This window comes from Babylonia areolata, chromosome 19 (genome assembly GCF_041734735.1).
Source record: "Babylonia areolata isolate BAREFJ2019XMU chromosome 19, ASM4173473v1, whole genome shotgun sequence".
In the NCBI taxonomy this organism is placed as follows: domain Eukaryota; kingdom Metazoa; phylum Mollusca; class Gastropoda; order Neogastropoda; family Buccinidae; genus Babylonia; species Babylonia areolata.
This window is the reverse complement of record NC_134894.1, coordinates 38556926-38667221: the sequence shown is the minus strand read 5'-3', so window position 1 is coordinate 38667221 and position 110296 is coordinate 38556926. Positions and strand designations below refer to the sequence as shown.

Below are 110296 nucleotides of genomic sequence, written 5' to 3'. Positions count from 1 at the left end.
AGAGAGAGAGCAAGGGAGAGAGAGTAAGACTCCATCTCTCTCTCCCTTTCTCTCTATCTCTCTCTCTGACTCTGACTCTCACTCTCTCGCTCTCTCTCTCTCTCTGTCTCTGTCTCTCTCTCTCTCTCTCTCTCTCTCTCTCTCTCTCTCTCTCTCTCTCTCTCTCTCTCTCTCTTACACATACATGTACGAAACACACCGTACCTGCATACATCCTCTGATGACAAATGTACACAGGTGTTCACAAAATTTCCGTGTCTGTACATCCCACACATAGACACACGCCCCGCACACGACCTACAAAAACATGAACAGGTGCGCCCTACGTATCGGGGAACAATCAATATACGAGAAAAAAGGTACACGAGAACGTACGATCGACTCCGTATCCAGGGACGAGGGAGACTGTGTACAGAAGGCGCGTGCTAACCTTTAGGACTACCAGTCACGTGCGCCTTGTCCGTACGCATTGATCAGACACTGCTGATTAAACCAGCACTCCACATTCAGGTTGGCTGAGGGAAAAACAAGTAGAGAGAGAGAGACAGACAAACAGAGAGAGACACAGAGAGAAAGAGACATGCACACACACTCACAGAGAGAGAGAGAGAGGCAGACAGGCAGAGAGAGAGAGACAGAGTGAGAAAGTGTGTATTTGTTTTAAAGTCAGTCATACTTTTATTTCAATAATTGAATAAGCGACAACTGCTTTTTTTTTTGCTTTTTTTTTTTTACATCAAGCCATCTGAAAGAAAGAAAGACAGAAAGAAAAAGTTTGTGTGCGCGCTCGCGCGCGTGTGAAGAAGAAAGAGAGGGAGAGAGAGAGAGAGAGAGCACAGCAGTACAGAGAGACAATGGCACAGGATATTTCTGGAAAACTGCCAACAATACTTTAAAAAAATATCGACGTAGTATTGTTATCATCCTTTCTTAAAATTAAAAAAAAAAAAATGTTGTCTGAGTGCAACTGGAGGGGGCGGTTTCTATCTCGTTCTGGGTCAAGAGAGGACACACTAGCAAGGTTATCATTGATTGAATGGTTAGGTCTGTATTCAGGTCAAGGAAACGCTGTACAAAAAATTGTACCATTATAATTATTTTATTTATAGAACTGTGTAGGTCACCTTTCGGCAAAATCCATCAATGGAGTCGTTGTTGTTGTAGTAGTAGCAGTAGTAGTAGTAGCAGTAGTGGTGGTGGTAGTGCAGTTCGGTGCTGCTGTTGCTGCTTCTAACGCACGTCCTCCCGCACCCCCCCTCCCCCCCGCACCCGCCCTGCCCCCCCCCCCCCCCGCCCCCCCCCGCCCCTCCCCACAGACACAAACACACGCACGCACGCACGCGCGCGCACAAACCCACACCCACATATACAAATGCACGCGCGCACGCACACACACACATTTTATGTTTATATCGTCTAATATTACACATGTATGTAAAAGCGCTTCTCTCTCTCTCTCTCTCTCTCTCTCTCTCTCTCTCTCTATATATATATATATATATATATATATATCTGCGCGCGCGCGCGTGTGTGTATGTGTGTGCGTACCAGCTAATGAGGTTGAAAAGTTTAAAACAATATTCATACCCGTAACATGCATTGCACCCAGACCATAATCATTCGGATGAGACGATAAACCGAGGTCCCGTGTGCAGCATGCACTTAGCGCACGTAAAAGAACCCACGGCAACGAAAGGGTTGTTCCTGGCAAAATTCTGTAGAAAAGTCCACTTGGTAATAAATGTTAACTGTGCAACTGAAGGGACACTGTCTTCCAAGATTGATTGATAACTACGGAGCATTCTGGATATTTTTTCCATTCTTTTTGCTTATTTGTTTGTTTAGTTCAGGTCTTAAAACTGACAAAATGTGTGGTGTGCTCTGCTTTTTTTTTCTTCTTTTTTCTCGTTCTTTCTGTAACTTTTTTCTTTCTCTACTTTTAAGGTGTTGTTGTTTTTTCACAGTCCTTCCTTCCTTTATTTTTTTCAGTTGCATGCAGGTCATGGAGTACCCCCCACCCCACCCCTACTCCCTCCCCTCTCTCTCTCTCTCTCTCTCTCTCTCTCTCTCTCTCTCTCTCTCTCTCATCTCTGTTTTCCCATCATCATGCCTTCTTCAATAGTGTTTTTTTTCACACGGTTTTGTAGTTTACGTGCCCATGTGACTTCTAAGTATGGACTTTTGCTTATTCGCATTTGATATGTATCAGATGTGATGTAATGTCTGTTTCTTTTTATGACCTGATGTATCAGCCCCTGTGTGTTCTTTCTGTTCACATTCATACAGTTACATACATTACACACACAAAAAAGAGGTATTATCGTGACTTAAAGTTGGCAAGAACCGACTGCAGTTAATGGGCGGACATACATACAATATGTATTACTGACCCATTTGACCACTGTGACATGAGACAGGCTGCCTTGGGAGATCTGGGTAGGTGATATGTATACATATATATATCAAGGAGTGTTCCCGATCTCTGTGTCAAAATATCGCCACACGATTACTTGTCAACAACGCTTGCAATGACAAAGTCCAAGTCTAGACGGCTTTCGACAGATTTCGAATAGTGGGCGTCTGCGGGTCAAAGCTAGACTGGGTCTTATGTTCTGCAATAATCGATACACATCGAAAGCATGTACATTGCCTACGTATAAATCATACACACACTCACTCGGGGTTTAGGTTTCGTGTTGGTCATTGGTCAGTGACGCATACAATTTTCAAATGATCTATTGATTTGGCAGCAAGTTGGTCACTTACTGATTTTTTTCCCGTAAAGTCGGTCATGCTAAAGGGCTTTTGTACATTTTTTTTCTTATTCTCCCACAAAACGATTGCAATTTAAAATTCTAAAAAGTATAAAAGTAATCGTTTCTGTTGTTGCCCTGCAGTTCGACATCGAGCAGACGAACATTGACCGATTGATTTTGTGGTGAACCGTTCAAATGACTCATGGTGTCCCGAACCACACATGAACTCTGTTGAAGCTGACGTTGACATCCAGCCTGTCCCCCTCTCCCCTCCGCCCCCTGTCCGCCTCAACCGACACCCCCCCCCCCCCCCCCCCCCCACCCCCCCACCCCCCCCACCCCCCCACACACACACATTAATACCACAGTGCCACAGAGAGAAAGAGGGAGAACGGAGAGGCTGAGCATTAGAGAGACAGGCGGACAGAAAGGATAGGAAGAGAGAGAGAGAGAATAATGTAGCTGACGCTGCTGCTTCTTTAGCTGTTCGTTATCATCAATTATCAGTGTGTTTTCTGTTCTTTTTTCGTTCTTTTTCTTTTCTTTCTTTCCTTTTTTTTTTCTTTCTTTTTTTCTTTTTTTTTTCTCCATCTTCAGCTTTCCGGCTGTTGACAGGTGTAGGGGGGAAGTAGAGAGGGAAAAAAAGATTTGTGTGTGTGTGTGTGTGTGTGTGTCTGTCTGTCTGTGTGCGTGCGTGCGTGCGTGCGTGTGCATAACCATACAGCCATATGCTGCATGCCAAGGAAGGAAAGCGTATCGATGATATAACGATCCCTCAGCACATTGAAACGTGTGTGTTGCAGCTCCCCGTGGTGCCCGTGGTGTGTGTGGCGTTCCTCTGGTGCTTCACCACCTGCCTCAGTCGTCTCTACCTCGGAGTGCACAGCATCCTGGTCTGTTCTATGTCTGTTGTTGTCGTCGTTGTTGTTATTGGTGGTGTTGTTGGTGGTGGTTATTTTGTGGTTGTTGTTGTTGTCGTTGTCGTTATTGGCGGTGTTGGTGGTTGTCGTTGTTGTTTGGTGGTGGTCAGTTGTTTTTGTTTGGTGGTTGTCGTTGTTGTTTGGTGGTTGTCGTTGGTTGTCGTTGTTGTTTGGTGGTGATTGTTGTTGTTTGGTGGTTGTCGTTGTTGTTTGGTGGTTGTCGTTGTTGTTTGGTGGTCGTTGCAGTTGTTGTTTGGTGGTTGTCGTTGTTGTTTGGTGGTGGTTGCAGTTGTTGTTTGGTGGCTGTCGTTGTTGTCTGGTGGTGATTGTTGTTGTTTGGTGGTTGTCGTTGTTGTTTCGTGGTGATTGTTGTTGTTTGGTGGTTGTCGTTGTTGTTTGGTGGTTGTCGTTGTTGTTTGGTGGTTATTATAGTTGTTGTTGTTGTTGTTGTTTGGTGGTTGTCGTTGTTGTTTGGTGGTTGTCGTTGTTGTTTGGTGGTGATTATTGTTGCTGTTGTTCTTGTTGTTTGGTGGTTGTCGCTTTTGTTTGGTGGTGATTACTGTTGCTGTTGTTGTTGTTGTTTGGTGGTTGTCGTGCCTTTTCTTTGTTGTTGTTTGGTGGTTGTCGTTGTTGTTTGGTGGTGGTTGCAGTTGTTGTTTTAGTTGTTTGGTGGTTGTCGTTGTTGTTTGGTGGTGATTACTGTTGCTGTTGTTATTGTTGTTTGGTGGTTGTCGCTGTTGTTTGGTGGTGATTATTGTTGCTGTTGTTGTTGTTTGGTGGTTGTCGTTGTTGTTTGGTGGTTGTCGTGCCTTTTCTTGGTAAACAACACGAAGCAGGACGTTAATTTCTTGAACACGTCAGCCACCATGTAAAACAGAACATGTAAGCCACCATGTAAAACAGAACACGTAAGCCACCATGTAAAACAGAACACGTAAGCCACCATGTAAAACAGAACACGTAAGCCACCATGTAAAACAGAACATGTAAGCCACCATGTAAAACAGAACACGTAAGCCACCATGTAAAACAGAACATGTAAGCCACCATGTAAAACGGAACATGTAAGCCACCAGGTAAAACATAACACGTAAGCCACCATGTAAAACAGAACATGTAAGCCACCATGCAAAACAGAACACGTAAGCCACCATGTAAAAACGTAAGCCACCATGTAAAACAGAACATGTAAGCCACCATGTAAAACAGAACAGGTGAGCCACTATGTAAAACAGAACATGTAAGCCACCATGTAAAACAGAACAGGTGAGCCACCATGTAAAACAGAACACGTAAGCCACCATGCAAAACAGAAATTGTAAGCCACCATGTAAAACAGAACACGTAAGCCACCATGTAAAAAACAGAACAGGTGAGCCACCATGTAAAACAGAACACGTAAGCCACCATGTAAAACAGAACACGTAAGCCACCATGTAAAACAGAACATGTAAGCCACCATGTAAAACAGAACACGTAAGCCACCATGTAAAACAGAACATGTAAGCCACCATGTAAAACAGAACACGTAAGCCACCATGTAAAACAGAACATGTAAGCCACCATGTAAAACAGAACATGTAAGCCACCATGTAAAACTATAACAACACTGGTGGACTGTACGTTGCATGGAGAATGAACAGTTCACTTTGTGGCCTCTAGGCCGGCGTCTTACATTATATTGACCATAAAATTATGTGTTTCTGGGTAGGGAGTTCGATTTCCTTAGTAAACAATGTAGCCTACAACTCGGCATTCTTGTGCTGTTGATATAATCAATGTCTCTCTGTCTGTCTCTGTCTCTGTTGTATGTCTGCCCGTCTCTCTCTGTCTCCGTCTCTCATTATATGTACCCCTGTCTGTCTGTCTGTCTGTCTCTCTCTCTGTCTGTCTGTCATGGCTCGAGATATCGATAATTGGTTATTCTGTGTCTGTGTGTCTGTGTATGCGCGAACGCGCGTCTGTGCATGTGTGTGTGTTGGGGACATGGTATTCAATGACCGGTACAGTCCAGCTTGTGTTGAGTTTACCTTCGTCAGGAGTAATATTTATTTACTTCATATAACGAGACTCTCTCTCTCTCTCTCTCTCTCTCTCTCTCTCTCTCTCTCTTTCTGTCACACTCTGTCAAAAGTATGTGTGTCTTTCTTCCTCTGTATTTCTGTTTGTCGCTCTGCGACTGTCTCCCTCTTTCTGTCCCTGCGTGTGTGTGTGTGGGGGGGGGATACTGGGGGGGGGGGGGGGGGTGCGTGTGTGGGTGTGTTAGTGTTCGTGCGCATGTACGTGACAGTGTGTCTCGAGGCAGAAAGAAGTATCAAGGAGCGTCACTGTAAAATCCCTGATCCAATGACCGTGTGCGCGCATCTGTGTTGGCAGGCACGTCTCGTGCTTGTTTCCACCTGGGACGGTAGTCATGGGAAACAAGCAAAGCTGTAAACCCCCCACCCCCACCCCCACCACCATTACTGCCGTCCGTATTACTACTCCACGCAGTCCTCAGTTCTTCTTGCCCCAGTTGGGGGAAAGGGGGTGGGGTTGGGCGGTAGCATATAGTGTTTGTTTTTTTTTTCATAATTTGTGGTATCGGAAGTGTTTCAGTTGAATTAATTGCACTTTAAAAAAATATCTTTCTTGTACACTCATTGGGTTTTATTTGGCAGATAGTGTTGTGTGTAACGCGTGATATCGAACTTTTTGAAGCGCATTTTCGTAATAACTTTCCTATTTACCAGATGGGTTTTATATGGACAATTGTGGTGTATATAACTCGTGGTATCGAAATGTTCAAAGTGTTCAGTGTTTTTTGGGTTTTTTTTATATTATCTTTCCTGTAGCACCTTTCAATACTTGTATTCTCCGTGGGATTTCATTGGAAATAAAATTGCTTTAACTTGCCTTGCTTTGCCTTGCCTAACCCCCTCCCCCCTTTTCCTTTGTGTTGTCTTCCACAGGACGTGCTGAGCGGGTTCCTCGTGTCGCTGGTCCTCTACTTCCTGGTGTCCCCGCTGACAGCGGGCTACGACCTCTACCAGCAGACCCACCCCCTGGCCCCCCTGGTCCTCGTCCTCACCTCCCTGGCCCTCTGCACCATCTGTTACCCCTCCGGCCCGGGCAAGACCTCGGCCAAGGGCGACGCCATCACCACTACCTCGGTCGTGGTGGGCTTGGGCGTCGGCGTCTGGCTCAACTTCCAGCTGGGCTTCTCCCAGGTGGTCCCGCGGCCCGTGAACCTGCCCGTGTCCCCGCCCACGCTGTCGTGGGTGGGCGTGTCGCTGCTGCAGTTCGTGGTGGGCGTGGCGGTGGTGTACCTGCTGAAGGTGGTGATGAAGCGGCTGACGGTCAGCTTCTTCAGCTGGTTCTTCGGGCTGGACCGTCCGGACGCACAGCACCCCGGGGTTATGGTCGGGGCCACGTACACCACCTACCTGTGTCTAGGGTTGGCCATCAGCTTCCTGGACCCGCTGCTGTTCCACATGCTGGGGTTCGGGCGGCCGGGGTTCTATTTGGAAGTGCTGTAGTTGTAGTTGTTGTAGTAGATCTAGGGGATTTCTCTCTCTCTCTCTCTCTCTCTCTCTCTCTCTCTCTCCTCGCTAAAGGAGCTTCTCACAGTCATTCAAACCTCTTATGTTAAGCCTGGGGTGAGGGGTGAGGGTGAGGAGAGATTGGAGACCACATTTGGAGTAATAGGAGGGAGAGGGGATTGGATTGGGAACTATCCATTATCAGTTATAGGGAGGATCAAAGACATCCCATCATCACTTATATTACAGGGGGTTGAGGAGGTTGGGGACCACCCATTATCCGTTTGGGAGGGGGTGGGGGGAAGGGGCACCCATTATCAAAATTAAGGAAACAGATCATCAGTTACAAGGGGTTGCGAATGTTGGGGACCACTCCTTTTTCAGTTGTAGGAGGAGCGAGCTGGGTACCACCCACAATCAGTTACATTGGGTTTGGGGACTGTATTCGAACCGCCTATTCAATTATTAGTCTCGGAAAAGACTTGGGACCGTCCATTTCAATTTTGGGGGCAAGGGAGCATTAGGGACCACTCATTATCAGTCACAGATTGGGGACCATCTACTGTAATCATATGGTAATCAACAATTATACACACCATAATCAACAATTGAGAATATGATCTTCTGTTGGGTTTTAATCATGCAGTGTTGTTATATTTAGAGTGGTTGAATTCGTGTGTCATACGAAAATATGGAGATTGGAGTCACGTGCCTCTCTCCGACTGTGTGTGTGTGTGTGTGTGTCTGTATCTGTATATATGTGTGTGTCTGTTCATGTGTGCGTATTCAGTTGTGTATATGTCTGTGAATGTGTAAACTGTATAATTATGGAGTGCATAAAAAACAAAGCATCCACCAAAACAATGCAAGATCACACAGCGTGTGCTTGTAGGTATACTTTTTTTTCCTGGTATTCATTCATACATTTGAAATGAATAACATTTATACTCAGATTGACATTGTGTATTTTCTGAAGCAAGAACTGGATATTGTTTAACTGACATATCAATCGGCGGACTTATGGGGGATAACTTTGAATCTGTGTGTCTCTGTCTCTTTATCAGTGCGTGTTCATTATATATTTCATTTGATCGCCTTGGTAAGTCGCAGATCAACCAGCCACCCTTGGAACAGTGTGCCGGTGTGTGTGAGTGTGCGCGCGTGTATGTGTGTGAATGTGCCGCGCGTGTTGCGTGCGTGCGTGCGTGTGTGTGTGTGTGTGCGTGTGTGTGTGTTCCCATTTACTATCCTCCTCACCCCTACCCCCTATCCCTTTTCCTTTACATTTCCCTACTGTTTTGGGGGTTTTGTTGCTTTTTTTCTTTTCTTTTTTTTTCTTTTTCTTTCTCTCGTTTAAGCTGCAGCTGAGGAAGCAAAGCAAAATCAGTTGTGAAACGGTTTATCAAATATCCTTCATTTGGGAGAGAGACTGAGTTCACATTATACTTTTCATTGCTATTTACGAGTATGTTAGAAAAAGAAATGTTAACAGACTGTAGAGGCAATAAGATGCAGTTGCATATATTTTTCGTTATGTTCTTTAATTTTTATTTATGTTCATAAACTTAACATAAAAAATGTTGTAAGTACTGTATGCACGATGTTTCTTCTCTGTTTTTGTTAGTGTTGGTCAGTGGTGGAAGTAGTGATTGTGTGTGTGTGTGTGTGTGTGTGTGTGTGTGTGTGTGAAAGAGAGGGAGATCTGTTTACTGATGCTTTATTTCAGTTAGTTACAACAATTTGTAATTTACATTAAGCAGCAACGTGTTGTTGTTTTTTTTGTTTACAGTATTCCAGGTGTGGCAAGGTCGTCTTGGTTTGTTTGTTTTTCAACTTTATTAAACAGATGATTGTCATTTGTTCAAATAAAGAAAACTATTTGGATCTTCTGGAATGACTGACCTTGGACTGAGTTGTCTGTGGTCTGCATGAATGTGTGTGTGTGAGTGTGAGGCTTGTTATTTGCAGGGAAAAAATGAAAAGGCAAAAGACAGACAGAGTTCGTGTTTATGTGGAATTCAGTGGCGGAATTTTGATTTTATATCGGCCTTTGGGGATATTAGTTTTCATTCATACCTACTTTGTGTACACGATCATCATTCACAGGCTGCAGAAAAGACTCGTCTTTGTTCTGTATTAACTAACAGAGTACGAAAATCATAATTTGATCGTACATCACTACTCTGTGTTCGCATACTTCCTGGTTAGTATTATAACCAAATATACAAGTGGCTGATATCCTCTTACGTGACAGCCTTGCCTTCCCATTGCTTCGTCCCGTCTCTGTCGCATCAGGGGACAGAACTCAATTGAACAAACACGAGTTTCGTTTTCCCATGATCGCAGGTATACTCGTTATTATTCTGCATTTACTACTGAGTACGAAGATTATTAACTGGTCGTATGTGTATATATACAGTGGTCGCGTACTTCCTGGTATCGTCAAAACCATATACAAGTGGTGGACATACTTTTACGTGACAGTTCTAGTCTACGTCATTACTCCATTCCACGAGCACAAGTTTCGTTTCCCTTGTTTGGCTGGCCGTGGATATCTGACAGTCACTTGTTCAGTTATCGTATTTCCTTATCAGTTTATCATGGACAGACAGGCAAATATATCTCATAAGCACATGAGGAAATTGGAGGAGTAAATGCAAAAAATGTTAGAATCGAACTCTGTCCTAATTTCAGCAAACACAAAAGTTGTTCTCTCTCTCTCTGCCTACGTCTGTCTCTATCTGTCTCTCTGTCCCTCTCTCTCTCTCTCTCTCTGTATGTGCGTGCGATACTTGGAGAGAGAGAGAGACTGGAGAGAGAGAGAGAGAGTGTGTGTGTGTGTGTGTGTGTGAGACAGAGTTTTAAGTCAGGTTGACACAACACGCTGTGCGCCGACAACTCGAAGACCTTGAAAAGGCCAACAACCAGATGCAGTCTGCACGCCCGGCCGCAGTAAGTCGTCAGTGGAATCAGTACAAACTGATGAGGAAACACGTGATATGGTTGACGTAATTTGCCGCTATAAAACTCATTGGTCAGAAGACATCCGTCGCTATCAGTCTACCAGAAATGACAGCAGTTTTTTTCAGTGTGTACTGAATTCATTTCTATTTCTGTTTTAGGTTAACCAGTATCAAAAGCAATTAAATTGAACAGATTAATTCAGTGAATAAAACAGCGGTGAATTTTAGGTCATTGTTAAACTTGAAGCGCTTCAGCCTGAGTGCAGCTTTCAGTTGCGACTGATGCCGGAAACTGCGAATAGTTGTGCCGGACACAGTGAAAATCATGCAAGACCTAAAACTTTTTATTTCTGGTGCATGGTCCACTGACTTCAGTGACAACTCGGTTCACAATACATGATTCAGTGCTTCCTTTGTAGTACTGAGTGATTACCCCAAATCATCCAATGGCCGCCACGGTCAATTGTCCAGTTGTCTATTCCCATATCAGTTCACACACACACACACACACTGGCACACGCACGCACTGGCATCAGTCAGTGCACGCCGCACCGCCGCGCTCACTCAGCCATGCCACGGCGGCACGCACACAGTTGGCACTGATCGGACACACACAGACACACTGAGACACACACAGACACAGGCACCACACACACACACACACACACACACACAGGCACCACACACACACACACACACACACACACACACACACACACACACACTGCTGCAATGACTGAAGAACACACGGAATCAGGTTTAGCTGGAGACAGGCACACTGACGACGTGACATTTTCAGCCCGGAAATTTGCGCCCTGTTTTTTCCCACTCCGATCCAAACTAACGCACAAAGACAACACTAGGACGATTCTTGCTCAAAGTTGTTTTTTTGTTGTTGTTTTTTTGTTGTTGTTGTTTTGTTTGTTGTTGTTTTGGTTGGTTGGTTGGTTGCCGGTTGGTTGGTTGGTTTGGGGTTTGTTTTTGTTTTTGTTGTTTTTTTGTTGTTTTTTTTGTGTTTTGTTTTTAGAGGTGTTTTTTTTTGTTTTTTTGTTGTTGTTGTTGTTTGTTGTTGTGTTTTTTTAAGTATTAAAAAACACAACCACGTGACAATTCAGTTCAGCCGAATGCCACAGATGAAAAACTTTCGTACACAAAAACTATCATTCAGTTCACGGTGGCTTGGGGTTTTTTCCCCCGAGTTTATAATTATATGATTGCATGAGAATTATCATACAGCTTTAGTGGTATGACAATTTATCACCAACTTGAATGAAATACTGATGTCAAAATACCGGACTCGGGCCGCAGAGCTTATCTATAAATATCTTCATCTCATACATTGTTCACACCGCCACTGCAGACCTACTTACTACTAATTATCAGTTACGAGCTCACCACCGCCCAAAACCTCTTGAACTGACATCATCGTGACAGACTGGACAAGTTTCTGACTATGCATACCGAACACGACATTGCAAATTCCGATGCTTGCGGCGTCGTCAATGGGCAACTCAATGGATCCCTGATAGCGCATCGTATGTGGAATTTTCGGTCCAAGGGAGGAAATTCTGCACACATTATTCTCGACCGCCTTCTACTTTGCCATGAACATGTATTAATGATATCTGTGACAACTATGAGATGTTGGGTTTTCATTTTGCTGTACAAAGACACATTCGTATATTCATTTAGCAATCATTTTCATGGAGTGTGAGGAGAATACCTTCAAAATCAAGTGACCACGTGCTAATGTTGTCGTTTGAGAAGATGTCGGTGTATAAAAGTTGCAACGGATACGAATGCGTGAAGTACATTTTCAAAAATATAGCTTTTGTAAATAAAGAAACAAATGATCAAAATATTCACCTTGATAACATATACTACTGATTTCAAAATAATCCGAGGATTATTGATAATAAAGAGATAGGAATTAACATTTAAGTAGTCTCCCGTCGTTATTTTTAAGCACAGCGACACTAGTTAGCTAGCTTAGTTAACCAGTGAAAATATGTCTCAAAACGAAGACTCCCCCCTCCCTCCCCCCGTTCAGTTATGACGGTAGTATAGTTGGAGTAATAGTAGTGGTAGTACGTAGTAGTACCACCAGCACCACCAGCAGCAACAACAACAATAACAACAATAGCAACTGCAACAGCAGCAGAAGATATGATAATTTTATCACCAGTACTGAGTAGCTGTAGTGGCAGTAGGGGAGCAATCAGTTGCACACATTTCACTGACATGTCACTGCATGGCAACTATAATAGGAATCATATAATGTGAAAATATCAATGCTTATTGGAATCAATTTTTCACACACACACGCACACGGCACTGGCAACAAAAGAGAGACGATTACGGATAATTTATTCTAGCCACATTGTCACACGGTCCTTCATGAAGGGGTGCAAACACATCTGTGAAAACTGGCACTGAACAAGAGACCGTGAAGACAAGACAAGACAAGACAAATTCTTTATTTCGAGAATTATAGATAAGCACTGGTGTGTTTTTTTACACCCAGTCCCCGCCCTGAATAGGGTCTACACTACACAATATTTAATAAAAATGAAACTGAGCATGGTGTTACTAGAGATACATAACAGAGGGAAAAAAAACACATAAAAATCAAAACAAAACAATAACCACACACACACACACACACCGTCACACACACACGCGCGCGCGCGCGCAGCATACAGGCACTAGCATGATGTTAGTAAAATGCATAGGATAAAAAATGAACAAAATGAAAGAAACAAACACACACACACACACACACACACACACACACACACACACACACACAGTTCAGTTTTATCTGATTAAAACATTTTATTGAAAAAAAAATTTTTAATCAGATTTCCATGCTGTTGTCAGTGGCATAAAATGAATAAGCAAATTATCTAATCAATTCAAACAATTCAAGTTGGCAACGAGGACTGAGAATCATTTACTGGTGAGAGTCTCAGCGATATCATCAGTTGAGAAAATAGTAGTAGTAGTAGTAGTAGTAGTAGTATAGTAGTAGTAGTAGTTTTTGCCGTGTTTACCGTGACCGTAAATACCAGTGACTGAGAAGAGATCGGCCGGTCTCAGTCTCATTACATGCATCGGAGGGATGAAAATATGGTAGAATGAGACCTATTATTAAGCTGAGCGTGTACAAAGTATTTTGAATCATGCTGTGTTCTAACTGTCGTATATTCATAATTTTGTCATTTGGGATAACTTTTTTTTATTTTATTTTTTTTAGGCTGAGCTAATTGGCACAGAAGCAAAATTTGACTAGGGCACAAAGTATCTCCCCGAGTGACATTGTTATGGTCAGCGGGCTTTTCAACAGGGGTGGCGGGAAGGGTAGACATGTCGGGCTAGGCATCTTGTGGGGTTGTTTTATATGTGGTTTTTTTTTTGTTTCTTTGTGCAGTTGAGGGACTAGTTAATTTATATTGCAGCATTTGGGTTGCATGGAGTGTATAAAAACGTGAAGATTTACATCCTTGAACGGCGGACAACTGCGAACACCACAGCACCATGAAAAAGAGCAAACGATTGTTGACGCCAACAGATAGCAAAATCAAAGGTAACAAAACTAACATTGATTCCAATTTTCCCCAAAAATGAAACTTCATGCTGTTACTTAGCGTAAATTAGATTTTACATTCTCGTGGTATTGATCATCTCCTATTTATTATTATTATTATACAAGTTTTTCGCAACTCTGATGGCCCAGAGTTGATGCCCCATTACTCTGCTGGCTTTGGAGTTGTCACCTCCCCAAGAAGACTGGACTGCGCAGTTTAACATTTTCTTTCACTCTAGTGTTTCAGGCGTATACAATCAAAAGTGTTCATAACCGTGCTGTCATTGTCGAAGTAAAACGAGCCGGTGCTACGTTCGAAGTAAAGCAGAGGCAGTTTGTCTGGATCTTTGTGAGCAGTTTTCACAATTTCACTCGGATGTATGTCAACATCCGAACATGAACCACGAATTATAACGAATGCTTTTCAGTTATGTGAGAACTGATTTAATCAGTTCAGACACTTTTGTTCAGCCCCATTTGGATATATATTCTTTGTGTGCACATGTGTACATTGATAAATTCTTTCAGTTGGACTGGGCCATTTGGTGAAACACCAAACCGGGAAAGTTCTGTGAGAGTGGGATTGGAGAAAAGTCAAGCGTCAGCATTTTAAAAGAGCACAAAGATTTATCAGTGCTGTTGAATGCCATTTTTCATCATTTTTTTTTTTAATTTCCAAGTTTGACAACTGTTTCTCAGTGTAACTGTAACAGATACAACAATGACTCTTAACAGAACAGTTAATCTCTATAAGTTTATGTCATAATCATGATAATGCATTTCACACTTCACCCCCTTTTTCTCTTTTCTTTTTTTTAATCCATTATGCAGATTATGGTCTTGATTTTACTATGAAAATGATATTTTGGTATTGTGTTGGCATTCCAGTTTGAGAATAAACGGCACAACATACAGGACAGTAACTAGGACAGCTGAGAAAAGAGTAATCACTGAAATGTCTGAAGTTTTTAAAACTTTTTTTCCAGTTATATAAATCATCTCACAAATGATCAATCATTCCATATGTACAACTACAAGAGAATGTGGGAGTCTATGGACATGGAACAATCTGACAAAGAAGAGTTTGGCAAGTGTTTTGTTTGAATAAGATATTAAATTAATTAAGTATTTTATGGAATCAGATGTTAAGCCACTGGCAAAGTTTTAAAATTGTAACATTATTATGGTATCCCAGTATAATTTAAAGATATATGTTAATAATTTGTTATATCTTTAACAATAGTAGTGCTGTTATTCATGTATTCTAATCTCAGTACTTTAGTAGTAGTAAGTACCAAAGACACTATGTGCATTATTCATTTTGCTAAAGTCTTTAGTTGTACTGTAGAAGAGGTTGAAGAATTATAACCATCAGACTGTAGTTGAAGAGTTGTGTGAAAGGTGATGGGGTCTATAGCTAGTGCAGGAATCTGGAATGTTATTAACTCGGGTGAGTGTGTGTGTGTGTGAAAGACAGTGATGAATCAGTTCCTGGCTGGCAACACTACATCAAAGATAATTCAACTTTTTCAAGCCTGTCTGGTTCCAGCAGACTCAGTGAATTGTAGACCCCAGCATTAAGTTTGGTTCCTGAAGAGCATGATGAACACCTGAATGAAAAGCTATAAAGAAAGATGTTTAAGCATTTAATTTTATGTGTTATTTCTGTCAGTTTTGTCGTATTATGTTGCTGTCTCGGCCATGCGTCGTTAGGTTGCCTTGGAGTCAGTCACTATCGCGGGCTAAATACAGACATCTATTTGCTGACTGGCTAATAATGTAAACCATTATTCTACATCCCTCCTTTTCAAGTTTGTAAAAAAAATAACTAGATTTAGGTCTACAAGTCCTGTTCGATCAGTGTATCTGCATCTGAATGGTAAACTAATAAATTCAACGTCAACTTTGTTCAACACCAATATTTAAACTGAAACTAATATCATAACCAGTGTGCACTGTCAGAGATCTAGAATATCTCGAGGTTTCACACGTCTTCCTGATTTTGTACGAGTGGCCAGTTCAGTTTGTTCTCTCATTTCACAACCTCGTGGATTTGTTGTCAGTAGTGGCCCAGGTTCTGGTTCAGGTTCTGGTTCTGGTTCTTCTGGAACTGTTGACGTAGTAACAGCTTCTTCTGGTTCTTTGTATGCCTCGTATCGTCTTCGTAAGTGCCATCTGTTCCTCCTTTGCTGACCGGTACGGGTTTTTAGAGTGTACGAGGATGATGTTGGTTTGTTGACTACGATTGCTTCTTCATCTCTAGGAGTTTTCATCCACACCTTCTCTTCTTTCTCCAGGGGTTTCAGTGACTTTGTTCTGTGATGACGGTCAAAGTTCTTTTTCTGTTTTTGTTTAATGCGAGCATCAATTTCCTGGAACTTTTGAAAGTTTCTGTTGACTGGAAGGTGATGACTTGGCATGCAGGGGATTTTCGCTCTCAGCTTTCTTCCCATCATGAGTTCAGCTGGACTCAGTCCATGTCGTAGAGGTGTAGCTCTGTAGTTCAGAAGAGCAATGTTTGGATCTTCAGCTTTCTTCTACAAGTTCTTCACAGTTTGTACTGCTCTCTCTGCCTCGCCATTTCCTTGAGGATGAAGAGGGCTGCTTGTCAGATGGGTGAAACCATACTTTTCTGCAAATTTGGCAAAGTCTCTGGAACTGAACTGAGGTCCATTGTCTGAGACAACAGTTTCTGGAATGCCTTGTCTTCTGAAGATGGCTTTGCAGTGTGAAATCACTGAGACTGATGTGGTTGTTGGCAGGTGAGATATTTCTATCCATCTTGAGAAATAGTCAACTATCAGCAGATATTTTCGACCTTTGTACTCAAGCAGATCCATTCCCACACGTTGCCAAGGATAGTCAGGGGTTTTTGTTGGTTTGAGTGGTTCGGGATGATGAACTTGTTCCTTTTCACAGATGCTGCAGCTGGAGATTTTCTCTTCAATTTGTTTTGAGAGGCCTGGCCACCAAACACATTGTCTAGCCAGCGCCCTACATTTCACTGTACCTTGATGCCCTTCGTGAGTATTTTGCAGAACTTCCATTTGCAGGTCTGTTGGAACGACAATGCGGCTCTGAAACAGCAGCAATCCCTCCTGCACTGAGAGATTTTGACGGACAAGCCAGTACTGTTTCAACTGAGGATCTCATCGTGCTGTTTCAGGCCCTGTGTCAGTCTTGCAGAAATTTGAGACTTGACTGCAGACTTTATCTTTCAGTTGTTTGATGCAAATCTTCTCTCAGAGTTTGTTACTGACAGGAAGACACTCAACTAGACATTTGATGAACTGATTCGTCTCATCTTCCATCTCATGATCCTGTTGAGCTGGAACACTTCCAGTGAGACAGTGTGTCAGCGATCACGATGTTCTTTCCTGATGTGTGTTCAACATTAAAGAAGAAGTGTAGCAGTCTCATCCTGAAGCGTTGGATCCTTGGTGTCAATTCATTCAAGTTCTTCTTAAGTAAGGCTAGCAGAGGTTTGTGGTCGGTTTCTACGGTGAACTTTTTCAGTCCAGTCAAGAAATCCGCAAACTTCTCGCAACAAACACCAAGTTGATGTGCAGTTTTGCTGCAAAACTAAGCAAAACCATAAGAACATTATCATGATTATGGTAATTTGTATACTGTTCTTTATTCAGTGTCTTCAACTTCTGTGATTTGGACATGTTTTATTATCATTATTATTTTATATTTTTCATTTTATTTGCTGGTACTTTTCATGTAATAAACTGAATGGATGCTGGTTGTGCAGCTGTACCATCAACAAGCAGTGGGCTGAAAAAGGATGGGGGTAAAAGTCAGCAGAAGCTGGCTGGTAAAGTCATCTTTTTGGACGTCAAGGATGAGGCCCGTGCACGTACCATTCAACTCAAACTTAAGAAATTGAATGCTGTGAGTGAAAAAAATTTTATTTGAAACATGTCTCTGAAGAAAAAAGCTGTGTACAAACTAGAATAAGTGAGAACTTTTAAAAATAGAAGAAAAATAAGTATTGAGCTATTATTGCCACAAATTTGGATAGTTTCTCTTGTTTACTTTGTTTAATATTGAAGGTCATACTTTTTTTTTTTCAATTTAGGTATTTTGGAATTAATTTATTATTTGTCTCCAGTTCTTGATAGTATAAGTAATTGTTTATTAATCTTAAATTCATCTTTCATTTTATATACCTTTTACTTCATTTGCTTATTAGTGCATACTTGAAATTAAAAAAAGATTTTGCCTTCAGTTCTTGATAGTATAAGTACTTGTTTATTAATCTTAAATTCATCTTTTGTTTTATATACCTTTTAGTACTTTATTTGTTAAGTCAATAAGTGCATACTTGAAAATAGAAAAAGATAGTGCTTTGTGATTGCACCCAGGTTTTAACAGTTTGTTCATTTTATATATTTACATATATATGATTTACTTTAAAAAACCTTGATGATTATGCCAGTCTTGGATATTTTTGTTACTGATCCATTTCCTATTTTATTTCCAACAAGTGTACTGAAACTTGAACATCTTTCTTATTTGTAGATTGATTGTGTATTTGAGATTTGATCTTACAACTTTGTGTTTTAGAATTGTTTTCCAAAATATAGAAAAAAAAGGTTTTACTAAAAAAAAAAATTAAATTTTTTTTTTTTTTTAAAGGAAAAACAAATCTTTATTACTAAAATTTACTTTGTTTAGCTTTGGCCACTTCCTTTCATTAGAATGTTTAATATAAGCAATTAAATAAGTAAATCATTTACTATTTTACTGACTTTGGCAAATGTCATGAAAACATTGCAAAAATTGGCTCAAGGTTCATTTATATTTTCCACTGAAATAAGACAGTTTTCTAAAAAATGTAATGAAAAAAATGTCTACAGGTGATTGAGACATTCCTGTCGAAAGATGTGCACTACGTTGTGTCTTCCTCGGACTCATGTAAGTCCAAGTCCCAGACGCGCTGTCAGGGGCATGCGAGTCCAGCCTTGTCCAATACACCCAGTCCTTTCCACTTCACACCCTCTGCCACGCCATCCCCCACCTACCGCAATGCTCAAGGAAAGCTGGTTCCGGTGAGAACTGTTTGCTTGTGTGTGTGTGTTCGTCACTTTTTGTGAATAAATTTGATATTACACACGGGAGAGATTTGAGAGAGAAGGAAAGTCAGCAAGAGAAAGGGGAGAACCTGATGTTAACCTTTTTCGGAGAACGCATTAAAATCAATAAATAAATGGATTTTTTTGTTGTTGTTGTTGTAAAGATGGCTGTCTTGGCACAACAAAATCTGAGAGCTGAAAATATATCCATAAATGAAATGATGTACTTGCATGTAATACTATCAGTATCAGTCTTTTCAAATAAAATATTATATGCTGTTTGTACCAGCGTATGATTTGGTTCTGTCAAATATATCTGCATTTTTGTGTTGTCATGTTTCCATTGCTTTGCTTTTAAATTAATAATTGTTAATGTGATGTACCAAAACAACAATACGTTTGTAAATTTTTCACAATGTTGCTTTGCTTAAACAGTTGTCCAGAGGACAGGCTATGGCACAGATGGCTCGTGCTCGTAACCGCAGCCCCAGTGTAAGTATCTACATTCGTGGATATTATAAGTTAGTGATTGCTATTAATGCAGACACAGTTATTTCCACATCATGGATGTGGTGAAAACATCAGCATGAAAATGACACTTTTCTGTCTCTTTCTTCTGCCTAGATTATGAATACAGAGAGGTCCTTGTAAATCTGGACTGTTGATTTTGCTCTTTTTATTTCATGAACTAAGCTCTGAGGTGGATGAGAGGGGTGGTGTAAATGTTACACAGATGTTCAGAAAGCTGACATTAATGTTACTACTTAATAATGTAAAATGTTTGCTTGCTTGCTTTGGGGTCCTTTTTAAAAACAACTTTAAATGAAAACTATACTGAACTGAATTAATTGTAATTTGTATGCTCCATGACAAAACCATCTGCAAGGTCAGCTTGTTTGGTAAAACCTGAGGTCTCTTCTGTTGGTTTGTGGGACTTTGATAATAAATGTTTTGGCCTTATTGTTTTTTGGAATATGGATTGTAAAAGATTTTGGTGTCCTTCATTATTTTATTTTTTAAGATTTGATTGAGAATATGGACGGTAAAAGATCTTACGAATTTGATGTAACGTTTGATAACTTATATCGCCAATCCTTACCTCATGAAATCTGAACAAGTTACTTTTGCCTGTTTCCAGCCTAGCAGTGTCATCGCAAGTGCAGGGAAACTTGGGATCAAGGTCATTTATGTAGATGGTGAGTGAAAGAGTACATCCGACTACTTTTGAAGACAACTGTTGACCTATCCTGTATAAACATGTTGGATTTGTGGCTTTGTCAGAGATACTTTAGCAGCAGTAGGTCGGTCAAAGATGATTATAGCAGTGGCAAGACTGAAGTTGTACAGTATTTTCCATGTTTGGACATGTGTATGATTTGAACTGATCATGAAATCTAAATTGTAGATTTGATTATTCATTGTATTATTTTCAAATTGTCAGATTCTTAGGGTTTCTTTTTTGTGAACTTTTTCTGTTCCCCTGCCTGGCCTTCCATTGCTGAGTTTGTAGATGAACAAAGACCATATGGACACACACAGAGGAACAGAATCATGCATGCATATATACCATAGCCACACACATGAATACCATCATGTACTCACAAATATGTGTGCACACATATCCATCATCACATTCATGCATACATGCACACACAAGCATCAGTTAAGCACACAAGCATGCATACTGGAGGTGATTGGAAGCAAGTGTGTATGTATATGTTGCAGCGGCAGAAAGATGGCTGGACAGAGAGCTAAAAAGATATGGTTTGACGATCTCAGAAGAATCTTCTTCACCACAGGTAAAGTCAAACGCTACTGAACATTTCCTCCTGTGGTAAATGGAAGATACAAGTGTAAACATTTGTGCCAAAGCCAGTCTGATCTTTAGCTTTTTTATGAAAATTGTAAGATGATCCTTTGCTTTGCGTAAGATTCAACTGAAAGCAGTTAAAATAAAAGCTTTTTTTTTGGGGGGGGGGATCTACATGTATGCATTTCTGAGTAAACGTTTCTGTTCTGGCAATGTGAACTTCTCTGTTCTGAGTAAACTTCCCAGTTCTGTCTGTCCATCTCTGTTGCTTGCTCTCGCCCATCTGTCTCTCTATTCTCCCATTTTCTTGGACTGTATCTCCATTGAGTGTATGCATGTTCTCAGGCCAGCAGAAACTTGGTTTTCCTGGGTTACAGTTAAGAATGTAGTGTTGGTCATGCTTGACAATATGGGCTTCAGAAGTAATGGTTTTGTTTTGATTCAGTGTTCCAGATGAAGATAAAAAATATTCATTTTTATTTTTCCTGATTCCAGGATACCCTAGTGAAGAGACCAAACAGCCTCTCAAAAAGTGAGTTTTGTTTGTATTTATGGCGAATGCATTAGCTTGAATTTAATCATTGGTATAACTTTAATATTGTGAATTCTCTTTGATTTTTGTGTGTGTGCAGAATTGATTTTTTTTTTCAAGTCTTTTTGCTGTTCACTTTAAATGGGAAAGTCAGTTCTAAAGGTGTCTGAAATATTGTCTGCGCATGTCTTTATCACTGTGCTCTTCATAACACCGGCAAAACCTGGACACAAGAGCACACACACAGAACACACATTTTCATACACTCCTAGAGTCATAACCTAGCCAGGCTGTGGTAAAGAGGTGCAGAACTAGTAGAATTCATGAAAGATACAAATGAATACAGACAGCTGTTTGTCCCTGGTAAAATTGAGCAGAAAAGTCAACTTAAGTTGTAAAATAAATGAACTTTATGAACAAAAAGAAAAAAGGGGGGGCGGAATGGGTACATGCTGCACTGTGGTAACAGACGCATTCTCCCTAGGTAGAGCAGCCTGAAATTCACTGTGAAAATCCATTGTGACAAAAACAAAAAACACCCTGACCAGTCAGCCAAAATAAACCTAAACAATGCAAGATCTCTTCACAGCCCGGCAGCTTCTGGAACCGTTCCTGAAGGTGGAGTCCACCACGAAACAGTACCGGCCCCAGCACAAGGAGCTGACCACCTGGCCACACATCAACCTCAAGACCCCCTCTGCCACCTGTCCCTTTGATGGCATCGGCGTCACCCCAACCCATCGATCCAAGGGTGCCGGCAAGGAAGCAGCAGCATCGGCAGGGCATGCACTGACTCCAAGCACTCAGTCCAATGCTACGCAGAGACGGTTAGGGGTTTGGATTGTTTGGGGGGGGGTGTGGGGGGGGGGGGTAACGGATTTTCTCCGTAGGGGGCATGTCGGATGTCTGTTATTGGTGTTGCCACATTATGTTAGAAGTTTCCTTTCTGGTGATCTTGTTTTTGCTTCTATTTTCTTTTGTGTGTTTGCTGTGTTCTTTTGTCACTGTTTGCCTTACTGGTCTGATTATATATTATCTACAAAGTCTTACACTTTTTTGTCTTTTTGTGGGTTCTTGTCTTTCTGTGGGTTCTTTTTATCACTTTCTGCCTTACTGGTCTATCTGTGTGTTAACCACAGAATCTTACACTTTTTTTGTCTCTCATTGGGCTTGGTAAATAGGTTCTTCTCTTGGAATGTCAGGAAGTGCATCTGCACTTCTTTTTTTTTTTCTTTTTTTTTTTTCAAGTTTTGTAATTGATGAACTTTTCCTTAAAGAAAGATAATTTGTTATGCTGCAATATTTCTTTAATTTTGATATTTTGCATTGATAACAGTTTGTTTATCAACACTACATTTATGAAAACATGTTCATTGATATTATCCATGTGACATGTTTATTAAAACTATACATATCTGGTGACATGTTTGTTAACCCTGTGTATTTGTGTGTGTTAACCTTGTGTATTTATGTGTCTGCAGAAGCCTGGAAGCAGATGACACCTCTCGTTTGGTGGGAGTTCCCATTCTGACAGCAGGTGACTTGCGACGCCAGCAGGAGAAACGTAAACAAGAGCAGCGGCGCCGTGGCTACTGTGAATGCTGTCATACTAGATATGATGATATTGAAAAGGCAAGTGACTTGCTTTTGTGTTCACAGTACCTGTACAACCTTGAATCAGCTGCCTGTACTTTTGGGTGTATACATGAGGCATATGTATGCACATGTGTGCTAATGTTAAACTTATCTCTAGATTTTATGGTTTGGTGCTAAGGGTGTGGGAAGATATGTATCAAAGCATAAATCTCATGCACTTAGAATATCTGATTTGTCAAAAAGTATAATGATGAGCTACACGTTTTACACTAGTTTGCAAATACATGTTGTCACAGAATGAAATTCATTAGAACTTGTGTGTCCTCAGAATTCTTATGTATGATTGTCACAGAATGAAATTGATTAAACTTTTTCATTCTTTGTTTATGTTTTTTTCTTATACCAAATCTTTTTTGTGCAAACATGAAAAAAAAAGAAAATTAGTGGCCCCTTTTATAAGATGTGTTTGGGGCAAATCTGTTATTATTCAGTATGATGAATTACAGCACCTGAAGGAGCCTGGACATGTGGAGTTTGCAAGGGACAAAAACAACTATGAGGCTCTGGATGAACTGATGAGTCTTCTGCCTTCTGCTGGGGAATTCTTGCGCAACACACTTCTCCGTCACTGCTCAGAACAACAGGGTGATAAACCGTCTGCCTCTGCCAGGTATGCATCATCGTGCTTAGCATAAATTTGGATTTCATCTCCCCCCTCAGTCTTCTCTCTCAGTCACTGTCTCTCTCACACAGTGGGATTAAGATCATGATTTAGTTTTGAGTTGATCAAAAGTACACTGGAACCTATCTCTTTACATTTTGATTGACATACAGTGAACAAATCGCAACAGATCATCTGTAATTCATGTCACATTTTATGCATTATTGAACTTTAAACAGGAGGTCTCTTGCAAAATATTTGAAGATTCAGTTATGGCAGGTGTACTTACATGACAAAGACGGGCAGTGTAGATTATTTTATCAAAATGCCTCTTTCACTGATAAGAAACATTTATTTTATTTGGAAGGCTTTGCTGGGAGCTTTGAAACCATTGTTGATATTTTTGATAAAACAAAAAACAATCTGAAAAAAGATGGGATGGGAGGCGTTGCATTGACCAGGATTGTGTGTGTGATCAGTGATGCTGTGTCATTGCAGTGACCAGGATTGTGTGTGTGTTCAGTGATGTTCTGTTGTTGCAGTGACCAGGATTGTGTGTGTGATCAGTGATGCTGTGTCGTGGCAGCGACCAGGATTGTGTGTGTGTTCAGTGATGCTGTGTCGTTGCAGTGACCAGGATTGTGTGTGTGATCAGTGATGCTCTGTTGTTGCAGTGACCAGGATTGTGTGTGTGATCAGTGATGCTGTGTTGTTGCAGTGACCAGGATTGTGTGTGTGATCAGTGATGCTGTGTCGTTGCAGTGACCAGGATTATGTGTGTGATCAGTGATGCTCTGTTGTTGCAGTGACCAGGATTGTGTGTGTGATCAGTGATGCTCTGTTGTTGCAGTGACCAGGATGGGGAGTCCAGTGATGACCCGGTCCTCACAATCAGCAACTCCACGTCACCTGAGACGCCACATCCACACGTTCCTGACGCTCCTGCTGCTCCAGAGACAGGTCTGGAAGTGGCGGGCTACCAGACCCCAACCTACACCCCACAGTACCCTGTTGGCTACAGTGTTTCCATCCTTGGCAGTTCTGCATCCAACCAAGACCAGCAAACTGTGGCAGGGGATCAGCAAATGTCCCAGGCTGCTGCCTCCAGCTGGGGAACAGATGCTGACCCAGAAAGCAGGACCAGAGACCAAGGTTTGCTTCCTGCTGTGGTGATTCGGCGGCCCGGTGCCAGAAGTGCGTACGGGTCGCCACGGGATAAATGGAGCCAAGGCCACAGTCCCTATCGGAGAGAGTCCCCTCAAACGCCAAAGAAGGTCAGGGAAAGGTCGATGGTTTTTGGAAACACATCCATCGGCTCCTTGCAGTCAGTGCCTGAAGATCAGAGCCTGGCAGCCAGGATGATGCCAGAGTACAGTGAAAGACAGGGGGGACAATCTGCAGAGCTGTCAGCGTCAAAGACTTCTTTCAAAGAGCATGCTTCTTTTGGAGCTCTCTCCCAAAGTGTTTCTGAGGAAGAGTTGCCTGCTTACTCTGCTCAGAAGTCTGCTGGCAGAGGCACACCAAAAACATCATTGCAGAGAGCATTCAGTTTGAAAAGGAAGAGAGGTTCACTGGAGGTGGAAGAGTCAGACAATGAAATGGTCAGTACAACTTCTAAACAGCCATCACAAGAAAGTGAATTTAGAGAAGACGAAAATGAGTCGGAGAAGTTCAGCCAAGCTGATCTCAAGAATCAAAATGATAGAAAGAAAAGAAGTTCACATAAGCGCGGTCATGAAAGTGGACACCAGAAATTACTTTCTTCTGAGAACAGGGAGCTGGAGAAAGTAAGTTTCGAGACTGAAGACAAAGAATTACAGGGAAAACATGATGACATAATTGAACCAGAGAAAGAAAATGAAGATCGTGTGTTGGAACCTGGTTTAAAAGGTGAGCTTGATACTCTCTCTCCCAGTCTCCCACGCTGTCCCAGAAAACAGCAGCAGCGCTTCCCTGGCAAACGGGACTCAGGACTTGATGGACCCATCCCAGGAGAAATACAGTTACCACAGAAACAAGAGCAGCAGACTCCAAAGAAGGCTGTTTCACGGCTTGTGATGGAAGAAGAGGAACTGGGTTCTTCCCCAGTCTACATGCCACAGGATGTGGCGAGTTCCACGCCCATGCTTGTGGTGGTGCGTAAGCTGCGAAGTACAAGGAGTGGTATTGTCCCTTTGCCTGAGGAAGACTGGCCTCCAGCTGCCAAGAGTTCCAGGCGCAGTCTGCTGACGGAGTATTCTCAGCCGGGTCCTTCCAACGCATCCTCTGCAGAGGGAGAAGTGTTGGGTTCTGTGGACATTGAGATATCAGCGTCCAGAGGTAGAAAGGATATGACCTCAAGAAATAACGAAAGTTTGTCTGGAACTAAAGGCAGCTCTACACTCAGAAAAAGAGAAGGGTCAGCGTCTGGAAATACAGAAAAGTCAGCATCTAGGATCGAAGAAAGCAAAGCAACAGGAAATGAAGAAACGTCGGCATCAGAAAGTAAGAAGTCTGTGTCAGGAAGTAAAGAAACAGTAGCACCTGGAAGTGAAGAAAGATCAGGGTTAAGAAGTAGAAGGTCTGCATCAGGCACTAAAGAAGCTTCAGTGTGGGGAAGTGAAGATAGGTCAGCATCATGCAGCAAGGAAAGGTCAGAGAAGAGAGAGACTTTGGCATCAGGAAGTAAAAGATCAGCATCACCAGTGTCCACAACGAATAAAGGAAGAACAACCAGACAACGATCAAACCCAAAGAGAACGTCCACACGACACAGTTCATCCAAAGAAACAACAAGGGAAGGCGGGATCTTCAACTCATTCAGCAAATCATCAGATTCCTGTTTCACGGACGATAGTTCCAGACAGTCAGCACACACATCTGCCTCAAACTATTCAGGACAGTCAGTGGACAGTGCTTGGAAAGACCCGGCTCCCACCCTTCGTGTGACACTGGTCAGGTGTCCTTACTCCCCACCAGAGCAGTCTTCCACTAAGAAAGTGAAACTGAACCGCAGCTGGCAGCTCCTGAGTGACAACAGCATGTCCCGACTCTTGAGGAGTGAGACCGAAGCTTCTTCTTTCGATGGATTCCATGGCGATGAAGCTTTGCCGTCCGATTTGACCTACGTCTCAGCGTCTGAAGTGGAGGTGACGGACAATGATGATCGTGAGTGGCTGATTGGCGAAGAGCCATCTGAAGCAAGTGATGCGGGGCAAGGCAAGGAGTTGCTGGGAGAGTTCATCCCCACGTTTTCTTCTCCAGCAAAGTCAGATTCGTCCTGGGACGATGCCTGTGATCTGTATGTCAGTCAGTCAGTGGAGCAGCAGCTGAAGAGCAGACAGCAGTGTCGCAGATCCCCTCGCAAAGCATTGGCGGGTCAGGGCAGGAAACGCAAGCACTCCAGCAGTGGTGTACACAATGGGAACAATGCGTCCAAGAAAAGAAAGCTGAAGAAAAAAGCAAAGGATAAACATGAGCCAGAACAAGATGGTATGCACACCCCAACTAAAAAAGACAGGAAAAATGGGAGCTTTTGTGATTCAAGAGCATTGATGCAAAGGAAGAACGGCAGCGTGTATGATTCAGAAGCATTGATGCACCTAGAAAAAAACATCCTCAGCGGCTATACCAGTCCTCGCAGGTGCCAGCCTTCAGTGTCATCCAGCCCCCTCAAAACATGGAATGGTGATGTCAGGGAACCTCTGCTTCAGAGTCCTAAGCGATCTCGCTCAAGCTTTTTGTCTGCTCAGCCCCCTCCACCTTTCAAGATCCAGTGACACAACAGTACAGTGGTTAAAGACAAGATGACCCGGAGTGAAATAACTGAGTGACCCCAGCTGTGAATTAACTTAGTGACCCCAGCAGTGAATTATCTTGGTGAACCAGCAGTGAATTATCTTGGTGACCCAGCAGTGAATTAACTTTATTTAGTAACCCAACTGTAAATTTACAAAGTGGCCCAGCAGTGAATTAACCGCTATGTCATGTATTATAACAATCATAGAGATGAGGGCCAGTTTGCATGATAATTTTTGCAGCGATAAGTTTGGGCTGCTCAGCTAAGAACGTTCCCAATCATATGGGATTCACTGTGGAGTTGGGAACATACTTAACAATGTGCAAACTTTGTGCTGCAAAAATGGCCTCATGCAACCCCCCCCCCCTCCCCCCCAGGTGTTTGTATACCCAATCATTGGATGTTATGCCCACCATCCCATCCTAACCCCCCACCCCCTTCTTTTTCATCTTTCTTTTCATGTTCACTTGCCATTTCCATGCATTATTCTCAGTGTTTGGAAAGAAATATTTCCAAGTTTGATATCACTAAGTGCAAAGGTTACATTATTTCTGTAAAAACCTTTTCTTTTTTTAAAATGAATTTTATACTGATAAATTTCAGTAGAGTATGATACTATTAGTTCCAAATTTTTGGTTGCCATTATCATTATTTTATCAAATATTTTTTTGCTAAGAACAAGGCAGCACACTGGCCTAATTACTGAATGCCCTTCCTATGCAGATGTAAGTTCAGGCACATGTGTATGTATGTATGTGTGGTGTGTGGCTGTGTGACACCTGGACCGTGGTAGTATTTTGTGATTTGGTGTCTATAGATCTTACGTGTCTGGTTGATGCCAGGATATTTTGTGGTAACACCACTTCACTGATGTAGAGTCTAAAACTAATAAGGAGTTCATGTCACAAGTGTCTTTATGTTGTCAGATCCATAAGCCTGTGAAGGCCATCTTTCTGTGGATATAATGACAGTCTTCTTTTTTTGTTTTGAACAAAGCCACAGGTATGCACATATTTGCTCAGTGTTAATGTTAAGGTGAAAAGACACAAACAAATGAAGTGAAATTTGCATGTGAATTCATGCGAAATTTACATGCAAAGAAAAATTAGCTGTCCATTTAATGAAAGCAAGCAATCCGTGTAAAAAATGAGGATTTTGAATGCAGTCCTGTTGGAAGAAGAGGTGTGAAGCAATGAGGCAGCATTGGAATTTTTGGTTTAGGTGAACAACACTTTTAAGATCAGGCAGCAGCAGGTTGCTTATAACAACCTGATCAAGGAGATTTATTTTGATGGATATCTTTCAGAAAATACATGAGGCTAGCAAGGGGGCAGAGAATGGACCTGGTAGAGAGGTATCTCATCAGACATTGCCTCAGCTGAGAAGGGATCTGCCAAAAGATTAGTAGAAATATTTTGCATGTGAAAGTCAGAAGTGTCGCTCCTTCAGGGAAAGAAAGTTTTGCAGTTGTTAATGCAAAATTTGGGTATATGACTTTACGCAATGACAAAAAAGGTCGATGCAATTTTTTTTCTTTCACTAGTTTCAGTGTGAAGTTCGCATGCAAATTTGTTCCGGCTTTTTATGTCTGTGGAATTTCAACTTTGCTGTCAGTAAGCAGTTTATTGGTGATATCCTGCTTAACAGCAGTACTGAGCACAGTGCAATGACTTGGGCCATGAAAGCTTTGACTTTGAGAGAAGTGTGAATGTGTGTGAGGAAGCAGAGTGGGGGCAACATCATGGGAAGGGCAGGGGAGACCAGACATAGTGATCAGTAGCAGGGCTTCTGATAATGCTCAAATACACATCCTGATGCTTTGAAAAGGGTGCCCTGCGTGTTCATCAAGTGAGTTCCTTGGGAGAAGGGTGAAAGAGCTTTAGTCTGATGCTAGGATCATCTGCATCAAAGAGTTGTTTCACTTCACTTCTGAGCCCAGAGATCATGAGTTATTATGATAGGCATGCCTGCCCTTGTTCGTGGGAAGTAGTGCATATTTGATTAGAAATAGAATGTGTAGTATAGAGTGACACACCAAAGGTTAGAATTATGGCAAGAGTTCCTGGGACCCTCAAGGTATAAATGAATCCAGACTTTTCAGACTGGCATACAGTGGCAGCACTTGTGTACATGTACATCTGATATCACAGGCAGATTATCAGGGCATTTATGAACTGATTCTTTTCTTGTTTGAGTTGAGCTTGCTGTTGATTTGTTCAGAATGACAGCATTTTTCCAGATTGTTGTTTGTAATTGTGTGTGTAAGAATGAGCAGCAATTTGCTGTTATTTTTGACAGTGATGAGTGTATTATTTTTAAAGTTTGTTTGAAAATGTGTGCAAATGGGCTGATTTGTTACTTGTACTGTTAGACCTTCACTTATTGTATTGCCAGCAAGATAGTTTAGAAAAATGTGTGTTGGTTTTTGTGAGGTTATTTTTTCAAAATTGTTCTTTGTGCACAGTGGATGGTGAACATGTTTAGTGTTGGTGTAAAATGTGACTGGACATGGTACAGCTGTTGTCTGAGAAATTTGTATTCTGTTCAGTACCATGTATGTGTGCTTTTTTGTTAGTGGTGTGTGTGATTCCTTTTACACATGTGAAATGCAACTGACTGTATTATGTTTAAGTGTTTTAAAACTAATTTGAAGTGTAATTGGTAATTTGAATGACAAATGGGAGTGCATCATACTTAAAGCACTGTTTTATTCAAATCTTTTCTCTCCATTTTCATTAAAAGTACAAAAACAGTGTTGATGGAGGTGTGAATAAGAAATACATATTTATGATTGTTTAATGTTTGTTTTATGTGAAAGAACAGCAAATTATGATTGTGGTCATTTGAAATCTTTAGGAGAACAATCAGTTTTGTTTAGTCTTCATTTTTTTCCTTTCTGTTTTGAACGTGGAAAAGATTAGGGAAATCTATGCTGCCCTTGTGTGTGTGTGTATGCTTGTCTTCAGTCTGCAGGTTAAACCACTGGAGAGAAGAAAAAAAAGAATATTTATTAACCATGACATACAGAATTTGAATATTTGTGACTGTTTCAGAGAAACCAGAGAAAAGTCACATCGATTCTAGTATCTTAAAGCATGGATGTCTTAACAGTGCTCCAAGTCTTCCAAGTTGCTTCTGACTTTCAAAACAAGTCACCCCAGAGACCCTATAATTATTGTGTCCATGTTCAGTTATTTCTAGCACTTTTTGTTTTTGTTTTGATAGTTAATTGCTTCTCAAACATTTTGACTGACAGAGATTCATTTGAGCTTCTGCTTCTGTTTTGGGTTGTAATTCCTACATGGACTGTATCTGCAACTGGGCTTTTACATGTTTTTACTTCACCACTGAAGCAACCATACTCATTTTCAGGGGTATGTATGCTGTGTGTCGTGTTTCATAACCTACGAAACATACATCAGGGGATCTGTAACGTGTTCTTTCTGCATGCATACATGGATGAGGGGATTAAGGCACTAGTAGGTCTGCACATCATATATTGACCTGGGAGATTTGAAAATCCATCTCCACCCTTAACTCACTAGATGCCCAATCCAGATACAAATGCAGGACGCTTGAGGTGGAAAGTCCAATGCTCAAACCATTCAACTGTTGCACCTGTTCAGTGTCATGCGTCAGGGATAATTTGATACAGAGCAATATCCTGATGCAGTTTTGGACCTGTTTTATGCAATCTTAAGTGAATGATTTTAATTTCAAAATCTTGAATGTTTTTCTTTCACATTGTCATCATTACTGGCATGGATTTAAGGCAATGGATTTGATGAGACTTGAACTGCCAATAGAGATGAACACATGTTGAATGTGACATAGGAAGAGAAATTGAAGGTGCATGTTAAATCAGAGTGTTTGTGAGCTGGAAGAAGATTTGTCTTCACTGTCTTGTTTGGATTGTGTCAGGTTGTTGTGATTTACAATTAAAGTTTAATCTGCATTGGCTTGTTTGTTGTTGGAAGTGGTATGTTGACTGCCTTAGACAAAACTATGGCACACAGATACATCATATACATCATACTACATGCCAGTGCCATCACCTTGGCATTGATCCTGTGTCTTGTACAAGTTTTCATCAAAATACCCTGACTGAGAAGCTGGTTCTTGTAAACATACAGTCTATTGTTAACAACACATTTAAAGGAACTTATTTGCTGTAAAATTTCCATGCTGATAATAAAATGACTTTTTTGCTGTCTATCATTTTGATGGATCATTTCATTTCTGTCAGCTCGACTTTTGCAGGTATCGTAAAATTTAGTACCTGCAGATGAATAAACCTGAGACTTCCCAGATGCAAACTGAACTGACAGGAGAATATGGTTTAGTTCAACAGCACTACAGTTTTGATGCTCAGTGCCATCAAGTCTGCACAAGTCCACCTCTAGCCGAGTTTTAAATTTATGTACATATTTTGTTGGGTATACCCTTGTCTATAGTATGTATGCTGTTACCATTTGCAAACATTAGTACACATCTGTAAACTACTGTGCAGTCAAAGAAGGAAGTAACAAGTACACAAGGCATATGGGATTCCAAACCAGAACAAAATGTGAGCTACGAGTCCATGGTATTCCAAAATTACACCTCCATTTCACTAGATGTAGTGTATCAGAAAATACTTGACTGAAAACAGCAAACACACACCAAATTTACTTGAAATATTTACTAGACTTTCATAAAGAGAAATGAACCAAATAAAATAAACTAGTACTCAGCACATTCTCACTCAAAAAAGACAGAAGTAAACAGCAACAAAAAAGTTGTTTACATTTTATTCCATGTGACAGCCTATATTGTACAATCATTTAACACGTACAAATGCAGACTCACAATATAAATATTGATCCAGTTAACAAGGAACACTCCTAGTAACAGATCCATTTTAACTTTCCATTCGGAGGCTAATCAGTTGCAGACATCACACGCCTTGAATGAAATGTGTCACTCTGACTGCAGTTTGAGTCCAATGCATTTTTGACATATATACAATGATACCATATTCACACATCTGACAAAACTGGGCAAAACTTTTTCAGTCTTCCATGTCCATGCTGTATCACACAACACAAAAATACACATTTAAAATTTCCCATTTTGTCATCAATGCAAGGACACCTGTTGTGTTTTTTTCCCAGTTTACATATGGGGAAAATTATATTTCCATAACTTATATATTTCCTCAAGAGCCTGAAGTACATGGAGTAATGAGAAACGCCTTAATGAGGAAAGGTCCATACAAATGACAAGTTAATCTGCAAGAATTTAATATTAGCATGGTGTTTTTTTTAAGTTTATATTTAGGACAGTATTTTAAGCAACTTACCGTAATTCCTACTTAATATGCTCTGAAATAATATGAAGCACCTGAGAAATAAACCATAAAAAGCTTAACTGATTTTGCACAACAAAAACAATGTTACATCTTATTTCAAAGTCCTGTGATACATATCTCCAACTCTTCAAGCCATATTAGCACAGGATCATGCAAAATCACCATGAAACAATTTCTATGAGAAAAAGATTATGGTAAACAAAAGCATGATGTTGCAAGGAAACGATCACATGGGCTGCAAGCAACATACTGATACATCATCTACAAAATGTATACGATATAAAAAGTACAAACTCAGTTCATAAGCGAAGTTGTCTCTCATCCACAGGAGCCTCAGACACACCAGCATGAAATGAATTCACAAGAGAGAAAACCAGCACACCTCACATGCTCTGGTCACATGGTCTCACCAGCTCTTCCACCCATCTCAAAGCCTCTTCAGCAGACAAAACAGGAAGTGAAAGGTTGAATGAAAGAAAACAACTGATTTTACCAATTATAAATGCTCAGCAGTGTGATTGCTTTCATCATACTTCAGATACAGCCCAGCCAATAACAAAGGCCAAAAGACATCCAAAGCCATGAAATCGAATGACAGCTAAAAACCTTTTGCAAATGTATGAACATGTCAACAGAAAGAAGCATCTGAAGATCTAACAGCAACAGTAATCTAAAATCTTCCCAGAAGACCCCTCTGGTGTCATAATAGTACAATTTATCAAGGGATTTAGCAAAAACAAAGAAAAAGTCCAGGCACTGATCTTGACAAATTTCCGAACAAGATCATATTCCATTCCTCAAATTCACTACTGTAGCAATGGATAATATACCTGGCATCCCAAAGGACAGTGGTGATAAGATAGCAAGGTATTTAACATATCTTTTTAGGCCTTTCACAGGAAGGATATTGTATCGATTGTTTAGGTCTTACACAGGGAAGATATGATACCTAAAAACACAGCAACCCACAGTGACTTTACTGTGGGAAGGACTCGCCAGTAATAACTAGAAGCTGAGATGGGGTTCATGGCTGTCAGAGAACTGCCACAGACTGTAAGATATGAATGTTTATCCACTGCTTGTGAATGCCAAAGATGGCCAACAATTTCACTGTGCAATACATGAGCACTCCCACCACACACCAACTGAAGAAAAAGTACACACACAATTCCGCACATCTGACGGTGACAATTCCACTAACACAGACTTCAACTTTCTGTCAAACAGCTAACATAAGACACAACACTTTCATCAAGCATTTGAAACAAAGGTTGCACATGTGTTTATCTGCCTCCAGTCAAGCTGGGAATATGACATAATAAAATGATGGTTTTCACAGAGGAGAGAGCTGAAAATATTTACATGGAATACTTGGAACCTGTAATTTAACAACCTGCCCACTGTCTTGATTGTTGCAGGGCAGAGACCAATTGTGAAGGAAATCTCAAGCCATTTCCAGAAATATCCAGAGATCCGACTTCAAAACATTTTCATTATGCCTGTGATTTAGTGCAAGAGGAGGAATGTCAGTTTGATACTGCAATTCTGAACACAAATTCATAGTTTCATTTACCCCCTCTCCATCCAATGGGTTCTCCACCAAGACAATTACACAAGCAATACCATCATTTATTCCACTTTATCACTTGACTATGACTGAGGAAGAAACAATATAGACATGAACAAGCTGCAACAGCACTTTACACATCTGCAGACCATGACTTGTAGTTTTCCACTTCTGTACTTTCCATAGTTTGCCCTTTACGATAGAAAACAACATCCATCTATGCAGCAACGAAAAGCACAAGCTGATCAACAACAAAACAACAGCAGTGTGCAATTTAAACACCTAAGTGTACAGCTTGAGGTAGAAAAAAAAGTGTACAGCATCATAATAGGACACATAATACAACAGAGTTAAGATAAAACTAATCTACAGTTACAGTTATGACTATACTTTTACTACATTATGTGGACAATTCTATGGATGAGGAAAACACCAACAAAACCACACACACACACAAAACTATCATGAGCTTGTATTACTTTTCAGAATGAAACTTGAGCAAGTTGTGGGGTGAGGGTGTTTGGGGTAGGGGTGATCACCTGACCACTGACCATTCTAATTTCACCGAGTTTCACTCTACCAATAGTGACTATTTGATGAACTGGGATCTCAGTGCTCCAACTCAGTGATAGTTAACTCAGTGCATGTGCAATGGTCTAAATCAAATAAATCTATAAGTTAATATGTGCCTGTGCATAACTAACACTGACTTGAAGAGAGAGGAGGAAGGGGGTTGGGGGGAGGGGAGGAAATGCTCACTAAATGAAGACACTTAAATCCTAATTTAGCCAACACACATTTATATTTATCGTGTCCAAATCATGCTGATAAATGAGCAATTTAAGGCTGAGGGAACAGGAAGCTTACACATGGACCTCCCAGAAACAACAGTGTTTGGTTAAGGATTCTTCACTTTCTCCACATCACATCATCAGGTAATCCTACCAAGAATGGTTACTGTATTTCACTGTTCGCTCATGGCCATGGGGTGCTGATCTACATGTTTACATGCAGTAATGTAAAAGCTGATGCATGTTTTTTGTGTGTGTGCGTGCGTGTTCTTTTTATGTCAAAACCCAAGGTTTCTACACTTCATGGATTATTTCTTTGATCACATGCGGTTTTACATCTGATTGATTTTAGGAGATAAAATATATATTTAAAAAAGTTCTGTTTTGAAAGGTAAGGTAATGCCACAGACATGAGTCATGATCTATCAAAGTTCAGCAATTCATGAACCTTTACGTGTAACCTTACATTAACCTTCTCTCTCTCTCTCTTTAAAATACATTTTACCTCCCTCAACCTACTCCTAATAGCCTTGGCATCATAAAATAATGAGTCACAGTAAAACAACTATCAAAACTTTCCAAAGCAAAATTCAAGTCTGTTTCGTTGACTTGTAACAGTTGTACAGAAATACTGAAAAAACAAAAACAAACAAACAAACAAAAACAACAACAAAAAACAAACAAACAAACAAATGTTCGCAAGTATCAAATTATCCTGTACTGAGATAACTGGTCAAATTAGACAAACAAAACAACTGGACAAACAAAACAATTGAAACAAATCAAAGCTTCCAGTATCACATGACATACAATCAGATCTGGTTTGTCTTTACAGTCAATACACATATGGTTGATGCATTCATCAAGCCAAAAGGAAAATCATCTGTCACTCACACCTCAGCCTCTTAAGCCCCCAAAATACCTTGATAAATGTCAGTCTAAGCTCCCACCTTGCCACAAATATAGACCAGTGGTATGATACACAAAACCAACAAATAAAAATAATGAAACCCCAACTGGCAACATCTTCTTAAGCACTGATATCAAATGTTACTGAAATAGTATTCTCTTCTTTCTTTTTCACCAGCATAATTTTCTTTTTTTCTTTTTTTTTCCTCAGTATAAAATAAGCTCATGATCTTAAGAGAAAAATGGAGCAAGCAATTGGCACTGATTTTAAGATGGAATGATAGATGGTAAAACTGGAAAGCTTGTAATGCTTTTTTTTAAATGGACAGCAAACTTTTTTCTAGATTTCTAATGCGCACATTTGCACTGCAAAACAGTCTTGGTTGTTGACCCTTTGATTTGCTCATGAACATTCTGGAATTCATAAACATCCCATGCTTTTATTTTCCCAGCACACTGTTATTTCCATTTCAATTCCGGATAAACTTTGTACTTATGTAGGAAATGTAACACACTCATCATGGAAACCGTGGAAAACTATACAGATATACTTGTGTATTCTGAAGTCAAGTATCCTTTTTTTTTTTTTTAATACTATAATTATAGTACTAAATATTGAAACAGACTAGAATTCTGATCACTCACTTGCAAAATTATTAACAGAGAAACCAATACTTTTAAAAGCAGCTGGTCAGTATTGTTTGCCATTTATCAAAATCACATTTGGAATAAGCCAATAATTTCAGTGCAACTAAATGTACTCAAATCTTTTCCTTTCTTTTCTCAGATTTCACACTTCCATAACAGCAAAAGGGATATTCCAGTTGAACCCTTTTCTTCTCCCCCTTTTTTTAGGTATCACAAACAATTTTTGGTAAAAAGTAGAATGTACAACTAACACATAAAATATCTGATGTAAGTCATCTATTCAATGATGACATTTTCAAATGCATACAAATTACTTAAACCAACTTAGCAACTTTCACAGAACTGGTAAAATGATGACAAAAGCAAAAGACTACACATATTTTGTCAATTCTCTTTCAATAACCACCAACCATCCGTAAACACACATTAGCTCAACACGTTTAAGCAGCTGACTAATTGCAATATGTACTCAAGCAAAAAATCAGGTGATCAAAGCAAAAGCAGTTTCAGGTCTAACTGGACAGTATCAAAAGAGCTGTGATAACACATTGAGACCAACAGAGCAGCACACAATAAATGAAGCAGTCATTCCTCAAGAAAGTGAAAGAACACACACAGGACTCTGCAAAAGACGATACAAAAACTGGGAGAACATAATGTGCAGTGCCATGTACAAGAACCAATGGTTCTGCTATATATACAATGAATGTAAGCAGCCAAAACACTAACAAGCAACCCTCTCCGTGAAATGTAACACCCACCCACACTCACACATCGTCCACAATATGTTACACAATACAGGGAAGAAAAAAAAATAATAAAAGAAGCATTACGTTTAAACAGAAAAAAACACACTACTTGAAATGAAAAAGGGGGTCAGGAGACTGAAAAGTAGCAATTTGCTATGACAAGCTAAAAACAAAATTAATAAGATCATATTACAGCATAAAAGTTGTAACCTCAAGCTATCACATAACATCCGAAGTTTCAGCTGCCTTCAACAGTCCAACACTGAACATTGTTTTTTGTTTGTTTGTTTTGGGGTAGTTTTCTTCTATTTTTTCTCTGTAACAACATGCTTTCTTTCTTTTCCCTTTACAACCCCTCTTTAAAAAAAAAAAAAAAAAAAAAGTTAACGAAACAGGAATCAAGGACAAGGAAATTACTTCCTGCAATTTAAAAGAAAAGAAAGCCATCTCTTGCAATGGATGATGAAACAATCTGAAACAGGACAAGAACAGACTTTTCATTCACCAACGGTAAAAACCTTCATCCCACAATCCATGCCCATTGCTGACTGAAATGGGATGATGACAAAAATGTTATACATGCAAACCAATAAAAAAAAATATATATATATAAAAAAGTTCTAAAAATCAGCAATACCTCTGTCTAATGCTGTTCTTGAACAGATTGATGATAAGCACAAGAGTCAAACGATCCTTTTTTTCTTTTCTTTTCTCTCCAAAGACTTACTTGCCTCAAGCTTCTAGTTCTAAGAATATTAGTCTCTTTTGCTAAAGCAAACCCAGCCCTTGAGCCTAACAAATCTATATCAAAGTACATATCAAGAGAAGCAATCCCTCAATGTCGATCACAAATCAAAATCACTCTCCCTCTCTCTTGTAGCATGCTAAGGTCAGTTCAGTTCAGTTCTCAAGGAAAAACTCAATGGCTGTAACTTTCTCCCAATGCTGTGTCTGCAATAAACAAGGAGATAGACGAGTATATTCTTATGTGCACTAATGATACTGAATGTAGTTTAAGACGAGTTCTGTTTTGGAATGGATCTTGCGCACTGTTGCCCCATCTACTTGTTTAGCTTGTCTCCTAAGATATGAACCCAGATTCATATAACTGTACCCAGTTTCTTTTTCCATGTTGAACACTCCAGAAAGCTTAGTTTTTATTGGGGGGGGGGGGGGGGGGGTCTGTTTTTTCAATTCCTTGAGGGGAGAGTGGGAGTTGCTTGTTTGGTTGTGATTTGAGTCAAAAATGCATCCATGATAACTGCTTTTCGATCTTTTCATAGGAATGAAACTCATGATCTGTTGCAACTGAATAGAGGAGACTCCATGTGCCTGAATGTATTTTGTGATCCACATTAAAAGATGTTTCCCTGGACCTTAATCCACAAGGCATGAGAAACATGGTTTTGATCCAGTTAAGAGATTTTGATGCATTCGGCAAGCAAATATGTGTGGAAACACTACTATGGTGACCAGTAAAAAGATAGCTTCAAAGCTGTTCAGTTGATTAGCAGCTGATGCCCTGGTCAGACTTACAGGGATTCAACATGATTATAGTATAACAAACACAAACACACAGACACATGCACACACAGACACATGCACACACACACACACACATAAAGAAAGAAAAAGAAAGCACATTTACACTTTCACTTGTTCACATTTTCAAACAACAGCAGTCAATGAACATGAGGCCCTAGTAGTAAAGGCAAACACGCCTATTTACAAGAAAATGCATTGAGATGTGCCATTTGCCATTTACAAGCTCTTTATACCACTGACTGATAACATTAACAAATGAGCCAATTATGATTTTCCCCCCTCTAAGTTTCACAAATGCTGAATACTTCCAACGCACAAATCTCTGCACACCTGACAGCGAGAAAAAAAAAAAGAGAGAAAAAAAAAAGCTGAAAAAAACAACAACAAAAAACCATTACTAAAGAATACATTGATAATTATGACGGTTACTACAGCCAAAATACCTGCTGAATGCAAATCCTCTAAAACTGAATGCTCTTTAAAGTGTACATATTTATAGTAACAGAAAAAGTCCTATCGAAATAATACTTTTCAGAGAAAAACAAGAAATTAATTTTACATGCTATGCTCTTTAGAAATGGAATAAGTTCAACACATCTTTCAACAAGCTTTGGACAAGACAGACGGAGACAGAAACAAAAACACTGATAAACACAGCTGTTCCTTTTACAGCATTTCCTCAAACCCTTTCAACAAGTTTCACCAGTCATAAAGTGATAAACAAAACAGTTTTCACCAGAATTCTTCACGTCATCAAAACAAGTATGGTAACACTATTAGTATTACTCATTAAATGTTTTTGCTGCATCAAAACAGTCAATATCCAGGAAGTAAAGGTTGATTTTCACGCCTCAGTAGCAGACATATCTCATATGAAAACACACAACAGCAAAAATGTGCGTTGCCTATATGCTTACTCCATCGTTATCATCAACTTTACGATTCACGTCCATTTTTTTCCCCCCTTTTAATACTGCTTGTACTGATCCAGGCTAACGCTTTCAGATTTGACAGCTACATCACAGCTTTAAAAGGAACAGATCTGAGATTCAAGAGCACTTCAGTTTAACTAAGCATCTTATGCCTCACAGTTTAACTGAGCATCTTATGCTTGACATAAAATTCAAGTGACTGTTGAGGGAAGGAAAGGTGGTGGTGAGAAAAATATTAAAACATGCTAGATAAAATTTTATCGACTAACATTTACACCTGTTCTTCAATTCAAAGACGCATATAACTGTAAACAGATACTATTTTAAAATTAAAGTACTGAGTCATAATAACAATACCATTACTCCCTTCCTGTCCCTTCCCACATCTCTAATTTTCTTTATCCTATTTCTAGCAAATAAACATCAACAAATAAACCACAATACAAAAATATACCAAAAAGCAAAAACAAACAAAAAAATCATGTCAAGAGGTTGCTTGAATGACTTACTGACAGACAAAAAATGTAGAGGGTATAGAACAGACAGATGAAGATGATGCATGCACATACACAGTGCACTTGTACAGGGTCAAACACAGAACACATAACAAGCACACCACACTGCAGTCAGTAATGCAAACAGTTACATACATGGGAAAGGAGGGGCGAGGGCTAAGGGGAAATTCATCTATGCATATTAAGATTAAAACAAGATTTTCCATACAAAATTTCCAAAATTATGAAAGTAAGGAATCATATCATCTTGTGTTTGAAAGAGGTGTTTATTTCAGTTCATACAACCAGACAAGACCATTCATCATAGACAAAATTCACCTGATGAACATAACTGAACTATCAAAAACTGAATATCCCTGCTGTGTGTGACTGTCACTGATGAGCAGATTTAAACTTTCTAAAAATGCTTAATAGTACAACAATCAATCGATACTAGTTCAATTCTGTGAACTTTTTTTTTAACCAACAAACACTTCAAACTCTGACAAGGTTTGGCGGTACACTTTACACCATGGACAGGCCAGGCCAATGCTCGTTTTCACTGTTATTAACCCCTACACTACTGAATGTGTACAATGTTTATACTAAATTTCATATTTGTATGTATTCACTTACATACATAGTACCTAATAAATATTTCACATCAGGGAAAAACCTGCCTTGTTTTCAGAGGCATGACTTTTTTTTCAAAGTCAAGTACTATTATGACCTTGAATTATGACAATGAAAAGCACAAGCTAAAAATAAATATCTTTTTTTTTAAGATTTTACATTAAAAATAACCACAAGTAAGAAAGCAAAAAAGCAAGCAACTATGTTTTCATTCATGAATATACCAATGAAGAGCCTGTGATCAGTGTGAAGATTCATTCCAGCAGTCAAGGAATTAATACTGTTAACAAGACACTCTTTTACAAATCCCCCCCGACTTCCTTTCTCCTGTTCTTGTTACAAAAATAAGCATCTTTCTTTTCTTCTTAACTTTTCTGTTTTTCCCCTCTAAACAGCTAAAGTACAGATTATGTCTTTGTCTTTTCTTTTGGTGTTAAAAAAATATTTTATAACTACCTGGTATTAACATGACTGACTTGTTGAAGGTGTTCAATCAGTGACTGACTCATAAAATCAGTGACTGACTCATAAAAAGAATGCGTGATGGTAAACGTTTTCATTCAGTTTATGCAATAATAAACACAGCATGCATATATATATAAATACTACAACACAACACTACTGTGACTTAGTCCTTCAGTAACTTTCACAAAATCTTTGGCTTACGTTTTTTGGCATTGCTGGTACAAAGTTTCCAGGTGACATAATATCTAACAAGTATTCATCTTTGCTTGGATGCTACATTAGTACATACATGACAGTAGTTGTTGCCTCTTTCACTTTCTTATTGGTTTACCATACATTTTTCATCTTGCCATCTGATTTTTTTTTTTTTTTTAATATCAGTCCCCAAAAATAACAAAGATAAAAATAAATAATCAAATAAATAAATAAGGCAACAATCTTAAAAACTAAAAGCTACAATTTGTAAAACCAGGATGTCAACAGCCTGAAAACTCTTCCCAATGGATGCAATGTCTCCACACGAAATGAAAGAACTTTAGGAAACACGTTTTACACATGTGTACGCACATTAATATTACTCATTTTTTGAAGCTCACCACACCTCCCTTCCCCTACCAAATCTAACACATGGGCACAAACACAAGCCACTCTTAAACATCAACTGATCAAAGCAAACACACAAAAACATAAACTTTTTTTTTCTTTTTTTTTCTTTTTGCTTTGTTTTCATTTCATTCACCCCTTCATTTTCATATCAGTTCATGTAATTTTTGCCCCCACTGCCCCCCATCCCCCAAAACAAAAGAGAGCAAATCTACTCCACATGAAAGAAGAAGAAAAACAGGTTACATGCACTTCAGATGCAGATCACAATATCCCAAACTTTTGTTGAGTTCTGGAGCAGCGAACTCATATCGTAATGAAAGTCTCACAGCAACAGTACATGTGTACGTGGGGAAATACTGTAGTTTCCCATGATAATGCAAAAAATCCCCCCTATCAGCCATCAAGGCCTGGGTCAGCTAGGGTTGAAGCCCAGTGCCTCGTTCATCAATTCATCATCAATCTCACAGGGTGAGTTGACGTGCACTTCATGAACAGCAGGGTCAGGGGACGTTTGGTTGGAAGACAGTTTGGGGTGGGGAGAAGACTGGGGTGAGTTCTTGAAACCACGCACATTGCTGGAAGGACTGGTTTTCACTACGGACTTCCCTGGACTAGCACGATCCAAACCACCAGATGCTGTTCCCTCACTGGCAAGGTCTGCAACACGTTTCGGGGAAGGGTGTATTGAGGGCGTGCCTCCTCTGGATGAAGCCGATGATGCTGGTCGACTGGTAGCCAGATTAGGTGACTCTCCTCCGCAGTCGATGATCAAATCGTCGCCGGAGCTGCTGGCATCACTCAGAGGACTGCCAGAGGCAGAAAGGGGATGACTGTTGGAGGAACTCACTGGTCTACCACTACCACAACCGCTGCTACGCTCCTCTACTTCTTCACTGCACTGAGTTTTTGGTGTAGGCACTTTAAAAATATCATTCTCTGAACGTGATCGGTCTCTGTTGGAATCTCCATTGAACTTAGTTCCCCCCCTATCTATTGAACCACCTGGGGAAACTGTATTGATGTTAGAATCCTTTGGACTTATTCTCCCCTTGGCATCCACGTGTGATGGCAGTGAAGAGGCTGGGAAAGCATCCAATCGAACCTTGTCTTTGGGCATGCTGAGATCTAGCCCAATGTCGGCACAATCTCTGGAATGGAATGGGTTGTTCTTCTCTGCCACTGCTCCTGAGGGGTGTCTCTCCATTCCTGGCAAAGCAGTGGGCAGAGAGGGTGAGGAGTGTGGTGGAGTGGTGTGTGCAGGTAAGGGGGCGCCCGCCATGCTGGCGGGTTTGTGACTCTCCACACGTGGCAACTTCTGCTCAGAGGAAGGTGGGGACAGACCTGACAGAGACGCTGACCGTTTGACCCCAGTCTTTTGTTCTGCAGCCTCCCCTTCCTCCATGGCATTCTTCCTCCTCTCTGCTGATCCTTCAGACATGCTGACCACTGAAGGTCCACCTCCTCCAATCCCTAAGCTTTCACCATTATCCAAAGCTGGGACTGAGGAAGCACTCACTTTAGTGGCCAGTTTGTCAACAATAGCTGACAGAGACCCCTTGCGACCACGTGCTGCTCCAGATGACACAGTCTTGTTTGCAGACGATGCTAAATGACCTGGAAGTGATGAGGATAATAATGACGACACTGATGAAGTTGAAGTGGAGAGTTTTGCTGATGTTGTGAAAGAAGTTGTATTGTGTGCTCTGGAACCTGAAATGAATGAGTTGATGGGAGAGGCAGAGCTTTCAGAATTGCTGGAACAAGCCTCTCCCTTGCTGGCAGTGATGGATGCAATGGATGAAGCAACACTTACAAGAGGAGAGCGAACAACATTAGTTGGTGGTGTCTTACTACCTGCTATGCTTGTTGTGGTTGCGTTGGTTTTACCTGCACTAGCACCCTTACTGACAGCACCACCCCCTCCGCTGTTCGTTTTGCTACCACTGGCACCATTGAGCGACGGTTTTGTCACAACACTCTTACTCCCACCTGCGATCCCCACACTGCTGCCAGAGGAAGTTCGTTGAGCGCTTGATGTCACAGCGCCAGACGTTCGTGATGTCGAAACATTAGCACTGGATGAAGCTGTGCTGCCTGAGCTGAGCTGCTTGCCTGAGGTAGAAGTGGTGCCACTTGTGGCGTCAGTTTGTCGGGACATTGCAACAGACACAGAGGAAGAAGAGACTAAACGAGACACTGACGGGGCCGACACGGTTTTGGAATCCGTAGCTAAAGACTGTCTGGACGATGGAGCCACAGAAGCACCACCTGTACTACTAGAATTCTGGCGGAACACAGCAGAAGAAGAAGAGTTCAGATTACCACTAGAGCTTTGCCTCAACAAAGCAGGTGTTGTCTTTGTGCTACTCTGCTGAGACACTTGAGTGGCATTCACACCACAACTGGAGTTCTGACGGGACACCACCGTTGTGTTGGAACCGGCAGCAGAACTTTGCCGTGATACCGCAGAGCCAGCAGTATAGATGCTGTTGGAAGTCTGTCCTGACACACCCAAACTTCCTTCACTAGTGGAACAATTTAGTTTTGATGTGACAGGTGGGTCCTGGCTCCCCGCACTACCAGGCCTTGTCACTGGTGTGCGGTTCACAATGCCTGAAGTGTTCTGTCGTGACACCACAGGGGAGTTCACATGGCCTGTCGAGCTCGGTCGAGATGTTGCTGAACTCACACTGCCTGAAGAGTTTGGCCTTGACACAGACACCACATCCAAAGGACCTGTTGGTGACTGCCGTGATGTTGCAAGAGGTGACACCCCTGCACTTGCACCACCACCTCCCCCTCTCTGTGCCTGACTGTTGGGGCTGGAGGTTCGACTCCCTGAAGGGCTGGACGACAGACGCTGTCCAGGACTTGAGGTCTGCCTGGATCCCAGGGGGCTAGAGCCTTGACGAGGGCCTGCTGAGGAGGGTCGCACTGGGTAGCCTGGGGTTTGAGTGGCCCCTGTAGATGGGGGACGCACGTCAGTGGCCAGACTGGGCGTGCTGGCAGGTCTCTGTGTGGGACTGGAACCAAGGCTGGCACTGGATGGACGCTGAGTCTGAGGGGAGGACGTGGAGGGCCGCTGGGAGGAATTGGAGGAGGATCTTGGATTACTGCCATTTTGGGATGAGCTACTGTTGCTGCGCTGACCAGATGTCTGAAACGTAACATTCAGTTTGATACAGTTCAATTAGTTCATTTTCAAATACTGTGTATTTTTACTATCTGATGTAAAAACACTAAAATATTCTTATATCATTGTTGCTGAAACACCACACAAAAATGTATTCATGATTTCATCAGTACTTTATGAATGACATGAAAATATCATTGAACAAGATGAGAACAATACCCAAACATTCTCCATTTCAAAAATTGAAAACAAATGGGATTATCACAATGTCTCCTGATGGCCAAACATCAGAAATTATCTCCTATTCCCAATATTTATCAACAGAGATCATGTTGACAGCAGATGAGCACTACTCGTTTTACTGGACTCTGTGGGATTTAGTTTTTTGCTCATTTGACTTTTAAAAGTTTTGACTAGAAGCAAGTACTTAACTAGAATGGAGAGCCAGATTTTCAGTTGAAATATAAAATAATACACAAACAAACAAAAAACATGACCAAAGAACTCCCTGAACAAAGGAGACCATGGAGCAGAGACAGAAAAACTTTTTACCTCTTGACTTTATTCCCTTTTATCATTTTTTCTCTCTCTTGACTCAAGAAGAATATGGTGTGTAATGTGACTTAAAAAAATGCACACCCCCCTCCCCCCCAACATATCCATAACTCAATGACGGTTCCAATGCAACAGCCTGAGTAGCACATTGAGGTCATTTACAATTTACATGCATGTTTCCACACTAATTGAATCACTGTCTTATATATTGTATAATTCTTAGTTTCTTAACAATTTCACTGCATCCACAGATTTTCTGGTTTCCAGCATGTTCTCCTAATCACCACTACTGAACACACTGCGTACTCAAAGTTTACAAAACAAAAAATACAGCCAACTCTAGCAGCCATACTAACAAAACATCATCCCACAGTCATTACATTTGCCTTTTAATACACCCCTTGAACATAATGGTTATCTAAATGGTAAAAGGAATACCTAACAGAAAATGACACAGTATACATAAAAAGCATTATTAAGGTTATCACAGGAAAAAAATCCTCACCAACTTTTATTTGCCAAAGCAAGAAATTGACCAAATCTAATAAGAAAATTCTCAAAGGCTGAATAGCCAAAGTCCAATCAGAAGCATACCAGCAGTGCAAATTATCTGCCTATTAACTAACAAACCCTGAACTAAGTCTCACCTGAACTGTGCTGCTGGATCGTGGAGTGCTACCAGAAGGGGAGGAACCTGGGTTCTTCTGCTGAGAAGGCTGTCCCGGGAACCTGGGTGCAGATGGGTTGGAAGGACTCAGGTTGGAAGGGGTGCGAGGGTTCGAGCCAGACCCAGTTTTCTGACCAGGTAGTGACATGGAGCGATTGACAGGAAGGTGGTTGGGGGGAACACGGGGACTGCCACCACCACTGCCAGACACAGAGTTGTTGCGCATGTTCACCGCAGGTCGACTGGTAGTGCTTGGACTGGAGCTGCAGCCCCCACCAGAGGGCAATGAACGGGCCTGGCCGCCAGCCAATTTCTGATTGGGACCAGCACCCACCGAGTTGGCAGGAAGGGCACTGGCAAGTTTTGTGCCTGCGCTATTGCTGCTCCCTTGGGCCAAGTTCCCACCTTGAGAGAGGTTCCTGTGCATGGCATTGACTGTGTTGGCACTGGAGATTTTTCCCTGAGAACCCATTTTCTGAGATCCCATGTTTTGGCTAGGGGAGCTGGAATTCCTGATGGCCTCACCCTGATTGACCATGTTGGATTTATGGACCCCACCCTGGGAAGGCATGGGTCCTTTCTGGAAGCTCTGGTTCCCTTGGCCTCTGGAGAGGTTACCCTGAATGCCAGATCCTTTGAATGCATTCCCACTTTGACTAGTCAAGTTTTTGGACACCCCATGCCCAGATAAGGCTGTTTTCTGAGGACCTGCTGGGTTAGTGGATCCAGGTCCTCGGTTGTAGGAATTGTTGGACAACTGATTTGAACCTCCAGAGCTTTTCTGAACCCCCTGATTTCCAGCGGTGTTAATCTTGACAGAGTTGGTGCTGCCCTGACTCACATTTCCAGAGTTTTTCAGTATTCCTTGAGGCATGCCGGTGTTCTTGGATATTTTATGTCCCGGCATGTTGGATGATGTTTTCAAAATCCCTGCTGGGGATCCAGTTTTATTGTAGCCCATGCCTGGTGGTTTGTGAGCACTGGAGGTGTTGAGATTGCTCCCTGACCTGCCTCCAATGCCCGGTGAATTTCCTGACATCTTGTTGGCAGCGTTGTTGTAGCTTGAGTTGACAGACAGGTTCCTGTTGATGTTGTTGGCCACAGGGGCAGAGGGTTTGGCACTGGTGGTAATGGTGGTGGCGGCGGATGCAGTGGCATTGACAGTGGACACTTTGGGACGCTTGGGGATCGGGGGCAGGGAGGCCACACTGCTGGCTGTGGGGGCATTGGGCAGAATACTGGCCAGAGACATGGTACTGCTCGTCGGGGTGGTCACAGCGGCTGAGGATGATGACTGACTACGTCGCTCGGAAATGCTGCGTCCACTGGATAAGGTCTTCACAGAAGGTGTCACAGTGACAGAGGTTGATGTGGAAGATGAGATATTGAGCGGTTTTAGGCGAATAGTGGCTTTAGCCAGTTTGGGATCTGACTTGCTTAGAGTGTTGTTGCTGCCGGACACCATCCCTTTCCCACTGTGCACTGTCTTCTGCAGGGACTTGCTGGATGCTGACAAGGCTGACCGGTAAAGCTGAGCAGCATCGCGGTCGGCACCTGAATGGTCTTTGATGTCCTGCTTCTGAAGCACCAGCTTCTCCAGTGTGGGGCTGGATGTGGATGAGCGCTTCTTGAAAACGTCATTGACTTTTTCACTGAACTTTCCCACTTTCTCTGAATTCAGATCCATTCTTCCAGACTCTTTGGAAGGTGAGGGCATCTTGATATGCTCCTTTGAAACACGAATCTTCAATTTCGTCCCAGACTTCTGGTCACTTTCAACAGTCGATGCTCGATATACTGGCTCTTTTCCACTTGAATGATATAAGTCATGTTCAAATTTCTTCTTTTTCTTTTCCTTTTTGGATTCGTCCCTATCTTTCTTACGTTTTGTAGTCCCTGAACTTTTGTCTCTACGTTTGTATTTTTCTGGTTTAACAGCTGGTGGTGGTGTTTCTGGCGTGGACACAGGAGTGGACAGCTTACTCTTGCTAGTTATCTGCAAACGAGTTGGAGAGGAAGAAAAGACTGCATGACGTTCTGATGGCACATAGTTTATGGACACTGGTTCATCATCATCTTCATCACTGCGGAAATCAAAGGTGTTACTGTTGCTGGACTTGCTCCCAGCACTGCTTGGGGATTGTACGACACCACTATCTAATGACTGGCTTTTGCCTTGTGGGGTTCGGAAAGGGTGCAATTTCAGTCTCACTTTGGGGGCAATCAAGTCCTCCCCCTCCATAACACCGGTAGTAGGGATGGTTGTGGAGGTGATGGTCACATGCGGAGATGTGGCAGACTGCCCTGTGAAATCAAACTTCTCAAACAAACCACGTTTGTCCACATAATCAGCGCTGGGAGGAGTTTTCAGCCCGCTCTGCTTCTTGGTGGCTGTCACACTGGGTTTAATGTCTAAGGCCTCAGTCATGCTGCTGCTGGACACTACTTTGGGCCGGGGAACCGCCATGGCACTGGCAGCAGGGGCCCCAGTGACCCCTACACAGGCCATACTGCCACTCAACAGCTGCTGGGCAATCGTGGTTAACTCCTGTTGGGGAGCTAAACCACCAGCAGGCTGCTGATGAAACCCAGGATTCTCAGAATCCCGAGGGGCCGTGGCTGGCCCCTGGCCATGTCCTAAAAAAGCAGCAACAGCGGCTGGAGGACTGGAGCGGCTGGAACTCCGTCCCTTGGAGGAGTACATTGCCGCAGGGTCTGGAAGAGATGCCTTTCCCACCTCTCCCGACCCAGTGAGGAGACCCTCAGGAGAGGTAGAGGCATTCTCGTTTTTTGAACCCGACATCTGGTTGGGTTTCATGCCCGCTGAGGGGCTGTTGTTGTGATCTTGCTGGCTGAGCAACATGTGCAGCTCTGATTCCGTTGGGGTGGCACCTGGCTTCATGTCCCTGGATGACATGTCCACCAGCTTCTTGAGGCTGGACTCGGGCATGTTTTCTTCTGTCAGGTCTATGATGCCCGACATGGTGCCCTGGGATGGAGGGCGGGATGGCATGGGACCCATGGGATGGTGAAAGCTGGTCATACTGCCAGAACCTGATCAAACAACAACATACAATGAATCTATCATGTCCGCAAAGATTGCATTCTAAAAATATAGAAACACATCATGAAGCTGATGACATGATCATTAGATAGTAACCTTATTTCTCATTCTTCTTCCTGTTAACTTTATAGCAATCAGCTATTTATGGCTAACTCCCTGTTTCTACACATGTGCAGTTAGTTCCAAACAGAATCACCAATGACAACTGTGACTAACCAACATTATTGGTGTAATGTACCTAAGCAGCCAAAATCCAGAAAACAAGTTTGTCACTGAACTGTAACAGGACGCTGCAAATTGCAACCAACAGACCAAACACCAAAGAGCACCACACCAAACAACTCACCAAGGCTGGACTCAAAAGGACTGGATGACGACTCAAAGTCAATGGAACCATAACGTTCACTAGCATCACTGTCGCTCACTCGCTGCTTGGGACTGCGCCCTGCCTGCAGCTCCCCCTGCATTCGCCGCTTCCGTCCTTTGTTCCCCTTCGTCTTCATCTGCTGCGGCTGTGGCAGCATGGCCTGCGACGAGGACACGGGGGTGATGTTGGTGGCCACAGAGATGTTGTCCTCCAACAGCTTGGACAACATGGGGCTGTCGGAGATGACACCCTGAGGCAGCTGCTGGGACTGCTGCTGAAGCTGGGCAGTGAGGGAGGGTCCGCAGTGCCCTCGTTCACTGTCCAGCAGGTTCACCAGCAAGGGGCTGTTCTTCTTGTCCTGACTCTCATCCACACCTGGGGCCGACACTGGGTAGCCAGGGGGAGAGCTGTTCAAATAGTCCACCGCCCCTGTCATCCGATGTAACTCCCCCACTGACGGAGGATTGGAGGTGATAGGGCTGGGGGTTGGTGGATACGATGGCGTTAACTGTGGAGGCGGCGGTTGAGGCGGAGGTGGTCGACCTTTGGTGGGGATATTGGGCGGCATGTGGGCCTGCTGTTGTCGCTGGGCGGCAGCCCACAGAGCGGCTTCCTGCGCCAACCGGGCTTGCTCTTCCGCCAGGGCTTTGGCCTCAGCCATCAGCTTTTCCAGCTGACTGCGGCCTTTACGCACCAGAGAGCGGAGCAAAATGGGCAATGACAGACACCTGTGGGAAACGAAGCAAGAGAACTGATTATGCCACTTCAGAAGCATAAATAATGGTCCACTTCAGAAACAAAGACAATGTCTTTGTTAACTGTGCTAACTTTCCACTAATATGTGAGTGACAAGGATTTTTTTCTTTTCCTCTTTAACTAAAAGCAAATTTATGACAAAGAATGCAGAGAGATCTTATATTTGTATTAGTATTAGTGTGTGTGTGTGTGTGTGTGTGTGTGTGTGTGTGTGTGTGTGTGTGTGTGTGTGTGTGTGTGTGTGTGTGTGTGTGTGTGTGTGTGTGGACTAGCAGCTTGGACAGGATAGGAATGTAGACCCCTGCCTGAGCATGCACCAGTGGTTCATGGTATAGTATGTGCAATTAAATTTAATATTTGTAATACGTGCACGTGCATACGTGTGTGTGTGTGTGTTTGTGTGCATGCACTAAGTTATGAGTGTGTGTTAGTGAACTGAGCAGAATGGACATTCTTTAAAAATATAATTCCAATGAGAGCATCTACTGCAATATATTTTGTATAACCTAGAGTGTGAATGCCCTTACCTCTGAAGAATGAGGGAGGCGTTATCATCAGAACACAGACGATGCTCTTCATTGGTGCACAACATGTGGCATCGGAGGTTGGTCAGGTCAGACATGTCAATGTCCGCTGCAACAAATCAAATATGGACATTAACACTAGTAACATAGTCTGGCAATGAAAATAATTCTGGTAAAAATTTCTGTACATGCACACAGTAAATATTTAACAGTGTAACGAGTACAACATATCTTTTTCTCCCAAGAAACAGTGAGACAGTGTTCGATCCACACAGGTTTTACTTTACAAAAAAGTGTGTAAAAAAACAGATTCTTGTGGTTAATTATCTTATATCTTACCAAGTACAAATATTTTCTTTCTTTGCAAAGTTCATAAATCATCATGGTGTTCATCATTTTTTCTATAAAATATACTGTTATCAATCATTTCATACACCAATACTCACACACAAAAAGTTCAACTACTGAAAAACACAGTCACATTCTAATAATCAAGGGCAAAATAGAAGTGGTAAAAAGAAATTTTCTTTTTTTTTCTTTTTTTGCTTTTCCATAAACACCCACCTGTAACCATGGTATCATGAGCTGGATGCTCAAAAACCACCATCATTTGTGTCAGAGAAATCACTGTCATTTCAAACACCAGACTGCTGCTACTATCTGCAAAGGACATAGAGAAGGAAAAAAAACCACTTCAATTTCATTTCTGTTCCTCAAGGAAACGACATGCCTTCAATTACATCAATCTCAATACTGGATAACCTTCCAAGCACCTTGTCACATTTCTTAAATCAATTTCCCTTCTTCTCACTGACAAATAACTTTTCCCCTACCTCTGCTCTCCCTATCCATTTCTCCCCCCACAGACTGAACCCTTTCCCAAACCTCTGTATATCACATCACATTCACTCTAAAGTCTTTAGTCTTTCCCTTCCATGGGCCACACATATTCAAACATAAGAAACAGCTATGAACGTGAACTGCTCCAAATGGAAACGTTCAAACAGCTGAAGCCCATGTCAATTTTCCAGCAAGACAGAATTATCACACTTTATTCCAACATTAACTGTCAAATCATGCACCAGTTCTCAAGACTTAAAATTATCAAGAATAATTCCAACAGCAACTGTGTGGAAAAGAACTGACTCATGCACAGGTTCTCAAGCTTCATCAACAATACACATATTTTCAAAAATCCAATTTCAGCCTATGATGTTCAAATTTGACATCTGTCCACCCCTCTTGCCCTCACCTTTTTTTGCAGCTGGTCGGACGCAGCTGGCTAGAAGGGAATTGAAGAGCAGCTGTTGCCTAAGGAAGTTGAGGATCTTGGGCACATGCGTGGGATGGCTGAAGGGAATGCGCGACAGCATCACGCCAGGTTCCTCCAGTATACCGCCGGACACACCATTGATGAAGTAGCGATGATGCTGGTCTGGTAATGACTGAATTCAAAACATGTGTACTTCACCTTCTGATCATGAATCCAAAATCTGATCATTTAGAAGAGGTAATCTGCCACTCACGATTACATAAGTTGTAGACTATTCAATAACAGTATTTCATTTTTATCTCAAATGTGTATCTAACCACTTATTTATACTAAATCTATGGTTATGAATGCATACAGCCATGTTATATAATGCATTAGAAATTTCCTCCTAACAAAAATCTTAGAAAATTTTACTTAGAACCTGCCTCACTCCCCTGCCCAAACCTCTTAAAGGTTCTAGTTATATGACTTGAAGTAACCCAATATATTTGTCAATGCAACCGGCTTACCACAAAGAGCTGCTGATCATTCTTCATCTTGCCTCCAGAGTTTGAGTCCAGGATAAGAGACAGCAAAGGCTGGCTGCCATTATCTTTGCCTGTGTCTAGTTCTGGAATAACATCAATTGGTAACATTTCAATAATAATACTGAATAGAGGAGTACATTAAAAACTTCAAAATTGTAATTATACTGTGATAAACGGTGTAGCTTTGATCAAATTCAGTTGGTACTGGGTATCATTTTCAACTGTACTCAGTCTGTCTGCACAGGACTGACTATGTGTGTATACATATGCATGTGTACATTACTACATGCATGTATATGAATGTGTATTGTATTTGTGTGCGCACGTGTATTTATGTAAGTTTGTGCCTGCCTATGTGTGCGTATGTGTTGAGGGTAGCTGTTAGATACAAATGTATGTTAAAATGTATGTATGCATTGTGTGTGTGTGTGTGCGTGTGTGAAGTCACATTTTGGTGTGTGTATGTAACACTGATGTAATGTGTTATGTTAACGAAAGTGTTTTTGTAAAGCACCTTGAGCAGATTTCTGGATAGTGTGCTATTTCAGTATCCTTTATTATTATTAGTAGCAGTAGTAGTAGTAGTATCTATAATAATCATCACATATAACTGGCAGTCTTGTTCTAAAGTGAAAATCAAGTGGCATTCTTTTTATAGTGCACTTTAAAAAGGATTTTTTGTGTGTAATCTTATAATAACCACAACAATAACAATACTAATACTATTACAAATAATAACATACAATCTGTTTAAAGTAACATACAAGCAATGTAGTGTAGTTTTCTTGCTATGGCACATTTGAATTCATTCTCATTGGCTTATCTGTCAAGCTAATAAAATTAACTCAACATCCCTTTATCTCCATTTTCTTTTGAAGTACACACAAAGTAGATTCACAAACTGGACAACATTCAGGGAATATGCCAAATGATATATAGGAATGTTTAGAGGACATGCCTTATGACACATTTCAAACTTAAGTTATCAAGAGAACATGCCTAATGACACATCTCAAAATTAAGTTATCACCATTTACAAGCAAAATGTTTACAATGCTGTATATAGACCAGCAGCAATGCAATTCCTGTTTCTTACTTCAGTCTGAAATAGTTAACACACAATCATAATTTGTCATTTCCCCTATCTTCTTTCAGCTGGACTCAAGTTCTACATCTGTGTCAATGAAAACTGTAAATCAAAGTCATAAGGTAGTGAAAAATATGGTATCATTAACATCTCAAGTATCAATAACGAACTCTTTGTTATGATGTCTACATATCACCCAAGTATAAAAACTTAGTCCCACTCACTTGTAAGATTCTGAATGTTTTGCATCACAGACATGGCTACAGGAATAGGCTGGGGCAGCACCAACACAAAGCAGGCTGGCAGGTTGGCGCTGTTTGCATGTGTCAATCCGTTAAACGAAGGTAAACTGCAATCACAGGCGTAGTTTCACAGTCAACAGCACTGACCAGGTTGTGGTTCAAATAAAGTCTTTGTTCAGCAAACATTTTATACATGTACTCATAATCATCAGAGCAACAAGCTGACAACTTATACTGTGCTGAAGAATGTGATGTTTTGTTAGAACAGCTGGTGGACTTTACACAAATGCAGTAATGCTGAAATAATTGTTTTCCCATTATACATAAATGAGAGTAACTGTTCATAATGTTTCTGTTACTAACAACACACACAAAAAAATCTTATTCTCAATTATATTACTGCTTTTCTCAAAACTCAATAAATGTAAAAAGACTGGTAATGAAATTAAAGATTTTCTCAAAACTGGATGAACACAAAAGAACAAAATAATTAAAATTCAGACTCTATTTTTACATATATTTAAACAACCAATTCGGGACAGAATGAACAGAAAACAACACTTAGGTATGACTTTTACAGAAGTTTACTTTAAAGAAAAATGCAGGCATCACATCAATGCATCAATTAGTTCCATACAAGGGAAAACAACAACAACGACAAAGGAGATAATAACAAATATATATAAAAAAAAACAAAAAAACAATATATGTGAATAGAGAAAGGGATGAGAAAGGGATAAAGACAGACAGGCAGAAAGACAGACAGAAAACACTGTGACTAAAAAAACAAACAAAAAAAACAAGAAGCTGAAAAGGAATAAAGTGAGACAGAGTGTGTGTGTGGTGGCTAGAGTGACAAAGACATGACATTCTCGCAACAATACTGACCAAGAATACTCCTCCCACCTTTTACTGACAGATAAAAGGGGCATGGTTTGCAGCTTATTGGCTGGTCCTGGCTCCAGACACACAGTTACACTGCGACCTAACCCATGCTCTGTGATTGCTGCAAAACATATACAGGAAATATTTTAAGCATATACACATGCACATAAACGTGTAGAGAAACACCAAGTAACGACAACAAATTAAAAACTGAAATAAACCAATCTCTCTCTCTATCACGCACACACATGCACTTAACAACGTTCATGAAGAAATACAGTTTAAATTTCGAGTGAAAGCAGTGTTTTAAAAAAATAATCAACAGAATAGATAAAAGCAATGTCGCATCTCAAGTTGTTAAAAAGAGAGAATTCTCAGTGATAAAAACATGCTTATGCCAGCAATAAAACCATCCTTTTCAGTTTTAGTGGAGGGAGTGTCTATGTAAGACTGTGTGTAACTTTGTACTAACAATAACATGCAGACATATATCTCACTGAAATTGATAGAAAAGGTCCAATTCTCAATGAAGAATGCTGAACATCTGTCCTATTGATGCAATCTGGAAGCAACACCAACGTTTCTATCAATTAGCTTTTTAATGATCAAAAATGCCATTTCAACAAATAAGGAAAAAGAAAACAAAACAAGAAAAATCAATCAAACAAAGATACAGCAATCAGAGTAAAAACAAACCAAAAACACGAAAAAAACAAACAAACTCATACACCAAAAAATTTCTCAATTTTCTTCATCATTACTGTGTAACTTACCTTCTACAGTCATAGGGTGTGCCGACATGGTTTTCTTATCCAGCAAGTCGTAGGGGGATACAAAATAGATCAGCTTCATTGGCTTTCCTGCAGGCAAAGGATAACTAACAATCAAGACTTCATTTAATAGCAATGGCACACTACTGTGGGCAGTTATAAGTAAATCCTTCTTCCTCAGTTTCTTCTCATTATGAAGAATAATAATGAATCCTTTCATAGGGAAACTGATTCAAAATCTTTGTTTAATGGTACTCAAGCTTAACCCCTAGGCTGCCTATATGACGAGATAACTCGTCATGGAAAGCATGTATGCTTCGCTGCCACAATGACGAGATAACTCGTCATCGAAATATTCTGACTTTTCCCTGCTTTGCATTCAGTTCGTTGACAAAAATGCTGGTAGCTTTAGCTTGGGGAATCTTTCTAGATGGAGACTTTCTAGATGGAGACTGAGGGGGCGTGGCCTCACATTCATATTATCACTTGCAGAAGTCACAATGCATTGTGTATCTATTTCTTTTTCAATTTTTTTATACTGTGGTTGTTCTAGTATGATTTTGTGTGTGCAGATATCCATTTGTCCAGAAAATATGATATTTTAGTGCAAATTACCTGACTAATGTTTGTAATGAACAAGTTGAAAATGTGACAAAAAATAAAACACCGATTTCAAAACAACAGCATGTCACTAAAAATATATAAAATGGGAAAACATCATGTTTTGTATTCTTTATTCATTTACCTTTCAGAAAATATGTACTTTTATGGGTCTTTCTCCAATAACAAAAAGCACAGAATTTTTTGGAAATTTATACCTGTTTTTTGTGAAAAAAAACCCTGGCAAATAGATTTCACTTAAATCTTATTTTCCTGGCAGCAAAAGGGTTAAGTAAAATGTATGTTAATTATTTCGAAAATGCTGTAATCATCAATCCTGCTTTTCAGTATGTGTGTAAACACATGCGTGCATGCTCTGTGTGTGTGTGTGTGTGTGTGTATTAGTGACGTAAGGTTTTCACCTTCTATATATCTCTCCTCCAAGACCTCATGTCACCAGGCCTTACACTCTCTCATCTAATAAATGTTATAAACTCACAATGTTATGTGGTCATTGCAGATAAAAGTATCCTTTCATTACAATGCCAGCACAGAAAGTAAACTGGGAAAAGATAAATGCATCCTCTGGAAAACCGTTACAAATGACATAATTTTTGCTTCTTTCAGAAGCCGAGAGGGGACTGAAACTTTCATTGACAAAAAAAAAAAAAGAAAAAAAAAGTAAACAAACATAAACAAACACAGACACATTTTTAGTGTGACCAACAGCTCAGAGAAGACATGGCAACTCACCTGCTGTGCGAGGAAGCAGAATGCCAACTGGAGACTTGTGGATGTAGTTGGCCACACCACTAATAGAACTGCACATAATATTGAAAACATATACAAATGAGAAAGTTTTCTACATGTTATATAAGTTTTGATCTGATCTTACTTATCAGTTATTTCAATTCCAAACTTTTCATCACTGATATTGAACTAAACAAATAAACTTTTGACTGTGTATAGATGTCTATGATATCTGGTTGACCACTCTTCACACTTCATTTTTGTAATGTCCTACAACCACAACTGCCTGTTCTAGAATTCGTTTGGTAACATTCCAAAGACTAAATCATGTTGTTTTCAAATATTAAGAGCATTCTGTTTCATACGTTACAGTTTCCATAGTTCCAAACAACCTCGATGACCATCCTACAGACAAGCGCCATGCATATATATATACATTTACTTTTGTAGTTTCTGCTCTTTCTTATGGTCAACCTACACGTTGCATAATGGCATTTTCTGTTAGAATAGTTGAGTTTATTGTCTGTTCAAAAGAAGCTAACATTTCAAATATCTGCTGTGACTTCAAGCTTGCAACTAAAATTAAATAATGAACAATTCAAGCACAAATGCTGGCAAACATGTAGCTGAAGAGAACCAACAAACTATTCAAGTGAAGAAATGTGAGACATGTTAGCATGCAACTAACCTCTGAAACTGTGCTAGATCATTCAGATCTTTTTCCAGTGACTGAAGAGCCAGAAATACCTTAGACTTTAATTTCCTGCAAAAAAAAAAAAAGAAAAAAAAAGTTACTGACAAAATCAAAATATGACGATACATAAATGCTATGAATGTATAAGGCATATATATAACTACACAGATGCTGCACACTTTGTGATGTGTACTGTGCATCTAAGCTATTGTTATAAAAGCTTGACAATAAAATCACTGATAGCTCAGCAACTGATTAGGTGCTTATTTTCTAACCAACTTAAAATCACGGAAAACGGGAAAAAAAAAAGAAAAAAAAAAAAAAGAAAGTAAAACAAAATAATAAATAAAACAAACGAAAAATAAATCTTCAAACACAGCTGACAATTTATTTTTGAAGCATACAACAGAGAAACAACTTTGTGTGTTTAAGTTTATAAGCTCATGTCACTATGAAAAGAGACAACAGCAAAAATAAATAAATAAATGTATAAAAATCAAGAAAGGGGACATGATTCTCTAGACAATAGAAGAAAAATGTGAACATGTTGGCATATCTATGTATACATCTCCTGTAATAGTCTGGGGTGCAATTTAACATTGGTAGTCACTAGTGAGACACTGAACACCAATTCACATTCCTTTTCTTGTCTCTGGGGCTGTAAAGGCATTCAAGAAGTAATTTTTTTTAAAATGTTGCAGTTTCCATTTTGCATAAAATTAAACATCAAGCAATCATCAGCGTAACAGGGCACTAAATATCCAACAACAAGCATGACATTATATCCATCCATAAAAAAATGTACCAAGCAAATATACACACAGAGACATATAAATATATAATTTAAAATGAATACTGTTTCTTAAAGTGGCACTGTTAGATACTGCACATTATCAGCTGGTCCCATGGTAACTTTTTCTCCTTCCTTTTCAAACCCAGTTTTTACACTAATACTTATAACCAAAAATGCTGGTCTGGATGGCTTCTCAATACCTTTTTCAAATGACTGTGTGTTTTCACAGCACTATGCCAACAGATGGGCAACATCTGCTCAACAGCTGAGTAGCTGACAAATCAGCTGCACTGCATTTTCTCCATGTTCAGCAAGATGCTGTTTCTCTTTTTCTGACCCATGTGTAGTTCAACATGATGCTTTGCTTTTTTTCTTTCTTTAAACAGGTTGTTTCTAAATAACCATGTTTCAATGGCTTTTGGACTGACATCAAAACGTTTCCTGTGGAAGCACACTTTCCAAAATGATAACACAAGTATAGAAAAAAACACCCGAGTCAAAATCATTTCAGATTCCAGTATGTCGCCTCAAACAAAATATCCATAGCAGTTCCAAAATGCCTTCTGAGTGCATAAAAGCCAATGCACTGCCAAAGCAAACTAGTCTATACCTGCTGCTAGCTGAGTAACTACCTCAGTATTGATTTTCTTGTCGCAGAATTAGCACATTTTGTCTGGTGAAATTTCTTCAAACGGAATACACATTTCATTTTTTATGTGTCAATTATCCTTCCATGAAAAACATTTTAACATTACAAAAGATCGGCACAACAATCCTCAGAAGAAAAAAAAAGAAAACTAGTGAGCCTGCTAACTATTTCAACTGTCCTCATTGAAACTGATAGTTGTTTATGCAGAATGTGTTTTCTTCATTTCAACATTCAATATCTGAAGCTGCTTTTAGATGGTCATGCATACATATGCATACCTAAGCACACATCTAAACACCCGCCTTTCCATAAAGTATAAAAACAAATGAATACTTTATCTTATTAAAAAAGGAAATTAAAAACTCCAAGTTCAACTCACTTCTCTCCTGTAACTCCATAAATACTCTGTAGACCCTCTAAGTGTGATGTGAATTCAGGAAAATCACCTCGACTGTAAAAAAGAATGAAAAATATCTGTGAAAATGAAACGTAATGAATAATGAAAACACTGATATACATATTACAATATTAACACCAACACAGTATGTACATATGCACAAATAAGGTGAACCATACCATATTCAATCTTTTTTGTTGAAGCGCTTCTGTCAAATCATTTTTTACATATACTCCAAGAGTAGATAAACATGCATGTGAGTGGGTGGGAGACTAATATGTTTGCATGTGTCTATATGCATGCCAAGCAACACTCACACCCATCATTTCCACCACCCTTCAAACATGCACAAGGATGCATGAACATACACATAGACACACCAATATACACACTATGTATACACAATCTTTTCTTGCATGTAACTGATCCTTTGCTGTTGTTTTTATGTTTGTTAGTCTGGTTGCTTGTTTGTTTTTGTTGTTTACTAATATCATGCACTTTCAAATTGTACAGACGTTTGTGAGAAACAAACCCACCCATCTCCAAAAATAAATAAATAAAATGAATAAATAAATGAAATAAAGCAATAAATTATAACCAAAAAACAAAAAACAATAAAAACAAAAACTGCACTTACCTCAGAATATCAGTCAGTTCACTGCAGATCTGGAGAGAAAAAAAGACACTTTCTTAGAAAATGGTAAAATGGTAAAAAGCAATTCTTGTCTGGCATCAAATTCGTATCAGATATACAACTTTCTGTTTATGATCAGAATCCGCACATTATTCTCTGATTCAAATCAGTAAAAGACTACCCTTTCTGCAACTGTTTAGTCATGTTCTGACCACCACTGTCTGCACAAAAGAAACATTACTGTCTGAATGTTATTACAGAGAAAAAACCAAGCATGTAAAAAAACAAAACAACTATTCATTATAAAAGTTTTGCATCTTTTGTTGTCATTTCTTCTTTAATCTTTAAAACCCTTTTGTGAAGAACTGCAATTATTACCCATATTTCATCTTCTCATGGTGATGAAAATATTTCAGCTGCTATATGGGAAGAAAAAAATAGGCACCCATTTACAAATCATGAATATTTTGCAGAAATTATGCAGCAAACACCCATCTAAGGAAAGAACACCCCCAGAACAGTGTTGGAAATCCACCATCTGGAGATATTTTACAAGAAAAAGATTTTCAATACATATACCACAACCCCACACAGAATTTCAAAAATGATCTGCAAAGACATTTATCATCACAAATTTGTGGCTGAAAGCAACAAAGAAGGGAATTCAGTAATAATTTATAGTGGTCAAAAAAGGGTCAAAGCACTATCATATCTTTATCTGTCCACAACACAAATACGCAAACCAATTAGCATATCGTTGCCAATCCATGTACAGTATTTCCTCAATCAGCCAACTGCATAACACACCGACACTCAAACTGATATTTTGTAACGACTAACATGTCCATGATGCTATATGGAAATTCACTCAGCCACTCTCACAGAGATAGCATCAACTCACTGTGGCATCACCCTGATGAGCTATTTTGACTTCTTGGACACCTCCGCCTTTTATAAGGACAATCTCGATGTAAAACATGTCTGCCTGCAGGGTTATGCAAGGAGGATCACTCCCACTGACATCAAAGGTCAAGCCCTGGTGACGGGCAACTCCTTCTAGTCTCTCCAGGAGGGACTGTTGGGATATAACTGCAAAAAAAATTTTCTTCTGAATTGTGCAAAGTTATTGGAAATTGTGCATTATAACAAACTATGATAAAGTGATAATAATATCAAATAATAACTTATCAGGATCAAATTCTGTTGGCTAACCCAGTAGCTGGTGTAATTTCATACAACTATCATTTTACACCTTTTGAAAGATTGGAAGAAATCGTTTTAAAAGACATGAACATCTGACCGTTATCACTTGATCACAGAAGTGTTTTATGTCTGTGATGATGTAAAAATAAAACTAAATGCCATAAGTCGTAACACACACACGTAAAAACAACAAAATAAGGAACAAATATCTGATCAATAAATCACCACTTATTACATCCAAGCAATAAAGCAACACAATCAATCACCACTTTTTACATTCAAGCAATAGAGCAACACTAAAAATGAATTCAGCCTGCTGTAATGATGTTTGAAGGGTTTAAAACATAAATAAATAAATAAAAAAGACAAAAACTGTTGAAAGAGTTGGCAAAAGATTTTTTTCAAAAGAGCTGAACAATAATCACAAAACTGCCAAAAGAAATTAATTCTAAAGGGGGGAAATAAAGGTGACGTGTACTCCTTGATCTTACCTTTCATGGCCCGTTGCAGAGTATACAGGCATTGTTGTACCTGATTGCGATCTGAACTGTCAGCTTGAAGTTTTCGGTCCTGGAAACATTTAAAAACTGACCTGATTAGGCACTGAAACACTATCATAAATACACTGATTAGAAAAATGTTGTATTCTGGTGCAAGCATGTGTGTGTCAACGTGTGCATGGGCATAGGTCTGCACGTTAAGTATGAAAAGAGTCAAAAAGAGAATGTGTATATGTGTACATGTGTCAGTCTTTGAAGGATACAAACATAACAACAGAAACTGAAACAAAACAATCAAACAATTAAAACAGAAAATAAACAGGAGCTACAGAGGGAATGTTAGAACCTCAGAAAGTATAAAGAAACTGTACATTCCAAAGAAAATAACTTCCTTTTTTTTCTCACCCAAAGAAGAGCAATACAAACCATTGAAACAACAATCAGTTTATCATTACTTCAAGTTCAACTGACCATTAATTTACTTAATAGCTTTTTGTTTATTTCACTTAGCATTATAATTTTAGTCACATTCACCAAATGTGTAGTTTGATTCATGCTCAGCTTAGATTATTCATTTATTGGCCATAGATATGTACATGTTCTCCATGCCTATCCTAGAATGTTGTTGGCAAACTTTACAGGGAAGTCAGCCATCAAAATAACATTAAAACATCATTTTTATTAAGTTAATAAATCAAGTTAATTCTATAATTGTTAGCATTACTTATAAAGTTGATCAGCCAGCTGACAAGTGGCTGAGGGAACAGGATATTCTAAAACTGTAAAATGCATGACCCTGGCATTACAGGACACTTGTTATGCAAGGACCTTTCAGCCGGATAATGCCATCCTATGCTCACACTTACTAGCAACTACAGAACATGTGCTGTTCTCAGTGCAACTCACCACAACTGAGGTCCGAAAAGACTTCATCAGACTGTCAGTCCATGACCTGTGTTGAGGACTGCGCTTGCTGCGCAGCTTCTCCATCAGTGCTACTTGTTTTTTCTTCGCCTCCCCATCTTCTGCTGTGAAATACATAAAAAGAACACACATAGATTAAAAATTGTATGTAAATGCCTCCCTTTCTCAAAACATCAGAAATCTTAAACATAATAATTAAATTTAAAAACAAATTAAGGACTGTATTTTCTAGGTAATGATTCAACAGTCTATAATCACAAGTATAACTTCACTGGTTAACAATCTGCGTGATCAGCACAGTGCCTCAAAACGATTAGTCAGGGCAAAGAATGTACTGACACAAGGACAGGAATGAGGATGACACATTTCCCATTCCCATAATAAGGAACCTGCATCCGTCCTCTCCAGAATTACTGACACAAGAATGCTCATTCACAGCCATTGAAGGGTTACTTTGTTTCATTTCTACAAGCTTCTTGCACTTTCTGTTTTCATGTTATCCTATCAAGTGCCATGTGGTGATTACACAAATCACAATTCAGCCAGGCTTTCTGTTAATCAAGAATCCAGTATTTTAGCAATCCACTGTGAGCTTAATATCACCAAGCTGATTGAGAAAAACAAAACACTTTAGAAATGAATACAAGTTGTTACTTCAGATGTAGGGCTATGCAATTAATTTTATACACAAACATACCAACACACTGTGCAAAACAGCAATGAACCCATTAAAGAATCTGGCAACTAACAAAACATCAAAAAATATGTTTCTCTTTCTTTCGCTCCAGATAGTCATTGCAATCGACTGAATTTCTAGCTAATTGCTACTGAATATCTAGCAGCTGTATTGGTCCAGTCTCATAACACATTACATTGCATTACTAACTTTCTCAGTTACTGATTGTGTAAATGAGCTTGGGTTAGGGGAAATGGGGTGGGTGACACAGCCATATCAGTTTCAGCAACTGACCACATGAAATTCTAGCAGACAACTTTTTATTTGCATCATGGAATTAAACCTTTTAAGTTTTATCACAGTTTCCATCCAAAACATCAAAAGTGTGTACATTTTCAGTCATCTTAAAAACCTTAAGTTTACCATTTTCATTTTAAACCACATCCATCAACTGAATTAGTAAATATGTTTTTAAAATGAACAAACAAAAGTAAAACCAAAGAAAGCTCTTTTACAAACTGTTCTTTTGTCAAGACAATGTAACAAGAATACTTATCACTGTTAAAAAACAAAACTACTCACGCAAACTGCAAAGACTCATATCTTTTGGTTGTTTTTTCCCCTTATTGTTTTATTTTAACCTGGATATGGAAAATAAGGATCTTAGCTAAAAGTGTACCGTACTATACATCGTTAGGTGCAGTAAGAATTCCTCTTCCTGAATAAAAATCAACATATCCAGCAATCAAATTCTTGCTTTCTGCACATAAACTGTAATGGATACAGTACATCTCAGTTCAACTCCAGCGAAATCCAAAATCAGTAATTTAGCAACTAAATTCATGTTTTTAAAAATTAGGTTTGGAGAGAGAGAGAGAGAGAGAGAGAGAGAGAGAGAGAGAGAGAGAGAGAGAGAGAGAGCATGTAAACACACACAGGGTCAGGGAGAAAAACAATATTGAATAAACTATCCTAATATAACATTCAAATCTAATGACGAAGTCTCTCCTACTGCATCACATAAACATTATAGTATACACATGCTGATGTGGGCAGATGAAACTGCAAACTGCAGATATGGGACATCCAGGATCAGAGAATAAGAAAAAATTCCAGGTGCCTTGTTTAGAAATTAAATTAATGTAAAATAATTGTTCCATCAGAATAAAATTACCATGAAAACATATCTCAAGGAAGAGCTCAGTCTGGTGTTCCACAAACTAAGATTTGGCACATCTGATTTTTTTTACCTTGATGATGTTATTTTTATTGTTCACAATTTCTGTAATAATTCTCTAATATCTGGATATAAATAATCAATTAAAATTCAAATCTAGATGACAGCTGTTTCAAAATACTAATAATAATAATGCTGATAATGATGATGTATTAACAAGTAAACAACTCCTGACTAAAAACCCTTCAGTGTCCAAAAATTGAAATTTCCATCCTCTTCTGGAGTGCAGAAAGGTACCCCATGACTGAATTCTCAGTCCACATCAATGCCATCATTGCTGGAAATTCCTATCTCAAAGTTCTTGAATTTAAGTAAAATTGTCATCACTGGATTGCGTGTGAATTTTCCTATCAGAAAAGCAAAAGTTATATGATAAATATTTACTTTTAGAATGTATATATGATAAATATTTACTTTTAGAATGTATAAAAACTGTCTTTTCATTACAAGTTACTAAAAGATCCTTTGGCGAATAGTTCTTACTGTGTATAGAATAGGTTTAGCACTGAAAGGATAATAAAGTAACACAATACTTTCTAGTTACTTTGTTTTCTACTAAACTCTCAAGGGGCTTGGTACTGTTTGCACTGAATAAAAATGTTGATTAAAAGTGTTGGTCAAACCAAATTAAACATGTAGTTGGCAGTTTTGTAGTACAATTTAACAATTTTTCTTCTAGCTCCCAAACTAAAACTTATGATAGGCAGCAATGCTGCTGTTGTTTGTTGTTGCTGTTGTTTTTAAGAAAAATGAACATAAACAGCAGACAAAAATTATTTATCTATTGTTTGATGAAGTATAAACAATGTACACTAAAAATGTTCAGTTCCGATTTATACTCAATGCATTACTCAATGCATCACAATCTACACTGCAATTGTTGAAAGTTCACTGGCAAAGTAGCCATTTCAGCTTGAAAAGTAGTTCTGCTGCAAAACGTAAAGCGTTGCTGCAACAGATGTTGCCAAATTAATTCCACAAAGACTACACACTGAACGTGACTTTACAAGAGTGAAAAGTGAGGCTCACCTGACTCAACACACACACACACACACAGTGACACACACACACACACACTGAGACTGTAGAGGGATGTACACACGTTCTCGGGTAATGGGGTCATGGTATAATGTTACACGAACCGTTTCAAAACCTTAAATCTACGGATCGCAAGTAACCAAACGAATAGATAAATGCGGATGCATGTTTTATTAAACCACCTGGCTTATTTATTTGCCCTTGATGTTAATTAACACTAGTTAACTCCAATTTTAGAATTTTAGCATAATATAAGAACAGGTCATGAATTAATGTTTACAGCTGCTTGTGTGAAATCACCAAACCACCGCCTCGGAAGTTTACATGCAAGCAAAGAGGAAACATTGGTATGATTAAATGTTCATCGAATCAGGCCTGAATACTTACTGTTGGCTCGATCTTGCTCCAAACAAACAGGGAATGCCCCACTGACAGTGGCTGCCATCTTTGATTGTGCACAACAAACAGTCTCAGCGGGCTCTTGACGCTTGCCTCATTAGCAGTTGTAGATAATGCATGGCCGAATTTCGGCTACATTTGCAACAGTAGTAATTGGTAAAACCATCACGCTTTTAAGTTATGTCATACTTAAACAAAAAAAGCCAAATCATTTTCCAAAATAAACAAACGAATGCTGAAAATTTCGCTCTATCTCGCTGAAGAACGCACTTCCCCAGCCGGGGTCACTGCCTGGGTCATCGTGACGTCATCAATCCCAGCACACCTCACCGGTCCTCGCCATTTCCAGTTTGGGAAAGTTGCTTCCTCAAATGCTTCTCAACCTTCTCTAGAATCAGAAGTTCTTTTTCAGTTTTGAGGTAAGTGTGTCTCTCTAAAAGGTTTAAGTAAATAGTTTGCCATAGTTTCGTTTGAAATTCATGCCGGCAACCCCATTTCAAACACCCATGATTGTGCCAAAAGTTTTTTTGCTAAAAAGTTAAAAGAACGGAAACTCTTGTTCCATTTCCTGGGGCAGGGCGAGCTTTATTATCATACCTCACAGCCCAAACAATCGAGATCGCGTTTTTGGGATTGTATTAATTTATCGGTGGATCTTTGAACATTGTAAGGTTACAGATGCAGGTACAGTTTTGTATTTATTCGTTCTTGTTTTTTGTCCACATGTCTGTGAAATGAAAGAGCAAGTGCAAGTGAAGTGGTATCTTGACTCGATGAATGACTCAGTGAGTGATGCTCTTCTCCAGTTCAAGAGATAAAATGATAGTGATACAGAGTATCGATAGCATAGCAACGTGAAAACGACGATTTTCCTTCTAAGTGTGACGGGCAAATTCAGTAATGTCACATTTCACATAAGCTCTTCATATGACATGCAGCTTCAAAGTGTAAGATTCGGTATTTTTTTAGTTATATGGTATGATATAACATGGATACTTATTTAGCACCAATCCACCAGACTGAATCAGAATGGAATCAACAGTCTGCATTTTATTATATATGAAAACTTATGAATCTTACACTGTTTCAGTGTGTCATTTAGATGAAATTGATGCTTGAAGCACTTACTTTTGTTGATTACTAATCAGTCATTGTATTTTTTATGTTGACTTTGTCAGTTGATTGATGTGTGATAGTGATATCTACATTCCTGGTACAGAGTACAGTTTTGGCTCAGGACATCATGAGTCATTTGACATTTTATAACAAAATAATTGGTTATTTTTAGATTGAAGTTAATGGGTCAAGGAAAAAAACAACCAAAAATCAACAGACACCCAGCCTTGTTCCTGCCCCGTCACCTCAGTGAAAAAATCCCCAGATTCATACTCGCTAGACGCTTGGAAGAGATTGCAACTGTTCTGAACACATTGTCTTTCTCAACCTGAGGTGTCTCCTTTTGGCATCATGTTCATTGATGTGGATGGTTTATAACGGTGAAATGTTCAACATGTATTAAGGCCATCAGTTGAGGAGACTGGTGGGAAAGTTGGAAATCTAAATGGACAATGTATTCACAATACCCAAGGGGTGATTCCTTTGTGTAAACGTTCAAATTTCGATTTTTTTCCCCCCACAATGTTGTCTGCTTGATGTTGAACTACCATGCAACAACAATAACAGTTATATTTTATTTTTTAAACTGCAATCACGATTGTTTTGGAGGATGATAAAAGAACAAGAGAAATCTACAAAAGCCCTTATAGTAAGACCAATTTTATGAAAAATTAATGAATCAAGTTACCAGCTGGCTGCCACATTGATGGGTCATTTCAAAATTCTGTGTTAATGACCAATGACTGACACGAAACCTAAATCCTGTATCTATACTATTTTTGTAAGGATAATTTATAGCCTGTCAGCTATGCAAAGGTCATTTTGGATGTTTAGCAGCAACTTGAGCAAGACTTTGTTTCCAGTTATTAACCCCAGCAATATTTTAAGCCTGGCAAAAATATGTCCAAATCTTTCACCTGTGTATTTGATATCAAGCATCTACACAGATTTCTTTTCATGGATTTCTTTCAGAAAATCACACAGTGATCACAGTGGTAATGATAATTTATTTGGTCATGTTACATTTTATTTCATTGATCATTTGATGATCATTGTTGTTTGATTGGTAGTAGCAGTAGTAGTAGATATGTTAATCTAGAAATAGATTTAATAGTGCAAAGATGTTCGCGTGTTTTACCTTTTTATTCTTAATTATTGATTTATTACCATTATGCTTCAAGAGCAAAAATGATAAAATGATGCATTCATACATGTAGTTTATTATTCTGTAATTTCTCTGTAGAACTAAAAGTAATTAATGGTAACTTAATGGTTGGTTGGTTTGTTGTGTGTGTGTGTGTTTGTTTATAATGAATATTTTATTCCTACTGTATATTAGATGATTTTTTAATGTAATCTGTTTAACCCTGTTTTGGTTGTCTTGTGTGACTGAAGACACATATGTGTGTCTGTGTCCATGGCAAACATTTCTTGGCAACCACCAGTGGATGGGCAGGGCAGGATGACTGATACCAATAAAATCAGTCTGACCATCACATTTTATGATAATGTTGCAAATCAGCAGAAGTCAAATTTTTCTGAGGGAACATGTCAGGAAAGGTTTTAACAGATAACTCGTCATGGCAAGCATGTACGCTTAGCTGCCACAATGACAAGATAACTTGTCATTGAAATATTCTGACTTTTCCCTGCTTTGCGTTCAGTTCGTTGACAAAAATGCTAGTAGCTTAAGCTTGGGGAATCTTTCTGGATTCTGTTCATAGCTAGAAACCCCATCTACGTCATGAGGCAGTCCTTTATTTGAACGTTTTGGTTGGGTTACTGTCCCAGTTTTTGCCTGGCTCCTCTCCTCACTCGCTCAACAAAATGTCGGACTGACGCCGTGCTCAAGACATGTGATCATAGTGAACTAAATCAAACAAGATTGCTTTCTTTTGCTGATGCTCAGAAAGAATTGAAGCGTAAACTCGAAGAAGACAGTGATGAACATTTATAGGACGATTTAATAGAAAATAAAGGGAGCAATCAAGAGAGTGGCCAAGATACGACTATCAGTGAGTGATGCCGACTATCAGTGAGTGATGCCGACCGTGCAAACCTTAGCAGATGACAGAAAGTTACTGAATTATTAGCAGGACAGTGTGAGCGATTTTCTTGGCACTCAGCCAACTTGATCTCATGAGAACTGGATAAAGTGACAGTGTGAGAGGGGTGAAGAGGAGGGGGGTGGAGACTGAGGGGGCGTGGCCTCTCATCCACATTATCACTTGCAGAAGTCACAGTGCGTTGTATATCTATCTGTTTTTAAATATTTTTTTTATTGTGGTTGTTCTAGTATGATTTTGTGTATGCAGATATCCATTTGTCCAGAAAATATGATATTTTAGTGCAAATTACCCGACTAATGTTTGTAAAGAACAAGTTCAAAATATGACAAAAAACAAAACACTGATTTCAGAACAACAGCATGTCACTAAAAGTATATAAAATGGGAAAACATCATGTCTTTTGTATTCTTTATTCATTTACCTTTCAGAAAATATATACTTTTATGGGTCATTCTCCAGTAACATAGAGCACAGAATTTTTTTAAAAATATATACCAATTTTTTGTATAAATAAAAAAAATATTTAAAAAACCTGGCAAATAGATTTCACTTAAATCTTATTTTCCTGGCAGCGAAAGGGTTAATACAAGAACATTATTAAATTTAATTATAAAAATAAATGTATATTTGCTGCATTACACATGATTCCCCTCTCATTCTTGAGATCATGACAAGGATGGGTGCTGCCATCAAGTTCACATGTAACTACAGTTAAACCATCATGCTGTCATTTTGACCAGTTCTTCACTTGTTAAAGTATCAGTGGCGATTATATTTATAAGGAAATGGTCTGCCAGTGAATGATAATCTTAACTTAGAGAATGTGTGGTTTTGTTGCTTTTTCTTGTTGTTGTTTTTTTATACTGATATGTGTACATGCGCACGTGTGCGCACATGCACACACACACACGCACAAACACGTGTGCACGCACACACACACACAAACGCGCTCACACGCACACACACACAAACGTGCGCGCGCGCGCATGCACACACACACACGCACAAACACGTGTGCACGCACACACACACACACAAACGCGCTCACACGCACACACACACACACAAACGCGCGCACGCACGCATGCACACACACACACACACACACACATGCTTATTAAGGCATTGCTAACTAGTTCTAAGCATATGCATTTGAACAGTTGCAGTCAAAATTGCAGGTTGTTAACAGTGGTTTTGCTGTTGTTTTTTCACATACGTCATTCTTTAGTTCACAAAACTTTGAGAGCATTGAAGAGAATCTGTTGCTATGGGCACTGACACTGTGAGAGGAGGAGTGTGGGTGTGGCTGCGTATTGGGGATTTGAGATAAGTAGTGTGGGAGTAATGCCGCTGAAGCAGAACAGTTGATAGGAGAGTCCCCCACCCACCCCCAAAACTGCAGAATAGAAAAAAATACATCTCCACTGTCATTTATAACAGTGTACCTGTGTTTTAATTTAAGACCAGTATGTTCTGTTTGTTTACGTTTTGTAGTTTTTGTTCTTTTGTTGTTGTAGGTGATTGCTTCATTTTCAGTCTCCAGCTGAGTGGCTCTTCCTTCACACCACTCATCTTGAACTCCCCTTACCAAGCCACATTCTGGCTAGTTCTGTTGCAACCTAGCATAGGATGTCTTTAGGGAGCTATGAATCATTCATTGAAAGGTAGTCATAAAGTTCCAGGGGGTAGAATCTGGTGCACCAAACAAAAGCAAGTAAAACATAATTATGATAAAAATGAAAATAAAATTAAAAAACAAACAACCAAACAACCCCTGCAGTGAGAAAGTAGTATACAGCAATTAACAATGCAGGTGAAAATTCACATACACTTGGACAGCACACTAGGATATATTCACACACGCATGAATGTGCATACAAGTATGACATGCTCCCACATGCACATACAGACAGTACTGAATACATACTGACAAAGAAAAAGATCAATTTATACACACCACACACATAAGCACACATTTTCTTAGAAATTCTAAGTTAACACACTGTCCATGCCTTTTCCACAAGTTTTAGACTTTAACCATGCACACGCTGCTGTAGTGAGTAAAGTTTATTATTATTCCTACACAAAAAAACCCAAAAAACCCACAGATATTTGTTGCACTTACAACATGGAACACAAATAACTTAATAAGAGAGTTTATTTTTGTTAAAAAAAACTTTTTTTTTAATGGTGGATGCATATGTAGTGATGATAGATATTAGATTAAGACCCACCATTACACAAATGCAATGAAATGATCATATATTGATATTTATTAATGAAAATTGAAATTAACACATAAATATATGTCACTGTCAGTACATTCTGATAAATTTGTGCATGCATACTTTTGTTCCTCTTTTTTTCTTTCTCTCTCTCCTTTCATTTTTTACTGGTTGATTTTTTTTTTTTTTTTTAATGTTTTTTCTTTACTCATTAAATTTTGTGTGTTTAATTATCAGTAATGTATTTAATATTCACATTCAATCTTTTGCCATCATTATTTCCTATGAGATAAACAATGATCGCCTTGTGTACAGACGTAATTGTGTGGATGGTTGGGATGGCAATTGGGAGTGTGTGCCTGAGTACCTGTACACCTGGTTATTATTGATATTGGTTTTGAACTATATTTATTATGTAGTTGGTGTTTGATTTTAGAATTAATTGTAACCAGTTCAGTGCCATAGAATTTTGTATTTAAAAAAAATAAATAAATAAATAAATTTTTAAAAAAGAAGTGCTCTCCCCTTGCCAGGGAATTTGAGGATTCAGGAGAATAAATTTCAAGAACTCTAGCACAAAAACTATAGGAGATTTGGAAGGAAAATGAATAGATTCAAAATCTGGACGTTTTTCCTTATTTATTTGAATCTGGATAACTATTCAGGCATTTCAAAATGAACTTTTTTTTTATGAAGATGATTATTAGGCATTAAAAAGTTTATTACAACCTTCACAGAATTGCACCCAGAAGGAAAACAAATTACAGCGCTCTGAAAATAGTGTGTTTATTGTTTGATATATACCTGCAAAAGAAAACGGTTTATTAGTTTATGATAACTGTCACCACACTTGTAATTTAAGTGAATAACTGTCCCAGCAGTGACATGTGGGTTTGGTCAAAATAAATTCAGTCACGTTCTCAGAGTGAGCCGTCAAGCTGTTTTTATACCGATGAGCATCCCCCTTTAGAGGAGAGAGTGCTTTGGTGATATTCCCTTCCTCCTGGTTGTAACCGACAAAGTGACCGCTGTGCATCCGGTTTGTCTTTTCTTTGTTTAAATCTGTCATCTGATCAGTGGCAAAAAAGCATGAAAAAGTAAAAGAACACATGATTCCCATTGTCTGTCAACTGGTTTTCAAGAAAATTTTGGATGATTGGCTGTTGTCAATCCCAGCACTTGAACACTGAAAAGACAATTGACAGCTGGACCATCCACTTTAAGTAACCCACCCTCTGTTTGGCCTTCAACTTATTGTCTTGCATCACTTCCCCAATTCTCAAAATATGTGAAAGTACCATGCCTTCACTGTCAGTCATGGTCACTTGCTCAGAAATGTCTGATTGGATGGATAGACTGAAGAAAGAGTTGGATATTGACATTGTCAGTTTCGTCACTCATTCGACTCATTGTCATCACCTTCAACTTTGATCCAATCATAAGGCAAGACACATCCATCTCTCATCATTATATTCATACATAATCATCAGCACAATTTGCAAAATTGTGTACTTCCGCTGACTGGGACTACTGTCTTCACTTAACGAAGTGTCCAAAGCCTTTTTGGCATTTGAGACGAACCTTTACATGTGCGCTCCAAGTGGTCCAGTTAGCAAATCATTACTGAGAAAAAAGAGGTCTTCCACCTGACAGATGCTCACTTAAATAGTATTTTTATAATCCGGAAACATTAAACTAACCATTTACTGATTTATTCTTTATGTTTATTGTACCCAAATTTAAATGAAAAATAAAAATACATGCAGGACGTCTGTGGACATCTTTTTTGGCACTATGGCAACACTTTTTGCAGCACATCAGCTGGCATCTTATAGGCACTCAACTGGTTAATGTGTTCTTGTTAGGATGGGAGCTTGGGGAATGAAGATGGGGGATGAGGGGGAGCAGAGTGGGGAAGGGGTTTAGACACAGAGAGGTGAGAGGGGGGTTCTGAGGGGGAGGACATGGAAGAGTTTGTGGGTTTGAGATAGGAGGAGAGGGACTGTGTGTGATATTTTTATTTATGTGCATTTGGGTGGTTTGTGTGATACTTTTTTATGCTCATTTTTCAATGTACTCGTCAGTTTATTTGTATTTTATCTTTGCACAAATCAAGTAATGGATTTCTGTATCTGTATTTAAACCAGTCGATTCTCCTTAGTCTGTTTGTGTTTGTTTTATGTTCTAGAGATTTCTGAGTTTCTCTGTCAGTGTTTATGTGATAGCACAGTTAAGAGGATGTGTGTATTTTGTTCAATGTTTACTTGACAACAGACATCTGTTCAACAGTACTACTAATAGCTGGTTGTTTTTTATAAGGGGGTTGGAGTGGAGGGGAAGGGCGTTCAGGTTTAATAGTCCATCATGGAACACAATACATGCCCTCATTTCTTAACTGGGTTAAAATGTGGCACAACGACCTTGCATTCACAATGTCTACTTGTACTAGGTTTTGGATTATCTAGAAAAAATCTCTTGCTGAAGTAATCAAGGAATGATAGCACCCAACAGAATTGTTCTCAGGAAGTGGTTATAAATTGACCTTAAGGCGAAATCTTGAACAGTTGAACTTAACAGGTCAAACTAAGAGATCTATATAAAAATGACTGTCTTTAAACTATCATTTCAGTCATTCATTAAGGACTGATTCAAGGGAAGGAACAGTAGGGTTATTTTACATGCGTTATTTTTATGACGGTTATTTTACATGAGTTAAATACATACACAGTACCTCAGTTTATCGCCCCATTCAATTGACTATGCCCCCCCTGCCCTCCCCACTCTTTTTTTTTTTTTTTTTTTTTAAATCATTGAAAGTATTATGGGCCATGGGAATTCCATTCTGTATCAGTGTATGTTGAGTAAATTTGGAGCCACACCATCAACCATTTCACCATCTTGCTTTCAGACCTCAAAGGGGTTGAGACTGCCTTGGTAGAATATACCTGACACCTGATCCTGTTTGGTTTTATATCAGTTCCTTGAGTCCTTGATTATTTCCTGGTATTTGTTACTCTTGCATTTACTTTCAGTTTTAATTCTGTATTGTGTGAACAGGACTTAGCCTTCACATTTTGATGAGAGACATGTTAATGACATCAGAAAAGAGAAAATGTATGCTGCTGGCTTAGTTGTGTCCTTTTAAGTCACGAAAAGTGCTAGATCATTCACATCAGGCACGATGTGCTATTCATGCATGCCTGAGTTTGAGTGTGAGCAGGAGCCAGGGAGGGGAATGTGGATGGTGTGGCATGACTGTATATAGGGTCAGCATTTCTTGTTACCATAATTGATTATTGTATACATGTCAGTTGAAGATCCTGTTCCATTTGCACCAGATGTTAGGGCTATTGCATTAGACTGGAGACCAGATTGAGTTCCACTTGGGTCTTTGTGAGCACAGTAATATGCATGTTTTTTCCCACCTTTGATAAGAAGAAGAGAAAAAGGGGGGGAAAAATCTGTCAGGTCCTGTGCTAAAAGAAGTCATTTAAACTAAAGGGAAGAAACTAAAGCTTTTACATTCCTTTTTTAGTCCATCATGCTCGTGTTTTACATTTCATTTGTCTTTCAGATGCACAAAATAAATTGTTTAAAAAAAACAACCCAAAAAACATTTGATTTTGGGCTGTTTCAGTGTTGGACGTTTGGAGGACAGCAGCCAAGCACAATGTCCAAAACCAAGACTCAGCAGCCTGCGGTGATTCACAAAGTGATAATGGTAGGGAGTGGTGGTGTGGGGAAGTCGGCACTCACTCTACAGTTCATGTATGATGAGGTTAGTCCATTTTCTTTTCTTTTTCTTTTTTTTTTTTTTTCTTTTTTTTCCTTTTTATTTCCATGTAATTTCATGGTTTTTTGTTGTTTTTATCTGAGTCAATCAGTCATAGATTCATTATGTTTAACTGATTATGAGTTGAAATTACTCCATCCTTGAACTTGAAGCAGTCCAAATATCAAACAAACAGCTTGAAATGAATGATAATATTACTGATCAGAAAATCTTCAACTTCTTCAATAACATTGTCACAGTGTGTCAGCCAGATTCAGTGGTCTTTCACTTGCTCCTCACTTCCACAATCATTGTTTCTCATTACTTGTGTTCATTGCAATAACATTTAAGACTTCCACATTACCATCCATGATGGCTGTTAATTTTCTTAGTTTTTCGTGTACTGCGTCGTCAGTTCTTTTCAAAAATGCATATTTGAAGTCATATGATGTCCAGTTATTCTTTTTGAGCATTCCTTGGATTGCACATGGAAATATTTAATATATTTAATTCTCATATATTCAAAGGGCATTGTTTTACTTTAAGGTTTTTGTTTTGGTCCGGATACAACTGCTTTTTCTCGGAGCAACCCATGCTTGTTTACTTTCTTGTGTCACAGTATTACAACAGTTATGGTTGTTAAAACTTCAAGATGAAGATTGTAGTTTCATTTGATAAAAGTTTTTGTTTTGTTTTGTTTTTTTAGACCTGTCCTGTTACTAAACACATGCTGTTCCTGTTTTTGTTTTCAGTTTGTGGAAGACTACGAGCCCACGAAAGCAGACTCGTACAGAAAAAAGGTAGTGCTGGATGGCGAGGAAGTTCAGATAGACATCTTGGACACCGCTGGCCAGGAAGATTATGCTGCTATTCGTGATAACTATTTCCGCACAGGGGAGGGCTTTCTCTGTGTGTTTTCAATCAAAGAGCAGGAGTCCTTCCAAGCAACTCAAGAATTCAGGTTAGTCAAGCCTAGTATGTATGGCCTTGTAAACAAGGTGATTCGGTTGTAATCACCCTGATTTGTTGGGATGAGGGATGATTAGGGGTAGAAGGGGTAGTTTGGGAGCCCAGGGAAAAGTGAGGGGGTGTGATTATCTGATCATCTTTGAAATTAAGAACTTGGGGAAGATTAGTTATATAGTTTGCTAAGAATTTGTAGAGCCTTGGTGTATATGTGTGTTTTTGTAAGAAGTCCAGCCATCTGTAAAGTCCTTTGTTCCAAAACCTTTTTCCTTTTTTATGGTTCTTTATCTTTGTCACCAAGCAGCAGGTGTACTGCTGAAAGCCTACATGACCGGGTAAAAAACGGCCATTCAGATAAAAGCCCATTCGTGTACATAGAGTGAACACTGGAGTTGCAGCCCATGAACGAAGAAGTAGTATTACTGAGAACTGCATAGAAATGATCAATTAGTTTGAAAATGTGACATTGTGCAAGGATGGATTTATTTCTGTTAAAGGATTTTGGTGATAAACAATGACTTGATGAATTTACAGAAGGTGGTGAACCAAGATAATAAACTGCATAACATCCAAACTAATTTTGGTATTAATGACAAGGATGTTCTTTCAGTGTGTGATTGTGCTTTTTACTAATGACATGAATTCAGTGTGTTTAGAAGTGAAGATGTTCATACTGTGAGAGATGTCACCAACAAAGATAACTTCCATCAAGGTCTTAAATTAGAGGTGCCAAATCTCAGCTGGTTTTGTGGGACAGCAGATAAAGCTCTTCAGATATGTTTTCAGTTGTTGGGGTTGTTTTGGTTTGTTTTGTTTTTACTGGGAAAGTTGTTTTACATTAGATTTTTAAAAATAACATCTGATTTTTTGTTTGTTTGTTCGTTTTTTTGTTTGTTCTTCTGAATTACTGGATGCACAATATATGTCTGCAAGTGTGCAAAGCTGATATTTCATCTGCTGATATCAGAACGTGTATAATGCATATTTTTATATAATTCAGCAGGAGGTACTTAGTCATGGGAATTGAATATAACATCTAAAAACATCTTATCGTCTCAGACTCGCTCTTTCTCAGTTTCTGTCTCACTTTCTGCCTTTGTCTGTGTTTGTATGTGTGGATTCTCTATGATCTCTCTTGTCTCTCTCCTGAAATTCACATACACACAGGCATACAGATACTTTTTATGAAGTCAAAAAAGATAAAATAAAATTCACTGTTAAAAACCTCAAACCTCAAATATTTTATTTACAAAGTACACTATATTGAAATGATGTTTCTTCCTTTCTTCCATCCCTTTCTGTACTCAGAGAATAGAGTAATTTAAAAAAAAAAAAAATTAAACTGATCTACAATGTCTGAGCTTTTAGTTCCAAAATTATATGTTGGTGCCATTGAACTCTTCCTGTGACTGCGAGAAGTTGGAGTGCAGCATAAAAAAAGATTGTTTCTGTAAATCCTTTAAAAAAAAAAGAAAAAAGCAACAGACTTAATTTAACAAATATCCCTCAAACCAAAATGACATAACAGTAGTCAGTGTGCCTTGATCACTTTTAAGACGTGTTTGAGTGCATAGTGTTCAGTGACAGGCACAGAGAACTGTAATGCACTCCCATTCAAGTGGATCTTGTAATAGATTTATGGCCACCACGAGTGGTAAGATTACACCTGCTGAATTCAGTTGGTTGGGAGTTGCACCAGCAGTTCAGTTCCCAGGTGTGCCGCATAATCTGAGGAACAAGTGTTACTGTCATCAAAATTAGACGGCAGTGTGATACTGGGATGCCAGTTTCATGTCATCACCTACTGCACTGTTTTCCCTCCCATTCCCTCTCGCCAGCATCTTCACTAGCCTGTGTACTAACATGAAAGTAACAATAACAGAGCCTGTTTAGTTGAGTTTGTTGTTTTTTTCCCTTTTGTTATCTACCTCATTCTCTCTGCCCTTCTGAGATACTCTTCTGCCAGCCAGCCGGTCCATTCCAGCAATGCTACCAGAAAGTCCTTTGCAAACCTACAGAGGTCTGCACCATCAGGACAGGTGTTAGAGGTGCAGCGGTGATAAAAATAGAAGAAGACAAGCTTCCAGCACCATGAAGATCAGCTCCCTAACTAATATTGGGGGTTGAGTAAACAGAGGTGAGGGGTCAAGGGAGCAACTGGTACCTGTTCTGCCCTGTGCACCCACAGCAGCAGAAGTTTGTGAAATCCATGTAGGACTGGTGCTGTCTGAGTTTGGGGTTGCTGGCTGGCAGTTTGCCAGGCAGAAGCCAGACCGGACAGTGTCTGGAACAGCTAGCAGCTGATCTGTTTTCTGTGGAAATAAACATGTCTGCCCTGCTCTTACTTCCACTGTTGTGCTTGTCTGTGTTATACAACCAACAGTCATTCTTATGCATAGAGTGATAGACTGCATAATACTTAGTAAAATGTTTATAAAATCAAATATACACATTACAATCATTCTTTTACAAATTACTAATTTGTATTCTGGGTTGTTTTGTCTGTGTTATTGTTGCTAAGGGATATTTCTACTCTGAATTTGGAATCTCGCATTTGAAAGGCTGTAACACCCCCGAAAACAGAGTATGGCTGCCTACATGGTGGGGTAAAAACGGTCATACACGTAAAAGCCCACTCGTGTGCGTACGAGTGAACGTGGGAGTTGCAGCCCACGAACGCAGAAGAAGAAGAAGAAGAAAGGCTGTAACATTACAATCATTTCTTAAATTCACACAGTTCATGGGTAGTTTCAGTTCTGCAGACATCACCCAGTCAGGTGCCTCATCCATGGCATTGATCTGTTTATCATTTGACTTCGGACCTCATGTTTTTGATTTTTTAAATCATTTAGCTCTTTCAGACCTTCTGGCTCTTTCTTTATATGTCCCACCCTTTCGTTATCCTGTCTACGCCATTTGCATATTTTACCTCGCGAGATCGCATTTTCACTCTCAGCTGTGTAAGTTTTTAATGATTTGTAACTTTATAATTTTTCTCTTTTTTTTTTCTTTTTTTTTTTTAATGTGAGGCTGCAACAGCAGGTGAGGTGGTAAGTGGGCAGAGCTCGCACAGCTGCACTAAGTTATTATCATCAATCACCATCATTCTTCGTGCGAAGATGGGAAAATGTGTGTGGACATGTCTGGGGTTAAATGTAGGTAGACATCTGCACACAGATGCATTGTAGTGCTCAGTCTACCAATGCACAACAGTCGCAAGTGACATCACTATGACTGGCTTCAGTGCTATGTTGTTCCTTCAGCAGACAATGGGTTGGCTGAGAGCTTAAGGTGGGAGTGGAGTGTAAAGAAAACAGCAGGATTAGGCCCCACAGTACATGGAATAATTGTGTTGCAGTTTTTTTTTTTCTTCTTTTGAATCATGTTACTAAATTCAATGCATGGTGCTTTTGTCATAATTGTGTAGGTGTAGTATAAATATTTTATTGTGTTCACTGTTTAGTTTTATTTCCTCCAACTTCATTCTGTTGCTTTAAGATCCCCTTGCCCCCATTTTATCCCCTCTCTTGCTCTCTTTTTCTTCTCTCACTCTCTCTCTCTCTTGCTTTAAATAAAAAAAGTTTTAAATGCACTATTTCTTTTCCTGAATACATCTCTACATGATTATTAGTAGATTTCAGATTAAATCTGGCAACAACTGGCATTGGTTCAGTATCGTTAGTACCTGATTTTTTTTGGTTTTTATTCTGTGTGTGTGTGTGTGTGTGTTTCATTTTTGCTTTTATTTGTTTCAACTTCCAAGGTTTGTTTTGTAAGTCAGTGCTTTCTCATGCTTTTGTGCATAGAACTTAAGAAGTCTTGAGGTCTCTTGAGTGGTAAGCAGAAGGATGAGAAAATTAAAGTCTAAGACTTGCTTACAGAAAACTTGATCAACAGGCGTCTGTTTCCCATCTGTTTGAGCTGAAGCAGCTTCCCTCTGTAAACTTTAATCCTCTTCAGGGCTGACGAAAGAATGTGTGTGGAGAAAATAGACACAACAACGAAGAAGCATATTAGAGGATTTGGGTTTGCATGGTTTCAAAGTTTCTTACACGTGCATGTTTCCTTGTTCCTCTTTTTTTTTTTTTTTTTTTTTTTTTTTTTTTTTTACTGTTTGTGTTTATAGTCTGAAGTTCATGTTCATGCACATATAAGTTTGTTTGTTTTTTTACATAATACATGTATTGTTGTTTTTTGGGGGGTGGGGGTCTCAAATCTTCTTAACTAGGAGTAACTCAATATGGTAGTTGGTGTGTGTGTGCGTGCGTGCCTCTGTGTGTGTGTGTGTGTTTGAGGCATGAAGACTGTCACACCAGTTTTAATCTGAATACACATATACCGTGTAGTCTTTTCATTATCCTGAGGAAACTGGCCCAGCTGAGTGGACCTTGAGAGAGGGTGGAAGGCATGGGAGAGGGGGGCGGGGGGGGGGGGGGTGGAAGCTGTGGAGATACTAGTGGTTTCTGTGGTGGACTGCAGTGTTCACCGCCAGGAAAGCATGGAATTGATAAATACATAGAGCAAGAGAGGCAAGACCTTCAAGACTCAGTTGTGATACTCACTTTGTCCAACAAAGGAATCGTGAAGAAAACATACTATCGTTAAAATGTGTTGTGTATTGAATAGTATGAACCAATTTTTTTTTTTTTTTTTTTTTTTTTAAAGGGAAAGAAAAAAGATACAGGGGTGGGTTTTGAACCCTGTGCGCTTACTCGAAAGCTTTCCACAGGGCCAAAACGCATCCCCCTACTCACATCTGAAATTGATATCTAAATCTAAGTTTTTGGCGCATAGATTGGTTACTCTATTCAAGGTGATAACACTGATTAAATCACGTTATTTTCATACATCTCAATTATTTAAGGAATTTTTAAGTTCACAGTAATGAAAAAAAAAAGTTGCTGTCACCTCAGTTATGCCACAAAATACTGTTTTCTGCAGATCTGTGCAGACCTATGAATAGGCCAAAAATAAGCTCAGTGATCTGCACTGCATGCTTTGTATATTTTTGTGCATTTTTATGTAAAAAGTGCTGTACAATTCAATTACATAACATTTTTTTGTTGGAAATTTTTCCTTGGGATTTTTTTCTTCTGCTAGATAAAAAGAGTTGTCAGTAAACATGTCTGCCTTTGATTTGCCATCAATTCATGTTGTTTTTTTCCATGTTCATTGTAGTTAAATCAGTATCCACTAACAGATATTCATATGCACTATTGCGGATTGTCACAGATGCATGTTTCTCCAGTACTGACCTGCATACAGACACTGCATCCAACAAAATTATTGCAAAACTAATACTGTCTGGCATGCACACACACACACACACACACACACACACAATCAGTGAAAGATAATCTTTCAGTCAGTGTGCGATTTTGCATGAAAGCCAAATGATACGATTAATGACATATAATATTGTTTGCGTGGCAGGAATTCAAAAGATATGACAACTGTCTGCTGAGTTTGTCTGCTGCTCCCCCCCCCTCTCTTTCTCTCTCTCCATCTCTCTCTCTGTGTCTCTCTCCTACCTGTCTCGTATTTTTCTGTGGTGGGGGTTTTTTGTGTGTGTGTGTTAGTTTTGTTTGTTTGGGGTTTTTTGTTTGTTTTTTGTTGTTGTTGTTTTTTTTAGTTGAGCTTTGTTTCAGAACATAATTCAGTGAAAGAAGATCCAAGTAAAAGACATGCCAGAATTTGACAAGGCGTAACAGTCTGGCACACATATTAGCTGTTTGTTATCACTCACATCTTGCACACACACACACACACACACACACACACACACACACACACACACACACACACACACACACACACACACACACACACAAACACACACACACACCTATCATTTTACACCATGTCACTTTATGCATTCTTGCATGCATGCAAATATACATGCAAACAGACTCACATGCCTACAATGTTGCATAATACAGTAATTGTTCACAAAGATACACACATGTGCACACACTTACATAGACACACACGTACACACACAAGCTCATGAAGACAGACACAACAGCACAACACAGAGAGAGAGAGAGAGGTTGCAAATAACCTGAACAGTTTGGCTGGTTGAGATTTTTACAAATAATTTAATAAAGATTTCATCCTTCTAATAGTATTCAACATCACTATAGAATTGTGAGATTTCTTTCTCAGAACAACATGTGCATATGAATTTGTTGCACTATTTTTAAAAAAAAATTATAGTTATTTTTTATGTTAAAAGAATAATGTTTTTGTTTACCAGCTGCCTTAAAATTTGTCTGTGTTAAGGAAGATAATGTTAAATCTCTCCTGTCATTTGAAGCCGGTGCAGTCTGTAATCAGTGGCACTGAATTTTTATGGAACTGTTTGAAAGGTGTTTTACTGGTCAGTGTTCTCAGCTCAGTCACTGACAGATGTGGTGGTCTAGAATGTATGCATGTTGCATTCATTTGTTATTATCATGAAAATCACACCTCTGATAGACCCAAACTAACATCCTTCTAGTTGACTGTCAGCCAAGCTAACCCACTTTCACAACTGGTGACTGCGCCTGAATATATACTGTGTAAAATTAAGCTTTTAAGTTTATTGATGAGCTGAAGATGAATGATAAATATTGTGTGTAAATGTCCTGTAAAGTTTATAAATACTGCATGCTATGCGTGCCATTTATAATCTTTCACACTACCCGGAGGTGAGCATCACACACACACACACACACACACACACACACACACACACACAGCAAAGCAGTTCCTTGACATTGTGGTGCACTGACATCGTGCTTGTGATTGGGGGTACAGCTGTGAAAAATGCCGTTTGGGGAATTTAGATCAGATGTGGCCAACTTGTGTTTGGAGCTGTGTGTTTTGTAGCATACAATACTGTATTGATTCTGTCTGTGGTGGTTGGTTGCTTTTTTGGAGGGGCATGGGTGGTTCACTTCAAAGCTGTCTGTTTTCAGGTATTAGAGTGGGTGCAGGGTACCATTTTGAAAATGTTACCAAAATAGTAATTGATAGTTGTATGTGTATGTATATGCTGTATGTCTGGCCACATTATTCATATATTACGGATTATGTCTGTTCAAATCTTTGTCAGTGCATGATCAACATATGTGCGCGCGCACGCACGCGCGCACACACACACACACACACACACACACACACACACACACACATGACAACTTCCAATATGCACACAGAGAAAACCATACCAGTTCTCGTCTTTCTTAGCGGGGTTGAAGTGCAGTGTTACACTATGTAGATCAGCATCACTAAAAATAAATACCAAGTCCATGTAATTCTTAAGATGCATAAGTAGTAATAACAACAGTCATTATCCAATTCTTCATCAAAGTCTGCAATTATTAACTTGGTATATTAAAGTATAAGTTGCATCAAAATATTGTTGAGTGAGAAATGTTCTGTAAAAATAATGGAATACTTTGAACAAGCTTACAAAGCAACCTTAAAACAAGCTTACAAAGCAACTTAAATTTAAACTAGCTCAAACTTAACAAGGAGTTTTTTTTGTTTTTTGTTTTGTTTGTGTTTTTTAATGCAAACTTTTAACATACAACAAGAAGTCAGGCACACATTTCTCTTTTTTTTTCTCTCTCTCTCTCTCTTTCTTATCGACTTTTGATTTTATAGAAATTAACTGCAAACACTGAAACAGGAGGAAGGGGAGGGGCATGGGGGGCATAAAGATGAGGAGGGCAGTAATAGCAAGGTCCCAAGCCAGGCTGACCCGAGTTGGCTTCCAGCTGTGCCGGTAAGTAAACATATCAGCCCAGGGGTTCAGGCCGCAAGGTGTTGGTATGAGGAGATAAGGATGAGAAGCCCCTCCACCTGTCGGCTGTGTTTAACATGTTGGTGCTTGACTTGAACATGAATAGGTACTACAACTACCTTCTCCACAGCTGCTGATCCCCCCCTTCCCATACAAGCAATAGGTTTACCTGGGGTTGACTGCAGAATCACTTTGCTGCTGCTCCTCAACCCTCCCCCCTCCAACCCCACCCCCCTCTCTCCATCCTTTCCTTTACCTACCCATCCACTTCCATCATTCCCCTCTGGAAGTGTGCTCATTCCCATCATGACTTTGCTAGCAGAGTGCTTGCATTTCTGTTCTGAGTCGTGTCAGTTTGAAATTTCATCACTGTATGGAATATGTTAGAACTGATAAAAGTGTCATAAATGTCATTTAATTATACATACGGTTTTGAAATCTCGGTGAGGTCATCAGTGTATCAGTAGTTTAGCAGGTCCTCCTGACTAATCAGTTATGAATTATCAATAAAAGTCAGTCCGCAGTGGTGAGGCATCTCATACATAATTGTAGTCAGACTTAGGGCGAATCTGAAGCGTCTGTATGATTTTTCAAATTACAGAGGAGAAGTCTATGAATTGAATGGGGGGGTTCTTTTTTTCTTCTTTTTTTCCACTGAAGACAGGGTTTTTACACAACAGAATGATAGAAGTCATGCCCTTAAGTTAACTGAAGTTAGTAATGTAATGTAAATGTTCATAATATAATGTGGAGGTTCTTGCTTGTGTCAGCATTTGTTTGCTTATTCTTAATTGAAAACATGTTTCAAAATGTTCTAATTCATTCATACTGACATGCAGTTGTGAAACAATGTTTGCACAATGTGACACATCCATTCAGTCACAGCCACTTGTCCAGTTTGTGTTGTTTGTATGGCAGCTTGCCCCTTAACCAGCCACTGTGTTGTGTTCTTGTGGTCACTTCATGTAGTATGTACTGTCTTGAATTTAAAACCCATCAGACTCAGAATCATTGTATTGATCATTGTTGAGTTTAACCATGGACAACTCCTTTAAGCTGATTGAGCAGTGGATTCAATAGTCAAGTATTGTCCACTTGAGCTGATTAAGCCATGGATTCAGTACAGAACAGACCAGTATTGTCCATTTGATGGATGCATCCTTCTACAAAAGTGTTGCTCGATTTCCTCATCGCTATTGCAGGTGTCTATCTATTGAGCCCAGTTTGACTGATGCCGGATATTATGAAAAGAAAAGTGTAGTATAGCCCTGACACATGATCTTAAATTTTAATGTGAAATTAACATTTCCATTGTATCCACAACCTGACCCATCATTAAAAGTATGATATTAATATACATACAACTCACAAGAATATTGAGTGGTAAAAAAAAAAAAAAAAAAAAAAAAAAAAAGTATTAAAAAAAAAAAAGTGAAAAAACACCTGGGTGCAGATAAATTCAAGTTGTTTGTTATTTAGTTTTGGTGATTAAAGATGACTAGATGCCATGTGCTCCAGTAAATGAAAAATAGATCTTTGATTAGATAAAAGGACAACTTGAAAGGTTGCTGCTTTATGAAAGTAATGCCAGACTTTTTTTCTCTCTCCTTTTTTTTTTGTTCTTTTTTTTTTTTGAGGGTATGGGGGGTGGATTAAAACTGTATTGCAGCTGAAACCTAAAAAAGTGTAAATGTTGGAAACAGGAACCGAAAGATGTTATAAACTTATGTCATGAATGCCAGTAAAAACTTAAAACATGTAGTATTTTTTTTCGAAATCAGAATCACGTCAGATAGCCACAAAAGCATTGAATTCTATAAAATCCAAATAAAATTTCTTGATAGGAAACAAAAGAAAAAGGAGACTTAAGCAGTTAAGGTTGCTTTTCAGAAACTGATCGAACAACACATTCAACAGTGGTTTTTTTTGTTTGTTTGTTTTTTTGTTCAGAAAGGCATTCATATTTATTGCATCAATGAGTGAGGTTGCTTTTCAAATGTTAACAGACTTTACTGTAACTTCCAACATTATGATGTACTGTTCTGCAAAGTATTCTTTACTGTATTGCGTGGGTTTGAGTATTTATCATATAGATTTCGACCTGAGAGTTGGGCGATTTAAAATGAAAAAAAAATTTCCCCTTCTTTATTCTGTTTTGTTTTGGTATTAAGGCATGCACTTCAGTTAAGTTGCCTCTGGGCCCTGACCAGCAGACATTTTAGTTTTACAAAAATATGTCTCTCCCAACCATGTGTTATCGATGAAGAAACCTCCAAAGAGTCTGTTCAAGATTATGCCGAGTGGAAAACTACATACTTAGCAACATGTGTAGCTCACGTAGAGTTTGATAATAAACTGTATACTTAACAACATGTATGGCAGGCATAAAGAGCTAAATAAACTACGTTGTCTTTAGGCTACTTGTTCTTGGCATGTCGGTGAGTACAGGATGGGCAGATTTCTTCAGAGATAATCCAGCCTGTTCTTAAAGGTGTCAACCAAGGGTGCAGTCACCACACTGTCTCTGGCAGGTTGTTCCAGAGGAAAACAACCCTGTGTGTTTGTCCATGTTTGACAGGGAACAGATTCTGCGTGTGAAGAGCGATGAGAACATTCCATTCCTGCTGGTGGGCAACATGATTGACCTGAAGGAGCAGCGGCAGGTATCCAAAGACGAGGCCCTCAAGCGGGCCCAGGAGTGGAGGGTTCCCTATGTGGAAACTTCAGCCAAGACCTGTGAGAATGTTGACAAGGTAAGGTGTTTTGAATGGTGGGTTTTTTTTTGGGGGGGGGTTAGAATATTGTGGTTGTGTGTGGTGTGGTAGATCAGTTGGTTGGTGTATTTTTGCATTGTGAAGCTTTGTGGTGGTCAGTCTTTTATTTTAATTTTCATTTTATTTGTTTTACCTTCTGTTTAAGAGTGTCCCTTTGTCTCTGAATCTCTTTCTGACTGCCCCTATCCCCCCAACCCCATCCCTTCTATCTCTCTCCCTCTCACTTATTTGTATGTCTCTCTTGTACAAATGCTGATACTGTTCAAAACTTTGTACCTGTATACAACATTTGAAATAAGAGAAATTGCGCTGACATCATACTTGCTATTTAAAAAAAAAGAAGAAAAAAAGAGGACTGGGTTTGGCAAAAGCGTTGCTGAATAAACCATTCGTATTAGTACTCTCTCTCTCTCTCTCCCACACACTGTGACATGTGCACACCCATGCATGCACACACACAATTCATTCTCCACACGTGCATTCTCTTTCATCCTCAATATCACTGTGATACACAAAGACATATTTATTGTATCCATTGTGTTCATGCACACACACACACACACACACACACACACACACACACACACACACACACACACACACACACACACAATCAAATCACATCCACACATCACATCCACACACAACCAGCATTGTGTCTATAATCGGCAGGAATATCTCTCTCTCTCTCTCTCTCTCTCTCTCTCTCTCTCTCTCTCTCTCACTCACTCACACACAACACACACCACACACACACACACACACACACACACACACACACACACACACACACACACACAGCCTGTTTGTTTATGAAGGGGGATAAAAGAGAGCTTGTGAAAACAAAGAGATGTTAAGTTTGGACAGTTGTTTTTTTTTAGCAGAGTTGCTGAGGAGGGTACAGAGCTCTTGTCAGGGTATTTCTAAAAGAAGAAAAAAACAATAGAAAATAAAAGATAATACACTGGGTTTTGTTTTTTGTTGCTGCTGGTGATGTTTTGTTTTTTGGGGGGTGTGGGGGGTATTTCTGTTCCATATTACTGCTTTCATCAAAAGCTCACAACATCCTTCACCATAAACATTTCAACAGTACAAGAACAGTTACTGTTTTCGACAGTAACTAATGAATATCTTATTAGTACTACTTAGAATCAGATACATACCAAAATATATAGTATAAATATCAAATTAAGAAAATGAAACTTGATGTGAATCTGTTCTAAAAAAAATGAGTTTGGTAACACAGAATTAGGATTGCTATACGGCCTGGAGATGGAATTTATGGAACTTAAGAAACATTTGTCTGAATAGTTAATACGTTAATTTTCTTTTAATGTCTTTGAAAAGTTTATATTGAATGCATGTGTGGCAGTTAAAATGTCATGTTTTATGTTTGGTAAAACTTGTTGAAGTGTGTGAATACTTGTTAACAGTGTTAATATGTACCATTTCATTGTTTTTAACTGTCAGAGAAGGGACCGCTTCATCAGTGTAATTGCATAGTTGATCTTATATTCAGTTTCATTGCTGGGGCTTTGATAAAAAGAGGTGTTTGAATGTTGATAATATATGGTTTGTTTCTGTAAAATTGAAATGTGATGCAAATGTGTTCATGCTGCTAATGTGTCAGTGGATCTTAAATACATTTCAAAAAGTGATGTGCAGGCTAATCATAGAAATTATAAACACTCCTTTTGTCAGCACTGATAAATAAAAAAAAATAAAATTTAAAAAAACCACCTCCATTTAAAAAAAACAACCTCCATTGAGTCTGTTATAATATTATTTGTTCTGTTTTAATTTTCTGTTTAAAACAGTATCCAACCAGCACACAGCAAAGATATTTCACAGCCACAGAGCAGCCACAGCATTTGTTTACTCACTAAACTCAAATGCATTCTTGCCCACTTTGTTAGCATGCCAAGAGCCCATGCCTATACAACTATCAGCACCCCATGTTTTTGGGCAAGGTTTTACAACCCAACTCTGGGATCTCTGAGCAAGAAGGAAAGCATGGCTTACAAACAATGATAACAACCCCTATAACATTTTCACATCACATTAGAAGACCCTCTCCATGTGCATTGGCGCCCCATGCCTTAGATAAGAGGAGAAATGCTGCATTTCACCTCCCACACATAGTTTCCTGTCAAGTGCCAAAGGATGGTTCTGTAGTCTGTTCTGTCCTGGTCTAAGGCCATCAGCTGCTGAACTTCCTGACTGCCACTCGACTGACATTTCCAGTTTCCTGAGGCATCGCTCTGTGGTGTTCACTGACCCATTGACAGCCTGTCTGACATCTCAACATGCTCTTGTCATGCACCCATCACTTGAACAGCTGGAGAGGGGACAGGGTGTAATAGTGGAGCTCTGATAGTGTACTGTTTGCTGCTTGATCAGCAGCTGCCTTTGTTCAAAAAGCTGTCCAAATATTTTCTTTCACTATTTTCAGCATTCAGCAAATAGAATTAGTTGTAAGAAACATGTTAGCTTTCCTGTGGCAGCTAACAATGTTGAACTATCCTGTTGGCTTTTCTGTTGTCGCAGTTGTTACCACGCACTCTGCATTTTTTGCAAGAATTGTTCACGTTTCTTACAGCAGCAGAGTACCATTTCAGTCACAGTTGGGTTTGTGTGTGTGTGTGTTTAAAAAAGCATGTTTGCAACTGCATGTGTATGCTGCAACCTGTCGGTATTTGAGCAACTAAAGAAACAAGCTCACAAAACAAAATATCCAAAGTATAGTCTGACAACACTTTGCCTAACACGCTGGTATTCTCAACACACTTAATGAAAGAAGCAGTGCATCTGAACACACTTCGGACATTTGTGCTTTCAATATAATTTATTACTACCTGATGCCAACAGGAAAAGATGGAGGGAGAATGGGGCAATAGTGTAGGAGGTGGAGAGATTGGCAATCATGCCTGCCTCATCCTCACAGATTTTGGATTGAGCAGAGTGGGTGGGGGTTGTGAATCTACTGCACCATTTGGATGGGCGGAAAACTTGGGCTCCAAAAACATGATACCTTATCACAGAGAGACCAGGTCTTCTTGTGATTGGATACAGTCTTTTACCTGCCCACCCCCAGCCAACCCTCTTCCTCTCCGCCTTTTTAAGATTTTTTTTTTTTTTTTTTTTTTTTTTATGGGCAAATCCAGTGCAAGCATTTTTGGGGGATGTTGATTCTATTTTGGTTGTAAAATGATGTAAAAATACACTTGTAATAAAGTTATTTGTGGTGCTTTACTGATTCCAAGTGTTTCCAGTGCCACAGTATCCATGGCACTATGTCTTAGTGATATCTTTCTGTCTCTGTGCGCTTGTCTTTTCTTCTCCCCTTCTCCTGCACCCCCACCCAACCCCTCCCCTACACCCCCTCTCTGTCTCTATGTGTGTGTCTCTCTCTTTCTCTCTCTCTCTCTATCTGTCTCTCTCTCTCTCTCTCTCTCTCTCTCTCTTTCTGTCTCTTTCTAACTCAGAAAGGAAAAGGTTTCATTTGTTAGATAATCTTGATTCATTGGTTGTAAAATCCAATACAGCAGTTAGTGGCACCTGGTTCATGTGTGTGTATACCTGTGCATTTTTGTTTGTTTATTGTCGGTTGTTTTTTGTGTTGTTGTTGTTTTGTGTTTTATTTGGTAAGCTTACATCATGAGGGAGCTTAGTTTATCTTTATTGTATTTTAATCAAGTTGAGCTTATGCCAGAACATTAAACCTACAATTGGGATATTGTCCATTTGGGACACACTGAGCCATTGAAAGACATTTACAATTTTCCCTCACCATCAGTTTGTGTGGTTCATTTTTTTGTTACAGCACTGTCTGCAGCCTGTATATATCTCATTCTCTGTCTCTCTCTCGATCTCACTTGCTCTCTCTCTCTGAGACTTTCTCTTGTATTTCAAACAGATTAAAGAAAAACAGGAGTATCATGAACTTGAACTGAACAGTGTCCATGTCTACATGTAACTTTCTCAGTCATGGCTGTAGATAAAATATGATACATTGTTCATTTTGCAAATGATACATTGTTCATTTTGCAAATTCTCAGCTACATCAAGAGTGTTAGCACTGGTTCATGATGAAGCCCAGTGATGTTGTTCTTTATTATGCTGTCACCTTGCTGTGTGTGCATGTGCATACATGTGTGTGCTTGTGTATGCATCCTTGATTGTTTCGCTGTGACTGATGTTTTGAACTGATCATTTTGCTTTTGTTTTTGCAAGCAGCCATAGTGAGAGATCAGTCAAGCTTGGCTGCAGTGCTTAGCTTTAGTAGAACCTATATCTCTCTCTGTCAATTTATGATGGAAATAGTACTCAGGTGTGCCTCAGAAGTGATCAGTGCGTACGCTGTGCTTGCCACATTCCAGGTGTTCTATGATCTCTTGCGTCAGATGGGGAAGTATAAATCCTCATCCTCTCACCACCGCACGCCCCACAGTCGTGGTGGTGCCCAGGCCGGCTCCAAAGCCACAAAACCCAAGAGCCCGTCTGACTCTCAGGGCTGCTGCATTCTGGCTTAAATGCCAGAGTGAGTGCGAGGTGTTCTTTCTTTTCTTTTTCTTTTCCTTCTGGTATGGGAGCTCCAGGAGAGAGATGTAAAGAATTCCTGCAGCATCCCAACCCCTCACGTAAAGAAGCACATGGCATTGACAAGCACTGCCCTCACCTGTCCATCTGCTACTTCATCCCCACCCCACACCCCACCGTGCCCTCTCTTTGCCCATGTGGCTTTGCACCTCCCTTCCCACTCCCATCCCCTCAATCCCAAAAAAAAGACAAAGAAGAAAAAAAAGGAAAATTAGAAAGAAAGCTGTGCTTCTTAAAGCTATGCTCATTTGGACACAGTATGGATGGTTAGCCATGTCAAGATGCCGTAACCTTTGCACCAAAAAGTGTAGCTCTCAGTGCCTCATTTGAAAATGACAGAAAGCTCTGAGGATTGACTTCCCGCTCACTCCAGGCCCTAGCTTATCTTTGCACCACACGTTGCTTGTGCTTTCTGGAATTGTAATTTACTGGAAGCATTCAGACATCTTGAATATCATGTCCTCTCTCTCTCTCTCTCTCTCTCTCTGTGTGTCTCACACACACACACATAACATGCACACACGCACGCAGAGTACAACACACACACACACACACACACACACACACACACACACACACACACACACACACACACACACACACACACACACACACACACACACTCACACACACACACACAAAGAATTAAAATGTGATGTTCAAAACCTGTTTTTCAGGTTAAGGAGAAAATAACTGAAGATAAACATTCTGCCATGATTTTCTTCTTCATTATTTTGTACTTCTGTGCCTCTCGTTAAACTGAGGGGGAAAAAAATTCTGGGGTGAACGTTAAAATGTTTGATGAGCTTACATTTATGAGCCACTCACTGGAGAGAGAAAAAAATTGCATCTAGTCAGTCAACAATTTCTATGTATTGTTATTATTATTCATTGTCTCATTTCAGATGCTTCAGAAACAAGTAAAACTGAAAACTTATATTATCATGATAAAATGCATCTTGGTGTTGAAGGGTTATCGCAACTGCTTTCATTCTGTACATCTACCTCAACAAACAAACAAAAAAGAAGAAACCTACCTATCATGTTAAGTTCACATTCAGTGTTGTTGATTTATTAATTCATGCATATATTGACCTATTTTCCATGTACCTTTCTCTCCCCCTTTTTCCCATCCTTTCCTTTCCCCCTCCTCTTCTCATCCTCTTCCCTCCTTTGACAAGCCCTCCCACCATCATCACTCAGTGGCGTTCTCCAGTTCCTTTTTTTCCTTTCACTGCCTGCTGTTGCTGCCAGTATTCCTTTTTTTCTTCTTCTTCCTCCTCCTCTTTCCCCAGTATGACCCTCATGTGCAGTTGATACAAATGATACATGGACCAGAGAAATTTATGAACCAGTGCTTGCTGTTGTGCCCTGCTGGGTCACAGCATGTGGCATTGTGAAATGTGTGCACTGCGCTTGTCTGTATGCGTATGTGTGTGTGTGAGAGAGAGAGAGAGATGTCCCTAGCATTGAGGTGAGGATGGCTGTATATGTGTTACTGCTGCATTTTACCATGTCACTGATGAAAAGTATGCATGTGCATGTGCCGCAGTGCAGCGATTTATCAGAAACACTCAGGTTGTTGTTGGGGTATACAGTGCTTTGTGCTTTCCTCTTGTCTGATACATGATCAGTGGGATAATGTATGTCACTAGTGTAATGTATGGTTTCCAGGTGGTTTGGTTCAAAGTTATTATGGTTACTGTTGTGTGATCCTGTGCATTGGAGGGTGCAGAGGGAATTTTAGTCAGTTTTGGTGTGTGTATGTGTGTGTTTACACAGTCATTTTCTTCCATTTCCCTTACATTTCTTTTCAGGTCACAGACTTTATTTTATTGAGGATTTCTTGTATTCTTCCTCTCTTGTTAACATGATTAATTCCTTGGTTTTTTGTTTAGTGCCTGTGTGTGAATGTTAGACTTAATGTTGTTTTTTTAATTGATGTCATGTAATTTTGGCCTGTGTTACAACTGATTTTTATACATGCAGGGTGATTTCAGGGTGTAATTTTGCAATCTCTTGCATGATTGGTATGTTGCCATTATCATGATTATGTTGTGTCAGTCAAGTTGAATCTGTTGCAATAGTCATGTAGAAGAGAACAATTGATGTTTTTTCTCACTTACATGTGCGATCACACACACACAACACACGCACACGCACACACATGCGTGCGCGCACACACACACACGCACACATACACACTCTCTCTCTCTCTCTCTCTCTCTCTCACTCTGAGTAACTTTGGCTGATTTTCTTTCTGTTAATACCCTGCATGCTCTTTGTACTGTTCTCATTTTGGTTGACAGAGACCAGTATTTAGTTCCATAGACAAAAACTGACTGATCACTTATAGCACCACCGTATACCAGCTGAACACAAACTAAAATACCCCTCATGAGCTTGCCAGAAACAAGAATGAGGTAGAAAGGTACACGTCACATGTTTTTGCATTCCAGTGTGAAAATTACTACACCTGATCTGTTGCAGGTGTTTTACGACTTGATGCGAGAGATCCGCTCACGGAAGATGGAAGCCATCCGGCAAAACAACGGCAAGCTGAAGAAGCGCGAAAAGAAACGAAAATGTACCATATTGTAACGTGTCTGTGCGGGTGTGTTAGCTGTGAAGGAAGCGAGCGATCAAGTGAGCATGGGGATGAGCTCAGACTGTGAACACCTGTCATTGTTTGCTGTCACAAAGTTCTACCAAAGTATCGTTCAGTTGTTTGTGGTTTGTTTGTTTGTTTTTATCCAACACCCCACAAGGAGCACAACAGTGGTTTTGTATTGTCACCATCTTCAAACCATCGTTAGCTGTTCTGACCACCTTCCATTTGGAATCATTTTGAATGTCGACATCTCTTGTGGCAGAAAAGACATGATCACATCTCATATCTAAGCCTTAGTCACTGACACATTGTAGAAAAGAAAAAGTGGTTAATTAGATGGAAGACTTGAAGAATTGGATCAGGTTTGATTTTGTGTACACCTCTTGAATTACCTTTGTTGTTTGCTTGATTACTTTTCTTTCTTTTGTTTTCTTCGGGGTTTTTTGTTTTTTTTAATCCCTTTGAGAGTAGTCTTTTTAAGCTTTCTAATTAGTTGGGGAAATTCTCCTCGATATTTTGTGTTTGGTTACTTCTTCTCTTTTCATAACCTGCCATTTTATGAAACCATTAATGAAGTTATTATATGTATTTTTTTTATCAGAATCCAGTCAGGATTAATCCATTTTGTGACAATAATTGTAAATTCTGATGTCTTTGACATGATTGTCAGTTCTTATTCTTGACAGTTGCATTTAGAAAAGATGTACATTACAACTTGTTCAGTGGATTGAACTTTAAAGCACAATTTAGATCAGCTGTTGGTTTCATAAGATTTTTTACTGCTAGAAAAAAGAAAAAGGAAAATAATGATATCATTTTTACTTGTTCTCTTCAAAAACTGTATCTGTTTCCAGCTACCTATAGTTGTTTTTTTAGTTTTCATGACTAAAGATATGTGCGTATTGCTTGCAAAAAAAATTAAGAATACATGTAGTAATAGGATGTACATTTTCTTTTCTGTCATGTTGGAAAGATTGTTCCAGCTAAACAAATTAACTGAAGCTGATTACAAGTTCTACATCTGTGATTGGGTTTGGGTATGGAAACTTGAATATGAAAAAAAAATTGAAAACCACTTTGCTGAAAAGATTGAATGACATTACATTAGGTTGGTTGGGATGGTTTGTTGTAACTTGTTCCACTTTTTGGTTTGTCTTTTTCTTTGTTGGTTTCTTTGTTGATAATGTTAATTTATAATTTATTTTTTTAAGTGCCAGCTGAGAACTATAACTAAAAAACTGTGAAGGAGTTTCGCTTCCAGTGAAAAGATTCGAGAATAGCTTGTGGCTGTAGCTTTTTTTTTGGAAGAAATGCTACATGCTTTTCGTGAGCATACTTAATCATTAATGTCAAAATTAGATAGGCAACAGGATGGGAGAGGGGTGGGGAGGGAAGGAGAATATACCTGTAAAGTTTGGTTATGTGTGTTCTTGTGCATCTTTCTTCACTTTGTTTTTTCTCCCTTTCCTGAACAGGAATTTCCAGACCCTAGTGTGAGAAAAGCACAAAAAAACTGTTGGCAAAATGGTGCAAAAAGGTATAGACTGTCAGACTTCAGAGAGAGTGTAAAAATCAACCGTATAATTTTGGTCTTCAGGTGTAAAAATCAACTGTACAAAATCAGTCTTTTCTCTGGATTTTAAGTTCATCGTTGTTGGCTTTTCTGTGCATGTTTTTACTTGCTTTACTGTATTGGTTTTAATTGTTGCCCTTTTGTTGTTGTTTGTTTGGCTGCTGTGTTTTGGAGAAAGGGAAAGCTCTCTCCACTTTTTTTTTTTTTTTTTTATTATCATTATTATTTTAATGGGAGGTGTGGAGAGAGAGAAAGAGGAGATGACATTGAGCCGAACAGAAATAAACTATTCTGTTCATGTTTCATTTCATTATTGATCTTGATTATAACAGTTTCTCTGTCTCTGTCTGTCTGTCTGTCTGTCTCTCTCTCTCTCTCTCTCTCTCTCTCTCTCTCTCTGTTCTTTCTCTGTGTGTTCTGTATGCTAAATTCTTGTCAGTTGTTTAAAAAAGCATGAACAAGTTTTAGTGACATATTGCGGCATTTTTCGTGTGACATTTTCCACCCATGTTCATGCTCCCATTGTACCCCCCTCACCCCCATCCCTTCCGAAACGCACCCCATGGTAAGAACTGCAGTACAGAAATTCAGGTTGCGGTTGTGGATGTTTGTGTGATGTGTGGTGCACACATTTTTTAGACATGGAAAAGAAAACCAACTCCATAAAAAGTTGGGACTGGCATTTAATAGCTCTTTGTGTGCGTCTCCTTTTCTTTCTTTTTTTTTTTTCTTAAAGGTAATGGTATAGTCTGAAATGAAATGAAATAATTGTTGTGTAAAGGCATATGTAGGAGCATGAATATGTATCCATTCATACTTGTATTGACTGTGGAATGAGAACCTTCTACTGTTTGTTTCATTCAGAATACAGAACTCAGGTCCTTAGAAAGAGCTTTTAGAATTATGAAAATGTCTTTGATGAATGATTCATTCATAAGCAAGCCCATGAGTAACTGCTTAAAAGATAAATGGATTAAGAACATAGTTTCCTAAATAAAGAGATACATTATAAATATATATATATATATATATATAATACATATAGATCTTCATCCTAAACATATGTTAAAAAAAATACTTGAAAAAATAGCATGTTTGTCACATGCCTGCATTTTGTGTGTATGTTAACTGTTTTCCCAGGAGGAAGGTGGCAGAATGGTTAAGACGCTCAGCTGCCAATACAGAGAGTCCGTGAGGGTGTGGGTTCGAATCCCGCTCTCGCCCTTTCTCCTAAGTTTGACTGGTAAATCAAACTGAGCGTCTAGTCTTTCGGATGAGACGATAAACCGAGGTCCCGTGTGCAGCACGCACTTGGCGCACTGAAAAAGAACCCATGGCAACGAGAGTGTTGTCCTCTGGCGAAATTACGTAAAATGAAATCCACTTTCATAGGTACACAAATATGTAAGCATGCACTCAAGGCCTGACTAAGCGCGTTGGGTTATGCTGCTGGTCAGGCATCTGCTCAACAGATGTGGTGTAGCGTGTATGGATTTGTCCGAACGCAGTGACGCCTCCTTGAGAAAGTGAAAGTGAAACTGAAACTGTTTTCCCTGAGTAACTTGAATGTGTCCAGAGCATCAGAGATCTTATGATAAGCTGCTGAGCTTGTTTCGTTGGTTTGCCTCGTCTGTGGTGTGTTGGAGCCTGGTTTGCTTTCAATGACAAAAACTATTTCAATCCTCTTTTCGGACATGATGGGGAAAATTGGTCTGTACATATTCTTCGAGATTAACACTACTTCTTATTCACAGTGAATGAAATGCATGTGTGCGTGTGTGTGGGTTTTTTTGTTTTTGTTTTTCTCCCAAGTACCCACCTTTCTTTTCTTTCTTTTTTTTTTTAACATGATCTTTGTGTGTGTGTGTGTGTGTGTGCATTCTTGTGTGTTCATTGCATGCTTTTAGTGATAATAATGTTAGTAATGATGATTATAAAAGTAAATAATCATAAATGTATTTATAATTATACAGCACTGGATTTTGAAAAAGGATGATTATAATAGTAAATAATCGTAAATGTATTTATAATTATATAGCACTGAATTTTGAAAAAGGACACTTAAAAATGCTGTCACACCAGTTGTTCACATAAGTAACATGGATAAACAGGGATGAATAAAAAGTCTGCCTTCAGTCTTGCTTCTCTCTCTCTCTCTCTCTCTCTCTCTCTCTCTCTCTCTCCCTCTCCAACACACTTCGTGTACTCCCAGTTTTATTTATTTGTATTTTGTGTTTTGAAACACATTATTTAATCTATGTAATGATTCTTGAATAACTAAGAAATTTCATCCTCAATGCAATATTTAAATAAGCTAAATGAAGAGTTACCTTTTGTGTTAATCACAATACCTGGCATTCTAATATCAGTTCTTTTGTAATATTTTCATTTTCTGTTGACAATCGATTTAAATTGATATTGGTCCCATCCTTGTACAGTGCATGATTTGGCCTTTCTTGTTGTTGCTATTTTTTCTTGAGAAATAAGTATTTTCCAGTCCCCTTTTTTACTTTCTTTTGTAAAACACTTTATTTCCCTTGCCAAACTCATCCCCCCCCCAAACCACTTTCATGCATTAGATTCAGAAGAGAGATACTCTGCTAAAGGCACATGCCATCTTTCATTAAATGTGAAATGAAGCAGCATCCACTTTGTAATTCCAGGCTCAGTGACAGCAGATCTTGAAAGAATAATAAAAGTGTATGTCTCCAGAAAACATGTACTGGTACACATACACGGATCATGCACTTTTTTATGGTCATAAAAATCATAATTAACACTGGATGAATGGCAGCACACACACAACAACAACAAAAACGGGAAAAAAAAGGTGCCATGATTGTCATCGATGAGTAAATTTGAGTCGAAGAATGAAAAATGGCAAGGACGAACCTCTCAAATACCATTCGTGGAACAACCCGTTTTCTTCCTTCACAGCATGCCAAGAAATTTGAAATTCATTAACCATACTGATAATCAAGCACTGATAAGAGAAATATCACCTCATTGGAACGTATCTGAGCTGAAGATCCATAGTGCCCCTGAACTTGGGGTGATACATCAGATTTTTTTGAATTTTTTTTTTTCCTTTTTTTCCCTTGTTAGTATTACATCATTGATCCTCAGTGTCACAGCTGCCTTCTAGCTGCACCTTTTCAGAGTTACTGGTATTTTGGTGGTGATCGCTAACTGAAAAACACTAAGCAGAACAGCAAAGACAGAATCACATAAATTGTTTTCATATAAATTTTCTTGTGAGAGGTCTTTTTTGTTGTTTGTTTTTGATTATGATTTTTGTTGTCACAGTTGTTAATTTTTAACTTTGAATGCATTGCTTTCATTTGAAGCATTGCACAAAACTTTCTGATGGGACACTTCATTTGATAGGTTGCAGGAATCAGAGACTTGGATATAGAATGTCCCGATGCAAAGTTGTCCACACGATACATAATTATCCTCCCTCTCTCATGGAATAGTGTGGTTGTCATCCAGCAGAGTTGGATTTAGTAACATGCAGATGCATAGAGTTTACCAGCACTTATTACCAGTAACTACGCACCAAGACAAGCACCCCTCCTTTGTTTCTTTCCTCACGATCCAACCTGATGGTCTCGTAACCCCTCACTTGAAAGCGATGGTTTATGGTCAGATGTGTCTCTTGGACACATGCAATATAAATATTTTCTTGGTGCATCCTCTCTGCCAGGCCAAGTTTCTTCTTATGCACCCCTTCTGCATTCCACTGGAGAATGTTGAGTGTTCTGGGTGGTACTGTTTGCTTGGCCCCAGCAGGAGGATGAGGTCTCCTTCATCACATGGGCATGCGGAATTTCCTTGTCCGACCACCGATTGCTTGGGGTGGGCCCCTTTCAGGCACAGGGCCCGGCCTCCCCGGCGGGTCTCTGAAGGTCAAGCGCCACATCGAGATTCTGTGGACTGCATCATCATGGAAGCGTGGTATCGTGGTTTTAATTGCGTCAGTGGCCCGATACCACCGTCTTCAGCTGGAGTTTTCTTTCAGGGTGCCTCACCCTTAGCTTATGGCCCATACGTCCTGCCCTGTAAGCACAGGGAGAGAATAAAATAATGAAGAAAGAGAGAGAGGGGTAAAGAAAACCCTAAGCTTTCACTTTCACCATTGATGTATCTTTCTCTAGCTAATTGTTGAGAGAAATACAGTGATCTGCACTCCCTTTGCTGGTGTCACAGATTTAAATTTCTAATTTTGTTTTTGCTTTGTGTAACATGTTCTCTTGTCTGCAAGCTGCTTGTTGAGGAAAACAAACAAACGAAAAACAAACTCCTGCCTTGGTTGTGGTCGGTGGTCTGCGATTGGCTCAGTAGCTGTGTAGCTGTCTTTCACATGCAACTTGTTAACACTTTGAATCTTGAAGGCTTTCCAGGTTGTTGTATTATCCAAGCAATTTGACCAGTTTTCTGGCCAGTGAAAATGTACATGCGGAAGATAGAAATACTTTGAAATGGTGCCTCCTTTTTTTTTTCTTTTTTTTTTTCAAAGTAAATGATTCTGTGTAGAGCTGATGACTTTGCAAAACAAAAACAAAACAAAAAAAGAAAAAAAAAGCATATTTTTGTAAGCTTTCATCAGTATTCTGTTCTGCTGCAGTAGATGTACTTTGCCCCCAGGCTCCCAGCACCCCATTGCCCCTTCTCCCCCACCCCCCACATCCCCTCATTTGCATGTATATAGTTTGCATTATTTACCTATGTTGTACATAACCCACTTGTACAGATGTATGTATTATTGTATGTATGTCTTGCTTCTATGTGCATGTAGGTGTGATATTAGACTTGTTTATTCAGTGTGCAGTGAGGACCAAGTTGAGGCAAGAGGTGAATCAGGGATTCCCATTTGAACCTGGCCATTTCTTTGTGTGTGTGTGTGTTTGAGTTTGGCATTCGTTCAGTGATGTTTGTTTGTTTGTTTCTTCCTTCCTTCATTATACTACTTCCATGCTTCATCGCATTTCATTACCATTCTTGACAGTGGTAGTGGTGGTCATGATTTTTTTTTTTTTTAACTTATGTCATTGTATGTTTGTTGTAAGTGTTAAGAGCATCAGTGGGATGATGATTTGGGGGGCATGCACTACATTGTTCAATGCAGGTAGCAGTGTGTTGTCATCATTGGTCTCTCTTACCTGTATGTATTTCCTAACTTGCTGGCTGTGGTTGTTTTGAGACTTGAGCATATGTCTGTTCATTCATGTTAATGCTGCGGTAAAGTGTTGAAATGTTAGTTGTTGAAGTCTGGCTTAGTGTGATTTGCTAGTTTTGCCTTTTATGGTGCTTTGTACAAACTTTAGATCTCTGTCACCACACCACTGGATAATGATCTCTCTTGCTTTCCATCTCTCCGTTTCTCACTCTTTCTGTCCTGTCAGTCTTTTCCCTCTTGTTTTCACTCCTGTGTCTCCCTCTCTCATGCACACATGTACGCTCGCGCGCGCACCCACACACATACACACAAACATGAACATTCATGAACATAAACATGCACGCAGTTTAATGCTGACATGGTCAAACTGGGAAGTTTTGGTTTGGTACAGTATTTTGATACGTTAACCTTGACCTGTTGTTACTGGTTTTATTAACTTTCAGACCAGAAGACTTCACTTTAGACATACATATATACACACAGATTCACTGCCTCATTTAAATATTCTGTTGATATTTCAAAAAAAATTTTCTTGTATGTCTTACGTGTTATGCAAGGTTTGTGAAGTGGTGATAAAATCTTTTTTTCTTTCTTTTTTTCTTGTCATGTTTACTGGCAATGACTGTCAGTTCTCTTGCCTGGTCATGTGTCTGATCAATAACGCTGGTTCATTCATCTTCATGGCTGACTTTGTTGTTTATTGTTGTTCTTTTCCCCCCGTCACCCTATACTTTTTTAACATGGCATTTGGATTGATGCTGACGCATGGTGCCTGTACCTCGTGTGTGTGCACAGATCGTGGCATGTGTATGTGTGTGTGTGTGTGTGTTTGGCTGTTCAGTTCAGGTGAAGATTACATGTCAGTGTAGTTTGTGAAGGGACTTAATTAAGTTGCTCTTCTTTCTTCTTTTTTTTTTTTTTATCAACATTTTCATGTGCTGTCAGCACATATGGGAATCCATCTAACTGTGGAGTCATTAATACCCTGTTTTGACAGAGGGAGATGAGGCTTGTTAGGTCCTTTTAATCTTATTTTGTGTGTGTGTGTTTTGGGGTGGGGGTTTTTTTGTGTTTTTGTTTGTTTTTTGGGGGGTGTATGTTGCTGTTTTTAAGAGGATATGCTGTTGGCTATATAGATCCTTTTATTGTTTTTTTTGTTTGGTTGGGTTTTTTTGCCCAGGCAGTGAGGGTTGTAAAGCCGCAGGAGATACCAGAAAAAAAAAACGGGGGGAAAATTGTGAGTGATTAGAGCGGTTATTGGTTACAACTTAATACATAATTAATGTAGATAGTTTTGAAGATTTTTGTGCCATTCATATAGTCCATTCAAAAGATCAGCAGTGTATGATTACCCAGAACCTCACTTTCTGTTGAGGGAGAATGGTCCAGGGTGTTCTGGCAAGCAGTGAAGATTATCTGTGTGGCATGCCCTTGACACTGAAGATAAAGTAAGGAAAGTGGAGAAGCTGTATGGTGATGATGTTTGTTCAAGGGAGGTTCGGGAGGGAGAGAAGAGGGTGGGAGGCTGATAAGTGTTCTCTATTGTTTCATTATGATTGATTCAGTTTTGCAGTCAGTGGGATTTCGTTGTTAGTGTAAACTGTACAGTCAGAGATGATGGTCTTTTTTGCATGACTGATTTTGTTTTAAAATATGTATTTGATCAGACACAACCAGTATGTTATTTATTCTTTGCACTTGAGTGTCTTAGTCGGTTGCATGGGACTTCGGCTTTATAACACAGATTAAGTTGATTTCTTGAGCGGTGTGATGTACACCAGATCTTAAGACATCCAGATGTCACAATATCAGAATCTGGTCATATGCACGTGTGTATATTGTTGTTGTCTTATCTCTGCATTGTATCTATATCAGTTATGGTATGTTTTTATTTAGTGTGTGATGTATGCAAGGTAAAACATGAATTTGCTTGTCATGACAGTTGTATTACACAAATGTACTTATTCTCATCTTCAGTTGCATGTGCCCTTGTCATTGATAAGGTCAAAGCTCATTGCTGTGTGAAGAGATGATGCCAGCCAGTAGGGTTTTCCATGAGTGTTTCCTTTCATATTAACAAAATGGTTGTTTGAGTGTGTGTGCACGCACACAGTCAACAACTTCCATGTTGCCTCTGAAGTGGAAGTGGAGTATTTGAGTAAAGCCTTTAAAGATGGATGCCGTAAAAAGGCCTCCCATGTCACCTTAGACCACATGGTACAGGAAAACCCAAGTGGCTGGCATCTCAAGAAATTCGTGATCATGTATTCATTGCCTACTTCTGATATGTTACTATCTCAGGTTCACTACCTTTCTTCTTTAAGTATCTGTGCTCCATGTGATTTAGTTTTGACATTAAACTGGGTCATCATGAATCATGGTCCTGCTAGAACAAGATAATGTCAAACTGAAAAATTCTACACGCAACCATCTTGTCAGTTCCAGAAAATGAAGCAAGCTATAGTGTCACGGCTTGAAGCATGTTGTATTTGTATTTTCATCGTTGTTTTATACTTGTTTTTAAGTGTTAATTTATACAGCAATGTAGCATACTGTCCTTCTCATTAATCTTGAATGTGTCTGCACTTATGCAGCAGTGTAGCATATTGTGTCTTCTTGACTTGTATTTGAATGTGTCTGCACTGTTGTTGGTAGGGAAGAATGCACCAGAGAGAAGAGAAAACAAAACATTTCATTGTGGTAAGCTACCAACTATCGGAATAAAAAACCAACTCTTTGTGGACATCACCTCATTGGTTTGTGTGATTTTCACTTGTGCAAATTTCTCTGCAGTTTGTTACTTTTCAGGATATGAAGTTCTCTCTTTCACTCTCTTACCATATCTCTGTCTCTCCCCCTCTCTGCTCTCACTCTCTCTGTCACCGTCTCTCACTGTCTCTCTTCCACTTTCTCTCTCAATAGAATAAAGAAAAGTTCAGAATCATCAGGGAGCTGTGTCCCTGATCACTGCCATCTCAGACAGGGGTTAGATCTCCTTCCTTGAAACCTACACCCAAAAGGATGAACAGCTCAGAGACTGGCAGAGTGCTTGTGATTAAAAAGGTCAGCCTCAGATGTACTGTAATGTTACTGTGCACTTCTTCACCATGAATTGCAGAATATCTGAAGCTGCCCCTTGTCTCAGTGAAAGGAACAAAAGAATCTACCATATTATGATCACCCATTTTCTCCAGTAGAAGTTCAGTGTTTCCATGAATTTATTTGTGCAGCTGTTGTTAGAAAATGTGGATACTAACTCGGAACAAAATAGACACACCAGATGTTTAGAGTATTTTGATGATCACTTTATTCTAAAACACTGATTATAAATAAAACTGAAAGACAATGATCTAAGATAACAATCGTAAAAACGTGTGACAGGGATGAACAACATGAATCAAACTATCACTTAAGTGTTTACAATGGTTATGAGTACAGGACTAAAAGAAACGTGCATGTACATGAAAACATTTGTAAATATATAGATAGATATATATAAATATTCTATCAAACATTCATGCATGCACATACATATGTAAACAAGCATGCACATTCATGAATAATGCATATGATAAATAAACATCCTCTAATACGTTAAAGAATACATTAGTTACAGGCAGTTTCTTATTCTGTATCCAAGAGTTTATTTTGAAATAACCTTTTTTGGAGGGGGGCTGTGTGGTCCGATGTTTCAATCACAGTATATACAAAAGCTGATGAACCCATTCACTGCTGAGACATCTGATGAACCCATTCAATCACTACTGAGACACTTTGTTAACTATAAAAGATATTTGAAAAAAGTAATATATCACCATGTTCCATTCTTACTTTCAATACTTTCAGAAATAATGATTATAGTATAATGAAACTTACACACACACACACAGTGACCATTGGGTATTCTCCACTACATCTGAAAATATAACTTCTAATGTTCTTCAGACTGGCTTTGTATCTATTTCAAAGGGTTGAATCTCTAGGCCAAGCAAGTACTTACTAACTTACTGACTGTTCCGCCCCATGGCATATAGAGCAGCAACAAAGAACCACACTCTTGTCTGTTTTGGGTCAGTCTCTGAATGGTAATCCAGGTGTGCTTCATGGTCTTGAGTTCTTTGAATGTTCTGTGCCAGGCGTTCTTTTAGCCACACAAGTACAAGACCTGTTAATATGCACCAGATAATGATATTCCTTTTATAAACACCTGTTCCCTCATTCCAACCTTATCACATCATTTTTCACCTCTTCTATACCCATTCCATCTTTCCAACTTTATCACAACATTTTTCACATTACGTATCACAATATCACAACACCAGGTTTTACAGTGAAGCAATTACAAATTGATCTGATTGTTCCAAGCAAACAAACCAAAAATAACACAATAATGAACTGACCATCGTAATACAAAGGGCAATCAAAGCTGATTCTGGGTATCCAGTCAAACTGACTACATTGCCAAGCATAAATAATGATTTGATGTTATAACACAGACTCATCAGCTTCTATACAGACAGGCATTTCTCAAAACTGAAAAGAACAACATGCACATGGTTGGGTCAGGTTATAAGGGACTTTGGACCACAAAAGAAAGTCACCGAAACATAGATATAAGAAAGACACCTACTGGTGGTTAAAAAAATGATTGAGCAAGGTTATTAAAGGTATAACTTTTATCTTCAAAGTAAAATGTGCCAGCATATCAAACGTAACATCAGTGGTTCAAAAAACACTGTGGGTGCCTTGCTGGAATGGGCCACAGCAAGGTGCATAAGCAGTAAGCTCCCATTTTTCACTGTCATTTCCAACACTTGGTGTAGGTCTGTTAATTCTTACACAAGACCGCTTTTGATTGTTGTCTATAAATGGTCTGCAAGCACTCTTTGACAAGCAGCCTTATGGAGCACATGTATTGCAAAACAAGACCTCTTGATTGTCATTCAAAAAATGGTCTGCAAGCACTCTTTGAAAAGGAACCTTATGGAGCACACATTTTGTTAAAATGTCATCAAAATTTTACACATTTCTAATTATGTCTTGACATGTTTCTGACAAAATGTTCTGAACACATTTTCCACATTTCTGACACAATGCTTTCATGAATGTTTCTAAACAAATTTATGATAGAATGTTCACACACAAAAAAATGTTTCCAACAAGGTTCACATGTTTCTCACAAAATGCTCCATCACAAGAAACTGAGGAATTAGGTAGCACCTCTGATCATGTTGGAACTATGTCTGTCCTTCAATGGCAACAAACTCAAACGTGTTTTCAAATTAAAGAAGGTATTCACACAATGAAGAGAAATGGACTAATGCATAGGAACACATTACATCAGATCATCCAAACATCTGAGATAACAAAATATGGAAATATGTAACAAATTTGAGTAGGTTTTCATCTGCATTCCTGCACACACTTGCAGAATAAAAGAAAGCAAATTGCACTGGAAAAAATACAGAGTCCATCATGATTATAAAACATGAAACATTCAATGCTGTGAAGATGGTTTACAGTTTACACAAATACAAGTCTGTATATATCAACAAAATATTACTTGTTTGGTAACATGAATCAGAGGGTGCTGCATACCATTTCATGAACCATATTGTCAACCTTGGAGAATAAAAAATGCTCTGCCAGGTAAAATGCTTTCAAATGCATTGCTCATTACTTCAGTTCATTGACAGAAGCCGAAAACTTATGGGTCTCAGTACATGAACAGATCATGTGTTTCATTACATCAAAATGTGTTCACAATCTAGTTTAACATCCATTCCCAAAAAATGTAAATATGAGCTCCTTTAAAGTTGCCCACATATATTGTGACCTGTTGGTGCACACACCAGTTCTGCTTGACTTTCTTGTCTCATTCCATAAATACACAGTGACTAAATTTATTGTGCCTAGTTCAACACCCTGCACCGCTTTGCCACCTGGTGGTGCATAATGACCAAAGTTCTTGTGTCAAATGATACATTTAAAAGGGTCCTGCAAAAACTGCAGAAACGAGAGAAAAGATACTGCAAGGTTATCACATTCTTCACAACACATTCAAAACAAGATGAGAACATTTCTCAAACTGTTAACATACAGCTACACCATCTGGATGAATAGTGTCCACTGTCAGAGGTGTGCTTGATGGGTATGTTCTTGTTTTTATGACCTAACAAACGCTGACATGAATTAATGGATCTTTAACACACACATTTTGATCTTCCGCAAAAACATGAAGGGCATTCAGGCACTGGCAAGTCTGTACATCTGTTGACCTGTACATCTGTCCACCCTTAAATAACCCACCAGGCGACGTGACAATAATTTGAACCCAGGACCCTCAGATTGGAAGTCCAACACTTTTAACACCCTGCAGTGGCACCTGTCAGGCAGTCTTTTGTGGTTGCCTTCAAATGAGAATAAAGACTGGCTGGAGGAATGAAATCCCTTGGGCAGCTTTCTCTATGTGGCTACAGGCCTGCCAAGTTATCATTGTACTGACGGCTGTTTGGTATAAGACAGGAAGGGTTTATTTTAACATCAATAGTTCCCTGTGGACTGCCATCACTGAGACTGCAACAGATCAATTGGGTGTGACCATGTATGGGGGACTGAATGAGTGGCATGGGACTAATGCCACTGAAACAGTGCAGATAACCAAAAAATTATTCAATTGATTAATTTTTTTTTAAAGACAGAAAGGGCAAGCTTCGTCAGCCTGTCTATCAGCGAGTCACAGATGGCATGTCTATTAAAATAATGATAAAAAACCATAGATCAACATAATGATAAAAACACATGTTTATTAATATAATGTTTAATAACAACAGCAACAAAAACCCAAACTTATCATGCAAATAGATAAATACGAATACATTTTCCTTAAAAGCCAGCGACAAAAAAAAGAAAAGAAAAGAGAGTACAATGGATGATAATAATTAAAAGATTTTCTTAAAGAAGAAAGTAAAATAGAAGACAATGATGAATGGGGAAAAAAGGGATAAAAAATTGATGAGAAAAAAATAATGTAATAGTTGCATGTGGTAAAACTATTGGGACATAAAGGCTGCAAGATCATTTCATCCCTAACAAAGAAAATGCTGTCAACAAATAAAACCCACAATTATCATAAAGACCCTGAGGAAAAATACAACAACAACAACAAGAACAAAACCCGCAATAAAGTAAAATCTGTGGACTGCAAGAATCCAAATCAGGAAAAGAAAAAAAAAAGATTACACTTCAATGTACATTTACAATCACACATGTATAAATACAGGAACAGTAATACAACATCACTTTTGATTTGGGTAATTCCACATTCAGAATTAACTTTTTTTTCCACTAATGCTTCACAACAAAGATCTACAACATATCAACAAATACTTTACAGAATGTAGCAAAGGCAAGAGCATTAAACACTGAAAAGTAGTGAAAAAAACAACATACTTTTCAAGTAACTTACTAGCATGTTTCTATTGTAAGACGTTACTAAATACTTACTAACTCAAACTTTTCACCCCTCCTGAGAAATAGGCCTTTGACCTCTATAGTCCCATATCCTGCACTTTTGTCTCCTTCACATCACTAAATGCTAATTTGCAAGTGCATTTATAATATAAGACTTCACTAAATATATACCAACTGAAATAAATAAGCAGAGTTTCTAACTTACAAGCATGCTTCACTAATTTAGCCAGATGCAAGCTGTAGTTTGCAAGCAAGTTGCTAACATAAGGCTTCTGTAAAGGCAAGCTGTAATTTAAAAGCAACTTGGTAATGCAAGTATTCACAAAATCCTAAGTGTAGTTTACAAGCAAGTTCCCAACAACATCACTATATGCTAGCGTAATTTACATGCAAATCTATAACACTTCACTTAATGCCAGCTGTAATGTATAAGCAAGTTTATAACACAAGGTTTCACGAAATGTCATCTGTAACTTAAAAGCAGTTTCAACATAAGACTTTACTAAACTAACTTACAAGCAAAGTTTAGAAAATAAGACTTCACTAAATGCCAGCTGTAATTTACAAGTAAAGTTTATAAAAAGGAAACTTCTCTACATGCCAGTTGTAATTCACATGCAAGTTTCTAACTCTTAACAAAATGCTGTAAATTACAAGCACATTTCCTACATAAGACTTCACTAAATGCTCGCAATAATTTATGATATGGTATGTACACTTATCTAGTGCCTGTCCTCGGTCAGAGACCAAGCTCTAAGCACTTTACAAACACAGGGTCATTTGCACAACAGGCTGCCTACCTGGGTAGAGCCGACTGATGGCTGCCATTGGGCGCTCATCAAGGCAAAGTTTCAAAGTAACTCACAAGCAAGTTTATAACACAAGACTTTACTTAAATTCTAGCTGTAATTTACAAGCAAGTTTCTGATACATAAGACTCCATGAAATGCTAGCTGTAATTTTCAAGCAACTTTCTGATACACAAGACTTCATGAAATGCTGGCTGTAATTTACAAGCACAGTTCGTAATGTAACTCTTCATTAAATTCTGTCTGCAACTTAACAATCAAGTTCCTGACATAATACTACAAGTCTCTGTAATTGCTAGTCAGATTAAAAACTGTGTCAAGAGGGTTTCTCTGCTTGTGGTAACAGGGCCAACAACAGCAACACGTATACTTCTTCAAAAACTATTTTTTACTGAAAAGCACCTGAGAACTGTATTGCCGTAACACTAAACATATGCAAGAAAGTGTTCCAGTTGTGTTAGCATGATGGTTCTATATGTTCATGAATTTGACATTATTATGGCTTTGTTCTCATGCAGTTGTGTTAGCATGACGGTTCTATATGTTCGTGAATTTAACATTATTACGGCTTTGTTCTCATGCAGTTGTGTTAGCATGATGGTTCTATATGTTTGTGAATTTAACATTATTATGGCTTTGCTCTCATGCTTTTACATTCATTGGCATAGCTCTGCATCAGTATGGTATGTCCAAAAAACAAAGAGTTCTCTTTATAAATGACATTTATGAGAACAAAGCAATAAAAACAAACTGACAAGAACATCAAAATTCAAACTGTTACAAGTATGAGAATAGTGCAAAAAAAAAAATTATATAAAAAGACATGGAAATGTCACACAAATAATATGAGGAAGATATTTTTTTTATTACATAATACAAAACAGTATGAGGACAATGTCACTGACAAGCGCATCAAACTATTACACAAAAAGCATGAAAATAATGCAATAATTATGAATGGACAAGCACATGAAGCTGTAACACTAAAAATGCAAGAACATTTTGTCAAGCAATATAAGAATGTGTGAGAACAATGTGGTAATAGTAAACTGAAAAGTACATGAGACTTACATGAATACCATAAAAATAAGGCCACAATAACAT

General features: G+C 39.2%; 4 protein-coding genes across 7 annotated transcripts in view; 3 read left to right on the top strand and 1 right to left on the bottom strand.

The window, feature by feature from the left end:
• LOC143293684 (sphingosine-1-phosphate phosphatase 2-like) overlaps positions 1-9091 on the top strand; it is a 31677-nt gene extending 22586 nt beyond the window's left edge. The window contains exons 3-4 of the mRNA XM_076604842.1: positions 3560-3649; positions 6628-9091. Coding sequence (XP_076460957.1) covers positions 3560-3649; positions 6628-7194 — 657 coding nt within the window. The 3' untranslated portion in view covers positions 7195-9091. The remainder of the gene's footprint in view (positions 1-3559; positions 3650-6627) is intronic.
• A 4427-nt stretch (positions 9092-13518) lies between these two features.
• Positions 13519-31153, top strand: LOC143293682 (uncharacterized). Of its 2 annotated transcripts, none has more exons than XM_076604841.1 (11): positions 13519-13746; positions 17504-17643; positions 18612-18803; positions 19263-19319; positions 19966-20023; positions 20553-20626; positions 21133-21169; positions 21759-21996; positions 22651-22801; positions 23272-23435; positions 24277-31153. In XM_076604841.1, exons 1-11 carry the CDS (start codon positions 13698-13700, stop codon positions 27182-27184), a joined length of 4068 nt encoding a protein of 1355 aa, XP_076460956.1. In that variant the 5' UTR covers positions 13519-13697; the 3' UTR covers positions 27185-31153. The 2 variants fall into 2 exon arrangements, with proteins under 2 accessions (XP_076460956.1, XP_076460955.1); XM_076604840.1 differs by having other exon boundaries at positions 21747-21996.
• An 826-nt stretch (positions 31154-31979) lies between these two features.
• Positions 31980-66514, bottom strand: LOC143293681 (uncharacterized). Its single transcript, XM_076604839.1, has 18 exons — positions 66226-66514; positions 62870-62991; positions 61955-62033; positions 61162-61349; positions 60264-60292; positions 59609-59680; positions 57782-57856; positions 57097-57164; positions 55747-55833; positions 54995-55094; positions 54071-54195; positions 52742-52842; positions 52212-52404; positions 51524-51619; positions 50963-51068; positions 49659-50407; positions 46229-49302; positions 31980-45050 (listed from the first exon to the last, which is right to left on the bottom strand). The coding sequence occupies exons 1-18, from the start codon at positions 66281-66283 to the stop codon at positions 42306-42308; spliced, it is 8067 nt and encodes a 2688-aa protein (XP_076460954.1). The 5' UTR covers positions 66284-66514; the 3' UTR covers positions 31980-42305.
• Positions 66515-66562: 48 nt separating this feature from the next.
• Positions 66563-96863, top strand: LOC143293679 (ras-related protein Ral-a-like). 3 transcript variants are annotated; one of them, XM_076604837.1, is made up of 6 exons: positions 66563-66656; positions 75285-75425; positions 76172-76380; positions 86753-86927; positions 91328-91488; positions 94038-96863. In XM_076604837.1, exons 2-5 carry the CDS (start codon positions 75318-75320, stop codon positions 91478-91480), a joined length of 645 nt encoding a protein of 214 aa, XP_076460952.1. In that variant the 5' UTR covers positions 66563-66656; positions 75285-75317; the 3' UTR covers positions 91481-91488; positions 94038-96863. The 3 variants fall into 3 exon arrangements, with proteins under 3 accessions (XP_076460952.1, XP_076460951.1, XP_076460953.1); XM_076604836.1 differs by having other exon boundaries at positions 91328-91499; XM_076604838.1 differs by lacking the exon at positions 91328-91488.
• Positions 96864-110296: the final 13433 nt, after the last annotated feature.

Bases quoted from the DNA above. Each gene is read 5' to 3' on its own strand.
- LOC143293682 (XM_076604840.1), top strand. From the start codon at position 13,698: ATGAAAAAGAGCAAACGATTGTTGACGCCAACAGATAGCAAAATCAAA. The intron at 18,804-19,262 runs GTGAGAACTGTT...TTGCTTAAACAG, and splicing joins CTCAAGGAAAGCTGGTTCCG to TTGTCCAGAGGACAGGCTAT. The intron at 21,997-22,650 runs GTTAGGGGTTTG...ATGTGTCTGCAG, and splicing joins TCCAATGCTACGCAGAGACG to AAGCCTGGAAGCAGATGACA.
- LOC143293681 (XM_076604839.1), bottom strand. From the start codon at position 66,283: ATGGCAGCCACTGTCAGTGGGGCATTCCCTGTTTGTTTGGAGCAAGAT. The intron at 57,857-59,608 runs GTGAGTTGAACT...TTTTTTTTGCAG, and splicing joins TATGGAGTTACAGGAGAGAA to GAAATTAAAGTCTAAGGTAT. The intron at 51,620-52,211 runs GTGAGGGCAAGA...TGTCCTTTGCAG, and splicing joins CCGACCAGCTGCAAAAAAAG to ATAGTAGCAGCAGTCTGGTG.
- LOC143293679 (XM_076604837.1), top strand. From the start codon at position 75,318: ATGTCCAAAACCAAGACTCAGCAGCCTGCGGTGATTCACAAAGTGATA. The intron at 76,381-86,752 runs GTTAGTCAAGCC...CATGTTTGACAG, and splicing joins CAAGCAACTCAAGAATTCAG to GGAACAGATTCTGCGTGTGA. The intron at 86,928-91,327 runs GTAAGGTGTTTT...GCCACATTCCAG, and splicing joins CCTGTGAGAATGTTGACAAG to GTGTTCTATGATCTCTTGCG.